The sequence below is a fragment of the Cryptomeria japonica genome, chromosome 10 (genome assembly GCF_030272615.1).
Source record: "Cryptomeria japonica chromosome 10, Sugi_1.0, whole genome shotgun sequence".
Classification (NCBI taxonomy): Eukaryota; Viridiplantae; Streptophyta; class Pinopsida; order Cupressales; family Cupressaceae; genus Cryptomeria; species Cryptomeria japonica.
The window spans coordinates 367504216-367634517 of NC_081414.1; the positions used below are offsets into that span (position 1 = coordinate 367504216).

General features: G+C 37.0%; 1 pseudogene; it reads right to left on the reverse strand.

Annotated features, from left to right (window-relative positions):
* Positions 1-3009: 3009 nt before the first annotated feature.
* On the reverse strand, positions 3010-111115 carry LOC131079950 (ATP synthase subunit alpha, chloroplastic-like; annotated as a pseudogene).
* Positions 111116-130302: the final 19187 nt, after the last annotated feature.

Consider the following 130302-nt stretch of genomic DNA (forward strand, 5'->3'; position numbering starts at 1 on the left):
TATCCATCCCCTCCTTGTCATCCTCGCACTGATTAGTCATAGGTTTGAGGGAATGGTTACCTAGGGTCTTTCCCACAAGTTTGGTAGGGATAACCACAATGTCAAAGTTATTGATTTTCTCTTCAATCCTCTTTTTAGTAGCAATCATTTTTTAAATTTTTTCTATCACAATTTGTTGAGCATGAAGCTTGCTAGAGTGAGATTTAGAGATTTGAAATCATCATTGATTGAGGAAACCCTGCTCTCAACCAGAGAGGGGAGGGAGGGGGACTTAGTAGCAGTCCTGACAACATCAAGAAGAGCATCAAGTTTGGTAGGGGAAACAACATGATCAACAATATGGGAAGGAGTTAGTATGGACATAACCAGTTGCCCTCCTATAGGTGGGAGGTCGGGAGAGCCAGGGGGAACAAAAGGGGGGACAAAATCAAGGGTTTTTGAGGAATCCCTAGAGGTAGAAGCAGAATAAGAAGTCTGCAGGGGGTTGGCTAGTATAGAAGCATAGGGAGGGTTCTTTCCCTTGGAGGAGGGGTTTTTAGAGTTCTTCAGTAGAGGGCAATTTCTTTGAATATGACCTTGATTTTTGTGCAAGAAACACACATTGATTCCTCCCAGGAATTTAATCGGACAAGTGAAAACATTCTCCTCAAGTTCAAAGTGGATTTCTGATGGAATCTCCACCCCTAGTTTAATATAAATTAAGAGTGTAGCATTCATGTGGGGGAGGAGAGTGGACAAATTGTCCATTGTTAAAACATTGCCTATGGAAGCCAGTGCTTGAGGGAGCCATTTCCATAAAATGGGTGGGACATCTTTCACGGTAACCCATCTAGGGAATGATAGTACAAGCATCTCATTATAGTTGGCCTTAGGTGACCATCCTATGGCTCTGAAACAACCATTCCCTACATTCCAATATTCTTTTTTAATAACTTCTTTCTAAATTTTAGAATCTTTGAAAAAAAAATGTACAACCCTTTCTGAATCATTCGACAAAAATTGAATTGAAACCCTAATCTATTAACCCACACTTTTTGGAGCCAATCATTCATAAAGTTTCTAGAAGGGGTCTTCTTACTATGGTCAAGAACAACAATTTAGAATTAGGCATAACGGTTAAAATGGAACCAAAAGAATCCTTACCTACTCCTCCACTTCCATTCCGTGGTCCATTTGAGGTTGATTGCACCACCAAGAAGTGCACACCATCAGGGAGACTTTTAGAGCCGACCAGAGCCTATTTGAAACTCTTCTCTTCTCCTTCAACAATATTTGAAGAGGGGATCAATGCACAAGGTATTTTATTGCCATCTCCCATACACTGCACTCTTACGCACGATGGGAAATGTAGTAAATGAGTAGGTACGAGCCAGATGAGGCTGACTTCGACTCATGCGAGGTTGGCTCTAGTTGCAAAGCACTCTCCTCTATCCTAGTCCCCATTTGTTCCAAATTATTATTATTATTATATTATTATATTTTTAATAAAATCTTGACCAAAACAACAATTTTATTAAGATTCATTGTTATTATTATTATATTATCATATCATTATATTTTTATTTTATATTTGTTCTTATCCTTAGGATTTTATGCTGGGACACTTTCAATCCCCATAATTAATAATATTATTTTTAATATATTATTATGCTACTATTTAATAGATTATCTTATATTATTTTTTATGTGGAAAATCTAAACTAAGAAAAGCTATGAGTACAGGAATCACGCTCACAATATAATAAACTTATTAAAATCTTTAGGCTAAAGGCCAAGGAGCTCATTGCTCTTGAGTGAAATTGCAAAACTAAGGCGTACAAATTTATGTCAAGATATAAAAAGGACTTGCAAAAAATTAAATATTATTTCTTTAGGGTAAGATACGTGAGTTTTGATACAAAAATATCAAAAAGGTTGAACTCCAGAAAACCACGTTCACTGAAATGTTGATCATAATTCACTGGTGAAACACATCTCAAACTTCTTTCATCATTGTTATGCAATATATACAAACCTCTATAATACTTCACATTCGCTTTGCACAATATACATAATTCATTCTTTTATCTATAATCATTCCATCCTTTATATAATATCCACAACCACAATATTATCAACTAGGTTGGCCAAAACAAGTGTAACATGTACATACAAAATGGTCAGAACAAAAACTAATCTCAAAGGCAATAAAAAAGACAAATGAAATGTGTGAGGGATTGTACCATATCAACACACCTTCCAGAGACTTCCAAAATAGGTCTTATGCAACCACATGCTACTACATGGACCAAAATACTATATTTCGACCTTAACTAATAATTGTTAACACACACCAACACAACTAATTCAATATTCATTACGAACCACCAAAAAAACTTGCAAATGACCAAAATCGCTAAAAAAACCATCAATGAAGCCAAAACAATGAACCAAATCACTCTAACCAACTAAAGATAAAGGAATGCAATACATTCTTGCACATTGTTACTCTGCCATTGGACCAACCAGATTCCAAACCCAGATATCTTTAATTGTAAAACACATGAGCACATGAAATATAAAATATGGTGAGCATATATATTCATAAGTATCATACTACAACTACATAATCATCTAACACATATCTGTCACAATCCAGACCAAAGACCTAACTGACAAACTGTTCACTAGAATAGTCATACTTTACTGAATCACAATTGCCGACCACAAAGACTATCACTAGAGGTTTAGAAATACCACAATAAATCATTATTTTCCATCTCAAAGGTCTCCAAGCAATCTCCATAAATCCACTTAAATATTTTTCATTTAGTCATTAAAAAATATTTGTTTTCATTTTATTATTTATATTATATAATTTTATAGTTATTAATAGTTATTTTATTGAGATCATTTATAATTAATATTACATAGATATATTTAAACAAATATATGATATTCAAATAATAATTAATAATTAAGTTTAAGATTAATTTTATTATTATAATTATAATTATATAGATTTTATAATTAAACTAAACTTATATTATTACAAAAAATGTATATTTCCATTATTGGTAAAGCAGTCAAACTCCCTCCACCTAACTGAGAATCTAATTTAGCTTCTCTTTCTAATAAACAAGAATGTAAATAGAAAACATCTCCTGGATAAGCTTCCTGGCCAGGGGGTCTTCTTAATAGAAGAGACATTTGTCAATAAGCTTGTGCTTGTTTGGAAAGATCATCATAAATGATTAATGTATGTTGTACTTTATACATAAAGTATCTGGCTAAAGCTGCTCCTGTATAAGGATCAAGACATTTTAATGTAGCAGGAGAATCAGTAGTTTCCACTACCACAATGGTATACTCCATTGTGCCACGTTCTTTGAAGGTATTAACTACCTGAGCTACGGAAGAAGTTTTTTGGCCAATAGCGACATAAACACATATTAGATTGTGATTTTTTTGATTTATAATCGTATATGTAGCTACTGCCATCTTACCAGTCTTCCTATCCTCAATAATCAGTTCTCGCTGATTGCATCCTATAGGGATCATAGAATCAATAGCAATAGCACCTGTTTGAAGAGGTTCATATACATAACATCTTGAAATAATACCTGGGGCGGGAGATTCGATCAATCGAGATTCGGAAGATGAAATCTTACCCTTACCATCAATAGGTCGAGCTAGCGCATTTACAACTCGACCCAAATAAACATCACTTATTGGTATCTGTTGCCCTCTTGTATCATCAAGCTATCACCCATTAATATAGCTCCAACATTATCTGATTCTAGATTTAGGGCAATACCTATTGTACCATCTACGAATTCTACTAATTCCCTTGCCATTAGTTTATCAAGACCATGAATATGAGCAATTCCATCTCCTACTTGAAGTACAATACCGATATTAACAACTTGGACCTTGTTATTATATTGTTCAATCTATTTACGTATCATACTACTGATTTCATCGGGTCGAATAGTTACCATTAACAATAGTTAATTCTCATTTGAAAAATAAGACCTACTATATTATATATATAATCAGTTATGTTTTTCATGTCTAGGAGTAGGTCGATATTATGCTTTATCATACTTAAATGTAACTCGTTATTCAAATGACTATTCAGAGTTCCTAGAGCTCTTTAGACAACTTGGTGAGAATTTTTTTTTTGAACTAGTTCAATTACTATTTGTTGTTCCAAGTGAATGGTTTCATTCTTTAAATTTTGTAATTGTTTCAAATTAATAGAAGTAACATTGATAAGATCATTTTTTTCTTGTTGCATTTGAGAGTATCCATTTACCCGAATTTTGCGTGCTCACCTTTCTACTTCCCGTAAGCGAGCTCGGGCTTGCTCAAGCTGATTAGCAGCTCCTTTACATAGTTCTTCAGAATTCAGAATAATACTCAATATTTTTTGTTTACGGTTATTATATAGATTACTTAATGAAAGTAGATTATCTATTCATAAGTTGAACGAATGGATAATCTCTTCCCAAACCGAACATGAACCTTTCATTCGGCTCTCCAGCCCGACATTTTTTTTTTTGAGCCTGCCCTTTTCATTCATATTATGTAAAAATGAGATCAATGTATCAAAGACCAAAATCTACAAAGGGTTCTTTTGCCAAAAGGGATTTTTATTATCAACAAAGTTGTTTTTTCTTCTTTCTTCTTTCTTCTTTTTTCTTTTTCTTTTTTTTCTTTTCATTCATATTTCCTATTTACTTTTTCTTGAATAAATTCACTTTTGTGTAGGTCGCTGGTTCTGCATTTAAACCCAAAAAATTGGATGGGAGATTAGGACTATTTTTCTATAGATAGATTGAATAATTCCATTGATATGAATGTTATATATCAGATTAATCTCCTACTATTCTAGTCTCTAGTCTAACCAACATAGATGACTGATGCTCTTCATTAAACAATAAAGGTAGGGTGTTTAGTATGTTCCATATATAAGGCTATCTAGGTTTGAAGATTGAAACCCCCTCCCTTTCTTTTTCCTATTCATTGGGTGGCCCCTACTATTCTAATCGACATTCCAATAGATAGTTGGCACCCCCAGATGGAGCAGAGATAGCTGTGGGAGGCTATCCATCTAATCTAGCTCGAGCATGCTGAAAGGAAAGAAAGTATCATCAATCCTAACTTTGTATGTATTCCTATCCATCCTTCATCATTTAGGGGTGTATGGGTAGGTAGGGAATTGTAGTTGGTATCTAATACCTTGGATTGGAGGTAGATCTTGTATCCAATCTACATCTTCAATAGCGGTAGGCTCTTCTTGGTTTGTAACTGGTTCAGTTCCTTAATAAGGATACAAATCACACACATTAAAGATTGGTGATGTGCCCAAGTTTGGTGGTAGTTCTGCCTTATTTCCAAACTTATGCACAACCTTAAGAGGTCCAATCTTCTTCATGCATAGTTTGCTAGGCTTCCCCTTAAGGAGTCTCTCCTTTCTTAGATAGGGCATAACTAGATCACCTATCTTGCAGTATACTCCTCTTCTTGTTTTGATTGCGTGTATCTTGTATTTCTCATTGTTCTGCTGAAATGTTTGCTTGACTTGTTCATGGATCTCCTTCATATTCTTTGCAAAGTTTTCACCTTGAGCACTCCTATGGTCCATAGAACTGAGATCTCAAAGTTCTAAAATACCCCTTGGATGACATCCATATACAATCTCAAATGGACTTCGACCTATGCTCCTATTGATAGAGTCATTGTAGGCATATTCTGCTTGTCCCAACACTAGATCTCAAACTTGACCATGTTGTTTGGTGAGACATCTCAGTAAATTACCTAAGGACCTATTAACTACTTCAGTTTGACCATCAGATTGTGGATGGTATACAGATGAAAAAGAAAGGTTAGTACCAAGTTACTTCCACAATGTTCGCCAAAAGTGGCTCACAAATTTTATATCTCTATCACTCACAATGCTAAGAGGCAAACCATGGATCCTTACAATCTCTTTGAAACAAACCCTACTATGTAGGAGACATCATTTGTGCATTTGCAAGGCACAAAGTGTGCCATCTTTTTGAATCTATCCACTATGACATAAACACTGTCATATCCTCTTGGAGTTCTAGGTAAACCAAGAACAAAGTCCATACTCACACACTCCCATGACCTTGTTGGTATGGTAAGAGGCTGATATAAACCTGCATTGTCAGAGGTACCCTTAACCCTCTGACATAAAGCACATTACTCCACAAATCTTCTAACATCTGACTGTAGTTTAGCCCAATGGTAAAACCTGCCAACCTTCTCTAAGGTCTTGTCAAGACCAAAATATCCACTTAGATTGCCTTGATGCTTCTCCTTGATGATATTGTCTCTCATAAAGCATTGTGGTATGGAAATTAGGTGTCCTTTAAACAATAAGCCTTCCTGCAATATAAAATCAGAATAGGCATCATGACAAGCATTAGCAAACTTTGAGAAAACATCATATGCTTCGCCAAAATATTTGTCACCTTGGTAGAGGTCTTTGAGGTAATTTAACCCCACACTTTGTAGCTGCATCTCTTGAATGGTTATAACCCTTCTACTTAAGGCATCCACTACCTTATTGGTGACTCCTTTCTTGTGCTTGATGGAAAAGGTGTAGGTCTGCAAATACTCAACCCACTTGAGGTGTCTTTGATTCAATTTCTCCTGCCCATTCAAAAAACTAAGTGCATGATTATCAGTGTAGACTATGAACTCTTTAGGTAACAAATAATGCCACCACTTATTGAGTGCTTGCACCATGGCATATAACTCTAGATCATAGGTAGAATACTTTTGTTTTCCTTCATTGAGCTTCTCAGAGAAAAATGCAACCGGGTGACCTTCTTGGCTCAAAATGACCCCTATAGCCAACTTACTAGCATCACACTCCACAATGAAAAGATGATTGAAATTAGGGAGCCTAAGATAAGGAAGTTTTTCTACCTTTTGTTTTAACAACTCAAACCCCTTGTCTGCTGCACTAGTCCACTTAAACTGACATTTTATCCCATCTTTGATGGTGTTCAAGACAGGTGCACACACATGGCTAAAACCTCTAATGAATTTCCTATAAAAAGAAGCTAAACCATGGAAACTTCTTACATCTCCTATTGACTTAGGAGTAGGCCAATTCACTATTTCTTCCAATTTTGATGGATCCATTTTTTAAAAACCTTGAGAAACTACAAAACCAAGATACACCAATTCATTTTTGAAAAAATCACATTTATCCATGTTGATCATCAACTTTTGTTGATGTAGCTTCCTCAAAACTTGATTTAGGTGTTTGATATGCTCCTCCTTTGACCTGCTAAAAATCAAAATGTCATCAAGATAAATAATGAAAAACTTACCAATGAACTCTTGAAGAACCTTATTCATGAGTCTCATGAAGGTGCTAGGTGCATTTGTGAGCCCAAAGAGAATCACCAACCATCCATAGAGCCCTTCATTTGTTTTAAAGGCTGTCATCCATTCATCACCAGGTCTGATCCTAATTTGATGATAACTTGATTTCAAATCCACTTTAGAAAAGTAGAAAGCCCCACCTAGGTAGTCCTTTATATCCTCAATCCTTTGCATTGGAAACCAGTATCTAATTGTGATTTTGTTGATGGACCTTGAATCACTATACATCCTCCACTTACCATATTTCTTTGGTGCCAAAATAGTGGGCACTCACATGGACTTAAACTCTTCTTTATCAAACCCTTATCTAGCAATTCTTGCACTTTCTTTGTTATTTCCTCATTTTGAGTAAGTGTCATTTTGTAAGCAAGTTTGTTTGGCAAAGTTGAACCAGGTATGATTTCTATCTGATGGTTAACATCTCTCATAGGGTGCAAGACATCCAATATCTCATTGACAAATATGTCTTTGTACCAGTCTAGTAAGGTCTACACCTCTTGAGGTATCACCGGCTTGGTTTCAGTCTTTGTCTCTTCTTTGGGTTTCACTATGAGAGCACATCCTTGGTTCCCTTCATGCTTTAACAACTTCCAGAACTCTTTCCCACTAAGCAACATAACACTTTATTAAACATTTCTTTCTTCACCTTGATCAATCAAGGGATCAATTTGAAACTTTCTACCTTCCTTGGTGATAACATAGGAATTCTTCTCCCCATCATGTATGGCTTTGACATCATATTGCCAAGGGTGTCCTAACAACAAGTGACATGCATCCATGGGTGATATGTCACATAGAACACTATCCTTGTAATCTCCTATTTTAGAATCTACCCAAGTTTTCTCATCTACAAGCACATGCTGACCCTTACTCAACCAAGATACCTTATAGGGGGTGGTATGTGGCAACCTTTTCAATTTTAGTTTGTCCACCATCTCAACTGCTACAATGTTTTTAGTAGACCCTGAATCCACTATAAATTTAAAAATATTACCATGAGATTTGCTGTTGGTTTTGAAAAGTGTCTTCCTTTGTGTAGGTTCTTTGAACTGTGGTACCTTCAACAAGGTCCTTCTCAGCATCAGGTTCTCTCCTTCTAGGTCTGGTCCTGTTGTGCTGATTTGTGAGGTAACACTTTGACAATCCTCTTCTTGCACCAACTGTGTTCTCTTGTCTCCCATGTGAGACCTTGAAGTCTTTTTAGGACAGTGACTCATGGTATGCCCCACTTGATGACAATGGTAGCATTTTCCAGTGAAGACTGTGGTTCCTCTTCCCAAATTCTCAAATCTGCCTCTATAGTTATTTCTCCCTCTAGAGTTGCCTCTAAATTGTCCTCCTTTGTTAAGATTATCACAACCATTCTCTGATTGATTGCCTTCATCATTATTGCTGGGATTATAACCCCTTCCGAATATCCCTCTTCCTCTGTAACCTCTGCCACCTCTGCCCCTTTGATTATGTTCACCTTTCCTTTTGATCTTGTCTTCTGCTCTCAAAGCTAATTGAAAGCATTTATGGACTGTGTCAGGTACTATCATGCCGATCTCATCTTGAATGTTTTGTCTAAGGCCATTTAAGTACCTTGCAACCTTCTCCACTTCTTCATCTTGCTTCCTAGCTCTTAGGGTAAGTTTTTTGAACTCCCCTGTATAAGTACTCACATCCATTTCTATTTGTTTGAAATTCTACAAGTTCTTGTGCATCTACACCTCATAATCTATAGGTAGGAATTGAGTTTTAATCCTAATCTTCATTCTCTCCCAAGAGATGATCTTCTTTCTCATAGTTTATTGTCTTTCTACTTGCATAATGTTCCACCACACTAGGGTTGATCCCTTCAATCTTGATTTGGCCAAATTGACCCTCTTTTCTTCTGCAACTTCCTTGTATTCAAAATAATTGTTCAAGGCTTCTATCCAATCCAATAACTCTTCTCCATTTAGGATTTCATTGTATATAGGTAAACCTTCTATGTTGTCTTTATTGAGTGACTTGAGGGCATCCAAGAAGATCTTCTGATCTTTGTCCCACTCCTTCTTTTCTGTTATGACTTCTATCACATCTACATCTTCATCATCAGTTTCATCACCCCATTCAAGGATCTTGCCCTTGCCTTTCTTGGTTTCTTTCTCTTGGGCTTCACTAAGCATATCTTGGACCAAATTCTTGATGGCCTCTTGGTTCATTTCCTTTGGTGGCATGTTGCTGGCTTTTGAATCTACCTCTAGGTTTGACATACACTACTTTGTTCAATCGATTGGCTTTGATACCAATTTGATGTAGAGTGAGTTGTCTCTCACTAGTTTGTGCTACCTTGTATAGGTATCTCCTCCAAGCTACACAAGAACCATCCAATGATTCTACACCTCACACCCTCCAAGGGTTTGCAATACTTACCCTCTCTAACCTTCCCAAGGTCCTTAGGCTAGGATAAGCACTTGTTTTTTTGTGAGTTCCCTTTTCTTGCTTAGGAGACCTTGTTTTCCAACTCCCTTTCACACTCAACTGGAGAGTTCAACCCCTCTACCATAGGATCTTCATTCCCTAGACTATACACATTAGGATGGATGATTTTGGAAGGATTCCCAATCATATTCCTTACTCAATATATTTGAAACTTACCGGTTTGGGGTTTTACAAATAAACTGCACTTTTAGGCCTAACCGAAGACCTAATTCCAGTAGCCCTATCAATGGGGTATTCTGCATTTATCAGTTAAACTTCCTTAACAACTATATGAACTCTTTTACATTCCAGACACCCTTTTGGCTTTTACATACAATATCTCAAAACCGGAGGTGGTTTTTGTCATTAACATATCTAATCCTTACTAGTTGAATTAGGCCTAATTGCCCCTTTCTAGGCTTGAAAAGTAGGGATTGCTTAAAACTCCTTTACCGGTCTGATTGCCTTTGTGAATTGATGTTGGTTTGAGGTCTGTACTTCCATATGGAATTCCACTCCAATCATACTTCATCTCCACCCACTGGATTCACCCAATTAGGGCTTGTTATCCATGATTCTTAATGCTTGCCAACTCAATGTGCCAAGCCTAGGGTATGGTGGTAAATCTTTGTTTTAGCTTTCCCTATCTCAAAACCAAAAAAACAATAGAATACAATGCAGTGTAACATTCCACAAGGTTTTAGAGAGGAAATCCACCATGGAACATTAGGCTGGAGCCATTTTTCTCTCAAAACCTTGGTTTTTAGGGCTCTTGGACCCACCTGCAACAAAATGAAGTTTATTCACAAACTACTACACTTCAAGACTCCAAATTAAAAAAAAATAAAAAAAGGTAAGATGCCAATATAATAATCCATGACCCTGTATTGGATGTGTCAATCCATATAGGTTGTATAACTTGCAAAGAACAATAAAAACTTAGAAAAACACCCAAATGGGAAACCAAAACTTGTCTATTTGCTTCAGATTTTCAACAACCTTCAACAACTGATTATCATCAATATTTCCAAGCCTTATACTGGCCTTGGAGTAGTTACACATTCTCATAACTGAATGTGTCAACCAACTAGCTGTTGGTGTATGAAAATGTTGCAAAGTTGCTATGAGCAACTTTTGCAACTTTTGCAATTTGTTGCATAGGTGAGCAACTTTGCTCAAAACCAAACTTGGTCACTTTCAAATGACTCATATGACCTTAACAACTTCAAAACAACATCAACCAACCTACATTAACCCTAAAACAACTTATCCTATTAAGTGTTCTACCTGGCACCCTTAAGAGCTCATGTGCCAACATTGGCCAAATAAAGACTCTTAGAGCCCTTACAATCATTTGAGCACACACTCAATGGCCTCTTGGCCTTATTACAAAACTAAAAACATGATTCCAACATCCTAGAAAAAAAGTTAACAAAAATTGCTAAGTGCCCCTGCACCACCCACCCCTCCCCCTACCCCTATCTTAAGAGGTGGAGGCAGAGGCCCCCCACCCCTATATTGCATTGGGGGCAGGGGCGATCGAGAGACCCCACAATATTACCAACCCATCTGGGCTATAGATGACCCCCCTCGCAATATGGAGGTAGGGTGGCTATGGATAGTTTGGATAGTTGGGCGGGAGGGCTTAATAGTTGTGGGGGGGGGGCTACTATTCTATGGATGGTGAGGGACTTGAAGGAATTAGGATTTGTTACACGTGATATGCCGATGAATTCTCATTAGGAATCATGAGTACTGTAGAGATCTTGAGAGGAATCCAAAAATGTATCATCCACTTCCTACAAACTGGCCTGAATAGCTCTTCATCAGAATTCACAACCATAGCCACATGGAGTATGGTAGAATTCCTTTGTACAATCATTCGATAAGGGGTGACTCTCTATAGTCGACACTCAACTACTCAAAGGCCTAATTCTAATTCTTGGCAAGTGCTAGAGAAGCATTAGAGGGCGAAGCACCGTATCCATCTCACAGCTTCCCACCTACGCTTCACCATCCATTCCAAGTTGGAGGACCTAGGGAGGAGTATCCTGATCCAACGACTTTGTCATCACAACGAGTAGATCACTTGACTGCTTGACCAACGGCGAGTTGGGAATCGATCCACATCAGGCTCTATTTAGAAAAAAATCTTTGCAAGAAGGATAGCTAGAGATTCGTCAGAAATACACTAGTTCCTGTTAATTCATAATATAGGAAAGTTTTTTTTGTCCATTTAATGGATTACTTCCCTTATTATGTAAAAAAAGGAGGAGCCGCATGAGGTGAAATTCTCATGTACGGTTTTGAAGCGGTGATCATTTCAATTGAATGAATGACCGTAACAAATGTCAGCTCAATCCAAAGGGGAATATGCAAAAGCTTTACAAAATTATTATGAAGCCATGCGATCGGAAATTGACCCCTATGACCGAAGTTATATATTATATAATATAGGTCTTATCCACATGAGTAATGGGGAACATACTAAGGCTTTGGAATATTATTTCCAGGCATTAGAACGAAACCCATCTTTACCACAAGCTCTTAATAATACGACCTCAATCTATCATTACATGTGACTATCTGTACTATAGAATGAATTTGTTTGAAAAAAAAAAAGAGGCTTTCTACATATGAACCATCCAAAACAATGGTTTTTTATCAGCTGTAGTCAAAAGAATATCCCTCATAGGAGCTCAAATATGAATTAGTAAATATAGCCTGGATAGTCCATGGATAAAATAAAATCAATTCAATTGATGGAGAAAGCACCATAAAGATCAATTATTGAAAGTTCAGGCTGATATGATCAAATTTGCTCATTGGCAAAAAGAAGGAATCAATTTATGTAATAGGGTTAGCTATTGAGCAGTGGTGTAGCATTGGATCCTAAAGACGTGAAGTACTTTCCTGGTAGGAAAGTATTCTTCAAAAAATTTATACTGAACATAGATAGTTACCTCTTAAAAAGATTTTTATTTGGATAATTTGAAGTAGATCTCTTTATTTATAATACTTCATCTTTTTAGGGTGGGAGAAAGGAGAAAACTTGATCATTTATCAAAAGTAATGTTTGAAATTCATGTCATTGACCCATTTTGTTCTTTCAGTTAACCTGAATGTATTTCTTCTATTTCTTAAGTCGAGATCTCTTTTGTCAAGTTTCCTGGTTTGCTTACTCTTGAACGTGAGAATTAGGTTCTTAATGTGACCAACAGTATGCATCAAATTGACTCTATATTGACCATTTGTCTCTCGATGCTCGCACCGACCTATAGGAATTTGGAAAGGCACTCAGTGCACTGCTGGTGAGGCACTATTCTTGGCAGGTGCACCCTCATGTTCTGTATCAGTTCCTCCCAATTGAAAAGGTTGAAAGCATTCCTGCTTTCCCCTTGAAGTAGGGAAGAATGGAGGGAAAGGACAATGATGAACTATCATGCAATGGTGAGTGTTGATGTGAATCAAAGGGTGGCTCTATCTAGCTAAAGATGTCGGTGAGTTACTATTGAGTGAAAAAATATGCGTAAACCCTTATAGAAACACTCAACTGGAATAAGTAGATGAAGAGGGGGCTCTAGTCACGTAGAGAAAAAAAAGAAAGAACTACAAGTCTTTTAAGCACAAAAAAGACATAAACTAAATGATAGATATGCAAAACTAAGCAATGTAGAATAAGTCCCATGTGTCTAAGAGCCAGGTCACTATTCGCATGGATTGCTAATGTGGTGCAAGAAAACCAATGAGTATCCATGATGAATTGGTGGCATGATTACAAAGAATAGGTAGGAGTGCCTGGTGGTTAGATTTAGATATAGCACTTGCCTCTCGGTTTAGGAAAGGTGCTAGTGGGAGGAAACCTACTGGAAGAAATGCCGCCCATCTGTGCGGTGTGTTTCCCATTGTCCAGTACCTATGGTATGTATTGCTGGATAGATGTGAAACCTTGTGTCACAAGGCTATGCTAGGACATGTGTGCTGCAGTTGTGGGGGGAGAGATCCATCAATGTTCAAAGGTGCCATGTTTGAGTGAAAAGAGGAGATAAATGCCATGATAGGTATACATAATCTAGATAGCACTAGTAAATTGTATAAAAGAGAAATGCTAATAAAGTGGGGGATATGTTTGTCATAGAGAGTATGGGACTATCTTTATTGTTTCCAAGAGTAGAGGGTAGAATGGTGGTATGCCTGCTTATGCCATGTTCCTTAATAGATGACACATTGTAAGTTGGATGTGGTATTGCAAAGAGAAATGGAACATCATTGAAAAACATATGCCCCACCCATAGATCATTGTTTCTAATCTTTGTATTGGTGCCCTTATTAGAAACCATGTGCAATAGGCAATGTGTAGCTCTTTCCAAAATGGATACAAAAACTAAACTCCCAAGATGATAGTGGGTAATGGCCCGGGGTTGTGTAGTAGAGTCCAATAGAGGGATAGTGGTTATATGGCTAGGTAATAGAAAGAGAATGAGAAGAACCATGGTTGTACTACACTAAGGGAGCAAGGCATTTCTACTTTCTATACATGATACATTCTATGAGATAAAATGACACATGGCTGTGGACTATATCTGTTTGAGTAGATGTATCAAGAGAATGCAGTGTCTATGGCATTGTTGGTGCTATAGAAAGAAGAGTTGGGCCGCGGTTCATATGCCTGTAGGCCTGACTGGTCAAAAGAAGAGCAACTAAATAGTAAGGTGACAACTTCTTCTGGTTGAGCATTGAAGCTCTATAAGCCCATTTATGGTAATTTGAAACAAGTTCTTTTGAGCGCCCTTCCACTTATTACCTGATAGGGATCCGATGAGAAACCATTTTAAAGCATTTTCCTCTATTGGCCTTTTTATTCTGAGCACTCACCCCAAGAAAGAAACCTTCTAAGGACTAGGGCGTGCAACATCTTGCCCTAGCCTATGGTATATCTTATGTCTCTCTCTGAGTGGGTGTTGGTTGAGCCGTATGAATCGATGGAAAGTTGAAGACTTTTTTCAAAGTTTCGGGGATCGATCTCATTTTGGCAACTCTTATCGGATTGATCATAACCCTTTCTTACTTAATATAGGAATTTGGTTCATACAACTTGTAAGATGGTGTCATAAATAGGAAGCTCAACTAATGGTCCAATGCCAAATAGAAAAATTTGACTAATGATTTAATGCCCACACACGGTTTCCAGTAGTCTTCAGATAGCGCCGCTAAAAGGGGAGCTAGAATAAGCCCCCTGGTCTGAAACGCATTGTGACCTGTCTAAATGTTCTATGTCCCAAAGTGGCAATTCAGGATTCCTTGTAATGGCTGGTTGGGATGTGCAAGGTTTTCCACCTCTCCCTTCTCATTACTCTGTGTGGGTAAGGAAAACATGTTTGGAACTCCATCTAACCTAATAGAGTTATCATCAGGATTTTGACCCACCCATACTCCAACTAAAGAGTAGATTTAGAAGCAAGATAGGTTTCCATTTCAACTCAAATTGGATTCAGTTAGGGCCATTCTACCAAGATCTACCATTCGATGAAGTCTTGTTTTCATTCCCACACCGGCCATAACATCAAATAATATATTCCGTTAAAGAAAGTCCTTCGTGGAAATTCCTTTGAATGGGTAGATCAACAATTTTTCCTCTCAGATTAATCCTCTCATACCTACTAATTGGTGAACCTAAGATGTACTTCCTCTATCTTCTGAAAAGGACATCATATGAACTTCCTCTAGCTCTTGAAAAGGACATCATATTAACTAGATTAAGAGGACCAGTCATCCTAAAATTCAGATTCATTTCTTGTCTCAAATATTCATTGGTAGCATGCCATATCTCAATCAATTGACGTAATTTTACTACTGCATATAAATTCCCATAATCATGATGTCTTTCTGAAGCAAACCCTCATTGCTGCGCATCTTGGATAAGCCATGCTTTATACGGTGTTATTAAAAGATCATTAATTCCTAATGAAATAGCTATGTGGGTAGCTTGTTGGAAACCTAAAATCTTCAGTTGATCTAATATATGTGATGTATATGTCATTCCAAATTGATTTACAAATCTTCTAATAAGGTGCTTCTTCGGATTATTTTTCAAGATCAGTGAAAAGAGAAGGGAAGGGAATGTTCTTTGACAAGATGAGTAATAACCAGTGGTTAATTAGGCATTTCCATCCTTCACAGAAGTAGACTAGTCTTCCTTCCAGAAAGAAAGAAACAACCGGAGTCGGTGCCCTTCCATAGTAGTTGTTTTCTCTCCTCGTGCCATCCTAAACAACGAAATATAGAGGGGAATTTTGTAGGAAGGGAGTTGGAGGTAAGACAGTTTGTTCCCATCTTAGGGAGGGTGAAGAAGTGATGGGAGGGAAGGTAGCTCGAGCTCAAGGTTGGATATCCCCCTCTCACGGCAAGAAAGTTTCTATTCGGCTCCTTGGGGAATAGAGTTCAATGAGAGAGAAAGCAGTACATCAAGATCGAGACCCAATATGAAACAACTGGAATCATTAAAATAAATAACTAGAAGTGCTTATCTATTATCTTATATAATAAAAAGTGATTGGAGAGGAAATAAACAAATGATATCACTAGGTCAAATTTTGATAGCCCTTTTAGCTACTTTTATAGTATTTTTTTAATCTTTCAGATTAGCTAGAGCACTGTATGCTTCATAATTTGGTCAATTATTCTTATCTAGGGAAGATAATGGCCTGGCCAGATATTGGTTGGGCTAGAGAAACTGGAAAATCATTTGGAATGGAATAAAAACAAAAAATTGGATTCTCACAAATCTTGGTCTTTATCTAGTGAAATGCTATATTCATTTTAGATCTCCCATCTATGAGAGATGGTTGAGCAGTCTAAAGCGGTGGATTGCTAATCCATTGTACAAGTTATTTGTGTCGAGTGTTCAAATCCCTCTCTCTCCGTTTAGTCACTTAAGATGACTCCTCAAAACCTATAGAAATAGCACTTTTAGAAAATATACTTCCTAATCTTTTTTCATCACTATTGTTTACGCCTAGGATTTCGTCCTAGATCGTTTGATAGGAATCCAAAGATAAAGAGAGAAACAAAAAATATCACTACTGTGTAAACGAATAGCATAAGAGTAAGCATTATGTAATCTCTAGGATTTTTTAAAAATGGGTGAATTCCAAAGAAATGAAAACAAACATAAATCTTGGCGATAATTATTTTTATATCCGTTTTTTTTTGGGAAGATCTTTACACAATTGCTCATGATCATCATTTAGATAGATCTGGTTTCTTCAAACCAACAAAAATTTTAGTTTCTAATTTTTTTAAGTTTCCTAACTATAAAACGTTCAATTCATCGGATGTGTAAATAAACTAATTCCATTAGCTTATTCGAGAATTCCAATCCAAAAAAAATGATAAAATGCAATAAGAATTTTTGTTCTAAATCGATACTAGAAGGTTTTACAATTATCTTGGAAGTTTCATTCGCAATACGATCAAAACATTTCATAGAACGAATGAATGGGTGGAATAGTCTCTGATCCATCCATTGCCTATTTCCTCTTATGGAGGATAAGTTACCGCATTCCAATTATATATCAGATATACGATTGCCCTACTCAATTCATCTGAAAATTTTGGTTCTAATTTTTTTGTCATTGGATTCAAGATGCTCCTTCTTTGCATTTATTGCGATCCATTCTCCATGAATGGAAAATTAGTTTTAGTCGAGAAAATTTCCAGAAAGCTCTGATTACATAGATAGAAAATACGAGGTTCTCCCTAGTCCTTTGGAATTCTTATGTGTATGAATGCGAATCATTTTTAATTCATCTTATTAAACGATTTTTTAATTCACAATCGTTGTTATATGGATCTTTTCCTGATTGAACCCATTTTGATAAAAATAATAGATTATCACGGAGCTATTTATGACACAATCAAACCCGAATGAACAAAATGTTGAATTGAATCGTACCAACCTCTATTGGAGGTTGTTACTTATTTTTGTACTTGTTGTTCTATTCTCTAATTACTTTTTCAAATAGGAGCAGTGAGAATATTTTTTCTTTCCCAATTTCATTTATTGAGATATAATCTAACATGAAAACTTAAAGTAAATATTTAAAAAGTTTATAGAAATGACTGATACCACCAGAAGGATCCCTCTTTGGTTGATAGCCTTTTTGCGGGTGTTGTTCACCAAAAGTGATAACCCAAGAACACCTGCAAATCTTTCTATGAAATGGCCAATTTCAGTCTACAAAACACATCAGGGCTTGGACAACATAACATAGGACCCTAATTGATCCTCCTGCACTTCAGGTTCTGCTAGACCTAGGGGGGGACACCCTTTTGATGCACTAAATACAATAGTTACAAACACATAACTGCATCAACACTAAGAAGATAGATCATTTCATAAGCTCAACATGTTAGGAAACATTACAAATTGGCTAGATCTGTACAAACAATAGGATGAAACAGAGCTTGGAAAGAATGGAACACAAACACCCCTAAACATGAAGGGAAATTAGATTTATCTTTTAAAATGTATATCTGAAAACATCCCCAAACTTGCAAGACTAATGCCTTGTTCATTGGGCAACAGAGTCACAGACAAAACTACAAATATGAATCATAGATGCAAGCTTATTTTCCTTAAACAAGATATTCATGCATCAATACCTTATATTAATGCACTATTTGATTCATTCACAATTTTATCAGATCTGGAAATATATTTCATCATTTATGACTAACTACAGAGTTTAAAACCTTCCTTGAAGGATACCTATAAACAATCACACAATTTCCTTGAAATTGACAAATCTTATCCTCCTTGAGGATTCAATTCATGATAATGAAATACATACCTAGAGACAATACTGTGCGGAATTTACTCATGCCTGACACAAGCAAGACCTGCAACTAAAATCACATTTACAACAATGCACTGCAATCCTTTGTACCCTAAAACAAACCGAAGCATTTACAAATATTGGGTCATGACATTCAGAAAGTGGAAGCCATCAAATTTGGAGCATTTTCCAAATTTTTGGAACCCTTCCAAAATGAGAAGAATTGGGAATAAGAAGGAGAGGGAACCCAATCAAATCTGCAACTGAATTGCCAAGCGTCTCCTCTCTAACTAAATTTCAATCTCAACCAAATTGCTTGCAAAATATCTAATCTTTGCTAAAATTAACTTCATAATCAGATCCCTCATTCCGAGAGCTTTCCAAAAATATATAACACTTCATACTTTGGCAAAAAATTGAGCCCTGGGCAAATTAATTCCCCATTTGTGCACATCATTTAAATTTTTCATTTATTCAATATAGTCAGAACTATATCATAAACTAATTTTAATTTTAATTTTTTCTCTGAATGTGCTTTGACGCTTTGCCATGTGGCGGCCTCTGATTGGTCGATGGGGTCTACTGGGCACCACCTGGGATGATACCTCATCACTGCCATGTCATCTGCTTTGTCACTGCCACTTGGCCGCCACGTGTACACCACCTTAGTGCCATGTCATCACCACTGGACTGCCAACTGTGTACCATGTCACTGCCACCTCACCGGGACCCGCTTGCTGGACATCTAACTGTACTCGCCACTTGTGCGCCGCCTGGCTTTCACAATTTCGCAGGGTTTATCAGGCGTGCATCTTTCCTTCGCGAAACAGTGCGAATCGTCTGATCTCCCGAAACATGCATGATCTTTACCTTTTTTGCAACTTTGCAGGGTGTAACTCGTGTGCATCTTCGGCTTGTGAAATCACATGCTTCGTCGTATCCTCTGCAACCTGCTCACTGGTTAATTCGGCCTTTCTCTGCAAAATTCTGCCTGTTTGCAGGGAAATTTTTTGAAACGGGCCTATAAACTTGACTCAGTTTTAAATACTCCCAACAGTGGGTATTCTCGTTATTGGTTTAATAGGTTTTTTTTTATGGTTCTTATACGGGATTAGGGTCTTCCTTATAAGAAAGCATCAAAAAGAATTTGAGATTGCCCTAAAAGAAAAAGCATATAGAACGAATTCTAAATCGTCCAATGCAATTTTGGATTCTAAATCGTCCAATGTAGTTTTAGAATCTAAATTGTCCACTATAGAATCTGATTTTAAATCATCCAATGTAGTTTCGGATTCTAAATCGTCCAGTAGAGAAAACTAAAAAAGAAAAATAAGACCTTACCGTTCTTTGTATTCAAAGGGGGCTGCTATCACTATATAGAGTCTAGAGTCATTCTAGGTACTTCCTGACGCCTCCCCTCTCTATAGATGGTATATGGGCCTCTACTCCCATGGGGGCAGGGGGCAAGGCCTCTACTCACTCCACCAATAGGCCTACTAGATCTATATAGAAAGGCTATCAACTATGGGGCACTCCCGTGCCCCTACATAGTGTACACTATTTGGAGAGGGAGGGGGCTACTTCAGATAGGCCCCAACGGCCTACTATCTAGCGCTGGCCCCTTCTTTTACATTATTGAGGTCGAGGTAGAGTAGAGGAACGTGACTCTCTAGATTTATGCTCAGCTCCATACACCACCCCCTTTATATAGTTGGCTTTTTTAACATCTATAATCTTAAGTGTTTGAAGCTAGATGAAGTGTTCGGTTTTAGATAGGGTCGATCATGTTATGTCTAGAGTAGGAAGTGTTCCTCCTCATATTCAGTCTTCGTGATGAAGTGAAGACTTCATCGAAATAGATTATGATATGTATTATTGTAGGAATAGTAGGAAGGATTCAGAGTGCTTGCAGGCCCATGAGGGATTCTGAAAGGATTCGAACGAGTTGGTTGTGTTCATTCCCATACCCCAACCTATAGTCAAGAGTGACCTATGAGATGGGGGGCACTCGACTCTATATATATCTGGTCGACTATCTAGAGAAGATATGGGGCACCCTCTCCCTCCCCAGATCTCTAATCTCTCTATAGGGTGGTGGGCGCCTTATAATATTATTTTAGTAAAGTAATATTTATAGTTAATATCATTAATATATATAGTTAATATCATTAACATATAATTAAAATAATATGATTTTAAAATAACAATAATTTTAAATTATAATAATTAAGAATTATAATAAGTGTTTTTATTACAATTCTATGAAGGCAAGTACTCGACACTACGTGGCACTTGTTTATATATCCTAAGTACCTAATTTGATCTAGAAACTTCAATTACCTAACATTGGAAAAGGGTAGGCATTTAACTTTTTTAGTTAATAGTGTAAGTTTTATTGTGAAACACCAAAGAATATAAAAATTAATGTGCATAAAATGCAAAGTACAAAAGAATAAAACGAAGAGTACAAATGCATGTCAGTATGTCATTTCACCTTTTTTAAACATATAAAGTTGTGACTTTTTTTTTGAAAAATTAAATTTTCTACTTGCTATAACCAATAGAAAAAAGGAAAAATAATATTTTTAAATTATTGGAAAAAAATAAAATAAATAAACTATAAGTTTTTTGTCTAAAAAATTTAATTCTCTTCCATGATTGGTTGAATTAATTAAAAAGTAAAAGTGAATGAATGCAATAGTATCCTGCCTTGGCAGGAACTGATAAAGAACAAAGAAAAGTAATATGATATATTTTTCAATTTAGTAAGTTATTTGATAGATAATAATTTTTGTTTTGTTTCTATTCTTTAAATCTTTTAGAATATGTAAAAAAAAATTATAAATAAGATTAATTTGTAAATATTTTTAAATTTATTAAATTTTAATAAAAAATATTTATTTATAATATTTTATAAAATTGTAATATATTTGGTACCTTGGTGTGGGTTGATTTTGTTAAGCTGCCTAAAGGCACAAACAATGATGCAGAGTTCGTCGCCTTGTTAGCAGACCTGACATAGGCAAAAGAGAAGGGCCTAAGAAGATTAGACATTGAGGGAAACTCAATAAACATAGTGCATGAAATTGCAACAAGAATAACGCCTAGTTGGAAGGCTAAAATGTGGGTTGACGACATTAAAGAAGTCCTTATGCATTTTGAGGAGTACACAATAAGACATGTGTACTGAGAAGCAAATACATAGGCAGATTTTTTGTCAAACCACATAATTGACCACGTAGAGGAAAAGACCATTGCATGTGATCCTCGGGCATAGAGAGGATTGAACTTTAGTATTGAATGGGAAGGATAAGGAGAAAGTACTATTTTTATGACCTTTCTATCAAATCTGGCTAGCAAGGAGATTGTGTCGATCTTCATGGGGAAAGTCTAGCGGTGGATAAGACTGAAGTTAGGATGATGGTCAGATCTTGGAGGCTATTAAACAAAAGAGAGATGATCAGGGCAAAATGAATAGGTAAACAAGTGCAGGAGCGATGGCAGAGCTTTCAGAGATAACCATCTAAGGATGCGAGTGTAGGTGCGATCAATCGATTGAAGTGAAAATCAAGGAGCTTTTTGTAATTGGGAGAGACATGGAGGAGGCCATGGTTAGAGGAATCATAGGGAGGAGAAATTACGGGGCTCCCACTCCCACAATGTTGCCATTCTAGAACAGTTCACCTACACTATTGTTAGAATGACCCCAGAACCATGAAGTGACCGAGAAGGCTATCAATAAAATGGTAGCCCCCACGTTCAAAGACCAAATGGTAGATGCACTCAAGGAGATGGATACTGTAGTCTTCAAGGGTCTGGTGGTGAATGATTTCAATATAGAAGAACTACGTGGAAACAATGACATGTATGGCACAATCATGGTCCTGAGAGACAGTTTGATCATAAATAATCTGGAGACTTACAAGTACATGATGTCAGTAAATGGGAGCATGTTCCCCCCTAAATAGATTGAGAGATCACATGAGATTATTGAGGGCATGAGGACCCTGTTGTTATCTCTCCATGGCTGAATGTAACTTTTCTTCTTCTTCTGTATTAACACAATGGTAGCTACCCTTAGGTAGCAATTTTCTTTCAAAAAACAAAAAATTTAATTATTTTTTGTAATATAATAGTCAAATTGCTACCTAATGTTAGCATAGGTTTTTTTTTCCTTATGTTAGGGGGTATTTATTTTTCCTACACATATATTACTTAAGCTTACTTAGGTTATTAGGAGTGGTTAATATGATGGCACGTGGTAAAATACTTCAGCTACATGTGTAACTCTCCACCTCACATGGTTAGTTGAGTTACAAACCCTCTTTTGGCTTTTTGTGCCACCTCTCATCACCACTATTTTTTCATTTCCTAACTGTTTTATGGGGTAGTTGGGTTTCTCACCCTCTTTTGGCTTTATGTGCCACCTCTTATAACTCCTTTTTTTGTTTTCATGTAAGGAGGTTATGCCACATGTTTTGACATTTATCAAGTAGGTAAAAATCTCCCACCTTTTATGGGGTTGTAGGTAAAACCTACCACTTTTTATGAAGGTGTCAGTTAATGCACCTCTTGGATGTATATGATATTATTTTTCTATATAATAAGCACTATACTCTCACCTTCACTAGTTTAGTGATAGCTCGGTGAGAGTCTTCTCAAAATTCTTTTCATTGTCTCTATTTTTCTCTCATATTAGATTTATCTTCATTTAGCTAATTTGATCTTTGATCATATGTTGCTTGAAGAGTTGCATGTGATCTACGACTGACATCAAATCTCGGCTTGGTTCCCTCTTCTGAAAAAATCTAACACCTAAGGGGTAGCTATCTTTTTATTATTTAAACATAAAAAAAGATTAAATAAGATTAGGGGTAGACCAAGACTCTTATGGCCTCAATGACCTCCTTGGCATGCTCATAATACTCTAGGGAAAACAACTTCTTGTGAAGGGGAAAAATGATTTCCCTAGGGTTTCCACACAAGGAATGAAAACCACTAGAGATATTTTTTTCACTTGGAGCCTTTACATTCAAAAGAGGATAGGGAACTCACTACATCTAGTCATGAATCAGATAAAGAGTAAATTCTAAGTGAATTTGGATTGAAGGGGGTATCCTCTTTTGTGAGTTGAAGTGCTCAAATTAGGTAAAATGCTGAAAAATGAAGGTAAGAGCATGAAAATAGTGAGCTATAGTCGCAGGATTTTTGCACGCACTTGGATCTGAGTAAACTGAGTAATGTAAGATGAAGCTAATTTTCTCCTAAAAAATGCTTAAAAATTATTAGGACCATGACACATCACAACAATCCTCCGAACTTTTTGCACACCAAAGAGAGATGATTCGTCGTTGTGAATGAGGCCTAATATGAGGTGTACAACTTTGTACCTATTTCTTGCACACACAAAGAAAGGGAAATATGTTGGAAATAGGGGTTTTCCTTAGGTCAAACCCCAGTTTTGGAATTAACCATGAAATTGAAATAAATGTAATTGCAATGACTGAAAGGAAAGGATCTCCTTTGAGGGAGATTTTAAATTATGACTGAAAAATTAAATTATGATACCTCCTTGTGAATTTTTTCTTGCCTCCACATGGAATTAGGGTTTAGGAAGTAGTCAACAAAATAGGATGAATAATGTCTCCTTTAGTGATTGAAACTTGACTTTACTATTGCTCCTAAGCTGGAAGAAGACCAATGATGCTCAATTGCTTGAATGTTTGAATGCTTGATCTCATATGTGCTTGATATCTTGTGCGTTGATGTGATTTTTTCAAATGAGAGGGGAAATCCTCTTTATGTACTTGTTTGTCAGTGAAATTTGCTAATTTTTTGACATGAGCCGACACAAAGAGGGAAATCCTGCTCAATTTTAATATGGGTCAGGGGCTTCAAATTGGGCCCAATCTAGGGAGGACCATGGTGATGGGGAGGGGTTCTCAAAGAGAGTCTCACCTTTCTCAATAGGAAGTTGAGTGATATGTCAGTGGACTCCTTTCAATCTACACTGGTCTTTCAATAAACCAAAACACTCAAACTCTCTAGGAGTGCTCCCTATCAAATTGTGCTCAATAGTTGCTCAGGCATGGTTGGGATTCACAAGGGTAAATCCAACCTCAAAGCTATGCAATACTCTAACATACACTTGAAGGGGTTGTAATCGATGTTCTAAAGGTGTTTCCATTTTAATCAACTGGTTTTTAGAATTGGCTTTCCTTCATTTCTTCATTGCTCCCTCTTTCTCTTATTTTATAGGCCTAGTAGCCCTAGAGCCCCAATTAGCCCTACCTAACCGGGTTTTGGGGAATTGTTCAAAAATCACTCAAAGAACCTAGAATTTTTTTTTGTAATCTAAATACTCTTTTGGATAAAATTTTGAATCCATTAGGTGAGATCGCTAGGTCTGTCCGTACAGGTACGAAACCCAAAAATGGCATTTATGAAGGGTTTTGGGACTTTGTTGTCTTCTTCAAAGCGTTTATTGTCTTCCCTACTCTGTCACACCTCCAAAATTCCACATAGAATCTTCCACACATTAATTACTCATGCCAAACACTTGGAATCTTTATAATTGATCATCCCTGCAAGCACATGCAACATTTCACTCATTTTCCTAACTGGGCTATGATTGAGCTCGCCTAGGAAATGATGAAAAATTGCCTTTCAATGAATTCTAGGCCAAAAAAAAAACTTATTTACACTGTGCAAGGGTTCCATGGCTCTATTCCCATGTTTTATTGAATGAAACTCAAGGGATTTCAAGTTGGAACCATAATTGGGCTCTTAAACCCTTGCTCAGGCCGAGAGCAATGTAAAATCAAATACACACTTCAAACTTGCACTACAAATAATCACAAACAACTCTTTAGAACTAAAATACTATGTACAAATAAATCATAAAAGAACAATAGTAAAATCAATCCATTAAGTACGGATTGCTGCTCAAAAATTGAGAAAATGCAAGGTAAAATTTGGAAAAAGTCTTCACAACGTATTCAAAATTTCTCAAGCACTTTGCCAACCTGTTTACATTCCTTCTTAGAGAATTTTATATGCCATATGTATCCTAACCAACTCTCCATCAATTTCCTAACCAATGATGTGCTCAAAGATGCAAAAAGTTGCTCAAAAGTTGCAAAATGTTGTCGAGCAACAATGACAACTTTTGCCAAAATGTGCATTTTTACATTTCATGAATTGGAACTCATCCTAAGCCTCCTATAATGAATTAAAAACACTAAAATGACATTTCCAAATTCCAAATGAGGTGTTACAAGACATTTTACACCAAAATGCAAGTTTATGCCATTTTAGGCTTACAAGGGCTCATAAGCCAAATTTGAGTAAATACATAGTTTAGTTGACATTCATCCTTCAATTGCATATCCAACACACATGTGGACCTATAAGTAGTCCATTAGTCAAAAATCTAAACCAAAATAAGGACTATCATACCCAAAACTAGAAAATGCACTAAAAACTAGGTGCACCTGCACCACATGGTGTGGTGTCATGGCCTTGCCCTATTTTGGGGCAGCTACAAGGTGCTATGTGAGGTTTCATTTGAGTTAGATTTAATTTCTAATGTGGAAGAGTATAATCAGGTCTTTAATTGGGCTGAGGAGTGCAAACACTAAGGTGAAGACCCAAATGCAGTCGAAATTGAAAAGGGTGCAATTTTAGGATGCTACATTTAGCCCCCAGTTTAGCGGGAGTATGAAGTCTATCATACTCACAATAAATTATAAATGGCTTAGATTGAAAACTTTCACCAATTCATCAAGGAGACAAGATACACTAAGCCCCCAAGTGGACTTTAGGATCTTACAACTTCGATAACAAGATAAAAGGGACATTATGAGAGAGAGAAAGAGAGATAACCATGACTACAAACTAGTAAGGTTATCTTACTATGAGTCATGAAAAGAAAAATACAAAAAAATACAAAGAAAAAGGCAAAGTTTGCTAAGTAACAAAAATATGAAGAGAGAAATCCATTGAGCGGAGTGAATGCCACCACGTTAAAGCGATTGTTCACGCCTTTTCGGGGGCAATTGCTTTAAAGTAAAATACACCCCAAGAAGATAAGCACATTATCACAATGATTTATCCCCCAAAAAGAGACAAATCAGAGGATAATGTCATAAAATACAAAACATGAGGCGATTTCACGTAACCCTAGGGTTAGTATGTGTTTGTATGATAACCAATGTATATCATGTATATATATATATATAAAATTGTCCTCATTCCCCAAAGAAAGGAAACCACCTTGGAAGAAGATAAGAGGACACATGTGACCTTTTGATTCAACATAGGAGAGACCAAAAGAGATCTCAACATTTTGCATCATCCTCAAGTAGAGAACACTCCAAACTACAAATAGAAGAAATGAGAGACAAATAGAAGAATGTCACAAACAAGAAAGAGAAGAGAGATAGAGAGAATCTACGATGCTAATGAAGCTGATCAATCACCTTATCCACCTCCCAATCTTTCTCATCATTATTTCAGGAAGGTGAACAATGTGCAAGAGAATCCACATTAAGCACAATAGATGGAGCTATCACAAGTTCCAAACAAGGACTATGCTCTAATGATGGATCACTTTGTTCATTACTAGGAGCTAGGATTAATGATTTTGAAAATCTCTTAGATAAATCATTATTAACATCAACATATTCATTTTCATCATCATAAATATCAGGATCAACATTCCCATTATTAACAAAATTCTCACCTATTTCTTCATCAAGATTAATCAAAATTGGAGCTCTAATAGGAATAGAACTTGAACCATTATTTGTTTTAAGCATTTTGCATCTTAGAGATTTAGGTTGAACCTCTTGTTTGGGAGAAGTTTGATCAATTGTAATTATATTAAGATTTGGTTTCTTGGGAGAAGAAATGATTTGGGAGGCAAGTTCACGAGCTTGAGCACGACGTCTCTACCGGTGTTCTCTCACAAAATGGTTTCGTTCAGTCTTAGTGGAAGGTTGTGAAGGTCTAGGTTCAACTATTGTAAGCTCTTTTTCTTCTTTTAAGGAATGATGAATTAGTTGAGGTCTTTTAGGTTGAACAATAGGAGCTACTGGGCACTTCTCTTTATGATGTAGGAGCATCCTCGGTCATTGAGCAATCTTGCATCAACCTATATATATATATATATATATATATATATATATATATATATATATATATATATATATATATATGTATGTATTTGAATTTCAGTTCTTCTTGTGTTACTTTTGGAATTCTCCTATAGTTGTTCATTTTCCATTTTGGATCAGATTCTTGTCATCCAGACGTGTTCTTATTCCTTGTTCTAGATTTCTAGTTCATTTGGAATCTTTTTCGGCAAGTTATTGCTTTTGGATTGGTTGTTTCTTAGTTCTCGGAGCAGTTTTGAGCTTAACAGCTAGTTGGAGATTTCTTCTTTTGCATAGCGGCTTCTTGACTTGCAGATCTAATTGGCACCATGTACGATGTTCTTAACCCCATGTATGAACTTCCTTGGTGGTCTGCACTTCATTATTGTTTTTGGCGGAGGTGATCTTCATGCTTTGGTTCCGACCTATCCTAAATGTTTCATTCTTCTATCTTTGGAGAATCCGATCTTTTGTGGCTGACCCAAATGTGTTTCAAATGTGATTTATATTGTTGTAGTTGATCCTTAGGGGGAAGCAAAGAAAAATGTATGAGAATTATTTCTTATTATGTAATTTGGATACCTCTTGGAGGTCCGAACGGACTATAATCTAGAATGTAAGTAGTTCTAGGCCTGTTAGCCTGCATGTACACCGTTATAGTGAATCTATGATGTTGTGGATGTTTGAATCAAAATTTTCTCTATGTTTTGTCATGTTGCTTCCATTGTGTTACTCTTGCTTCATGATCTGGACTGTTCTATTTTAGGATCCTCCATATTATGACTACATCAAGTGGTATTAGAGATGGTTGCAAACCTTGAGGCATTCTTTTGGGTGAACAGATCACCGATTTGAGGCAGGCTGCAAGTGTGTTCAATAGATCCCTGATAGAGAGGCAATTGAAACCTGTAGTCAAACTGTCGATTTGAGGCAGTTGCATTAGAGAAAACAAGGAGATGCCACCAAGAAGGATGAACCCTCAAAGGGTAGAACAAATGATGGAGGATTTCAGAAATGAGATGAGGAATGAGATCTGAAATGCGTTGGCTGGTTTACGGAGGAATCAAGAATCAGAGGATGAGTATGAAGAGGCTGGAGAGGAACTAGAGGTCGAAGAGGCTGAAGGACTGAAAGATGAAAGAGAAGAAAGATTCCTTAGAGTGGTGGCACAAGTGAGTAAAGTTTATAAGGTGGAGGTTTCTAACTTTTTAGGTACATTGAATCTAGAAGGCCTAATAGACCAAATCAGAGAATTGGAAGACTACTTTGAGTTTGAGGATATTAGAGATCCGCAGAGGGGTAGGTTAGCACAAACTAAGTTGAAAGGGCATGTTTCTTTATGATGGAAAGAGTTACAAAGAGATAGAGTGGAGAATGGTGAGATGAAAATCACCCACTGGAGACATATGGTTGCAAGATTGAAGGCTAAATTCATTTCGGGAGACTATGAGTTGGAATTGTTTAAGAAGTTGTAAAACTTGAAGTAGAGGAACATGAGTGTGAAAGGGTATACTGAGGAATTCTACAAGGTGATGATTAGATATGGACATAGAGAGATAGATAGAGATAAGGTGGCTAGATACATAATGGACTTGGATTTAGCATTCAAGATGAGATGAGTATCTTAAAGATTACTATAATGGAGGAGGCTTACCAATATGCTTTGAAGGCTAAAGATAAAGTGTAAAGAAGACAACAAAATAAACCTAAGGGAAGAGAGAGATATGCAGTGAATAGAGGGCAGATGAGTGGTAGTATGGAGAAGCAGACTACTGGATATGAGTCAAGATCTAATTGGAGTAAGGACCTGGATCAGAAGACACAAATAAAAGGGAATTACAATAGCAATAGGGAATTCATGGGAAAATGTTTCAAGTGTGGAGAAATTGGACACAGATCATATGAGCATTCCTTGAGGACTGATAAGGGAATGGAAATGAATTTCATAGCATGAGAGGAACCTGATACTGGAGCTGTAGATGAGAACATGATAGCATCGGAGTAGGGAGAATCCCTTATGTTAAGAAGAGTCTTAGTGGAGAAGAGAAAAGAAGAAACTAAACCTACACAAAGGAACGATATTTTCTGGATTGTATACAAATCAGGAGGTAAGTGTTGTAAGGTTATTGTGGATACTAGAAATATGGAAAATTTGGTATCAGAGGAGATGGTAGAGAAGATTGGTTTGAAGAGGCTTGAGCATCCTTGTCCTTATAAGTTAAGTTGGTTACAAGATGATCATGTAGTAGAGGTGAGAGAGAAGTACTTGGTGAATTTTAATATTGGAACCTTCAAAGATGAAGTCTTGTGTGATGTTGTGTCTATGAGTGCTTGTCATGTTTTGCTGGGTAGACCTTGGCAGTATGATAGAGTAGCTCTCTATGATTGTAGAAGAAACCCGATCACTATTAAGAAGGATGGAATTTATTTTACTTTGGCTTCTTTGAAGGAGAAAGAGAAGGAAGTGAAGGACTTGAGTCTTGTGAAAAGTGTCAGTGTTGAGAAGTAGGATGCAAAAGTTTTTCCGGATTATGGCATGGATTTGAAGAAGGATATTGTGGATGGGTCTGCTAGCAAGATGGTACCAGATGGAAATGAAGTTAGAGTTTTTGTGGTAGATAAGATGAGTTATAGTGGAAGGAATAAATTAGATTGGCAGAGGAAAGAGAGTGGTAATAAGAGACAATGTGCAGGTATGAAGCAAGGAAAAAGGGGATAAGAGGAAAAGAAGTTGGGGAATTTAGCTAAGTTACCAGAAGGGGTAAAGAGGAACAATTTTGCAGACAAAGAAGACATTTGGATAAAAATTGAGCATGGGATCTATATTTCGAATCCTTTTCGATGTTCATGAGTTGCCTCTCATGGAATATCTTTTTCCACTTTGGGTGTCTGATGCAGGAACATCCCCAGTTGTTGAGAAATCTTGCATCAAAGAAAATAAATAAATAAATAAATAAATAAATATATATATATATATTTGCTTTTCAGTTGTTCTTGCGTTACTTCCAGAATTCTCCTGTAGTTGTTCATTTTCCATTGTAGATCATATTCTAAGCTTCCAGATGTGTTCTTATTCCTTGTTTTATATTTCCAATTCATTTCGACTCTTTTCCAACAAGTTATTTCTTCTGCATTGGCTATTTCTTGGTTCCTGGACTAGTTTTGAGCTTAACAGCTAGTTGGAGATTTCTTCTTTTGCAGAGCAACTTCTCGACTTGGGGATCTAATTGGTACCATGCTCAATTTTCCTAGGCCCTTGGAAGACCTTCCTTGGTGGTCCGCACTTCATTATTTTTTTTGGCGGAGGTGATCTTCACGCTTTGGTTCCAACCTATCCTACAGGTTTCATTTTCCTGTCTTTGGAGAATGCGATCTTTTGTGACTGATCTAGATGTGTTATGGATGCTATTTATATTGTTGTAGTTGATCCTTAAGAATAAGAGAAGAAAAATGCATGAGAATGATTTCATATTATGTAATTTGGATACCTCTTGGAGGTCCGAATGAACTGTAATCTAGAATGTGAACCATTCTAGGCTTGTTAGCCTGCATGTACACCAAATGTTGCTGGCTAATTTTTAGTGAATCTACGATGTTGCAGATGTTTGAGTCAACATTTTACCTATGTTTTGTTGTTGCTTCCATTGTGTTACTCTTGTTGCATAATTTGGACCGTTCTCTTTGAGGACCCTCCAGATTATGACTGCATCACTTTATAAGTTATAGGAGGCAGTAATGCACCATATAGAGGAGGAATAGAGGGTGTAGGAAGGAGACTAGGTCCATAATGACAAGGAGGAATAGGTCTATCCTTAGGAGGAATGATATGTTTATCCTTATTTTGAGGCTTAGGAGGAAGAGCTTTTCTACCTTTGGGAGCAAGAATAGACTCATCCTTAAGAGAAGGAATGGATTTATCATTAGGAAAAATAATATCACTTTCCTTAGGGGGAACGATAGTCTTATCCTTAGAAATAGAAATAGATTCCTCTTTGGGAAGAAGATTATTTCTTTCCTTAGGAGGAAACACAATCTTATCCTTAAGAAGAGGTATATGATGATTAGTTGAGGGAAGACCAAGTGTTGGATTTCGAGGCTTACTCAAAGATAAAATCATTTCATTTTTTCATTTTTTATATGATTTAAAGAGAGCATCACTTATAGGTTGAAGAGGTTGGAATTGTTTGGACCAAAAGTAATGAAGTCAAACATCTCCATGCCTCGTTTTAGGTTGATATATGCTCTGATTAACAATTATGATTTTATCACCATGAGGAAATTTCAAACACTTATGAACAATAGAAGCAATCACTCTCATGGAAGAGCCAAGGATGTCCCAACTTCACCCGAAATTGATCAGATGTAGGAATGACAACAAAGACAACATCTAAGAATTTAGTGATAACCTCAATATGAAGTGTAATAGAACCATGATAAGAGAAACCATCAAAGAGTTTAACTATCACATGATTAGATTTATCATATGTCACTTGATGTAATTGCAAAGTATAAATAAATTCTTTAGTGATAACATTAACCATACAAGCAGGATCAATAAAGATCCCTCATGAGGGCATTTTCCTTGATCTTTGTAGCAATCTATAGAGGTTCATCAGGTGCTTTAATAGTCTCACTAGGATCATGTTGGAATTAAGGAAGACTGAGAGGGGGGTGAATTAATGTTCAACAAACTTTAACATTAATTTGTTCTTTCGACCACTTAATACTTTTAATCAAAAGAAAGATGCAAGAACATAAAAAAAAACCACAACACCATAACACAAAGATTTTGTACGTGGAAACCCAGTTAAGGGAAAAACCAAAGTGGGGATGAACCCACAATATAGGATACGCTATTAGAAGTATTACACTAGAGAATGCACATGCATTCAAGCACACTACCTAGGGAGCACTTCTCAAAAGACAGGCTCACTACCGAAAAATCAATTACAAATGATCACTTGAGTGTTTTAACTAAAGAATAAAATCTACAAATCCAAAAATATAGTTCTGATTAAGCACAATATACATATTTCATATACTTCATCTCTCACTACTCTGTCAAAGATCCAGAACATAGATCTCTTAATTACACACATAAAATTGCACATACTTGATCACATAACATGTCCTATATATTAAAATGATTAAATTTATCGATCATATACATCTTCAACAAGAAATTAGATCCATCGCTAGTTAGCTCATGAAGAATTAGAACATTATTCATATGTGTATGAACAATCGGTGAAATTCAAGCTCCAATGCTTATGCAGACCAAAAATAATTGTTCACGCGTTGCCACAAATGTTGGCCAAACTTCCTGGATCACAAAACCAATCACCAAAACTACTTCATCAGATCCTCATAAAGGTCAACTACACAAGTTGGCTTGCTCTTAACTGGTAGACCAGAACCCAGTACTCAGAAGCTTTTATCTTCTAAACAAATCACCGCCGGAGGCCAAAATTTTGGAATAAGGTGCTCCAGACATCCATCTACCTCCCTTAGATCCACAACACAAGATGTATAATGAAAACAAAATACATACCAAAATATCAAACATAGTTTGATACCATGTTCTGGCTAACCCAGTACTTAGACAATTTTACAATTTGACTTCCGATATGAGCAAATGCAACAATGCGAAAAGGTGAAATGACTTGGGTTTCCATCCATGACAATACTTGACTAGTTGTGCAGTGTCTCTTGCTAACAAATCAAATGTAATGCAAAAGTCCTTAGGTGATTTATTTTTATCAATAAGGTTCACTACATTGTTAGATTCAAGGCCAACATCATTAGGAGAATAGGTACTGTGTATGGTGAAAATGGATAGCAATAAACAACAATATTGAAAGACTAAAATGGATTCAACCACGAAACCCTAGCCTAACAATGAACAAAGATCCACCATAACATATGGAGATAACCTAAGACGATGCAAAACAACTCAAAATCACAAAGATTATACCATCACATGTCCACTAGGGTTTTGATCTCCATTCTTCCTATCTCCATTGATCTTGTTTGATATGCTTGCTCTCAGATTTTTGTATGCACAAGAGCTCAACAAAGAACGAAATGTGGTTGCAAGTAGAATCGTAGTGTAGCCAAGTACTCCAAAATCAGTCATTAGTCATTAGGATGTGTCATTAGGGTTTGATAATGAAGAAAGCATCTCCTTAAATAGAAGACACAATAAGAAATGGAGGGTTAAGATTGAGAGGTGTAAAAAGAGAGGTCGGCTAGGATTAGAGGGTAGGTATAAGAAATACCAAAATAATGAAAGAGGTAGGTAGTGTAGGAATTAAGAGATGAATGACATGTGTCATGTGTAGAAAAAGATAATGAACTAATTAAATAAATAAAGATTTATTTAATTAATAGAAGAAGTAGGACAATTAAATAAATAAAATATTTATTTAATTTAGGAAAGGGATAATTTAAATAAATAAATGTATTTATTTAAATGAGAAATAAGGCTAGAAGAGGATAAATGAATTAATTAAATAAATAAAAATTTATTTAATTAATAGAAGAATTAGGCTTAGATAATTAAATAAATAAAATATTTATTTAATTAGACATGACAATTTTGAGTGTCTACATTTTGCCCCTCTTTGAGACAATGCGGCTTGTCGCATTGTTTCAAAGAAGATAAGATGAACTGATACAGAGTTGCCCTAGAATAAGGAATTACATGCCCCCTCGAGAGATTGGATGAAAATGTCTGAAAAGATTGCAGACAATCTCTCGATAAGAAAGATGGGATAGAATGGACTGATTGGATAAAGTGACAAAGTCACGGGATGAGGAAGACTGACTCGGGAAATGAGGGCGAGGGCTAGGGTAGGCTATAAGATAGACCACGGGCAAAAGACATCCTCATTGTCATCCACACCCTTACAAGATCACAGTGCAGAGCGAGAAAAGAGCAGCAGCAGTCAGCAGCGATGGCCTTCGTACACAGATTTGACCGCGTTCGCCGATTTCAGAGGCCAGCAGAGGCAGGAGAGCCAGTAAGTACCACAAAACCTCCTCGTACTTTCACGCATTTCAAGTTTTGTCATAAATGCATGCTAGGTAGCAATAAATGCGCTAGGAATAGAATAGTGTAAAAGTGCAAAAACGCGCAACCGCGTCTGTGTCAGCGCCAGGCGCGTCTGTGTCCAACAGGCGCGTCTGTGTCGGATCCAGGCGCGTCTGTGCCTAGAACCGCGTTTGTGTTGATTGCGGACGCGTTTGTGAAATGCAGAAGCGTCTGTGATTTTTAGGAGCGTTTATGTCATGCAGGGACGTCTGTGTTCCCTGGTCGCGTTTGTGTCTCGCATAGGCACGTTTGTGTTCAGAAAGCGCGTCTGTGTCGCAGAAGCGCGTTTGTGCAGTCTATAAGCGCGTTTATGAGTTAAAAACGCGTTTGTGTGGTAAAAGTGCGTTTATGTTTAAATGCATGGTTTTAGTCCTTTAGGTCAAATCGGCAGTTCTGTGATGAACATACGCTGTCGATTGGATAAGCTGCTGAGAGGATACACTCAAGCAGGTCCTCTAGGAAGATTAGGATAGATTAAGGCACTTTGTGATGAACAGGGAGTACCAGGATAGGCAGCACTTTGTGATGAACAGGGAGCGCGAATGTGAATGACACTTTGTGATGAACAGGGAATGTCACACACGTAGTACTTTGTGATGAACAGGGAATGTCACACACGTAGTACTTTGTGATGAACAGGGAGCACTACTAGGATAGATAGCAACACTTTGTGATGAACAGTGAGTGTCACTAGGGTAGATAACCATATGCATTTAGGTAGCAAGGAGCATTTTGTGATAAACAGTGAATGCCACGATAACTGACAAGATTTATTGTGTGACTGCAGGAGTATTTACCGATGTTGGAGTCACGGGAGAGATTCCCGTCGACTCAGAGACTGCGACCAGAGTTGTCTATCCAGGACATGATTTCCATTGAGGAGATGGGCCTCACACATATGCTCTATGTGCCCGAGTTTCGGGCAAACATGGGGTTGCTGACTGCGTTGGCCGAGAGATGGCACTCAGAGACATGCACGTTTCACCTACCGATGGGTGAGATGACAGTGACCTTAGAGGATGTATACAGGATACTACATGTTCCCATTGACGGAGAGTTGATCCCCTATGACCGTGACGGTGACAGGGAGGCCTTGAGACGGGTCTTTCAGGATCCTGAGTTGGAGATGCGAGCAGGTCATGTAGCCTGGGACACCATGACTGCCACAGGATTAGCATTGCCGGCAGTTGTTGGGGGAGTCATCAGTGGATACTTGTGTCCAGACAGGGCCACACGAGGATTGGCAGTGGGCTGGGGAGGGGCCTTGGAGACGCTGATGGCAGAGCACACTAGGTATGCATGGGGGCCATGTGTCCTAGCACATGTGTATTATGAGCTGCATCAGTTTGTATACCATGGATCAGTGGGGTTGGGCTGCGGTGTGACTCTCTTGCAGGTGTGGGCCTATGAGCACCTTCCAGTGACGAGGCCGATTCATTTCAGAGGCAGAGGACAGGGACAGAGTTTTGTTCATTTGTATGCCATGATTACATCCCAGCCTCGGATTGGGAGATTGGAGCACTGGAGGAGAGTCATTGATGATATTGACATGGTGATCTGGAGGCCGTACCTGGGGTGCGAGGAGTGGGAGGACGATGCATTGGAGCTGCCCTACACCTTCCGGAGCAGGTACCTGATTGGGCGGACGCCCTATATATTAGAGAGACAGCTGGTGGACCGGGTATGCAGGCAGTATGGCAGGATTCAGAGGATGCCCCGAGGCTCGGGTATGTATGCCCGTACTGTTAGAGATCAGGTGCAGTTTGGCCCACTGCTATCATATGATCAGGCAGTGATGCAGCTAGCAGAGATGATGCCGATGCCATGGGACATGTGGCCAGAGGTAGATGATGCAGGGATGGACGCAGAGTACTCTGCATACTGGGCAGAGCATCCCTTTCCTAGGTTGACAGATCCAGCAGAGCCAGTGGATGGAGAGGGTGGAGGAGATGATGATGATGGAGGAGGGGATGGAGGTAGGGGCCGGCGGAGGCGGAGGGGAGTGGTGGGAGAGAGACGGGTAGCACCTCGGAGGGAGGGAGGTCAGGAGAGAGCAGCTCCAGTGGTTAGAGGACGGGGTGGACTGCCCCTACAGGTGCCAGCAGCACAGGGTCCTAGAGAGGGACAGAGACAGGTGCAGCCACAGGTACCTATACAGGCACAGGGACAGGTGCAGGCAGAGGCACAGGGACAGGCACCTATAGAGGAGGAGCCACAGGCAGGGACGGAGAGCGGAGACTCTGAGGAGGATGAGGTGGTGAGGCTGCGGGAGATCTGCCAAGGCCAGGCAGATGAGATTGAGGATTTGGTTCGAGAGAGGAACCACCTCAGGATCAGGGTCCGAGATACAGAGCGGGAGAGGGATCAGGCCATCCAGCGATACACAGAGGCCGAGACAGCTCTGAGGGCGGGGAGGCGGGCAGCAGAGGATGCAGGGGCAGGCTACGCCTATGTTATGCGAGCTGGAGAGGAGATCGCCTACTGGAGGGATCTATATTATGCAGCCGTGCCAGCAGAGCAGCGGGCTAGGAGCTTCCAGAGATCGTCGCGCACAGCGACGGCTACGGGAGGGAGCCGCAGGAGACAGGCATCCAGCGGTGGAGTCATGGGGCCTCCACCACCACCAGAGGGACAGGGGGATCCTGGGGCGGGTCCATCTATAGCTCAGACTCCGTCGAGGCGAGGCGGCTCCGAGGGAGGGAGTTCCTCATAGCTATAGTGGGCTCCCATTGTATCAGTATATGTACCATTATTGTATTGTAGACACCTGCGGGTGATTCTTTTGTAGCCATATGATTCTTTTGACCTCATTGTATTATGACACATTTGATTATATATATGAGATGATTCATTTTTGCGGCAGCTATATGCATGTGTACCTTATGTGATGAGATGTTCTTATGTGATACATGTTTTATGATATGGATGCTTATATGATGTAATGCAATATATTTTTGTTCTTTTATGTTGTATATGTGATGCATGATGCAAATGTGAATGTATGTAATGCAAATGAATATGATAATGTAGATGATTATTTACTTAATGAGAATGTGAGATGTGCTAACATGTGATGAATGCAGGATGTGATGCAATTGTGATATCTATATGTATGTATGAAATGCTTATATGTGGTGATGCAGGTGCAACTATATGAAATGCCAATGTTTTTGGTGTGTCATTATACTCAGTCATGTGATAGCGGGCTACACGGACTTGAGAAGGACAATGGAAGTCAATCAAGAAAGGGGGATGGAAGACAGAAGATATGAACGTGAAAGAGCTTCTTGTGCGTTATCATCATTGAGCTTTATTATGGCAAAATAGGTTATGACAATCGAGGCATATGTTCGACCCAGAAAGTCATTGTACCTGTTTGCATGGAGATAAGACAGTCACAAACAAGGAATGCCCCAGTTCATACTAGACTCACAGTGTCCTCATATCCTTGGACAAGTCATAGCATTACTAAAAGACAATCCACAGACAGCAAATGCAAATAGGTGACGATACCCCATCCTCGCCTTTCTAGTCAAAGACATCCTGGAGATAGAATCTCTAGTCAAAGACATCCTGGAAAAGCTAAAAGACATGTCACCAAAAAGATAAAATCAAAAGAAAACCAAGACTCGACACCAACATCCACTGTAGTCCTCAAGTTTAGTGTCTCTTGTCACTTGTTTAAGTCTTATTCGATTGTGGTCACAATGTTCACTTTCACAAAAAGGATAGATAGCACTGAACCATAATGTTGTCTGAGTCTGTTGAAAGATTTGATTTTGTTGAAGCTCATTGTTGCTGCTGTGTCTCATTTGAAACTGACTGAATCCATGAAACTGATACTTTATTGCGAAGAAGATGAAACTTTATTGCGGATCTGTGATGCAAATGTTGCTTTATTGCGGATTGTGCACGAATAGACTGAAGAAAGCTGGAAGAAACTGTACTCCTCGAAGCATGTGATGTTCTCAGTTCCACACCCATTACTAGACGTAGGATTTGGCCGTAGTCACAGATAGGATCTGATTTATTATGGATGGAAAAGGGAGTGAAAGGGGAGGGTTATGGATGGCTAACCAATCTTAGGTAGATCAATAACAAGCCATGATGGGAATGGGTAAGTTTATTGTGAGCGAATAAGTTGTGAGTGTGTGCAAAGTGAAGGATGAAAGAGAATCCTGAAGGAGGGAGGAGCAATGTCTCTACGCATGGCGCTGGTGACCCAGTTTTCACCATGGTACTTGCCCAGGGCGCCACCGAAGTGGTTTTCACCGTTGGACGAAATTATTTCTCTTTACTTTTTTGGATTTTTCAATTTTTTGTTGTCACAAGGCGCCTGTCTGCCAGGTTTTCACCAAGTAACGATTTTTTTGCGTTTTATAATTTTTTTTTGTATTTTTGAAATTTTTTGATTTTTTTGTATTTTTGAATTAGGATGCTCTGAAAAGCTATGTGTAGAACCTGCGAAGGTGCATGCTGTTGATAGGATCCTCCAAGGATTCACCTTCTGTAGTTGAGAGCTGATATGCCCCAGATCCATATGCTGCTGTGATGATGTAAGGACCAAGCCAGTTGGGTTCAAATTTGCCCTTCTTTTCTCTGTCTTGTTGATTCTTGGGGTTCTCTCTGAGGACTAAGTCACCTACCTCAAATGTGCGAGGCTTGACCTTGTGATTGTAACTGTGACTCATTCGTTGTTGGTAAGCCTTGAGATGATTAAAAGCAGTGTGTCGTCGTTCCTCCAGGAGTTCTAGTTCTTGTAAGCGAGAGATCCTGTAGTCTTCGTCGTTGATTATGTTTCTCAAGGAGACCCGTAAAGAAGGTAACTCGACCTCAATAGGCAAGATGGCTTCAGTGCCGTAGACAAGTGAGTAAGGGGTAGCTCCTGTAGGTGTGCGGACACTGGTACGATAGGCCCAAAGTGCGGGATTGAGTTGGACATGCCAGTTACGGCCAGCGTCGTCGACTGTCTTTTTAAGGATTTTGAGAATTGTTTTGTTAGACGCCTCAGCTTGGCCATTACCTTGGGGGTAATATGGTGTGGAGAAACGATGAAAGATATGGAAGCGCTCACAGAGTTCACGAACATCCTGGTTCTTGAAAGGACGCCCGTTGTCAGTGATAATGGAAGTAGGAATCCCGTATCGGCAAATGATGTAGTTCAGGATGAAAGTAGCGATTTGTTTCCCAGTAACTTGCGTGAGAGGCACGGCTTCAATCCACTTTGTGAAATACTCTGTGGCTGTGATAATGAATTTATGTCCATTGGAAGAAGGAGGGTGAATCTTGCCTATGAGATCGAGTCCCCACTGACAAAAGGGCCAAGGAGATGCAAGTGGCTGTAGTTCTTGTGCTGGTGCATGTATAAGGTCTCCATGAATTTGACACTGCTTACACCTCTTGACAAACTGATATGCATCTTTTTCCATAGTAGGCCAGTAGTATCCAGTCCTGATGAGTTTCTTAGCCAAGGTAGGACCACTAGTATGCGGACCACATATCCCTTCGTGTACTTCTCGTAACGCAATCTGAGCTTCGTCACTCTCTAAACATCTAAGGAGGGTGCCATCTAGACCTCGTCGGTATAGGATATCAGCTAGGATAACGTATCGGGAGGATTGGCGAATGAAAGTGCGGCGTTGGTTGTTCGATAGATCGGGAGGTAAGATATTGTCGCGAAGGTATGTGAATATGGAACCATATAACTGGGATTCAGGACCAACAACACATATCATTTCCGTAGGAGTGATCTCATATGATGGAATCAGCAGGTTGTCAACCAGGAACTCATAACAGGTCTCATTTTGCGATAGGTCAATGAGTGAAGCAATTGTAGCCATGGCATCAGCAGCGCGATTCTGTTCTCTTGGTATCTGCTCAAACTCTATCTTTGCAAAGTGCTATTTCAGGTCATCTACCAGTTGTTTGTAAGGCATTATCTTTTCATCTTTTGTTTGATAATCATCAGTTGCTTGACGGATGACAAGTTGAGAATCGCCAAAAACACGAAGTTCCTGGATCTTCCACTGAACTGCAATTCTTAGCCCCGTTGTTAATGCCTCGTATTCCGCTATATTGTTGGTGCAAGGAAATGATAAGCGGTATGACTTTGGTATAGAATCGCCTTGGGGAGTTATAAAGAGTATACCCGCTCCTGCCCCGTGCTGTGTGTATGAGCCATCAAAGTATAGTTGCCATGGCTTTGCAGGAGATATTGTTAGAATGGACTCATCTGGAAATTCTGACTGTAGAGGCATATCATCTATCATGGGAGCATCTGCCAATTGATCTACGATGGCTTGTCCTTTTATGGCTTTTCTATCCACGTATTCGATGTCGAATTCACTCAAAATCATTACCCACTTGGCCAGCCGCCCAGTAAGTGTAGCTTTGTTGAGAAGATATTTTAGTGGATCAATTCTAGCAATCAACTTAGTCTTGTGAGTAAGCATATAATGTCATAATTTTTGTGAAGCGAAGACCACAGCGAGACATGCACGCTCAATTGGTGTGTAGTTTAGCTCATATCCCACCAATGTGCGACTGATATAGTAGACTGCTTTTTCCTTGCCGTCAGGTATTTGCTGTGCTAGGAGTGCCCCCAGTGCTGTTGGAGTAGCTGATATGTAGAGTAGCAATGGTTGATCTTGAATTGGTGGCATCAAAACTGGCGGGTTCAAAAGATAGTCCTTAAGCGCCTGAAAAGCCTGTTGACAGTTCTCATCCCATTTGAACTTAATGTTTTTGTGTAGCAGGTGCTGGAAAGGATTGCACTTATCTGCAAGTTGTGCTATGAATCTTCGTATGGACTGGAGTCTCCCTTGTAAAGACCGAAGTTGACTGATATTCTTGGGTGGCGGCATGTCCAAGATAGCCTTGACTTTTGCTGGATCCGCTTCTATTCCTCTTTTAGACACAATGAATCCTAGGAGCTTCCCGGAGGTTACTCCAAAGACACATTTCTTTGGGTTTAATCTTACCTTGTATTTTTCTAGCCTATCAAAAGCAACTGAAAGTATGTCCAAGTGTGTATTTCTGTCTATTGATTTAACCAAAAGGTCGTCAACATAATCTTCCACCTTTATATGCATGAGATCATGGAAGATAGTAGTCATAGCTCGTTGATACGTGGCACCTGCATTTTTCAGCCCAAAGGGCATGACATTCCAGTAGAAGGTTCCCCATGGACAAGTGAATGATGTTTTATGTTGGTCTTCAGGTGCAATCCTGATCTGATTATATCCGGAAAATCCGTCCATTAAAGATAACATCTCATGGTCTGCTGTGAGATCAACAATTAAATCAATGTTTGGTAATGGGAAATCGTCCTTCGGACAAGCCTTGTTGATATCTCTGAAGTTTGTACATATTCGGATGCTGCGATCTGGTTTGCTGACAGGTACTAAATTGGAAATCCATTCAGGATAATCAATTGGGCGTATGAATCCGACATCTAGTAATTTCTCCAGCTCTGCCTTGACTAGCAATGCCACCTGTGGATGCATTTTCCTCAATTTCTGCTTTACTGGTTTTGCCCCCGGTTTAACTGTTAAATGATGCATTACTAAATCGGGGTCTAGTCCAGGCATATCAGCATAAGACCATGCGAAGTTGACTTGTCGTTCCTTAAAGAAACTTATAAATTTTGCTCTCTCGGTCTCTGTCAATGATTGAGCCAAAAATATGTTGTGTGGAACCTCTGCTGTACCAATGTTTGTCTTTATAGTCTCCTCTACCAACATGGATGATTTTTCCTCGTATGATGCTGGGAGAATGTCAAGCCTTCCATCTTCGGGCGCCTCAGAGAGGTTTTCACCCTCAGATACGTCCTTTCTTTTTACTTTTTTAGAGTCAGAGAGCGCCACAGTGTGGTTTTCGCCATAAGACCCTTGTTTTGTTTTTATTTTCACATTTTTGCGACTAGAAGGCCCGACACCCTCACCAAAGTATGCCATGTTATTTAGCTCTATGGCGTATCCTGCTTTATGGTCTCCCAGAGGAAGATCTTCGCGAATGCCAAGATAATCAACAATAGCTTCGTCATTTTGAAATGTATCAAACTGTGGTGGTCCATCCTGATCCCAGTCAATGAGTTGGGGGTGAACGAGGGGAAGGTCTTTAGTGTTTTTAGAATCCGCAAGGCTAATAGTGAAGATGTGGTTATATTCAGGTATGTCAAGATAGTCATCGAGGTCATCAATGGCACTCTCCTCATCAGTGTCGATCGTGAGTGAGTCCAAATTATCATCACTAGTAGCACCCTCAGGGACAGGTGTCCTCATCCTATGTGATCCTGACCTAGGGCCTTGAAACGAAGCTTGTGCGGGATCCTTATGGGTCGGTTCTTGACCAACTCTGAATTTCTTGTAAAACTCCTCCTCCTCTGTAGGTTCATCTGGCTCTCTAAATGTCTCATTGAGTTCATAGTCGCTGGAGGATTTGTCTGAACCCCATTCCCACTCATTGGAGTCTGTAGAATAGTCATCTTCTTGTTGAACTTCAGCCACTTTGACTCGCCATATCTGTTTTGTTCTCTTATTTTGGATCTTGGGATTTAGAAAACCAAGCCCCTTGGAGCGTTCCCTTCTTGTAGTTAGCTCAGGTTGTAGAGGCTCCACGACACCTTCTTTGCGTAGTCCGAGAGGACTTTTTCCATCATACCCGAATCTTTGTAGAATTTTGAAACCTTTGCCATAGTTTTCACAGGGTATTATAATTTGATCATGTGTATCATCTTCAGCGTCTTTATATAGCATTTTATATAAACTTTCTTCCTCTAGTTTGCCCCATTTTTGAAAGACGGTAGGATCCCATTTGAGTAGCATGATGGAGATTTGCTTATTAGGATGTGGCCTCCCATATTCCTTAGGGGAGTTCATGACTTGTCGTAAGAACATTGTTTGATTCAGAGTGTATTCTCCCATGCCTTTGTCTTGAAACTTGGCTCTAAGTTCACCTTGTTTGGATGTCGAGGGTTTTAATGACTCAGGATCAATATATGCTGAAGAAGGAGTAGCCTCACGATTGCTAGGAATGATAGTCTCAGTATGTGATCTCAAGTTATTGCAATATATGAATGGATTTGGATCACCATTGACCGTTACCTCGACTCCATTATGAGGAAATTTTATGCACTGATGATATGTTGATGGGACCGCTCTCATTTCATGAATCCATGGACGTCCTAGCAATATGTTATACGTGAGGTCTAGATCCAGGACTTGACAAATCACATCTTTTGTGACTGGCCCTATTCTTAGCGGTAAGATGACTGTGCCCTTGGACGAACGCTCTTCATCATCATAAGCCTTAATGGTGATTTGGTTTGTAGCATTCACAGCTTTGTCAGAATATCCCAATTGTCTGATGGTGCTCAATGTACAAATATTAAGACCTGCTCCTCCATCTATCAGGACTCGTTTTATTCGGTGTTTATGTATGAAGGCTTCAATATGTAGAGGTGCATTGTGAGGCTGACTTATGGAGGCGTCATCGGCTTCTGTGAATGTGAGGGAGTGTGGAACGGAAAGGTATCCCACCATGGCTTGAAACTGGTCCACGTTTAGATCAGTAGGGACAGCAGTATCTCTCAAGGTTTTATCAAGGATAGCTTTATGTGCAGGAGATATACGTAAGAGCTCAAGAATAGAGATGAGCGCGGGTGTTTTCCCTAATTGCTCTACAAGATCGTACTCAGGCTTAGTTGACGGAAGATTGGTATTCTTAGTAGAGGTACCTGGCAATGTGATCTTACCTCGACGGGTTGTAACATGACATTCAGAGGTAGATGCGGACGAAGATCCCACACCTTTTAGGACAATTTTAGGTCGCTGAGGAGGATTCTCAGGATTTTTATTTTTGATAGTAATGGTAGAAATATGATTGTCCATTGAGATGTGATTAATAGTGGAATCATAATTGTAAGATGTTCTGGTGTAATTGGCTTGATCATCTGTGACTTTGCCTTTTCCCTTGTCATGTTTTGGGAATGGTTCCTTAAACACCTCATGCTCTTGGTTAGATGAATGTCCCTCAATCTCAATATCTCCTCTGTCAATGAGATCTTGTACAATGTTTTTCAATCGATGGCAATTACTTGTCTTGTGACCCTTGCTCTTATGAAACTCGCAATATTCATCATCATTCCACCAATTCGGTTTTACCTTTGGTTCATATGGAGGAAAATCTGGGACCGTGATCACCTTGTTTGCTACAAGCTTTTTGAATACTGATTCAAGTGGTTCTCCCAATGGAGTGTACTTCCTTCGTGGTCTAGCAGCTGTTTGATTGTTCACTTGATTGTTGGTAGAACTTGATCCAGAAAAGACGAACTTTGGTCTCACTGTGTTGGCATCAACAACACCATCATTAACTGTGTTCTTGTTCTTGTTCCAAAATTTTGGTTTGTCCTTTCCCTTAAAGTCCTCTTTGTTTTCTTTGAATAGTTTGATAACTCCTTGTTCAATTAAGACCTTTTCTGTTGCTAGGCCCTTTTCAATGACATCCTTGAATGTAGACAAACAAGCTTTTCTGAGATCATAGCCAATAGCCTTGTTAACGTTTTGTGTGAACATTTCCACCATTTGTTTTTGCGGGATCTCACAAGAGCATCTGCTAGCTAAGTTTCTCCATCTTTGTAAAAATGACGCAAAAGATTCTCCTTCTTTTTGTTTCGTATTGCACAAGGTAGTAACTGAGACATCTGTTTCAATGTTGTAGGAGAAATGTTGAATGAATGCCTCTGCCAGGTCGCCCCATGACTTAATACCGGGAGGTAATTGAGAAAACCATTCCATCGCTTGGTCACCTAAGCTCTATGGGAACAACCTCATTAAGTATGTTTCTTCTGCGGCTACCTCAATGCAAGCTGTGAAGAATTGTCTTATATGTGCCTTGGGGTCTCCTCTCCCTCTATATTTGTCAAATTTCGGTGTTGCAAAGTGCGGAGGAAACGGAGGCATTGGAATGCTCTTATCAAATGGATAAGGGCATATATCTCTCATAGTATATGTGGGTTTTGATGTGCCCATGTCTTCCACTTTCTTTTGTAGATCTCTAATTTGTTGCTCCAAATTATTTTTGGGAGGAGATGGATTTCTTGTAGCATATCCCATGTTTGAAATACCCATTTGAGGAGGAGCTTGTTGCATGTATGGATGATACTGATCGTAGACATGTCCATATGGAGGTCTATATTGTTGCGACATGTATGGAGCACTTGGCATAATTTCTTGTTGAGGGACCCCATATCTGTTTTGTGTATATAAACCATATTCAATAGGCCTTTCATTTTCCATAGTGTTGCCCCCAATTTTGGCATGAGGTCTTCTTGTGTCAAAATTTTGAGGAAGTCCTTGAGTATCCATTTGTCTTGGTTGACCCATATCTTGAGCATGTGTTTGAGCATAAGGCCTCCATGATGGTCTTTGAGTGTAAGTATCATGCATTTGAGCTTGTGTATGTGGGATTGCTGGTTTCTGAAGCAAAACTGATGGTGACTCCGGCATCATATTATTTGGTCCTCCACTATTAGGTTGAGTTTTTTGTGAAGGTCTACTTTCCATAAGTTGAGATAAGTCAAAATCATGTGGTATTTTAGCTCCACTTTGTGCCATCATGTTTAGAAAGTATTGACGATCTCTCCTCATTATCTCTTCAACCAATTTATTGAATTGAGGGTCCATTATAGATTCTTGTATGTCTGCTGATAGTATTGAAGAATTGTCCACATTATCATTGTGTGTAGCGTTGTGTATAGCGTTTGCGCTTTCCATATTTGGATTGTGTCTATAAACATTCATGTCTGGTAATGTAGTGTGCTCAGGATTGTAGAAGACATCATTGTCATACTCATAAGAACTCATGTTTACGGGCCCTTGAGCTTCTTTGACTATTCTCCTAGATTTTTGAAGACGGGTTTCAACCATGAACTAGGTGTTATACCAATATGTGAGAGACTTAGACGAAAATGACAAGAGTATGGAAGACCAAGAGTTGTATGGAATGTAAATGAATTTGAAGTTTACTTGCAATGTCCAAAGTGTAAGACCAAATATAGTAGAGTAGTAGAGTAGGTGTGACTTCCAAAGAGAGGATAGTTTCTCTTGATGAGGTAAGCTGACCTTGACTCTAAGTAAGACCAAATGAGACCCAAAGGTAAGAAACCTTGATGAGGGACCACTTAGCAAAGTGTAGTAGTGTGTTGACAAAGTATAGTGAGGACAAGCAAGTGACTTTTTGACTCAAGTTTAGACAAGTATGAATGTAAAATGAGATATGAAGCAATGATGGACTGTGTAAGACCTTAGAACAGGCTGAATGCTAGATGAAACCTGAAGAGACAACCTAGGAAGCTCAAGTATGCCGAAACTGATTTTCTTTGTTTGCTTGACTGTTAAACTTTTTTCAAATCCTGACACAGACGCCTCTGTATACTTCACAGACGCGATTTCCAGACACAGACGCTATTCTGTTTGACACAAACATGATTCTGAGATTTCCTGTTGATGTTTGCTGGGACTGACAGTTTTTTGCAATTGTGGACACAGACGCGCCTGTATACTTCACAAACGCGATTCCCAGACACAGACGTGTCTCTGTTCGACACAGACGCTGATAAAAACACAGACGCTACTATGTACTTCACAGACGCGTTTATCCGACACAGACGCGGTTTGAACAGACACAGACGCGTTTCTGTAACCTTAGTGTAATCTTTCCTATCTGTGAATTTGTTTTGCTGTGACCAAATCTGATTTTTCGACTGTTTTTCGTGACAAGAGGACACAGTGTTGATGACCCAATGTTTGCAGACTGTTTAGACTCCAAAAAGTGTGTTGTTTGATGTAAAAAGTTTTTGCATACACTTGAAGACACAAAAGACACAATGTTTTGCTGTTTTGTCTTTGAGTGTTTGAATGTTTATCATAAGTCAAGCACAATTCTTATGGCTGGCCAGGACAATAATTGTTGATCCCACATGGGGTTTTACCCCCGAGGCTACGCTATTCAGAGCGGATACTTAGATGCTTGACCTCACTGGCTCCACCCTCGGCACTCACTTCTTGGGTCAGCCAAGCATCAGTCCCCATGAAAACTCCCCATGGCGAACTTTGTATCTCTATTAAGAACCGTATGTGTGTGGGCCGCTACCAGAGGTCCGACCTCCTGCCTCAACAACTAGAAGGATTTGGGCATCTAAAACAATGAGGTGCTAGTAAGGGCATCCGCTCGTGTGGCCATACATGCGGCACTTTCAGCTCTGTAAATACAGAAGGCTCCCAGCCGGTAGGGGTTACGCCCTACAAATGATCAAATAAATTTGATCAAACGGGTTTATGGGGAGACATAGTGTCGGTATGAACTAATCAGCACACGTTATTCATAGTTTTCACCATGAATACATTTGATTATAGTGGTTTGGATGAGGTGGGTTTTCCTCGCTACCACTTGGGTCGTTCTCTTCTCACTAGTAGTCCTAATGACCACACGGGAAGACAGGCCCTCTAAAGAATAAACAAAAAGAGCCTATTGCTCAAGACACAAAAGACAATGGTCCAATTTTAGTGCACCAATTGAAGTGTTTGCTAAGCTATGAAGACAAGGCACACAAATAAAATTACAAAACCCTAGCTAAGGCCCTGCAACAAAATTGTTAGTAGTTTGGGTTGTTTCAAATGATAACCCCTTCCTGCAAGCACACAAGTTAGGTAAATTTTAAGAAAATCCAAAAAGACTTTGTAAAAAGGGGCCTTCAACAAAACGTATTTGCCTCCAAAGCAAGCTGCACAAACCAGGTTAGCTAGATCTGCAAAGGTTAGCCGAAAATAAACCAGATCTGAAACCCTAAATACAAAATCCGAAAACCCGAATCGAAAAACTTGAAATTTTTGCAAAACAAAATGCACAGACGCTGTTATACCAGACACAGATGCGTCTGTCCGACACAGACGCGGTTCTGTGATTCGCAGACGTGATTTCAGAACACAGACGCCTCTTTATTATGCAGACGCGATCAGATGGTTCACAGACGCGATTCGGGATCACAGACGCGACTTTCGGAAACCTGCAAAAATAAAAATGACAGAAACACAGACGCGATCCAAGATATCACAGACGCCTCTGAAATACAGAAACGCGATCCGAACACTCGCAGACGCGGAAAAACCCTAAAATGTCGTCGAAATCGTCCGATCTGCAACTTCAAAAATGCACAATCTGCAACAAAAATGTTAAATGCAAAGGGACAAGTGTCCCACCGGGCGTGCCAAAATGTGTATGGTGAAAATGGATAGCAATAAACAACAATATTGAAAGACTAAAATGGATTCAACCACGAAACCCTAGCCTAACAATGAACAAAGATCCACCATAACATATGGAGATAACCTAAGACGATGCAAAACAACTCAAAATCACAAAGATTATACCATCACATGTCCACTAGGGTTTTGATCTCCATTCTTCCTATCTCCATTGATCTTGTTTGATATGCTTGCTCTCAGATTTTTGTATGCACAAGAGCTCAACAAAGAACGGAATGTGGTTGCAAGTAGAATCGTAGTGTAGCCAAGTACTCCAAAATCAGTCATTAGTCATTAGGATGTGTCATTAGGGTTTGATAATGAAGAAAGCATCTCCTTAAATAGAAGACACAATAAGAAATGGAGGGTTAAGATTGAGAGGTGTAAAAAGAGAGGTCGGCTAGGATTAGAGGGTAGGTATAAGAAATACCAAAATAATGAAAGAGGTAGGTAGTGTAGGAATTAAGAGATGAATGACATGTGTCATGTGTAGAAAAAGATAATGAACTAATTAAATAAATAAAGATTTATTTAATTAATAGAAGAAGTAGGACAATTAAATAAATAAAATATTTATTTAATTTAGGAAAGGGATAATTTAAATAAATAAATGTATTTATTTAAATGAGAAATAAGGCTAGAAGAGGATAAATGAATTAATTAAATAAATAAAAATTTATTTAATTAATAGAAGAATTAGGCTTAGATAATTAAATAAATAAAATATTTATTTAATTAGACATGACAATTTTGAGTGTCTACAGGTACATTGTTCACTTTCAATCACATTAGTAGAATGAGATGGTAAAGGATTAGTGAAGATTTGAAGATTTTGGTTAGGAAGAGCGATAGATTTGTTTCCTTTATCATTCACACTAGCCACATAAATGTTATTATTATCAATCAAGTCTCGAATCTTACTTCACAAGGAATAACACTTTTTAGTGTCATGACCGAGCTAATGATGGTATTGGCAAAAGGCTTTGGAATTAAAGGAAGGTGAAATAGGCTAAGTTGTATCAATTAGTTTAATAGGGGGAAGCTTCAACACATTCCTTTGTAACAATTGTGTCATAATACTATGCAAAGATTCATTAAGAGGAGTGAATTATTTTCTAAAATATTTGGATAAAGGAGGCATACCTGTTGTGACTGCTACTTGAGTGTTGTTGTTTTCATTGAATTTGGTGAATCCCTTATTCGGTTAGAACTTTGTAAAAGGTTGTTGAGGACTTTCACTTTTATCACTTAGAGCCATTGAAGAGGATGATTGTTCCAATTGACTCATGGTAAGATGATAATTGTTCCAATTGACTCATGGTAAGATGATAATTGTGAATTACTTCGCACTAATGTGTAAAGGAAGTAAACTCAGAGAAGAGAAATTTATCCCTAATATCTTTTTTCAAATTAGCAATAAAATTATTTTGAATATCTTGATCAGGCACATGAAAAGAAATTTGAGAATAGAAATGTTTATATCTACCAATAATATCAGTCACTTTTTCTTTAACACCTTGTTTACAATGCATCAAATCAGTCAAAGTAATTTTAGGACCAATATTATTGTGAAATTGTCGAATGAAAGCATTAGCTAATTGTTGAAATGAAGTAATAGAATAAGGAGGGAAAGAAAAATACCATTGCAAAGATTTATCCCTTAATGTTCTAGTAAACAATTTAGCGAAAAGTATTTGGTCATGAGCAAAGTCACTACACAAAGTTTGAAATGTTTTCACATGAGTCAAGGGATCACCTTTTCCATTATAAAGCTCCAATTGATGAACTTCCACATGTTCAGGAGGGACAACATGAAAAATGTCATTAGAAAATAAGCTTGCTATGTCAAATGTGGGAACACTATACTTAGATTGATTCATGGAAGATATTTATTTTTGTAAGGGAGACATTGTTTGGGCTAGACTATTGATGGTAGCTTCAGTGGAAGAGTTGAAATTGGGCATGTTAGATTGAGAAGGAGGGGTAACATTGTTGAAAGAGGGAGGGGTGATGTTGTTGTATGAAGGTGGTGGTTTAAATAAGGAGGGATATATAAAGGTGGTTGTTGAGAATAAGGAGGTGGAACACTATGGTAGCTAGGTAGGTATTGGAGAGGATGGGGTAACAAATAGAAGACTCATAGTAGGAGGAATGAAGGAATTATGAATAGAGGAATTTTCCCCTTGAATAACATGCATAGGTATGATATTTTGAGTGGAAGTGGCCATGATATTGGATGTAAAGGTAGAGACACTAGCCATAGAAGTAGTCAAAGGGATGGACTGGTTGTTTTGACTAGGAGGTTGTGTATAACCAAGAAGTTCGGCACAAATCTTCATAGACATAATATTAGAATCAACAATATGAGCAATACCACACAAGATATCGACTCCAAGTTTATCACTTTGAACCATTCTTTTCAATCCTTCAATCGATGGGAGAGCTTCACTTTCCGAGTATTGTTGACTCATCCATTGTTGAAGATTTTCAAATTGATTGTCAATCTTCTCCAATTGGTCAATGGAAACCCTAGTTAGTGGGTACTCTACATCATGAGAATTGTCTAAAGAATGAGTATAAATGGGGACATTTGTAGGATTGGAAGAGCCACCAACATCCTTATGAAATAAAGTTTCCAAATTAGGCTCCATCTCCTCGGTAATTAAACCTTGGGAAGCCTTAATTCTACAAATTCTTCTCACGGGGATATTATAGGTTGGAATAATAGTAGTAAAACTCATGTTTTAAGGGAGGAAAACTTGAGATTTAAAATTTGAAGTTTGAAAAGTAACTGAATAGTGCAAAAATTTAGAAAAAAATGATTACTCAATTAAATAAGCAAATTGATTGAAAAGATGCAATTCCCTAGGAAATTGAATTTTAAAATTAGGGCTTTGCTAAAAAAACCTCTTAATTTAAAATTAAAATTACCCACCAGGAGATAGGAATTCAAATTTAAAATTAGGGATAAAAAAAAACCTCTTAATTTTAAAAATTTAAATTGAAAGTGATTTAAAGGAAAATTTGAAATTAGGGCCTTGTAAAAAGAACCACTTAATTTTAAAATTTTAAAAAATTAGATGTAATGTTGAATTTAAATTTAAAAATTAGAGCTCTTATAATTAACCACTTAGTTTTTGTAAAGTGTAAAATTGAACCCTAGTGACTCCCCACCTAGGAGAGAGAAAGGAAGTCACTAGGATGATTTTCACTTGGGAGAACTTTACATTCAAAAGAGGAGATTGCATCCACTAGATCAAAATCCAAGGGAGACAAGGATGTGAATTCCAAGTGGATTGCAAGGGTTGAATTTTGATTTACCATCTTTTGTAAATAGGAAAGTTGACTTGTTGACTATGTAGAAAAGAGAGAGAAAATGAGTGAAATAAGGAGCTACCATTTCAGGATCATGCTATAACTTTGGATCTGAGCTAAATAGACTGGTACAAATCTTCCCTGCAAATTTGGAGAAAATTCATTGGGACCATGGCGACAGTGTACATGATCCTAAACAAAATCCGTGAAACAAAAAGGGTTCTTCTGTCTCTGCAAATGAAGCCCAAACTTACAATTATAGCTGCACACCTGCAACCCTCACATAGAAAAGAAGGGGAGAAATTTTTTGGATAGGGGTTTGCCTTAGTCAAACCCCAGTTGAGGAATCAACCTTGAAAGAAAGTAATTGCAAATTCTTGAATGTAAACAATGGAAATGTATACCTTGTAGATCTAAAACTTGTTGATGATGATTTCTTTGCTTCTTGAATGTAATCACAAGTGTTGTATGGAATGAAATGTAACATGACAAAACTCTAACATAGACATGCTTGCAAATGAATGTTATAATGTTGCTCCAATGGATGAATGAAGAAGACACATGAAGAAAGAAGACTTGATGAATGCTTGAAGACTTGAATGCTTGATGACGATAATGAAGACCTTCTACTTGAATTCCTTTGCTCATTCGTGTATATCATCTATCTATGAATAAGAAGGCCAATTCCCTTTATACATGCCTCAAAGAATTAATTCATCTCACCAAAGGCCGACATCGGGGAGATTTGGGATCCCGAAGTGCAGATAGGGCCGAGGGGACCTATCTTGGGGCCACCCTAAGAGGGTGGATAGGAGCGCCACACCCCTATCCTAGGGGGGATAGGCCCCTGTCTTTCCCTATCTTGGGACCCGGACAAAGTCTTGAGGCTACCTCAGGGCTCAAACTAGAAGGGCTCAAGGGGTGAAAATGTAGAAAGAGGTCTTGGTCAAAAAGGAGGGTGTTGTTGCCAAAGTGAGGACTTAAAATGTGATTAAAATTGTAGGGGGCACAATTTTATGACACTACATTTAGCCCTCACTTTAGTGGGAGTACGACTTACACCACTACTATTGGTAAAGTAGAAGAAATAGAGAGATGAATATGAGAGATGTAGAGCAATACCACAAGGAGTATAAGATGTCACTAATCTCGAGGAACCAAGTTCCCAATCTTAGGATATTAACTCACTCAAACATATGCAAGAGCACACAAAACAAAAACAGAGCGCAAAAGACACATGACAAAAACAAGACACAAGACAACAAACCAACTAGCCGAAGAGACCTCGATAATTAGATCTCTCAACAACTAATCAAGACATAAAGACCAATGCCATCACATAAACACAAGCAATCACATAAAAGAGAAAAGATGACATCATCCATGAACCATCAATAGGAAAACTATGGGTTCATGAGAGGAAGGAGAGAGAGGACATGAGTACACACTTTGGTGATCCATGAGAAGAAAGGAAAACAAGAGAGAAACCATGGACATCTTTCCCCTAAAACTAGGTGATACATGGAGAGGACATGGAAATCTAGCCCCTAAAGCCTGTCTGGGTGATCCATATAAGGGAGGAGAGTGGGAACACCGTTAGTTCCTCTCAACCTCAAGTGTGTTTGTGTAAGTGAGGTTTGAAGCTCCTCATAGGAGTCTATGATCGAGTATGCTACAACTTATTATGGAATGTATAGTACAGGTGTCAAGAAAGGCGTGATATCTTGCTCTAAGAGTCTATGCTCTAGTTTCAAGAATAATCACCCTGCATAAGAGAAAAGTGGCATCATCTCACTCTAAGAGTTTGTGCTTTGATTCCAAGAATGACCTAATGTACAAGAAAAGAAGAAGTGAAGACAACTCTCTCTAAGAGACTGTGCTCTAGTTTTGAGAATGACCCATTGTACCAGGACAAAGTAGCATTATCTCTCTCTAAGAGTCTATGCTCTGGTTCCAAGAATAACCTACTATAGAAGAGAAAAGTGATGACATCTTTTTCTAAGAGTCTTCCCTCAAGTTCCAAGAATGTCCCACTGTACAATGCACAAGATAAGAGTATAGTACAAAGGAGCAGTGTGGGTGCCCCACCCTTAAGATGTTAACATAGTGTGTGATGAGTTAGCATTGTAATGAAGAACAGATCATGTTGCCACGTTAGCCTTGTGCACATGAAGGATCTTGCATGAAGGAGATTGTTCCTATCTACCTTGGGAATGTGTGGAGTCTGTAAACGGTGATAATGCATCATGAGTTATCAACCACCATGAAATCGGTGGAAAAAGAACGATGGAGAATGTCTTGAGATTGGTTTAAGACTATTGCATTTAATGCAATGTGCTCAATGGTCAAGATTGAACCGTTTGAATTGCTTAACCTAACAGGTTTAGGGTTTAGGGTTTATGCTACCGACCTATCTATTTCCTATAAGGTCGATGTTGTGTCTCTTACTGAGGTTGTTGGCAAAAAGTTGTGTGTGTGTATCCAAGAGAAGAGATATGTGATTCTTGCTAGACCAGGAGAGAGAAGTGGTACCTGCAGAGTGTAAGTGCAAAAGGTGAAGAGGAGCTAAAGTGGATCTACATTGGCATTGAGTGCTGTTACCAGATCATTGTTATACCTGTTGATCTCTAACCACTTCAATAGTTGGGAAATCCCTTAATAGGGTAGCTTTAACCAGCTTACTGTAAATCCTTTAACAGGGTGAATCAAAACCATTGATTTCTTGAAATCCTCTAACAAGGTAACCTTTAACAGGGTTTAACCCGTAACTGGGTATTCTAGCCATCCCTTAACCGGGTGATCCCTAACAGGATCAGTTCCTAACATAACCTATTGTATCAGTCTTTAACTGGGCAAGGCTCCTAACAGAGTGGACTTCTAAAGAGTTCAAAAATAGCTTGTGGGTATTCATCCCCACCATGGTTTTTCCTAGTTGGGTTTCCATGTGAAAAATCTATGTGTCATGTGTGGTGATATTCTTGTGATGGTTTGAGTAATTTGTGTCTGAAGGTAAATCATGTTGATCTAGCTGGTTATATATCTTTTGATAATAGATTACCTATTCATGCACTAGGGTGAAATGGAAATGAAGCATTAGATTGTATGAGAAGATAAGTGTCAACCGGTTTATGCTTGTCTCAGTTACTCTGGGTTTTGCCGGTTGTACTTTGTTTAAGACTGGTGTTACTGTTTGTCTGCCAAAGCATAGTGTCTGCTGGCAAACCGGTTTAATATTGTGTTTTTATCTGTACTGATTCACCCCCCCCCCCTCTCAGTACCGGTTTGGTACTATCCGTTCATCATTGAGTTATCAGGATACCTACTGTCAACACAAAGAAGATATCCATTATGCAACAATATCATAAATATATGCAAGAGAGGGAATACTCTTCAAGCAAGGATAAGATAGTTGAAAAGAGATATCTTGTCATAAGTGTAAAGGAGATCCTTGGAGGAGAAGAGATCTTTTTTCCAAAGACATCTACCCCCAAGAGGAGTTGTCTTAGCCAAATATTACATCTTCTAGAACGAAGCAAAGGAGAGAACAAGAATTTCATCATTCGTCCTATTGCTAGGTGAAAGAGATTATTGATGAAGGATGATGCACTTTTAGCCCTATCGGTGATGGGTGGATTTATTATAGATGTACATTACCAAGTGTGAAAGAGGTTGTAATCAAGGACTTACACCTCTTGTATAAGAGAGAATCCTTGAGAAAACAATCAACAATTATGCACAAGAAGTGACATCAAGTAATAAATCTCACATCATCCACACAATATGGACAAGTGGATCCTTATAAAAAGAGAGAGGGAGAGAGATCATTTCCCCCCAAGTGTAGGAAAATGAAAATAATTACACAACTTATAGAGAGAGATTAATCATAAGAGACATATCGTTTCAAGAAAGGAATGCATCCTAACCAAGGAACAAACATGCGTTCTCATTAAGGATAACTCCATTCAAGAAAGGACATCAAGTTATGAATAACACAATAGAAGAGGTAATTTACAAGGATAGAGAAAGAAGAAGAAAAAGGTTCACAAAAGTCCTCTAAGGAGAGATTGTTCATAATAGACGTACCATTTCAAGAAAGGAAAAGATCCTAAGCACAAATCAAACATGTGCTCGCATGAAGGAGAACTCCATGCAAGAAAGGACATCAAGTTTATGAATAATGTACTCCATAAAGAAAATTGTGAAACCTTAGAAAGAGGAAAAGGAATATTCTTGCCCCCCAAGCATAGAGGCAAAAATAAACAGACTATTATGTTTCTCACTAATTATGATTGCATCTGAAATTGTACTACCATGAATGACAAGGAGCCCCCAATAAGTAGGCTAACAATGTCAAATAGTGAGGAGAAACATAATAGGAACTTGAATGCTATTTTAAATGATTGTGATGAATATGCCATTCATCGTCAAATGTTATTTTTAACATGCTTGAATCAAATTCAGGATTTGTGTTAAGAGAAAAATTTGGAATATGAAATTCAGGCATCTTAGACTTTCTAGAAAAGGTGGGAGTGAAATATAAGGACCCCCAATCATCCTCTAAGAGTCCTTCTTTAGGAACTTATTTGGTAGGAGATGGTGTATTTAAGTGAATTGAAGAGAGGATTGTAGGAACTAAGAAAGAATATGATGTTTCACTTATGTTCTCATAAACTACCTCATTAGTAAATGTGTAAGGCACATCATGATAATCAAGAAGAATTTTTGGTTTTCTAGGAACATGAATGGAATTGATTTGATTTTTGTTAGGCTCTTGATTTTTGGGAGAGAGAGAATTATGATGAGAAATAATATCATCCTCTTGTTCTAAGGTATCTTTATGTTCAAGACACTCATTAGAAAAAAAGGACTATCATATGTAATGAATGTTGCATCTTTAGAGGGAAGATAATGAAAATAAGGTATAGTATCACTAGGATAAGTAGCCATAATATCATCCCCTTGCACTAGATAATTCTTATAAGGGAGGTACTTTTTAGGAGAAGAAGGAACACAATTATCCAAAGATTCATCTTTAGGAGGGAGATCTTTGAAAAAAGTGTCCACATTCCCTTTTTGCACCAATATGCCCGCATTAATGAGATAAATTTTGGGAGAGGGTAAATCATAGGTATGAATGAAAGAGAGAACTAAACTATCATCATATGCATGAAAGGGAACATCATGAACATCTTTAATGTAACTTGAAATTAAATTAGAAAAATAAGATAAGAACTCCATATGCACTTATGATCAAACAAGAAACTCATATGTCATTCAACAGTAATAATGTTCACCCCATACATGCATAGAAAATTTAATAAAGGAGGGAAAATGGAATTTGAACTGCAAATTTGAAACTATGAAATTTGAATTTGTGTTCGACCTTAGAGGGTGTTAAAATTGATAAAGTACACCAATTTTCTAGATTTGGGCAGGAAAATACAATCAATTTCGTCTCCCGAAATTTCATGAAAAAAGTCGAGGACCGTGGCAAAAGTGCACACGATCTGACCAAGTTTTTTCAAATTTTTCAGGGATGATAGAAATTATGATTATAGTGCGGAATCCAAAAAAATAGCCGATTTGGAGATGTCTAGATTGGTCAGACTTGCAGTCAAAGGTCGAAAATTGAAGAATCTTAAAAATTAGGGTTTTATGATTTAACCACTAAATTTTTAGAATAAAGAGACAGATTTGAATTGCAAATTTGAAATAGAAATCAGATCTGAAACAAGCAATTAAAATGTGACACTTCACAAGCTCAATTTTGTCAAAATGAAAAATTAGGGTTTTTTATGTAATTAACCTCTAAAATTTGCAAAAAGATGAAACTTGGAGATGAAAATTTAAAATACAAATTGCAATTAATCTGATCTAATAATGAGAAATCAGAATTAATGTGTAATACGTTGGGTTCACCAAAATGTAAAGGGGAAAATTGAACCCTAGTGGCTCCCCACCTAGGAGAGAGAAAGGAAGTCACTAGGATGATTTTTACTTGGGAGAAATTTACATTCAAAAGTGGGGCTTGAATACACTAGATCCAAATCCAAGGGAGACAAGGATGTGAATTCCAAGTGGATTGCAAGGGTTGAAGTGTGATTTACCCTCTTTTATAAATAGGAAAGTTGACTTGCTATCTATGTGGAAAAGAGAGAGAAAATGAGTGAATTGAGGAGCTATCAGATCGGGATCACACTATAACTTTAGATATGAGCTAATTAGATTGGTACAGATCTGCCTTGCAAATTTGGAGAAAATTCGTCGGGATCATGGCGACAGTGTACATGGTCCTCCACAAAATCCGCGAAATGAAAAGGGTTCTTCTATCTCTACAAATGAAGCTCAAACCTGCAATTACAACTACACACCTACAACCTACACACAAAAAAGAAGGGAAGAAAGGTTGTAGATAGGGGTTTGCCTTGGTCAAACCCCAGTTGAGGAATCAACCTTGAAATAAAGTAATTGCAAATGCTTCAATGTAAACAATGGAAATATATACCTTGTAGATCTGCAACTTGATGATGATTTCTTTGCTTCTTGAATGTAATCACAAGTGTTGCATGGAATGGCATGTAACATGAAAAAACCCTAACACACACATGCTTGCAAATGAATGTTATAATGTTGTTCCAATGGATGAATGAAGAAGACACATGAAGAAAGAAGACTTGATGAATGCTTGAAGACTTGAATGCTTGATGACAATAATGAAGACCTTCTACTTGAATTCCTTGTCCTTTTTCTCATTCATGTATATCATCTATTTGCAAATGAGAAGGCCAATTCCCTTTTATACATGCCTCGGAGAATTAATTCATCTCACCAAAGGTCGACATCGGGGAGATTTGGGATCCCGAAATGTAGATAGGGTTGGGAGGACTTATCTTGGGGCCACCCTAAGAGGGTGGGACAGGGGTGCCATGCCCTTGTCCTGCCCTATCTTGGGGCCTAGACAAGGTCCTGAGGCTACCTCAGGGCTCAAATAGGAAGGGGTCAAGGGTGAAAATGTAGAAAGAGGTCTTGGTTAGAAATGAGGGTGTCGTCGCCAAAGTGAGGACTTCGAATGTGGTTAAAATTGCAGGGGGCACAATTTTATGACACTATAGTTTTAAAATTTAAATTTGAAATTATCCACAATAAATTAAATTTAAAATTAGGGTCTCGTGAAAAGAACCTCTTAATTTTATAATTTAAATTTAAAATTAGATCCAAGATTACAAATTTGAATTTGAAACAAATTTGAAATGTGAAGTTAAAGATTTAAACAACCCACAAGCTCAATTTTATAAAATTTTGAAAATTTGTGTTTTAAAATTTAACCACTTAATTTAAAAATTTGACTTGCAAGGAAAATTTGAATTTTGGAAATTTGAAAGACACTTAGATCTGAAATAATTTATCCAAATTAAACAAATCACAAGTTCAATTTTGAATTTAAAAATTAGGGTTTTAGTGAAATTAACCTCTAAATTTTTAAAATTTGCATGGAAATCAAACTTGTAAATGAAAATTTGAATTGTAAATTGCATAAACACTCAGATCTGAAAACAAAAATCAAAAGAAAGCATAGGACATGTCGGTTTCACCAAAATGTGAAGGGGAAAAATGATTTCTCTAGGGTTTCCACCCAAGTAATGAAAACCACTAGAGATATTTTTTCACTTGGGGCCTTTACATTCAAAAGAGGATAGAGAATTTATGAGATCTAGTCATGAATCAGATCAAGACTAAATTCTAAGTGAATTTGGATTGAAGGGGGTATCTCTTTTGTGAGTTGAAGTGTGAAAATAAGGTAAACTGCTGAAAAATGAAGGTAAGAGCATGAAAACTGTGAGCTAGAGTCGTGGGATTTTCACGCACACCTAGATCTAAGTAATGTAAGTTGAATCTAATCTTCTCCCCAAAATTTCTCAAAAAATGTTGGGACAATGGCACATGACAATGGTCCTTTGAAATTTTTGCACACCAAATGGAGATGATTTATCGTTGTGAATGAGGCCTAATCTGAGTAGAACTCAGTACCTGTTTCTTACATATAGAAAGAAAGTGAAATGTGTTGGGAATAGGGGTTTTCCTTAGGTCAAACCTTGGTTTTGGAATTAACCATAAAATTGAAATAAATGTAATTGCAATGATCGAAAGGAAATGATCTCCTTTGGAGGGAGATGCTGAATTATGAATGAAAATTGAATTATGACACCTCCTTGTGAAGTTCTCCTTGCTTCTAAATGAAATTAGGGTTTAGAAAGTCTTCAAAAAAATATGATTAATAATATCTCTTTCAATGCTTGAAACTTGATTTTATTGTTGCTCCTAAGCTGAAAGAAGACTGATAATACTCAATTGCTTGAATTCTTGAATGCTTGATCTCATATGTGCTTGATATCCTGTGTGTTAATGTGATGTTTTCAAATGAGAGGGCAAATCCTCTTTATATACTTGTCCATCAGTCAAATTGGATGATTTTACGACATGAGCCAACACCGAGAGAGAAATCCCACTCCAGATAGGTCAAGGGGTACAAATTAGGCCCAATCTAGGGAGGACCATGGCATGGCGCCACGGTCCTACCCTATTTTAGGGCAGGCACAAGGAGCTATGTGAGGTGCCATTTGAGTTAGATTCCATCTGTGATGTGCAAGAGCATAATCAGGTCTTCAATCATGCCAAGGGACGCAAACACTAAGGTGAAGACCTAAGTGTAGTAGAAATTGCAAAGGGAGCAATTTTAGGATGCTACACTTCCCATTTACAGTCATCATGTATTCATAAGTTTCCATGTTATTTCTCTCCAAAGAATACCTCATTGCTAATATAGTGTATGTCATATTCTCATCCTTGATGACCTCTTCAATGTTGAATGTATTTTCCACCTTTACTTGGAAGGACTCCTTCAGTATCTTTAGGGCTCCCACAACAACCTCGCACATAATAGGGGCAACCAATCACCAGATGGCCTTCTCTATCATCCCACAGTCTCTCATCATTTTGATGTTATTATACATGAACCTCTCCAACAGTTTGACACTATGCACATGGGGTCCTTCCAGAACATAGCACCTAATAATCCCGTAGAAGGTGTCTTCCTCAAAATCACCATCAAAGTCAAAATTTGCCTTCAATCACTCCTCTACCACCTGCAAATAGTTGCACTTACATTCTCAAATTTGGATAAATTCCACTTCCTCATTGCTCAACACAAAAGACCCCTCCATCCTTGGATCAACCATCTATGCTTTCCCATTTTAAACATTGAGTATTTTATAAACGAGAGCTATCCCTTCGACCATCATTGCAAATCTATACAAATCCTAAAGGATTGGATCTAATCTCCAAATGTTCTACATTCCTGTCATGTTGTAGCTCCAATATACCCTTTTTGCCCTGCATTTCATAGTGGAGGCACCTGAAAGCTCCACACCAATACAGAGGGTAAGTCTGCTCGAGGTAGATGTGATGTCTCATATGATGGATTCACAATTTTGATCAATAGCATAGTTTGATTAAAAAAATCTTCTTTTATGTTCCCTTCATGGAAAATATGTTTTATTGTATGGTCCATATCTCCCAAAATATCTTAGATCATGTGTATATATATATATATATATATATATATATATATATATATATCTGTGTGTGTGTGTGTGTGTGTGTGTGAGAGAGAGAGAGAGAGAGAGAGAGAGAGAGAGAGAGAAATTTGAGAAATACTTTTTTTTTTATCGATATAAGGCTGAAGCCATAAAAAAATTTATTATTAAAAAAAATTAATTGTTACACCTCCATTTAGTCTGGGCACCAATAGGAAATAATTATTGGCATTTGATCTTAATCGATAATTGTTTCTTTTCTTGATGCAACCGGTACATGTCTATTTTGTAAAGAGATTAAATTGTTGTTTGATGACTATGTTGTATGTTGTCATTAATGGAAACTATGTTTATTCAGTCATCTAAGTCCTACAGGTCAACTGGAAAGGCTTAACCGGTAGGGAGAGATAGTTTTATCAGAACCGGTAATTACGACTTTAACCGGTAAAAGACAGACAATATTATTTTACGACAACTGATACATGAAATCTATGAAGTATGAGATGATGCGGTTTGGTAGCAATAATGAATACTAGTAGATGAAGTCATCTTTGTGACCACATGTGTAGATTTGATTGGATGAATGAGATCTGATTGATAGAGTAGGTATTCTGACTAAGACTTAATTGGTAGTGATGAAAATCACTCAGATTGGTAAAACGACACAGAATTGGATTTGTTACGTCGGTGGCCAACATAACTAAGGTGTGCATTGCAAGATTGTCTAGATACATTGAACCTAGGAAATTGTAAAAAGGTTCTAGCTGTCCTAATGATGATTTTAAATATGTGATGATGTATAAAAGGATATATTAGTATGAGCTTGAATGTGTAAAGATCATTAGTGAGTTTCATATTTCTGAGAGTGCGGTGATCAGAGGAGTTGAGAGATGAAGTATATGTGACGTTGTAATATTCTATTGTAGATCTTATCAGACACTGAAGGTGTTATACTAAGATCATTTGTACTTGTTGTCTCCCTAAAAATTTGCAACAAGAAAATCCTCTTACAAGGTCACTCCTAACAGGGTGCCATCGGATCCTAATAGGTCTGATCATTAAATCCTCTAACCAAGTGACACATTAACTTGTGTTTGCAAATCCCAGTAACTTGGGTAGATCCTAATAAGGCTAGTCCTCACAGGCCTTATTGTATAGCTCTTAACCAGGCTTAGACACTTCTAACCGGGTGTGCCCCTAACCGAGTGTTGTAGCCCTTAACCGGTCAGATCTCTATACTACAGATAGTGGATCTTTGTGGGTATCTATTCCCACCGTGGTTTTTTCCATTTGGTTTTTCCATGTATAAACTCTTGTGTCATGTGGTTTATGCTTTATGTGGTGATTGCATACTTGGTGTTATTTCTTATATGCCTATTGAGTTTTAAGTTGGTGAAATTGATAATCAGATTTGTATTGTTTTTACTTGCATTGATTCACCCCCCCTCTTAGTGCCTTATAAGTTCATCAATTGGTATCATAGCCAAACTTCCTTAAGGCTTAATCACTTGGAAGGGATCTCTAATCCTAAGGAAAATATGGGGGAAAGAATGAGTTACCGAGAGATGGCTAGGGGACTTTTAGAAACCAAGGAAGAACTAGAAACCCTAAGAGGCAAGTATAAGACATCACTAGCTAAAAGGAAGGAACTAACTGAACAATTGTTGGAGATCAATTAAACAATCTCTTCTGATGAAGAAAAAATAGATGCATTGGTTGAGGAAGTGGAGAAACTAAATGGTGAGAAAATTAACCTAAGGAGAGATCTTGAAGCCCTTACAATCCGGATTAGTCAATAACTTGAACCTAGGAGGGAAGATGAAGAAAAGATCAAAGAGAAAGATCATAAGATCTTAAGATAAATTAGGAGAATGACACTCTTTATGCACACTAGCATGAGGAGAAAGAAGAGGAAGAAGAAATCAAAGAAGATCTTGACATGGAAATGTCTCTTAGAGAGACTCTTATGAAGCAAAATGAAGATCTTACTAAAGAGCTTATAGAAGCTAATGAGAAGCTTGCAAAATTCAACAAGAGTTCTACCATGCTGGATGAATAGATCTAATCTCATAGGATGAAAGGTGATACATTTGGGCTAGGATACAATACATTTGAGAAGGGAGAACCTTACGGTACCAAGAGCAACATGCATGAAGGTAAATCAGCTCCTAAGGCTCAGAAACCTATTGGTAAGAAAGCTTACAAACCTATTTGATTTAATTTTCATAAACCAGGACATACTGCTAATGTTTGTAGAAGAAGATTTGATGCTAATACTGGTTATAGACCTAATAATAGATATGTGCCTAAATTTTTTGAAGGTTACTCGTTATACATGAAACATGCATGGGCATAGATCTATTGATGCAGGTATGAAGCTAATTATCCAGCACATCATATGAATCCAAGAACTGTTGGTGATTGGAGAAGTAATTTCAATGACCAGAGAAGCACTAATTGGAAAAGATCCTATGTTAGCCGGTCTAGTCCTTATGAGATGGAGAAAAGAATCAATGTGATTTGTTCAATATGCAACAAATTTGGACATGTGGAAATGAACTACAAAAGAAGGATAGGTAGAGGCAATGCAAGATTGTGGAGAGCATCTGAAATGGCATGTTATCATTTTAACAAACTGGGACACATTGTTAAGTTTTGCAGAACATAGAAGAATTGACCGATGAATCATCCTGTAGATCGGAAAGGAAAGCAGAAAGTTGATATTGAAGAAACTAGAGCTGAGATGAATAGAACTTGGAAGAAGAAGAGTGATGACAAACCAACTGAGGAATCAAATTCTTCACCTAGTGTGGAGAGTCCATCACTATCAAACTAAGTTGTTTCTACAACTTGGGGTGAGCTTATTGTCAAATCTTGAGATGAACCCCTGGATGAAGTATTGTAAGTTAAATCATCATAATCTGATGCATTTTGATGTTTATAAGTCCTTTGAATCATAACCGGTAAATATCATTGAGTTTTAGTAACCAAAAATATGCTTAAGAGTGTTCTAAGGCATTTTAGGTTTTTGTCGGTTAAAGCATTTAATGCAGTAGTTAGAAGACAAATAAATAGAACATTTTGAATTTCATTTATCACATTGCGATCTTGAGAGCATTTGGCGAGTGAGCAAAGGAAAAAAGGTTTGTGATTGTAGCATTCAGCATGTTTAGTAGAGATCTGAGGTGATCGACAATGCATTTTGTATCGGTGATCGAGTTTTGAAGGTTTTGATAGTGTGAAACCCTAGTTTAGAAGTAGGAAAGGTATTTATCAGTAAATATTTCTCTTTGCTTAGAAGTTTTTCATATTTTAGTATGGATACTCTGCATCTTGCTGATGTGACCGAGAGGCCATGACTGGAGTTCAAATGACATCCTTTTAAATCAGAGGAAACAGACCCTGTCAATGCCCTATCTAGTGTACCATATGGAGTTTTACATGTCAAGGATATCAGATCATTTTATCACGGCAAATTGGAGGACATGGGTGTATCAGTTATTTATGAACAATATAGATCATTATGTGATAATAAGGGTATTTTGAAAGAATAGTTTAAGAGTGTCACCGAGAAAGGGTTCCATCATGCAGTCAACTTCATTAATGATTTTTATAATGAGTTAGTTAGATTTATTTTGAGTTGCATTCATGATCAATTTATGTGCTTGGATCGACCACATAAAATAACTAAGGAAGTCATCCATGTAGTAATCGGATTTTGCTCAACTAGTGAAGTACCCTTACTAAGATCAGTACCCAAGAATGATGTTGAGAAGTTGATAGGATCAAGATGGGATGGTAGATCCATGACAGTAAACAACATCATTGATCCAGCTATGAAATATGCCTCTATGGTGATCGGGTACAAGATTTACTATTCAAGTAGAATGAATAGTATACCAACAACATCTATTCATACTGCCTACCGAATGGTAAAAGAGAATGTTGACTATCATTTGGTAGAGGCACTAAGAAGTCAACTAATGGTGAATCTAGAGGCCGTGAAGAAAGACAAGAAGCTGATATTCAAATTTGGACAATTTATTTTGGGATTGTTCTTCTATTTCCAAAACCATTTCCCCGGTATTGGAGATGTTCAGTGGATTGAAGGTACCCCTGCACTACTACAGATGAAGAAAAACATTAGGATACTAAAGGATAAGTTTGATAATATTTCATGGGGATACTTAAAGGAATTTCAAAAGAAAATGCATTCTAGAGAGAGTATACTTGCATAAGTAGTCAACCGTTGTGAGAAAACAATATGTTTTATGGTAGATACAGACACTTGTATGATGGAAGCGATTATCCCTAGAACCACATGGTTATTACCTATGGGATATGAGGTAGACAAGGATCTACTCATTGCTTATGCTAATCATCTATTAGATCATTTGACAGACACCACTGCAGAGAGATATGGGACTTACAAAGAAAAATCACTACAAGTCCACTTTGAGTTACAAAGACCAGTGATTGCTAAGAAAATAAGGAAGGAGGTAGAAGCATTCACTGAGTAGGAAAGATTTACAAAACAATGGATAGTAGTAGCAAGGGAAAAGCACGCAACAAAGGAAGGTGAAGAATCAAGTGTACCTATCGGCATCCCTACCGATACCCCTACTAGTACCCCTATTGGCAAGACTAGAGTTGCAAAATCCAAAGTAGTAGGAAAGAATATGGAAGAAGGCAAACCGGTTGAATCACAAAGAGGGAAACCAACTAAAATTCAGTTCTAGAGAAAGCATAAAATTGTTGGTCCACCTACTGAACCAGTACAAACTAGAAAGAGGAAGAAGTAACAAGCCCACAAATCAACAAATGATGAAGAGGCCACTGAATCAGAGGAGGATAAATGAGAACTTTGAGCAAGTGTTAAGAAGCCTAAGACAACCACTAAGGGCAAGTCACCTAAGAAACCATTTACATTAGAAGACTCTTTCAATAGAATGGTTCAAATAATAAAGGATTACGGGATATACAAAGGTTTGAATACATTTTTTATTCATTTATTTGAAAGTCAACAAAGGGAGATTGAAGATGCAGTCATCTTCAATATGAATAAATTTAGCAAAGCCCTTATTGAGCTACAAGGGAAGATTCCAAATTCTTTGTATAATCTTATTGATGCAAGGTGGCAGGCAACAATTAGCCAAGTCAAAGAATTCATTGATTATATCTTTAATCGCCTGCAATCGGAAGCAAGTGTAGAAGAAATTGAATAGATGAAGGTTAATGCAAGGGCATCATTCAGATCCAAAAAGAGATTAACAAGAATGTTAATAGGAGAGACCGAATCAATCTAGAAGGAGACTAAGATTTTGATCAAGAAGGCTTTAGGTCTCATCTCAGATGAAGAAAAATATGAACAAGTTGAGGAATATAGTTTTGAAAAGCTAAAGGCAAAAGAACTTCCTAAAGGTGTTAAGATCACAGATTTTGAACCAGATAACAAGTATATGTATGATGATTCGATTGATACTGAACCGATATTCATTCCTAATGATAACACCAAAGACAATGTTGATAATGCTATTGATAATATATATGTATTTGATGTTGATGTTCAAATGTTTGAACAACATGAGCAACAAGAGGATAAAGTGGAGAAGCAAACTGAAGAAAAGACCTTTGATGAACCACTAGTAAACACACGGCCTACTAATAGTCAAATTCCATCGGTAAGTGTAAATGTTGATGATAGTCAAGAAGAAAAGATTGATGAGGAAGTACCGGTGAGTGAACAAAATGTGGAAACACAACCACCACAGGTCAAGGACACCACTGAGGAAGAGAAGACAGAAGAAGATAAGACCAAGAAGGAGAAAATGGAGAAAGAAAAGGTAGAGAAAAATGAGCCAAAGGAGAAGAAAATAATTGATGATGATAATGACAACTTGGTGAGAATTAAAGGACCTATTGATATGGCCAATCTGAGTTCTTCTCAATTGATGGAGATTGCAACAACAATGCAATCTAAAGCTCAAAAAAAGAGAATGAAGGAACAATAGAGAGAGGAAAAGACAATCAAGATAATAGGTGATATTTTGTTGAGTCTCCTACCAGAGACTAATACTGTAAGTTTGTCACTCCTATTGACAAACTTGGATAGTTGGTTACCGATACCGAAGAACAAATCAAGACTTTTGAAGATGTAGCATACATATCAGTTGAAAAGGACTACAAGAAGAAAAGGATAAAACTCCTAATGTTTGAGATAGATAAAGGTAAGGTAGAACTCACAGTTAATAAAGACTTGTTGAAGAATGCACTAGAAATCGGAGGAAAGATTTTGGCTGCTGTTTTAAAGTTTCACTGTTTTGTGCTGACTTAAAGGAGAAAAGGGAAGATGTTGAGAAAGCACTTGAAATCTTGAGTGACACATTTAGACCCCTGAATGACTCAACTATTCTTTTTGGTAGACCAGTTGTAGATTTACACCACAAATTGGAGATGTATGAATATGAGCAGGTCAAACGGGTTAGATCATTGAAGGAGCTCTAGACTCAACTGATTCCTAAAGTTGAAATTTTACAAAAAGCATACAAAGATTCAGAAGCTATTCTGGCTACACTTGAGATGAGCACAGTTGATGCAATGGAGGAATTAGTAGGGTAGATAAAGACACATGTTGAGATTACTGATACATTGCTAGAGACATGGGATAATGATCTCAAACAGATGAAATTTCATTTCAGTAACGTTTTTTCTAAAATTGCTTTGTAAACACTTTATGACTCTTATATATATATATGGTCTGATGCAAATTTTGATGTAAAATGTATATATCTTTCATGTTTTTTACTTCTTTATTTGGCATTGTTGTCAAAGGGGGGGTAATAGTTAAGAGTTAGTCAAAAGTCAGTAAAATTTTTGAATGTAATGCAAAGAGGGAGTAATAGGAGCAATTGCTAAGGGCGAGTACATGTCATATAGTCAATTTTTGTATTGCACACTTAGTTGACAAATTTTTTTGTAAGTGTTGCCATTGATGATTTTTTTTAACCGGTACATGTCTGTTTTGTAAAGAGATTAGATTGTTGTTTGATGACTATGTTGTATGTTGTCATTGATGGCAACTATGTTTATTCAATCATCTAAGTCCTATAGGTCAACAGACAAGGCTTAACCGGTAATTTAGAAACAGTTTTATCAAAACCGATAATTAGGACTTTAACCAGTAAAAGACAGACAATATTATATTCTGACAACCGGTACAGGAAATCTATAAAGAATGAGATGATGCGGTTTGGTAGAAGAAATGAAGACTAGTAGATGAAATCATGTTCATGACCACATGTGTAGATTTGATTGGATGAACGATATCTGATTGACAGATTAGGTATTCTGACTGAGACTTAACCGGTAGTGATGAAAATCACTCAGATCGATAAAACGACACATAATTGGATTTGTTATGTCAGTGTCCGACATAACTAAGGTGTATATTGCAAGATTGTCTAGATAAATTGAACCTAGGAAATTGTAACAAGGTTCTAGCCAACCTAATGATGATTTTAAATGTGTGATGAGGTATGAAAGGATATATTAGTATGAGCTTGAATGTGTAAAGATCATTAGCGAATTTCGTATTTCTGAGAGTACAGTAATCAGAGGAGTTGAGAAATGAAGTATATGTGATGTTGTAATGTTTTGAAGCAGATCTTATTAGACACTAAAAGTGTTATACTGAGATCATTTGTAATTGTTGTCTCCCTAACAGTTGCAACAAGAAAATCCTCTTACAAGGTCACTCCTAATAGGGTGTAGTTGGATCCTAATAGGTCTGATCATTAAATCCTCTAACCAGGTGACACATTAACTTGTGTTTGCAAATCCCAGTAACTTGGGTAGCTCCTAATAGGGCTGGTCCTCATAGGCCTTATTGTATAGCTCTTAATTGGGTTTAGATACTTCTAACTAGGTGTACCCCTAATCGGGTGTTGTAGACCTTAATCAGTCAGATCTCTATATTGTAGATAGTGGGTCTTTGTGGGTACCTACTCCCACTGTGGTTTTTCCCATTTGAGTTTTCCACATATAAACTCTTGTGTGATGTGGTTATGCTTTATGTGGTGATTGCATACTTGGTGTTATTTCTTATATGCCTATTGAGTTTTAGGTTGGTGAAATTGATAATCAGATTTGTATTGTTTTTACTTGCACTAATTCACCCCCGCTCTCAGTGCCTTATAAGTTCAACAAGAGTGGAGGGAAGAAAACCTTTGGTCTTTCCCAGATCCCTTAAGGGATCAGACAAACATAGAATAATCTAGTTTAAACCCACATTTTATGGTCTAGCTGCTAGTTACAAGATACAAGATACACAAATTTCTGGAGTTTCCAAATCCATGTCTATCTCGGGGAAACCCTCTTGAGGCTAGGCACAAATATTTCCTTGGTGGTGTGATTAGATCCTCTCTATGCTTTGGTTCCTTACTAAAGGTTTCTACTCATCATCAGGGACATAATATGCCAATCATATGTCCAAACCCACCTGCAAAATACATCTCTAGCTTTTGGCTAAGATCATTGTTAGTAGGCCATTAAAAGTGATTGTCATACAATCATAAAATTATAAAATATTGAATATGATTATCATCTAAAACATCCAGAAATGGAGGGTTAGTGTTGAAAAAACCATTATTTTTAATTTACATACATTTCATCTTAAGTTTCCCATTTTCTGCCATAAAGAAGAAACATAATTCCAATCCAATCTGTAACAATCCAGATCTACACTTAAATGATCTCTAATATTAAATGGACTTAGATTTTAAATGGACATTGCAATTAAATCTCTCAGATCTCCAATTAAATGGACTTTTATTTTAAATCTACTAGTCCAATGATCCAAATGCTGAAATCACAGCCTAGTGAATATCAATCCTTTACAATCATCAAAGATAACGTTTCGACCAGAAAACCCCATTAGCAGAACTGTAGTCATATCCCATTATGCATAGTATGATAATAGATACATAGGATACTGCATTATAACCATATCTCTTGTACCAATATGCAACGAATAGGACATAACCATACGAAACTTATGATAAACTTTGACACAAAAATTCTTCCAACCCAAATATACATTCAAAACAAACTACAAGTGTGAAAGTCTATATACCCATAAGCTTATCTATAGCTCAACATTTATATGTCCACCTCTCTCTCTCTCTCTCTCTCTCTCTCTATATATATATATATATATATATATATATATATATAATATATATATATATATATATATATATATATATATATATATACAATCCTCTATGAACATTTCCAAAGATCTATTTCAATCTTACAGGAAACATGAGAATCGACCTATATTACCCCATCTGTATATATATATATATATATATGTGTGTGTGTGTGTGTGTGTGTGTGTGTGTTTGTATACACACACACACACACACATATATATATACATATATATGTGTATATATATATACATATACATATATATGTATACACACACACACACACATATATACATGTGTATACATACATGTGTATACATACATGTATACATCTATATAGATACATATATATATTTATATATACATATATACATATATACATATATACATGTATATATATATACATATATATATGTGTATGTATACATATTTGTATATATACATATATAAATACATGTATGTATATTTAATCATTTATTTACATATATATATGTCTAAATATAGCTGCTAATGCATTGGGAGCTTTAAATATCCTAATTTTTGAATAAATATGCTATCTGCCCCTTGATTTACTAATTGATCTGCCTCTTTATTCTGTTCCCTATAGATATGATTGATTGTAGTTTCTTTAGATGAGTCTACAAGCCTAATGGATTTGTCTAAAAAGGAATTTCTAAGTCTCCAATTGGGTGAATGTTTAGATCTGATCACATTAACTATTATGATGGAATCTCCTTCAATAGCCAACTTTTTTATCCCTAATGCTTTTCAAAAATCTAATCCTTCCACCAAAGCCAATAATTTTGCTTGATTGTTTGTTGCTTTCCCTATTGGTTTTACTAACTTTGCATAAGTGGACCCATTCTGAGGTCTTATAATACAACCTATCCCTATTGTACCAGGGTTGCCTCTAGATGCCCCATCAAAGTTTAACTTAAACCATCCAAAGTCTGGTTTTGTCCATTTACATTGCTCCCTTAGGCATTTATATTGGGTTCCACCTGGACCAAATTGAGTAGGTATAATCAAGCCATAACAATTTTTCCTCATGATACTATCCCATGTTGTGAATGATCTATCTCTAAGTTGATCCTTTCATAACCCGTTGTTAACAGTTTCTACAATTGAAGCCTCTATTTTGTTGCATAACTGATGTGATTCCATTTTTTTATCTAAAAAAATTCTCCTATTTCTTTCTTTCCATAACTCCCATACCATAATTGAAGGAAATTTTTTCCATAAATCCTTGTATATGCTTTTCTTATGCAATAAAGGCCAGCCTTCCATTAACATTCTTAGATTTTGGGAGATAACAGAGCTCCACTGTAATTTTGTTTTGGTCCATTCCCAACATTCAGATGCATATCTGCATCCAACCAATATATGATCCACCGATTCCTATTTAGATTCACATAAAGGACATCTATACGATCCTTCAAACCCTATTTTGTGGAACTAATCTTCTGTTAGAATTCTATGTTGCATGGCTGCCCACAAAAACATTCCTGCCATGGGAAAACAAGCCTTATCATAGCATAAGTGGATAGGTAGGTCAGTCTTATTCCAGTTACACTTGTTTATCATTAACTCATAACCATCATTGGCCTTATATGATCCTGAGTTAGATCCTTCGCATACTAACTTATCATCTCATGTCCTGAAATTTGATAAATACTTAATATTAAATTTTCACCAATTTCATTTACCATTTAAGGATTTTTTTTTTCAATTTCTCATTTCAGATAACCATCTCACAATATACATACCCTTGCATGCTACACATGGTGCAATTATTAGTATAAGATATTTATGCCTAGAATACATATCTACCTTTATCTTTATTTCCAATCAAACACTCTTACCAATATTATTAATTTAAATATTATTTTATTCATTATTTATTTAAATAGTATATTATTAAAAGTAGGTTTTATAAATTAAGCCTTTTATTCCCTTGGACTACCATACACCACTATGAACATTTTAATTCTAAATGTGTAGACACTTGAATTTGACTAATTAATTTAATCAAATTTAATCCATTGGCCGCTCACATTAATTAAATAATTTTTATTATTTAATCATATGCGACATCCCATCCCATTGGTTAAATCAATTTAATTAATAATGCCATATCCCTAGCCATTTTAATTGATTAACCCCGTTAATTAGTTAATTCCTCTTTTGAACCTTTTTTCTATTAAATAAAATAAATTCACTTTATTTAATTTAATTCATTATCCTTTTATTCTAAGCTTGTTAATTAATTCTAAATTAATTAAATTCCTCACACGTCTCCTAACCTAAACTACCCTTCTATCCCAACCCCTATCCTAACCCATGGGTTCTAACCAACCCTATCCTCCCTAACCAACCTTATCCTATCCTAAACTCCCCTCCCACATGTGTGCACACTCCTAAATATCTTTTATTTATAAAAGATATTCTAATTTTAGGTGGTTAGTGCCCAAAATGGACATGTGTCCTTAGAGACACGTCATTCTCTTCCAAGACATGTGTCCCTCTTGGGGACACTTGTCATTTCCTCTTGAGGACAAGTGTGGAATCTCATTCCACATGGCTAGACACTTGTCCTCCCTGAAGACAATTGTCACTTTTCCAAGACCCTTCATCTCCCTCTCATTTCCTATATAAACCCTCCTTTTTCTATTCATTTTATCCACTTTTCCATACTTGTACCATTACTCTACTAGAATAATCACTCGCCATCATCCATCCATTTGCATAATCATGAATCTCACCTTTTCATTAGATATCATGGAGCACAATCGATTATCTACGATGCCATTGAGCATACATCAAATCATGGGATAATCAAATCAATAAATCAAATGGAGTTTGCATTTTATTGTGTTTTGTCGATTATGCTCCATTTCTCTTCTTTTTAGCATCACAATCTTGAGGTGTTTGATTTCTTTGTGGCTATTTGATTATTGCTTTAATTTTTAATCATTTGTATTTTGCACCCACATTTTCATCACACAAAATGTAATCACATTCTTTGAAAAAAAAATATCGTACTTCTAAAATTGTTAATGAAGTGATATTGTCCCCAAAGGCTGTTTATTTATTTATTTCTTTTCAATTAATGATTTTTCCCCCTCATACAAAATACTTATGTACATTTATTTGGTGTAGCAATTAGTGTGTACATAGTAGCTATGTAATAATATATGTATTTTAATCATGCATTATCCCCTTAGCTTGGTTAATTATGTAGTAGCAATAAATGATGTACTTCTTCTATGTATATTATTATTATTATTATTGTTGTTGGGGGGGGGGGGGATTTAATTTTATAGTTACACAATCCAATAAGAATAATGTAAAGTGGTATTTTTATAATCATGCAAAATAAAAATTAAATTTAGACTATAGAACTTTTGTTGAAAATTTTTAATTCTAAGTTTTCATTGGTTAAAATAATTAAAAAAAGATTTAATGAATACAATAGTATATTGTCTTTGGCAAGAAATAACAAGGAGGGGAAACATAGGTGAATAGTAGGAATAAAAGGGAAGAATGTGAGAGAAATAATCTATATAGAATGAGAGTAAATATTAATATGTATGAAGGAATCTATACATAAATAAGGAACCAATGCGTCATGTTTCTGTCAATAGTGTGGTTAGTTTAAAGTAGATAAAAGTAGAGATGAAGATAGAAGGGGAGAAGAAGAGGGAGAGAAATAGATAGAGATAGAGATAGGTAGAGGGAGAGATAACAATAGAGAGATATAGATAAATGAAACTAAAATATAATTAAATAAAGGGATAGGTGTACATAGTTTTAGAATCAATGATGGATAGATGATATAAGTGTTGATTGGAATATTTTTTCATTTTTAAAAGATTAGTTATCTTAGTTTGATAAATGTTTCAAACTCTAAATTGATAAATAGAATGATGAGATGGATGTCGAGCACTAACTTTGATTTAAATTATCGTTAGAATTTAATTATTACCCTTTTGAACATGATGATTATTGGTCCATATAAAATTAAATACACATTGAATTTTATTATAGATTGTGGCATCACAACATAGTGTGTGAAAAATGCATTAGACTACTTCACAATGATTAATATAAATGATTGAAGAAATTTAAATTTGAATATGAATTTGGAGTTTTAAGATTTAGATACCACCTGTATACTTTTAAAGATTGATTCTCATCAATCTTGAATTATTTGAAAATGATTTATACAAATAAAATAGCAATTTCAAAATAGAAAACAAATTTATAAAAAATGATTTTGAATATAGATAAATAAATATAAATAAAAATCAAAATTTGAATTAAACTTAATACACAATTATTATCATTTATCAATATATTATCACGTTTAGGCATCTTTGAAGAAATATACACAAAATTAAATAATAATTTACAAACAAATATTATAATTTCACCTTTACACTTATATCTTATTTAAATTAAAACAAAAAAAAAAACAAGCAAGAGTCACTTGTATGCAAGCCCAAAAGAAAGATCATGTGAGATCTTTGTTTTGTTATGTAGAATTGCTTACGGATTTATTACATTACAATATTATTACTACTTACCTAACCAACATTGATAAATTTAATAAAAACAAAGACGTACACTTGAAATTATTAATCTCATCTATAATAATCATTCTCTAAAACTAAATTAAAGAAGCTTCAAATATTATTGTATGATGATTTTCCACTCATAGTATCAAAGGGACCCACGTGATGCACGATCGCCTTAAAGTTCCTCAAACATAAGCCTTGATATTATTGCGTGGAATAGACATTTTGGTTTGTTTTTATTTATTAAAATATATTTATATAATTTTAAAATTTTAAAATTATAAAAATTATTTTTCTATACAGTCATTGGTTATAGACCGGATTTTTAGGAAATGGTTTTTGGTAGCAACTATATAGCCAAGAATATAGGCAATAGTTATTTGATTTGTTTTTTTATTACCTCTGTAGTTGTTTGATTTATTTTTTATTACCTCGGTAGTTGTTTGATTTGATTTCTTTTTGCCTACAAATCTATATTTATAGATTGAGATTTGCTTCTAATGTCAATTGAGATTGATGGTTTTATTGATCTCAATGAGATTACGCGTGGATTCCTTTTTTAATGGCACATCACTTTGTCATGACATTCCCAAGCTGATTTGTAGTTTTAATAATTATTATTATTATTTTATTTTTTTTGAATAAAGGGGTAAAAAATTTATTAATAATCAGAAACCAACATTACACACGAAAGCCAGAGCCACAAGGCTCCAGGAGAGAACAACAAACCCAACCAAAAATAATCCAACTTCATAACTATACATATCCTCAGCGAAGATCTTATACAAGTCTTGACAATAATCAAGGGAAAGATGCTCCCAACCCTCAACTTTCCAAACATCACCATGCTCTAAAGCCCACTTAGCCAAACAATCTGTAGCTCTATTCCATTCACAAGGAATGTGAATGAAAGACACCCTCTCCATCATAGTATTAATTTGAAAAATCTGGTGCACAATCCTTGCCAACTGCCAATTAATCCCACTCACCTTCTTCTCAACCAATAGATTAACAATAATCTACGAATCTGATTCATAGACAGCCTTACGGTACCCTAGCTCATATGCACGCTCCAGGGCATAGAAAATTTCTAGTCCCTCCATAAAATTATTAGACTGCTGCCCTTTATGTACTGAAAAAGAAGAAAACCACAACCCCCATACAATCCCTACTGACCCCCCCAATCCCAGCAGGACCCGGATTAGCACGTGATGAGCCATTGATGTTACTCTTAATGAAATCATACTAAGGGGGAAACCATCTTACCACCCTTTGAACCTTCTTCTTAGCACGTCTACCTCTCTTGACATAAGCTTAGACAAGAGACATCTCCTGCAAACCCAACCTACTCACAATATCAACCTCTCCTCTATCCAGAGGAAAATTCACCTCACATTTAGCTTCCATCATCTTCTGGATCATGCCAATGATTCTATTCCACACTTGCTGAACTAATAGTCTAAAATCCCTAAAGATCCTCCTATTCCTCTCTAACCAGATCTGCCAAAGTATGAAAATGGGCCCAATGTGCTAGACAGTCTGGAGAAAAGAGGACAAAATAGGAGGTCTGCCCAAACTGCTCCACAACTCCACCAAAGAATCCGCGTGAACACAGGGGTGCTTCCACACCCCCCACCAGTAATGCCAGAGTAGCAATGAGAAAGGGCATCTGAAGAACAAGTGAGAGGAATCCTCCTCTCCATTACCACACAAAACACAGATGGAAGGCCCATGGAACCCACGCTTGCCAATATTGTCCCAAGTTAGACATCTATTCAAAGACAAAGTCTAAGCAAAATAGTTACACTTCGGCCAAGAGAAATTTTTCCAAACATATTTCAACCAGTGCACCTCCCTCCCCTCCAAGTGATGGAAAAACCACTCTTGGTACCCACTGGCAATAGTGAAAACACCCTTAGGATTCGGGGACCAAGCAAGTCTATCCCTATCGTTAAGGGAACTACAATGTCTACTAGCCAAAATGACATGAAGCTCGGTGCAATCTACCTCCATACCAACAACCAACCATTCATTAGGAAACTTTCATCGCACCATCTCTAGTTGCCCAAACCTATAAATAGACTTAAAGTCACTCACTCTAGACCACCCTGCCTCCAGGAAACTCTGGCATAGATTCACTAAATTAGGAAACTGATCAATTACTACGGGGATAGCCATCCCAAGAATCGAACCAAAAAAGAACCTCTTCTCGCCTCTTACAGATCCAAAAAGACCTTCTTTTATCAGTGTAGCCCCTTTCTTGAGAGTACTCCAAATCGTAGAACCTTTTCCTGCAAGCGGGTATCTTGTAATTTCCTCCTTCAGGATCCTTTGCATATACTTGAAAGACAAAATCCTAGCCCAACCTCAATCCTGTTCAACACACCACCTCCAGTACAATTTAGCTACCAAATCCTCCCCAAATAAAGAAGACTACCTTAAGCCAAGCCCACCCAACTGCTTTGGGCTGCACACCAAGTCCCATTTGACAAGACTCCATTTATGGGAGGACAAGTTGCTTGGCCATAATAATTGACTTGCCAAAGAATCTAATTCCTTCACAAACTACTTTCGGACCACTTGGAGCATACACCTATAAATCAGAAGAGCATGGACCACCGACTGGATCGGTTGAACCCGCCCAACAAAGGATAACCATCTATGAGTCCAATTTTCAAACTTCATGCGAAATTTGTCCAGACTACCCTACCAAGAGTCCCTGGGAGGATTACCAGCAGAGATAGGAATACCCAGGTAAGTCAAGGGAAGAGAACTGACTTGGAATCTCAAGATATGAGCAATCCTCAACTGAATAGTTTCAGGTGTGTTGAAGAAGATAATGGAAGATTTATCCTCATTGAGCAACTAGCCAGAAGCCACAAGATAGAAATCCAAGATTTTACACAGATTTATAGCTTCTCTAATCCTAGCCAGTCCCATCAGGGTCGTATCATCCACAAACTGCAAATGGGACTGAGGAGGAATGTCATTACCCCAACTCCAACCATGAATAATGCCCAGTCCCACATTATACTTAATCAATCTCTCCAGACCCTTAGCCAAAAGAATGAATAAGTATGGGGAAAGAGGGTCCCCCTGACGAAGGCCCCTAGATGCATCAAACAACTTAGTATGATCTCCATTAATTAGCACAGAGAATGAGGTAGACAAAACACAACTCACAACCCATTGGATCCATTCATCAGCAAAACCAAATGCCCTAAGAATCTTCTGGAGAAAGGACCATCGAACTCTATCATAAGCCTTTGTCATGTCCAGCTTGATAAACATAGCTTTTTCCTTGGAAGCTGCCATAGAATGAATGGTCTCAGTAGCAATGACAACTCCATCCAAGATTTGACGGCCTTGCACAAACCCACTTTGCTCTTCAGAAATGACCCCCCCAAGCCAATTCTTCAACCTTTCCATTATTAGCTTAGAAATAATCTTATAAATCACATTACAAAGAGAAATAGGATGGAACTGGCCTAACTGGTCATCCCCATCACACTTGGGGATGAGCGCAATGAAAGTCGCATTCAAATCCTAAAACATCTGCTTAATCCTTAGGAACTCTCTGACCACCTCCAATAAGTCCAATTTGATAATGCCCCAGAATTCTTGATAGACCCCAATTAGAAACCCATCTGGTCCAGGTGCCTTCCCCTTCTTCATGTGAAAAACAATCCTCTCAAGTTCGTCCAACAAAATAGGTCCCATAAGTTGCTCATTCATCTCCCTAGTAACTAGAGAAGGGATACAAGCAAGGACCTAATTTTCCTCTTCCGATTCCCCCTGAAAATCCTTACTAAAAAGGGATTGGAAATACTGCATAGACTCCCTAGAAATATCTTATAAGGATAAACACTACTCACCTCTATCATTAACCAGAACAGGGATGGAATTGCCATGCCTTCTTGCTTTCACTAAATTGAAAAAGAACATAGTATTCTTATCCCCACTTGAAGCCAATCAATATGAGCTCTCTGTTTCCAGTAGATTTCCTCCCTAAGCTCCCACTCCTCTAAAACCTTAACTGCCATGACTTCCTCCCTAAGAAAGGCTTCTGACAATCCATGCTCTCTAATATCTCTAGTAATGCCATTCAACTCTAATTGAGTAGTTGTCTTAGCGTGAAAGATATTACCAAAAAACTGACAATTCCACCATTTAAGATGAAACTTAACAAATTGCAGCTGCTTGTCAAAAGTGTACATGGCAGTGCCAAAGGCTGGCCTCCCTTTCTTCCACCACTCTACAACATGAACCTACAAAGAAAAATATCACAACCACACAAACTGGAATTTGAATGGAGTGTGAGTGAATCGAGTAGAAGAGGACACCAATTTTATGGGCCAGTGGTCTGAATCTTTCCAATCTAAAATCTCAGAGCATGTGGACCATCCCCCACCAATACAAAAAATAGAAACCAGAAAGTGATCCAACCTCTCCACAATCCAATACTCCCCTAGTCTCTTGTTGTTCCAAGTGAACAGACCATTACTAGACTTGATATCAATAAGATTCAAGGTTGATATACTATCCCAAAGAAGGAAGGAAGAAGGCTCCAACCGCATAACACCACCCTTCTCACTCAACTCTAAGATGGCATTGAAATCACCCGTCATAATCTATGGATGAAAAGGAAAAAACCCATGCATAAAAGTAATATGAGACCACAAATTCTGCTTACCCTGAAGATCAGTGGGGGCATAAATGTTATTAAGCAAGATATATTCCCCAGTCTCAAGACTAGAGGCAACCCTGGATAAAGATGATCTGGAAGAAACCCACCATATAGAATGAATCCTCAGGGGGTTCCAAAGACAAGCCACACCTCTAGAGGAGCCAAATTCCTCAAAACATTGACATTCACCTCTCCCCCATAGCTTAGGCACTAGACCCAACATACTTTCCACAAATAGTTTAGTTTCATACAAGAAAAGGACATCGGGAGAATGACTCCTAATCAATTCCCGAATAACTTTTTGTCTAGGGCCACTGTTCAAGCCCCTCACATTCCATGAAAGCACAATCATTTCAGGGGATTAGAAAAATGAGAATCTAGAGTCTTTACTGACCCTGACTCAACCAAGTTCACCCCCATCAATTTAATCTTATCCAAGTCCTTCTTTCTGCCAACCTTCGAATTCTTCTCCATTGCTCCTTTCTTGATGTCTTTTTGAAGAAGACCCAGATGTAAAGAGATCTTATTACTTTTAACCCCAACAGAGTCCAAATTCTATGTTGCAGGAGAAACATCCCCACCAACCTTCTTCACTTCAGCACTAGATGGGTCCCATCTGAGCCAATACCTGCTGATCCATCTCCATCTGATGACTTCCAATCTCCTGTAGACCCTGTGTAGGATCCAAGTTCACACTATCAGCCATCAACCTTACTGCACTATGATCCAAAGGAATCATCCTTGGATTCAACTCCTCCTGACTAAGGTCATCCAAGGCTTCAAATCTGTTAAAGGTATCCTCCTCCTGACTTTCTTGCAAAGACATCTTTTGACCTCGGTTCCTATTCTTTGTCTTAACTGGGACAAAACCATCAACACCCACAACCACACCAGACATGGAAGCTTTTCTTTTATGAACCCCATCAAGGTTACATGGCAGCTATTGAGGCTAATGCACATCCGGTTTAGACGTAGGGAACTTGTGCCGCAAATGACCATACTCATGACATAGACGCCATCAAAATGATAAAGTCCCATAATCTAGTTGTTGGACCCAAGAATAAGAGCCCGCACACATATCTATAACATCTGGCAAAGGTTTACTAAGATTAATTTCAACACAGATACTCAAGCAAAATTCATTACCTTTCTCCCCAAGGTTTGCGATGAAGATCCAACAGGCTTCCCAAGCAATGAAGCGAGCATCCACAACACATCCTCCCAACAACATTCCATCAGAAAATGAGGTAAACGAACTCACACTGGGACTCGATTTGGGAGTTCCTCTGAAGGGTTAAATCTCGCATGCCAAGGTTTGATGAACAACCCCACCTAGTTATAAAAATACGGGCCTCCTTCAAAGACCCTATTGCGATCCTCCATGCGATTGAATGTAACCATGAAGTAATTGTTTGCAAGCAACAAATATCCATTTCCCCTTCTGGCGCCCAAGTCCTCTGAGTCCAATTCTTCGGAAACTGCAAAGAAACCCTCATCCCCAAAAATTTGCAGTAAAGTGAATTCTTTGAAAAATATTCAACATCCTTGTCAATCATCTCAGGTAGAATTACCAATTTTGGTCTCTCTTTGCATCTCTCAAGACAATTGTTAAACTTTGAAATCCGAGATCCATTGGACACACTAGCACCAGCAGCCCCCGAGTCGGGAGCAAAGATATTATTATCAAAAGTCTTAACGCCATGATTTAGGGATTTTAAACCCAAAGTTGCTCAAAAATCCAAGCTAGGAGAAGCCTCTGAAGCCACTTCTCGCAAACCAACCATCATGCACGACAAAAAACCCCCACCCCAAATGGATATGGGAAAAGAAAACCCTCACCCTAAAAACACCCACCCCTCTCACCTCCCAAACTCCACCAAGGAAGGATCCCAACATGAGCCCTCCCAACTCCACTGACACCACAAAACGCAGCAGCGGAAACGGGGACCCATCACCCCTGACACCACCCAACTACCTCCTGCAACAAGTGGAAAAGAAGAAGCCGCACCTCTCCCTGCAGTGTCAAACAAAACCCACTCCCTGCACAAAAACGATCACAAGCTAGGGCACAGATTCCCTAGCTCAACCTTTGCACGCTCCACACTCGCATGCCATCCTCCTCCCCCCAAAAATTAAATTTTAATAATTAATAATATTAAAAATATTTATTTATTTTTTATTTTATTTTTAAAGATTTTAAAAATAAATTTATAATTTTACAATATATTAATAGAGTTTAAATTAGAATTATAAAATTTTAATGTTTAAAATTGTATATTTAAAAATAAGTTATTTGTAAATTGAATTTAAGATTAATTATTATTTTTTTTAAATTATATCTATGAATAATAAAGCATAAATATTAATTGATTTATTTTTACAAAATATAAAAATAGTAATAAAATAATTAGCAATAAAAAATAAATCTATTAAATTTACAATATATTAATAGAATTTAGATTAGAATTATGAACTTTTGATTGTATATTTGAATAGTGGTCATCATAAATTGAATAAAGCAATTTTTTTTTTTTAATATGATAAAGTATCAATAAATCTATTGAATTACGTTTACAACAACTTTATTGTAAATTTTTAATATATTATTACATTAATAATTGTTTTTGTAAATTAATATATTGTAAAAACAAAATAAAAATAATAATAATTATTTTTAATAATTGATTTATTAAAAAAATCTTGAAATTCAACTTATTAATAATTAATTTTGAATATACAATTTCTAACATTAAAACTTAATAATATAATTGCCAAAAACTCAATTTATGTATTGTTACAATTATAATTATATAAATAAAATTAAAATTAAAATTATATAACTTTTGAATTAATTAGAATATATCTAATAAATATAATAAATTTATTAAAATTATAATTCTAATTATATTTAATATTACAATTACAATTAATTAGATTGTGATAATCTCTTTGATAAGTTGCCCCAACATTTTTCAAGCAGAAAGGCATAATGTTCCAACAATACGTTCCCCATGGAAAGGTGAATGCAATTTTATCTTGATCTTCTGGGGCTATCCTGATTTGATTATAACCATAGAAACCATCCATTAATGATAACATTGTGTGGCTTGCTATTAGATCCACAATTATGTCAATGTTGGGCAAAGAAAAGTCATCCTTCAGACATGCCTTGTTGACGTCTCTAAAATCTGTGCATATTCTGATGCTTTTGTCAGGTTTTGAAGCTGGTACAATGTTTGAGATCCATTCAACATAGTCTATAGGTCAGATGATTTTGACATCTAATAACTTCTTTAGTTCTGCTTTGACCAATAATGCCACATGCGGATTCATCTTTTGTAATTTCTGCTTGACCAACGTAGGTCCTGGAGCAATGGATAAGTGATGCATGATTAGGTTTGGATCTATTCCAGGCATGTCAACATAAGACCAAGCAAAGTTGATTTTCTTTTCCTTGAAGAATTTGATAAAATCTAGTTGTTCCTCTTCTGTGAGTGATTCTGCTAGATGTATGGCTTTGACTGCTGCTTCACTACTGATGTTTATTGATTGAGTTAGCTCAATCAATATTGGTGACCTTTCTTGATATTGTTCAGGAAGAGTGTCAAGTCTCCCATCTTCAGGTTCCTCAAAAAGGTTTTGACCCACAAATGCATCCTTTATTTATTTCATTGACTGATTTTGACTATTAGATCCTTTGTTTATTTCATTTTTGTGACTAAGAGACTTGGCACTCCCTTGATTGCATATATTGTTATTTTGTTCACTGGTAGAGCATGTTTCTAGGTTGACTGAACATAGGTATTGGACAATGGATTCATCATCTGGGAATATTGGTATATCATGATGTTTAGGTTCTTACCAGTCTATGAGATCAAGATATATGAGCGGTAAGGAGTCATTTGGTGGGTTAAGATCAGCTATGGTAAGTGTCATGATAGAGTCATCATTATAGTTGTTTGGGATACTGGTTAGGTCTATGATATTGTCAAGGTCTTCGATGGTATTATCTTCGATGTTGCCTTGTTTGTATTGTCGCTGCTCATTCTCACTAGCCTTGTAGATATGAAGTGGTCCAAATTCAAGCGGTTGAGATTCTGAGCCTTGTCCATCCTGAGAAAGGGATATGCATGAGTGGATGGTATCTACCTCAATGTCCTCAGTAACATCTAAACAACTACCCCACTCATATTCATTAGAATCAGTTTCAGAATTATTGTCCCAGATTATCTTGCTACTTTTGACAGGTATGTTGTATGGTGAGAAAATATCTCTAACAATTGACACCAATTTTGTAGTTTTTTTTTATTCAGAATCGGAGCCTGCTTGTAGTCTTTGAATTTGTTCATACACTATTTCCCTTTGGTGAGTAGTAATTCCTTCGGGTGGTGGCTCCACCTTGATTTGATCAGTTTCTTGCACATGATGCACTTTCTTATAAGAGGCTTCCTCCCTTTGAATGGACAATTCTTCTTGTCATTTCTCTTTTTCTTGATGTTCTTGCTCTTTCCTTGTCATTTCTGCAGCTTGGTGTAGTGCTTCTTGCCATGAGTCTTCATTATATTTTTTCTTTGCTCTCCACTGAGGTTTTTGCTGGTGATTTTGTTTCTGCATAGGCGACAGATGTTGCCCATACCCAAGTCCTATTTTGTCTCTTGCAAATTGTGAAGGAGGTTGTAAGGGTTCTATAATACCTTCTTGGTGCTTGCCAATAGGTCCTTTGCCATTGTATCCCATCCGCTGCATGATCCAGATGGTTTGTTGGTATGACTACTTCTATGGTAGCAGCTCTGACTTCATCTTCATCCTTGTATATCCAACTAAGGATGTCTTTCTCTTCTGATTCATCGGCCAATGTGTCTAGCTAGATACATTTACCATCAAACTTGGTGATGGGTTGTGTTTCCTGATGTCTTGATGTAGAAGGTTGTCCATAAGTTTTTGGTGACGTTGGCAATTTTGATAGACATAGGGGTTCAAAAGAGTATTCCCCCATGCCTTGGTCCTTGATTTTCATTTTTTTCTTAGTCTATAGATAGAGACTTGAGTTCTTGTTGATGATGATTGGATACTGAGGAGGCTTGGACCTCCCTGTTGTGTGGAACTAGGCTATCTTGAGCTGCCCCCATAGCATTGCAATGCTGAAAAAGGGTTATTATCTGTAGATATGGAAATTTCCTGTCCATTGTACGAGAACTTGATACATTGATGGTATGTGGAAGGCACCACTTGCATTTCATGGATCCATGGATGACCCAATAGTATATTGTATGCTACTTCTATGTCCAAGACTTGGCACATGGTATCTTTTTATATAGGACCTACTTGAATAGGCAGTATTATTGTTCCTTCAGATGACCTCTCTTCATCATCATAGACTTTGATGGTGATCTTCTTTTTCGGATCAATAGACTACTTGTAGAAGCCCAATGCATGGATAAGGTTTATAGTACAAATATTGAGACCAGCTCCTCCATCTATTAAAACTCTTTTTACTCAGTGTTTATAGACTAAGACTTTGATATGGAGTGGGGTGTTTTACGTTTGTTTCGATAAGTGCTTGTTCCAAGATATCTTTGTGTCTTGGTGAGAGGTTGAGTAGCTCAAGTATGGATATTTGAGCGGGAGTTCTTCGTAGTTGATCAACTAAATTATATTGAGTCTTGGGAAGAGTTGTGGATGTTGATGTGTTCCCTTTCAAGACGTATTTTTGTGCTCTGGTTGTCACATTTATCGACGCATGTTCTTTTTTGTCCTTGATTTTTATGACATTTACTTGATTGTCATATGTTGATATGTGATTGATGGTGTTCTCGTATAGGTGATTAATACAAGCTCCTTTGGTATTGTTTGATGTTGAAGCTCCTCCTTTGTCATAATTTGGAAGAGGATTTTTTAAGGCTTCATGGTCACCATTCATTTTGTGACCATCAACTATTAAATCGCCCTTGTCTATCATGTCATGAACGATGTTCTTTAGACTCATGCAATCATTTGTGTTATGTCCTTTGTTTCGATGAAAACCACAATAATGTGAGTCATTCCACCAAGGTGGTTTGACCTGGGGTTCAAAGTCATTTGTGGCTAGCAATGTGATGATCTTATTCACCAAAAGCTCTCAAAACACTGATTGCAAGGTTTGTCCTAATGGTGTGTAGATGCATCGATATGGGAAAGTATTGGTGTTTCCTCTCTGGTTTGTGTTGTTCCCTTGGTTAATGTTGTTGACTTGGTTAGTTGTGTTTCCTTGGTTAGTGTTGTTGCCTTGATGATTTTTGTGGCATTTGATGTTGAAGTTCCTTTATTGGTATTTCACAGATAAGTGTTAGTGCCTTGATTAACACTTTTTTGATCATTATTGGATGGTGGGTTACATGATAAAGCCAACACTAGTTGTTTAGACTTCACATTGTTGGCATCAACTACCCCATCATTAACAATGTTTTTGTTCCCTGTCCAAAATCTATATTTGTCTAAAGTGTTGTTATTGTTTTGATTGTTAAAGGTGTTAGTTCTTGACGAATTAACACCCTCTTTAAAGAACTTCAATGTTCCTTTCTTGATGCATGCTTCCTCCACTTGGATTCCGTTTTCTATCAATTTGGCTAAAGATGGTATGCATTGGAGTTTGAGTTGATAAATCATCTCACTATTTAGATTATCGCTGAATATTTCCATCTTTTCCTTCTCAGGCACATCTCGAGGATATCTTGAAACTTTGTGTCTCCACTGTTGAAGAAACACCATGAATGTTTCATTTCCCTCTTTTTTTTTTGTTGCACACATCCAACATGGTTATTGTGTGTTGAGTGTTATAGGAGTATTGTGTTATGAATTTGTTTACCAACTCATCAAATGATCTGATGGGCGGTCTAAATTTAGACAACTACTCCATTGTTCTCCCTCCCAAACTTCTTGGGAATAATATCATTAAGTAAGTGTCATCATGAGCAAAATCTAGGCTCATGGTACAAAATTCCCGAACGTGATCACGGGGATCTCTCTTACCATCGTATATGTCGTACTTTGGTATATCCAAATTTGGGGGAAAAGGTACCATGTTCAATCGGATAAGGACACATTTCATCCAAGGAGTATCGTACTGTATTTCCTTGTTGCATGTCATGCATTTGTCTTTGCAGTGTTTGGATTTGTTGTTTAAGAGAAGCCATGGGTGCATTTGTCCTTCAAGAGGGAGCTTACCCTTGTTCATTAAGATTGTCTCGATTACGGGCATGGTCTTGTTTGTGGGTGTTGTTTTGTTCATGGGTGCGATCTTGGTTGCATATGGTTTCTGGATCATATGTCTCTTCTTCTCTTCATTGTTCTTGATAGGCATAATTTCTTGACCTTGTTCTTGAAATTCTCTCATCTATATTCCTCAGGTTTTCTGTATCAAAATATTCAGGAATGTTGACTCCTTTGCTAGTCAACATAAGTAGATATTTTTCCTTGTCTGCTTCTATAAGTCTTTCCATGAGTTTTTGGAAAGCTACGTTCTCTTGACATTCTTGGAGAAGTTCTTTGGTGATCTTTGTTTCTCCCATATTTGCATACTCATCAAAAGGATTGGACAATATACGACCCATAATCGATTCTAGTTGTGATTCCTTCTTCTTATTTCTCTGAGATCAAGTGACAACGGGCATTAATATATTTCTATCATGAAAAATTCTTCTTCTATTGGAGTTCTTGGTAGAGTTGGCGGCTTAGGTTGAGCTTCGTTATAAGTGATAAGGAACTTTGGGAACAAAGAGAGGTTAATACTTCCTCCATGATTTAGGCATTGGTTGAATGCCACTTTTTGAATGTAAGCCCTACTTCTCAAAGGCTCCTTATCAAACTCATTTGTTTTTCCTTCGATATACAATCACATATGACACAAGAATGTGCAAAGTGATGCAAAGAGTTGACGATTGATATAGAGAAATTTATTCCTTTTAACAAGTGTCTTAGAACTAGGTTGTCTCTTCTTCAACTTAGTCTTTTGATGGAGACTTGTTCTTCTCAAAATATGAGTGGTCATACACAAATGATCAAAGGTTGATGTTGATGTTGATGTTTGATGTTGGGTACTTCGTTCGAAAACTCAAGTTTACTTTATCAAGAAGAGGTTTAGTTTGATTCTCCTCCATGACAAAGTGTGTCAAATGATATGGATAAATTCTCCCAATATGGAAACTTGATTTGACAACTTAAGGTCCAACTAGGTATTTGTTTTGATAGGATCCCCTGGATGGTGAAACTTTGATCACTATTCTGATACTCCTTAATTTTGTTGGATGAAGTTTGATCTCAAGCTCGTTAATAATTTGAAAAACTCATTCTAAGAGTGCTTTGTTAAATTTGGAAAATTTCTCACTGATGATCAGATTTGAAGTTTTGTTGTTGGATTTTCTAAAGGAATCGAAAGGGTATTTAAAATTGTTGACAAAATTTTCCCAAAGTGACTGATTTGCTCTCTATTTTTCCCTAATATTGATCATATGCTAAGACAGAGATCCGATGCGCTAAAGGATGTTCTTAAAGCACTACCTAATGTTCCCAATGTGTTATGTTGTCTTTCTTATGCACTACTTTAGATGGTTTGATAATGAATTGGCTGGATGGGTTATGCGCTAATATGTCCTGGTTACGCGCTAATTTTTTATATGAAAATGCTAGGATGATGTTTAAATGCGCTACAATAATTTTGATAAGCGCTACCTGAAATTTTACTAGTATGATACTGATTATGCGCTAGGTTGAGTGATGAAAGCGCTAAGTTTTGGTGCAAATGCACTATTGAATGCTTGCGACGTGCTAGGATGTTGCTCCTATGGGCTAACTGTCTTGATTTCTTTGTTTGATGATTTTGTTGTGATGTTGAAAAATAACACTTGTGATTTGATGGATGATTTTCTAAAAAAATGACTTGAAAACATGACACATAAAAGAGATAACAATTTTGTCTATGCTAAACCAGTAGTGTATGTTCTTTTGAGGATGTTTTCAAATCCCTGATGTTTTAATTGGTTTGTATTACAAAAAAAGGACAGATCAATCATACTCTTTATTCAAAGGTCATTAACAATATCATAGCCCACTAGTCTTGATACTCCTTCAACTCAAACAACCTTGTCACCCACTAAGGGGGCACCCATTTTTTTGCCTTTTTCCAGGAATTAACCCAAAGTGAATTGCTTCACAGTTGAGTAGTTATCTTGGGAGATATATGGTGAGTGATCTTGGGGGCAGATTCTTCCCCACCCTTGCACTATGATATTGCCAATGTTTGGCGACTGACTTGGTTCAAAGTTTCTAATGCTTATGTTTTTAATCAGGCTTCCATTTGGTCTTCAGTGATAAACTCCCTCGGGAGGCTTCTGAACCTTTAGAACAAAGGATTTGCGTATCTTAAAGATACTGGGGGAAGACTAATCACTGAGCAAAACTGTTGACGGGGACTTTTGTCAGCCTCCACATTTTATTATAGTGGGTTGGAATACTTGGCCATAAAGTCATTTCCAACTTAGGTTGTTCCCCTCTCACCGACCATTAATGGTGCCCTAAGGGCAACTCGGGAGGGCGTGCCTTCTAAAGGATTTAAATATTTGAAGTAAAAATAAAGCATAAGAGTGGTTTGGCTTTTTGGTCACCCAATTAAGGGGAGAGCATATACCTTCCACTTTTGAGGCAAGGCAACCAATTTTATTTTTAACTTCAAGGCAATGATTTACTAAGATCTGTTTGGAGATGTTGCTCCAACAAACACATGGTTTTCTTTTTAGCCTTTCATAGAAAAATGTGTGTTTTCAAAAACTTTGGAAAATAAACCTGGTCAACAATATAAAATCGTGTATTTGGTCAACAAAATTAAAATCGTGCAACCAATCCTCAATGAAGTTATTTTTGCTTTGTACCAAAATGAAAGTAAGATCCTTTTTAACTTTGCAAAATAAAGGTTTGTTTGTAATTCTTTTTAACATTTTGCAAAAATAAAAGTGAGGTCTTGTTTTAAGCACCAAAGAAGTGATGAGGTTCTTTTTAACTTTGCACCAAAAATAAAGTGAGATCCTTTTTAAGTTTGAAAAATAAAGGTTTGTTTGTAGTTCTTTTTAACCTTTTGCAAAAATAAAAGTGAGGTCTTGTTTTAAGTACCAAAGAAGTGATGAGGTTCTTTTTAACCAACAGGAAATGAATTTTCTTAAACCAACTTGAAAAAGCTAGGAATAAAAACAATCAAATGCCTAAATCTAACTCTTCCCATCTACAAGAAATGATTAGTAACCTGCAACAAATGAAAGTTAGTAAAAAAAAAAGGTCTTAGGTGAGCTTATACAAGCCTAATTTTCTCTCTGTTACAAATTATCCCTTCTTTCTGCCAGAGTCATGTGTTGAACTTATGCACAGATGCGCTACAAAAAGGTATAAAAGCACTAAAGTATGACTCCTACGTGCTACGGTGATTTCCTAATGCGTTATTCTGATACTTTGATGCACAAGAAAGAAACAAAAAGTATTATGGGCTAACAGTAAGCTCCAAAGCGCTACAAAAAGGCTCCTATGTGCTAAAAAGTGCAATGAAGGTGCTATTGTTTGCCACCGATGTGCTAAAGTTTACTCTAGATGTGCTAAAAGGGTATTCCAACATGATTGTAATTGTCCTTCACAAAAAATGATGTTATTTATGGGGATGAGCCCCATGGTGGGTGCCAGAAATGTATGCGGGGAAATGTGGTGATGAAAAATGAATAAATCAAATCTAGAATACCTACACATAAATGAGACTCTTGGTTCAAGTATATGAATTGATTCAATCAATTCAACTTCCCAAGGGGTGTCTCATTGTTCTCTATCTCACAGGATCCCTAAAGTCGATGTTTTTCTCTCAGATCACTAAGCAGAGTGACTTAAGAATGACAACTCCAAGAATGATTTATGTTTGATTTATATGCATGAACTCATTCTAAGATGTATGATATTGAAACTATGATGATTAAGCTAGCATAAAGATGATGATATGATAAAAGATTAGCATATTATCCTAGCAAATGATATACTATCCTAGCATGAATATTCTATGATGTATTTAAAATGCTTCTAAGTGCTATTATGATGATTTAACAAAGAGAGACTAAATTTTTAGTAATTTAGGCTATAATGTATATGCATGAAAACTTGGAGATTATGAAAATGAGGAATGAGAGCTCTATTTATAGGGAAAATAGGGCAATGGATGGTCAGGATTGGATAATCTTAATAAGGGCTGGGATTGAAAGTTAATCAATCCATGTTTACAATTATCACCAATGAAATGCTGACAATTGTCAACAAGAGGTTGCTTGAGAGGAGATGTAAGAAGCATTAAATGCTTGAGAAGACATGAAGGTTACCTTAAGAGGTAAGGGTTAAGGTTAGGTTAGGTTTATCCAATGGAGAAAGCTTTTACCCAAGGGGAAAACTCTTGTGCAAGGGTTAAAGGGATAACCAAGGTTAAATCCATGAATGCTTGATGAGACCCTTGGGTTAGATGAGGGTTAAGTTAGAGAGAAAGTCTCTAACTATGCAAGAAGGTTGAGTTAACCATTAATGGTTAGGAAGACTTTGAGGGTTAACTTGTTGAAGACATAAAGCCTTTAATGCATTTCAAAGATTTTGGAGGCTTTGAGAAGGGACTTCTCTTTGCTTAGAAATGTGACAATAATTAGGAGATGAACTAGGCTAAATTGGAAGTGATTAGAAGAATCTAGAAGGGATTTAGGAGGCAAGTGGGAGATGTAGGAAAATGCAAGTGGATGGAAAAGGATTTTAATTAAAATAAAATTACTTTATTTCAACAAAATAGATGCAACTTGCATAAATACAAGTGGGGGATAAATTAGATTTATTTATTTGCAAGGATTAATTTAATTAAATATAAATTTAATTAAAAAAGGAGAAAGGCGAATTAGTTAAATAAAGTGATTTATTTAATTAAATGCTAGAAAAGGTTTAGGTGAACTTAATTAAATAAATTGAGTAATTTGTTTAATCAAATAGATGAAAATGAAGAAATTAATTAAATAGAATTTAATTAATAGGAGGAATGGGGTTAAAATAAATATTAAATATTCATTTAGGAAAGTGGTCAGATTTATACGTCTACACTAATATATTGTCATGCAATTGTTATTCTTAAGTAGGCTTTGAATGAGTTCATCTTAGCATATGCTCATATCCTTTGATATTCACTATCTTTTCATTGGTGGTTTGGTGTCATGCCCACTTTTTTAACCAAGTGAACATGACACAACACTAACAAATTTTTTTCAAACTTTAACACAAATAACATGATATTTCAATGGAAACGTAGTTCCCAAAACATACACAATAAACACAACAAAACATAAATGAGTTATACCATAGTTTACTATTATTCCAAATTTATTTTTAACCACAACAAAATACATTCTACACTTCGAGCAATAGTAGCAAATAACAAATTACCATTTCAAATAGGATTAATCGATAAATATTAACTTAATGCTTTCTTTAGTTCCGAACATAATATACCTCCTTCTTACCCAAGCTTCTCTTGCATTCCTTCATGATGTGATTGCCTTGCCTCCTATACCTGCACCTGCAAGATGTCTTTACATTTATAAGTTCAAGCACAAGATCGCAGGATAGTTAGATACATGATTATCATGGATCATTACTTTGATAAAATCAATTTACAAAAATCACCTACTATTATGCATAGATAAATAGAGAATTCATAGGATTGGGAAGTGGCAAGATCAATAAAAAATTAGACATGCAAGACCTAAGGGCCAGACCTAGTGTCTCGGGGGCTCATCCAAGATGGCCTTGCCTACGTGAAGGAATAGAGACTTCGTAGTTCATAATTTTTTTAAAAACCCATCTATTATGAAATCATAAAAGTGGGTATGCAACCCTTTCTAGGGTCAAGTTCCCTAGACAGTATCCTCATCGGCTATCACCCACTTAGGTGAAATAGGGATGAAAACCTAACTATTCCCCTTCAGGCCTTTACCTCTTTACTTTATTCTTAAGGACATTCCTTGATAAGGAGCCTAACTAACACTTTCATTTTTTATCACCGTAATAAATAAATAAGAAATTTTGAAATTTAACCTTGATGTCATGATAAATAAAAGATATGATATTAAATAGTGATTTGATTTAAGATGCTCTCTAGCCAAAAACTAATTACAAATAAATTTCACCCTAAAAAAAATTAAACCTAATTGAAACTAAAAATCCTTTTTCACCTTTTATTAAGAACCCTCAGAAACAATGTCTTTGCTCATTTAAATGTGGAAAGTCATTTAAAAAAAATATGAAATAGGAAGAGTAAAATAAATGGAAAATAATAAAATAATAGTTGCATTAAGAATCAAAAATCAAATGCATAGAAGATATTGAGGCATGCATAATCTTAGTGCTATGTTAAAAAAAAGGCAAAATGGCTTTAAACACCTCATTTGGATTTTGGGAGAGATCCAATCAAGCTCCGCACCATTAAAAATGAATAGGGCATATACATACCATTCTCTCATAAATTCAAACAAAAAAGAAGAACAATGTTTCAATAAAGAGGACTTGGATGACAATTATCATGTACGAAAATGTTTAGAGTGAAAATGATTCTTCTATACAAACCATTGGAAATCTCCTTTTACTCTTAATAAAAATTTGGTCCAAAAGTGGTTTGTCGTGGGATTTGAACCCCCAATGCTTCACCTCTAATCCTGGGCATGCACGTGGGATCATTCATTTGACTACTAAATGTTATGCCCTGCATACTCTTCCCCATCATTTTCTTTGTTCTTGTTTGAAATTGTGGGTCCCCCTCTCTTGTTTTGTTTTTCTATTTCCCTTTGTCTTCCTTTGTTCTTCTTGTCTAGAGTTTCGGGTTCATGAAACCCAAAAGTGTGCTTGTTTTGTTTATTCCTTGCTTCGGGACTCCAGATTCCCAGAACCCTGAAGTGAGCCTTGTTTTGTTGGTTTGGCTTTGGAATTTTGAGTCTTCGAAGTTCTAAAGTGTCGCTTGTTTTCCACTCCCTACCTCAGACTTTCGAGTTCCTAAAATTTTGAGGTCCCCTTTGTTGTTTTGCGAGAGATTGGAACTTTGGAACCCCAAAATCCCAAAGTCTTGTCCCTTTCCTTTGTTGGAGCCTCGAGATCCTAGATTTTCAGAATCCCGGTTTCTCTTTGCTTTGTGTCTTTTTTTTTGGAGTTTCAGGACCCCAAAGTTCCAATGTCACTTTCTTTCCGAACTTCAAAACTCTGGAATCCCAAAATCCTGGAATCCTAAAGTGTTGCCTTGTTTCCCTATCGGAGCCTCAAGATCTCAGATTTCTGGAATCTTGAGTTCTCCTTGTTTCACTTGTTTTTCTTTGGAGTTCCAAAACTTCAAAGTTCTGAGGTCGATTTATTTTTGATCTCTGGGACTCCAGAATCCCAGAACCCCAAAGGATCTTGTGTTTCAGGTTGTGCAATTATCGGGCAGTATATATAGTGCAAAGTGGGGTCATTTTGACTCATTCACATGTTAAAGCTTTTGAGCTCCTCTCTTCCCTCCCCTCTAGAGATTCGTCTTTCCTATGGTGTGCTTCATGTTTTGTTTCCTCTTTGTTCAAGTAGGTTCTTGCCCTCCTTCCTTGTCCTTTGCTTGGTTTTGCGTGCTCATTTTCATTTTTAGCTTACAGTTTCCTTTTTTTCAATAAGTCAATCTTCTTTGATAGTTAGGGTTTTCTAGCCCTCCCTCACTTCGAGATCTTGGGTCTCTAACATCCCTGACCCTTGGCATGTTTCTACTCTGGAACCTCGAGTTCTTGGTATTCTGAAGTTCCCTTAAAGTTTCACCCTCCTAATTTTGGAACTTCGGGTTCTCGGAGTCCCAAAGATTATTCTTGAGATATTCCTTTGCACTTTGGAACTCCAGGTTCCTGGAGTCCCGAAGTCGGTTCCCAAATGCCTTGTCCAAGACTTCAGAACCCTGAAACCCCAAGATTCCAAAGTTGCCCCATTAGCCACTTTGTTTGTTTCGGGACCCCAAAACCCCGAGATCCTAAAATTCTGGGTTTTCTGCCAAACTCACCCTCCTAAGTGAGGCCCTTTCGATCCTAAAATCACATGTAATGGTTTCTTTTGACCTCAGAACCTTGAGAGTCTGGAGTTACATGTTATTAAATCTATCTCTTGAGGAACTGATTATGCATATTCTCTTGTGCAAATTTAAGTGGTCTTATGGAAAAATTAGCTACCCCCATGAAGAAAACCATAAGAGAGGTCAAGCTTGAGAAGAATCCCCCCATGATGAAGTATCCATATCAAGGTCAAAAATTGGTCTCCAAGTTTGAGAGTGAAGTACAATGGATCACCGATACAAAAATTGAGCATATTGAACTTGATACAATTAAGGAAGAAGTGGCTCGACCGAACCTCCAGGAACCATATAGAAGGATTAAGAGGATTGGCCTTGTGGAAGCCACCATCTTTCCCCAAGAAATGCAATCTCTAGAATTAATTATCGCCATAGCTCAACACTTCAATAAGGACATCGGAAAGTGCAAGGATACAAAAGGAAATGTAGTGGTTGATCTCTTACTCGAAATGCTTGCTATGACATTTGGTATTCCTGAATACAAGAAGGTCTTCCAAACCACCAAAGAAGAGGCAATAAATATATTCAATAACTGTTGGCATTCTGATGCAATTTTGTATGACCAGTAAATGGTATATTTGTCATTGTTGGAAACATCATCTCCTTAGTCTTCACAGTCCATAGGCAGTGAGTAAATCAGGCAGTGAGTAAACCGACAGGATGTGAGTGAATGAGCAAGTAGTAGACTAGTAGGTAGTAAGTAAATAGGCAAGAAGTAGACCTACAAGAAATGTGAAGACCAACAAGCAGTAAGGAGATCAGGTAGCAGTGGGTAAATCGGCACGAAAGATGTTGATGGGGTTCACCTAGTTGGTGTTGCTCAATTCCACCAACTCTCCAGGCTTAGTTGCACTCTAGACCTCTAAGTCCTTCTTAATCTCTTATAGGGCTTGCTTCTTATCCATTTCAAGGTGTTTTCTTCAAGTTTTTTAGCTAGGAACCCTACCAATTCACAATGCTTCCCATGTGCTCATTATGGTTGTCTTGGCTTCAACTTGTCAAATTGACCTCCTACTATTGTGAGTTGATGAAGAGGTGTGGAGGTGGCTTCTAACATGTTTTTAATTCCTTTTGGTTCCATTTGAGGTTTGCAACCATTTCCCTTCTTACCGATTTCACCATTTTGCCTAGAAAAGGGCTACAAGGAATTAGCCCTATTAGGCCTCCAAAATCTGGTTTTCTAGGGCTTGAGAGAAAACGGTCCAATAGACCCCATAGAAATTTTGGATTTTCTTCAAATTATCACCTAACCTGAAGTTATTTTTGTGGTTTTGGTTCCTTATCCCACCGTACAATGCCCTAACCCCAAAATGAGGGTTTTGAAGGGTTTCTAGGCCTTCTAACCAGCAATGACTAGTCTAGTTTGGAAAATGATTATCAAAAGATTTTTTTATGGCTTACCCTTGTATAGGAAACTCTTTAATAACTTAATGGACCCCTCCAAAATTTTAGATTGTGATCTTGCATCCACCCCTGCACTTTACACTCCAAATTCACCCTGTCTCCTCTAGCCGGGTTGCTCCTAGACTCGTCTAGAACAAGGTGACAGTCATATTAAATATCATCTCCAGAACTTGTCCCTTCATATGTACACTATAAAAGTGGTTGTCCTCCATGTACCAATAGGCTGTGATGGTCACACGGATGAAATTCATGGGGCAACCATTTTACATAAAACTGCTATGTACAAGCCAAAATTGGCTGTTTGCAAACCAAAATAAGTAAACACTAATACAATCTATCTACAAAGCTTGAAATGGAACAAATAACTATGTAACACACTAAATAAACTCAATCCATTGTTGTATCAATGGATTCAATCCATTTGTATTCACAAAATGAGCAAATAAAGCCAAAATGATGTCAAACAGTTCGAAAATGAGTAGTTTCAGATTGTTGAGCTTACAAAATAAAGAATCTAACCTTGGTAACCATGCAAGAGAGGGTTTTTATAGTATTCCCCATGTGTGGAGTCATTCTAGGGCATTGGAAAATCCCTAACTCCATCGCTAATAAATTTAGGACAAAAGTTGTCATGACAACTTTTTGCAACTTTGCACTTTTTACATTTTTGGCCTTCTCAACCTATGAGACCTATTTTAAGTCATCACTCATGACTTTTAAAGCATTTATAAGACTAATTTAACCCTCCCTAATTCTTATACCAATTTTTGACACTTTTGACCATCAAGAAGGTCCACTACCTACTCAAACCACTACTTATGCACAAAATGCAAACATATGAAGAACTAACTCAATCTAGGCCTACATTTTACTCATCTCACTCACTCTTGGACCCTCTTGGAGTCCTTATTCACTACCTAACTTGGCTAGGGTAAGTACAAGCCAAAATTGGGAAAAAACTAATATCCGAAGTCCTAGGTTCTCCTGCACCAGATGTCCACCGGCTAAGCGAAGAGCAAACCAATATACAGGAAGAAATTGGCTAGACAGGTTTTGATCGGTACATCAGAAGAGTCGGTAACCGATAGACTGGTAACATTCAATTACAACCAACTAAATCAGGAGTCTTCTCTCAATTAACCGTTGGACTTATCGACATGTTTGACTATATTGACAGAGATTCCTGCATGATTTCAGAAGCACAATTTAAGGCCTGACAACGAAATTTTGAAAGGTATGTTTTGGAGGGAAAAGTTGGTGATAGACAAAAGGGTCTATAAATACACATCTCATTCTTGAGATGGTTGTTGTCAAGGTGAATAAAGTCAATGTGAAAGTGGACATAGGGGGATTTTTAGAGTTTGCAGAGCCGAGTGGCAGAGGACCAATAGAGTGGGGGTTTCACCGAATAGTGTCTTAGGTGACAGAGGACCGACAGTGTAGAATTCAAGTACCAACAAATCGAGAGAAGATAGAGTTGTGGAGAATAAGCACAATCGATGCAGACCTAGAGTGATACTTAATTGTGATCTGATCAGGCTAATGTGTAGCTTTTTGTATCTGATCATCCATCTGTTTGGATTAAGTAAAAATAGGTTTTTGAAAGGAACCTAGACCTTTTACAAATGAGGAAAAAGAGAGCATTAGAGATTGAAAGAACTATGCCTGATCACTCCAACAACAAAAGTTGATCCCACCCAAACAAAAAGGGATCTCAACACACATAACATAAAGAACCACAAAAATATAGCAAAAGGAAAGCAAAAGGACAACACAAAGATAAAGACAGAGACCAAGATTGAGACAACTAGATAGTTTTCATAATATCTTCAGTGTGGACCACCATCTACTTCATGTTGTTTGCAAAGGTCTTCAAATCATCCAGCTCTTGTCCCTTGATGTCGCCCTTATTCTTGGTGTTGGTTGTAGGCCTCTTCTCATGACCTTTTTTATCCAACTGATCCCTATCACCCTCTTTATCTTTGATGTTATCAAATCTGTTAATCAGAATGTTCATATTGTCCACCGAGGCTTTGAGAATCTAGAAGTTATGTTCAGCTATCTTCTTCACTATAAGTTCCATCCTGTCAGCTCTGTTGCCTAGATTATTCATATCAATTTCCAGCCCTTTCGCATCTTTATTACCTTCCATCTCCTTAACCTTCTTTTCAGTTTCAATAATTTTACTCACCATGTTTTCAATGGCTTCAACATTGTTGATTGCCACTGCCAATTCTTTGACATTTTTAGACAAAGGTTTGTCGCCTATCGTGGCTTTTTTTTATCACATTCATATCCTTCTTCAGGCTGCCTATGTCTTTCACCATTATGCTGACAGTATCATAGAAACCCTTAATACTTTCATTATCCCCAACACAATCACTAGATTTACCCCTTTTGTCCTCTTGGTCCTCTTTCTGCAGACCTTAAGTATTCAAATCCTCATTGCTACCCACAATCGGGATATCATCCCCCTCCTTACCCTTCCCATTATCATTTTTATCCTCCTCTGCCTCCTCATCAGAATCAATCAAAATTTGATTAATATCGTTGTTACCTCCCCTACTGATGTTCTTCTTCCTATAGGTTTGCTTTTCAGTCCCTTTACCTTTCTTGCTTTTGATGAATTTTCCTTCGAAGGACTCATCCTTAGACACAGAGATATCAGAATCCACCACTCTCCTCTTCTCTTCCCCTTGTTCCTCCCATTTTTTCTTAACTCCTCTGGCTCACCTTCAGTTTCCGAGTCGAAGTTAAAACCACTGTCCTCACTCTTTGTTTCCTCATCCCTTGCATTTTTACCTCTAATAGGTTTATCAATGCATTTCCCTTTCAACAACTTATACACAAGAGCCATAAGACCTTGATGAAGAGCATGGTCGCCCTTGGGGTCTTTCTGTATTTCTTTGATTGTATGGTCCATGGAACATGCAAGATAATATGGCAGGCTTACCTTTTCACCATGGCGAGTCTGATAATCCATCTGTTGCTTTCTAATAACCACAACATAAATCCCTTAACTGGGTGGACTTTAATAGGTCCCATTGTATAAATCCCTTAACCAGGTAACATCTTTATTGATGTTCTAATTCCTTTAACCGGGCTACCTTTAACAGGGTAAAGGCACTAACCGACCTTGATCAAAATCCCTTAACCAGGTGGCACCTAACCAGTGTCTTTGTAATCTCCTAACAGGGATGGCTCTTCATCGGGAGTACTTTAGAAGAGTACAAATTTTGTGAGTTCCAACTCACACCATGGTTTTCTCCCTATTGGGTTTCCACGAGATATCTCTCTGTGTTATTGTGTATCTTTTCATGCTTGGTTATTCTTCTGCAATAGTTATTTATATTGATGAATTTTGAGTTAGAAACAACTAAAGTAAAAAGGTTTAATTGAGTAATTGTCAGTAATGTGCTAATTCACCCCTCCCCTCTCAGTACCAGTTGGGACTAACAATTGGTATCAGATTTTAGTTCTTCTGGAGAGAAGCTTGACAGCTTGAGGATAAAGATCATGGAAGAGTACCGGCATCAAAAGCAGATTGATGAAGCTAATGAGATTATTTCTCAGTTGAAAGAGAGATTGAGAAAATCTCTTGCTAAAAGGAAGGAATTGGCTCAATAGCTAAAAGAGAGCCAAGATATCATAGATCAACTCTCTGAATAGAGCGGATCTGAAGAAGATGAAGAAGCAGTCTTAGAACTCATGAAAAATAATAAGAAGTTGACCGAAGAAATCACACATCTTAAAAGAGAACATGAAGGTCAGGCCCTAAGAATGACTAAGATACTGGAAGCTAGCAAAAGTGCTGATGAAAGAAAGAGAGAGAAAGAAGAAGATCTGTCAAAAGCTAAAAGATCTAGGAGACTTGCTGAAGATGCCCTGAGAGAAAATGATGCAATCATTATTGAGAAAGATTAAGAGATTCAAGTTCTCACTCAGGAAAATAAATACATACATAAACAATTGAATGACAATGTAGAAGAAAAGGAGAGGATGATGAAATAAATTGAAAAACTCAAGAGTGAGTTGAAAATTGAAAATGAGAGAAATGAGAAGTTGATAAAATTCAATGAAAGCTCTGAGAAGATAGATAGATAGTTGAAGGCTTAGAGAAGAACAAAGGATACAACCAGTCTTGGTTACCCTGATTAAGGTCCTATGGAAACTGGAGAATCAACTAAATCCAAAAAGATGAAGGATGATGAAAGAAATCACTCAGAAGAAAGATGTATGAAGTCTTCCAAATTCTCTTGTAATCATTGTGGAAAATCAGGTCATAAGACCAATGACTGTAGGAATAAACCAGTTAATCAATAGAAGACTTTCACTTTTGATGGTTACTACCATAATTGTCATAAGTATGGTCACACTACTTATGAGTGTAGATCTCAATCAAGAAGCCTATCAAGTGCAAAAAGATTTAATGGACATTTCTTCACTTGCAATAAGTTTGGACATAGATAGGAAGAATGCAGGTTCAAGACAAAGGTATCAAGACCACCGTTCAAACCGATTAGTCCTAACAAAAGGAGTAATCAGTTGAATACCACCTGTTTCATGTGTGGTAATTTTGGTCCGGTTTCTGAAACATGCAGAATGAGGATGGGTCAGAGAAACAATCCAGGACCATGGAGGACAACTGGTATGGCATGCTTTAACTTCCATAAGATCGTCCACCTAGCCAGAGAATGCAGAAGTCGATCCTACAACCAGTTTGCAGACAAGAATCAGTTTAGCAAGAAAAATGAGCAAAATGACCTGAAAGGAAAGAAGAAAAATGAAGAAATAAGAGATGAAATGAAAAAGAAATAGATCAAGAAGGATGAAGGAAAAGAAGGACAAGGACATTCTAAAACCAAGTCATCATCCATTGTTGATGACAGTTCCACTTCTAATTAGGCATACCGATACCCAGGGGGAGCACATATGGTAAGATTACTCTTGGATCCCCTCAACAAATGTAAGGATGTGCTTAACTACATAGTTGTGATGCATAAAATTTGGTCTAAAAATTCTTAATTGAAGTTTGTCCTGTGAGTTATTTATTTGAGTATTGGTATTGACAACAAATAACCAGCAAAGTCAAATCGGTGTACTTTAAGTTGTGAGCTTCAATTCTGACCATTGGATCCTAGCGCCGATAAATCTCAACAGATAAATAAGGAAATGGTAGCACATTTTCATTTACCTAACTACTTGTGAATTTTCTTGAGCTCCTGTATGTTCTAAGGCGATTTGCAAATTTCTAAGCTTTGTTTGTGCTAAAAAGAAATTCAAGTAGAGTGATAGTGGTGTTTGGTATTCCCTAGGAAAGGGTTTTCAACTGCATCTGAGAAAATATTGATTGAAGGTCATCATGGCAGTGCAGATATCGACTCCTGTGTTGGTTGAAGCTATCAAGGAGACCCAACTTGAGTTCAAGATGCACTCGATGAAAGCCGGTGAAATTGATAAGACCGATGCTTTATCATCCATACCCTCTAGTGTATTGTTGGTAGAAGATATTCGCTCCTACATTCATTGCAAGCTCAAAGAACATGGAGATAAGTTCATTTGAAGTGAGTTTAAAGTGTTATGTGACAATGATCAGTTGAAATTAGGTTTCCTACATCTAAAGACCAAGGGTTTGGCATATGTTGTAGACTTTCCTGATCAATTTTGGTGGCTGGAAGATCATATACCGATCAAGAACACAAAAGAGATGATTCAGAGAGTGACAGGGTTCAGTGCAACCAGTGAAGTATTAACCCTAGAACAATTTCATCAACTGAAGTCACCCAGTTAACCAAATCCTAGTGTGATAGTAGAGCAATGACTATCACTCATATTGAGGATGCTGAAGTAATATTTTCCTCTGCAGTGTTGGGTTACAGGGTATATCAATCAAGCTGGATGAATAGTGTTCTGAGCGGTGCCATCCATGCTGGATATTGAATTATCAAAGAAAATGCAACATATGATATATGCAAGATTATTCAAAGTCAGTTCATGGTGAACATGGGAAGAATAAAGAAGGATAAGAAGCAATCCTTCAAATATGGCTCTCTACTGGTTTGTATATTTTTCTATGTGCTAAAATATTTTCCTGGTAAGGGTAATGTAGTATGGTCATAGGAGAAACCTATCATGGTTTAGATAGGTGAAATGATCAAGGATCTGGGAAATAAATTTGGGGAAGCAATGTGGGGATATTTCAAGGAATTCAAAATTAAAATGCACAAGAGGGAAAGAATTCCAACTGGAATAGTGTAGAAATACAAGAACAACATTTGTTTTCTTGTAGATACGGTTTGATGTATTATCCAAGCAGTTGAACCCATGACTTTTTGGGTTTCACCTATGGGGTATGAGGTTGCAGCACATCTAGTTAAAATTCATATCAATATGCTTCTATCTAAACCGGTAGACTTGAAGGCAAAGAGGTTTGGAACATATGAGAAGGCAAGCTCTAAAATAAAACAATAACTTCAGGTACCTATCATTAAAATAAAAGTAAATAAAATGATTGATACCCTTGAAAAGAAATATGGAAGTGAAGCATCTGGTGCCACTACCTACACCAGTGTGAGTGAGCAAATAGGGGTCACACCTACCAAAGATGAAAAACTGACTGGTGGAAAGAAGAAAGTGACAAAAATAAAATCAAAGGAGACTGCAACAACTAAACTGACAACATACACAAAGGAAAAGAATCTAGGCACTCTGGTATCTTCACCAAGCAAAGATAGACTGGTAGGAGTAACTTACACCAGAAAGAGGAAGAGTGATCCAAAGCTTAAAGAGGATAAGAAAGAAGGTGACACTGTATCAGATGTGGAAATAAAGGAGGTTAGTAGAAGTGAAAGGAACAAAGCTCCAACAATTGATGAGTTGGTGCATGGGATCAAAGAGTTTGGAGGTTTGAGAAGTGTTGGAAGGAGATATTCCATCAGTAATGAAGAAGACAAAAGGAAAATTGAGGAAGCCCTGATTTGGAACTTGTACAATTTTTGTAGGACTCCTAGTGAATTATATGGGATTATCCCATCAGACCTGCTAGATCACACTGAAGGAAGATGGAAGACAACTCTCGCTACTGAAAAGGAACTTAGAATAAAATCACTCATGAAAGTGCAACATGATTAGACCCTGAACAAGCTTCACTGGTGGCTGAAGCATGCATTTGACATTTCAAAATAAGGAATAGAACTAGGAGAGTGGTAGTAGGAGAAGTAGGAGGAGTACATGTTGAAGGTGTTGCCTTGTGGAAGGAAATTATGAACCAGCAAAAGAAAACTGAAGAAGAAATTGAAAAAGAAACAAAACAAGACAAAGGTGCAACTGTCCTTGTCAAAGGAAAAGCCAAGGAAAAAGACTCCACTGAAGATTTTGATACTTTCTCAGTTGAGGACATAATAGGAAATGTTGTGTCAGACATCCCCAATCTGACAAAGGGTATCGAACAACTGGTTCATACTTCACCGGTGAAGGAAGCTAATAAAACTAAGCTTTCCGGTCAAGATGAAGTGTTAGTTGAATACATTCCTTATGAGGATACACCTCACATTAACTTATTGTCACCAAATCCTAATCTCTCTCAACAAGGAAAAGAAGAAGAAAAGAAGATAGAGGAAGAGAAGAGAATAGAGGAAGGAAATGAGGAAGATAAGAAAATAGAGGAAGGAAAAGAGGAAGAAAAGAAGATAGAGGAAGAGAAGAGAACAGAGGAAGGAAATGAGGAAGAGAAGAAAATAGAGGAAGGAAAAGAGGAAGAAAAGAAGACAGAGGAAGAGAAGAGAATAGAGGAAGGAAATGAGAAAGAGAATAAATAAGAGGAAGGAAAGAAATCAGAGGAAGGAAAAGAGGAAGAGAAGAAAGTAGAGGAAGGAAAAGAGGAAGAGAAGAAAGCAGAGGAAGGAAAAGAGGAAGAGAAGAAAATAAAGGATAACACATTAGTGATGGATACCCCTCCGGAAAAGAGAAACTTAGACTTAGACAATGAAAGTGAAAAGAAAAAGGTAAGAATCATCACAACAACTAGCTTAGAGTTGAGACTTTAGAAATGGAAGATGAAATAGAGGAGGAAGAAGAAGGTGACTTGGTCATTGATATAAAGAAAATGACCCCCAAACAGTTGATGAAAGTCTCAGAAAAACTGAGAGAGAAGAAAAAGAAGGCAAGAATCCTCACTTCTGCCAAAACAATTCTCTCTGATCTCATCCCGAACATTGCAGTTGATGATACTGCACCCATTATTGATTAGTCAGATACTCTGGTTAAATAAATCAGTTCAGAGGCAACTAATCTGGAGAAGGATGCAGAAAGGCAATATGAAACAAAGCGAGGAGATAACCTAATGGAGCAGATAACAGTTGGAAAATTTTCTCTTTCCACCAGAACAGAAGAAGTTAAGACCATACTGCAGCAAGTTGGTCAACTACTGATAAAATATTTGAAATTTCCTATTTTAATCAAAGACTTAGACGATAAAAGAAATAAGATTCAAAAGGAGATTCAAGATCTGGTAAGCTCGTTTGATCCCCTTAGCAGTTCCACATCAACCTTTTCTAGAAAATTCAAAATGCTCAATCATAAAATCAGAAGGTTGAAAGATGAAGAAGACAAAAGAAGTCTTAGTTTGTTAGAGCTCCAATGCTATTTAGGACCAATTATTGATTTCATGCAACTGGACATTGATGAAGCAGAACACCTAATTCATGCACTTGAATCTAAGATAGTTGATGATATGGAGGTCTTCATTGCAGTATTACATGGCCACTTCACTACCATGAAACAAATTCAATCTTCATGGGAATCTTCCTTAAAAGTGGCTCAAGAAAACTTTAAAGAGATTTTTGCTTTATTTTGACAAATCTTCTTGGATGGTCTTTGCCATTGAAGGAAAAAGGGGGAATTTTGGAACTTTTGGAATCTTGTTAGGAATAGGGGCCATGAAACTGGCACAATAGTTTGTAGAATTTGCCACCAATGCCAAAAGGGGAGATTGTTGGAATTCTGATGCAATTTTGTATGACTGGTAAATGGTATGGTTGTCATTGTTAGCAACATCTCCTTAGTCTTCACAGTCCATAGGTAGTGAGTAAACCGACAGGCCGTGAGTGAATCGACAAGCAGTAGACCAATAGGCAGTAAGTAAATTGGCAAGCAGTAGACTGACAAGAAATGAGAAGACCAACAAGAAGTAAGGAGATCAGGTAGTAGTGGGTAAATCGACATGGAAGATGTCCACCGGCTAAGCAAAGAGAAAATTGGTATACAGGAAGAAATCAGCTAGACAAGATTTGATCGGTACACCATAAGAGTCAGTAACCGACAGATTGGTAGCGTTTGGTTACAACTAGCTAAATCAGGAGTCTTCTCTCAGTCAATCGACAGACTTATCGACATGTTCGGCTATATTTATAGATATTCCTGAATGATTTCAGAAGTGCAATTTAAGGCCTGACAACAAAATTTTGAAAGGTATGTTTTGGAGGGAAAAGTTGGCGATAGACAAAAGGGTCTATAAATACACATATCTCATCCTTGAGATGGTTGTTGTCAAGGTGAATAAAGTCGATGTGAAAGTGGACATAGGGGGAGTTTTAGAGTTTGCAGAGCTGAGTGATAGAGGACTGACAATGTAGAATTCAAGTACCAACAAACTGATAGAAGGCAGAGTTGTGGAGAACAAGGACAACTGATGCAGACCTAGAGTGATACTTAATTGTGATCTGATCAGGCTAATGTGTAGCTTTTTGTATATGATCATCCATCTATTACTTTCTAATAACTGAAACATAAATCTCTTAACTGGGTGGACTTTAACAGGTCCCATTGTATAAATCCCTTAACCAGGTAACATCTTTATTGATGTTCTAAGTCGTTTAACCAGACTAACTTTAACAAGGTAAAGGCACTAACCGACCTTGATCAAAATCCCTTAACTGGGTGGCACCTAACCAGTGTCTTTGTAATCTCCTAACAGGGATGGCTCTTCATCGGGTCTACTCCAGAAGAGTACAAATTTTGTGAGTTCCAACTCACACCATGGTTTTCTCCCTATTGGGTTTCCACGAGATAAATCTGTGTGTTATTGTGTATCTTTTAATGCTTGGTTATTCTTTTGCAATAGTTATTTACATTGATGAATGTTGAGCTAGAAACAACTAAAGTAAAAAGGTTTAATTGAGTAATTATCGGTAATGTGTTGATTCAGCCCTTCCCTCTCATCACCGGTTGGGACTAACAATAAGAATGTCACATATCACATACGCCAAATAAATGAAGCATGGCTTGATGAGCCAAGAAAATGAGGGCTTATGGCTACCAATGACATTTTGAGAGTGGACTTCAAAGATGCACCAATGGACATAATCATTATGCTTAGCCTAGACTTCGACAAGAAGGATTACAGACATTATCACTTGTGGATGTTCCACTACATTCACACTATTCTGATAGGGAAGGAATAAGTGTTAGATAATATTCATGAATAGATGTGTAATGTATTAGAGACAAAGAAGTTATTCATGACTTCTTATGTAATCTGGGTGGTGGCTAGGAGCGACATCTACCCTGGGTTAAACACTAGTGGCTGACTTGGGGAGGCACTTGGGAAAAAGAGATAATGGGAGTATTATACTCAGTTACTTATCCAACAAACAAAATTTCATTTCAAAAGGATCAACGATGCTTTCATCTATGTGGTAATCTGCAAACTAATAGGTGATGTTGGATATTGGATCTCTTCTGAAGCCATGGAAATGATACAAGAATGGGGAACATGGTTCATCTAGAATCAACGCTCAACTTATATTCAGGTAAGTGGATTCATAGGAAAACCCCTCCTCCTTCCTCAATACTGCAGCAACTATATCATCATTTTGGAATATGCAAGGTAGATCATGGGGCTTCTATCTCTTTTGACTCTCAAACATAAAACCAGGGTGACCTTTCCCATTGCTCTTGAGTATTACACATGCCCAAATATACAAGTAGCCAAAGAAGTTGTTCATGAATTACAAGATCTCAATCTGAAAGAGTTTGATTATGCTTGAGAAAGGTTTGACCCATTTGACAAACTTAAACAGATGATGTCAGTATCATACTTAGGTCTTCTACCAGCCTTGGAGGATTTCTAGGTAGGGATGCAGGATATATTTGAAGCAAGAAAAAGGGGATTCTTTAGGTTGATAGTTCCCCAAATTAGGAGCTTCAAGGTAGAGACAAATATTCCTAATGAACTTAGGGATGATATGGAGTTACTCGATCCAATCTATGATGAAACCATGATAGACAAGAGATCTCTCTCATTGATCGGGTGGTCTGAGCAAGAAAAGGCAGATATTGATATTGTTAGCGAGAAGGTGATCAAAAGGATGAGACAATGGTTGAGTCTTAGGATTCATCCTAGTTCATCCAAGGAAAAGAAGAAAAGGAAAGCTATAGGTAACCCTCAGTCAAAGACCACTAGGGAGTATGTGAGGAGGACGTGATTTGAATCAAGAAATAATACTCCAATGGATTCAGAGCTTACTGCACCTATCGTTGAAAAGGAGGAGTTGATGAAACAACTCGATGCAAATATGAAGGACTCTCAACTCCTTAAAACCATTGTTGAGCATGGAATAGCAACCAGGTTGCAAGTAGTACCACAAGCCTCAATCACGCCTATTGTATCGACAATTGGTATTTCTCTAAAGGAAGGAACATCAGAAGTATTGGAAGCTGATCAAAAAATTACTCTTACTCAAACACTAACATCAATCTCCATTCCATCTCATGAGAAAGTTACGATTCACAATGTGGAGTCTGATTTAGATGAAGATGATGAGTCAATCTCTATGTTGGCCAGTAAAAGGAGAGACATTCTTATGCAAAGGCAAGCACCTTTAGCCTCTCAACATAAACAAGTTACTCAAAAATTGGTCGAGAAACCTAAGGACCAAACAACAGAGTTGACCCAAATACAAACACATGAAGTTCAAATTGAGACCATGGAAGTGAATGAACCGGATGAGCAAGATGAACAAATGGTGCTCACTCCGCAGGACCAGGAATTGCTCCTTAAATAATCAGAGGGGGATCAAAAGAAATAACAAGAAGAGGTTGATAAAGAAGATTTTGAGCATGAGATGGGTGAGAAGTTAGAAGAGTTTTCTAAGAAACAACAAAAGAGTCATGAACAGGTGCTTCAAGCAAACCTTGCTCAACAAATGTCACAACCTGTCATAACCCTCTTTCTAGATCTTGACAAAACTTGTTATAAGTATTATTATTCTTATTAATGTTATTATTAATTTTATGAGTAATAGAAATGGTAAATTTATATGGTTGAAATTATTTTAAATAAAAGAATTGAAATAGAGGTGACACACACATGATGTCATAAATTTATTTGGAAATTACTTAATTTCTCAACATATTAATTGAGCACATGGTGTAGGAGAAATGAGAAGATTCTAGAAATGGATTTCAAATTCAAATTTTGGATGCATGTAACCCCCACTATGACATCATAGAATATAACAATAATAATTTTTGCATGGAATTATTCTAGGAGAGGAATCTCTGAAACAATTATTTCTTTTGTAGTGGGAAATTGCTATCTTTTTCTATATATTGAATACTAGATTTTTGAAAAAAAAGGAGTTCATGTTTTATTTTGTAGACATATTGCATTGTATGAGATAGGATTTTAAAGGTTTTGGAGAAGATCTTACTAGGCTACAAGATGAGGATTGAAGGAGGATAACTAGGAAAGCAGGGGGGCAATTCTACAACAAGATTTTAGTTCATCTTACAGATTTAGGTTCTCTCTTTTTGATTTACTTCCTTTTATATTTTTCTTTCAAAAAAAGAGAAAAGAAGGGGGGGAGGGGGGAGGGGGGTTATTTGTATGCATGTTGTTTTCTTTTATGGACATTTATTTTTATGTAGTTTTTGATTAAGGTAAAAATAGGTTTTGAAGGGGCCCCGAAACCCTTTACAATAGGATCTTAAAAGATAAAAGCATTAAGAAACCAAAAGGAACAAACCAATGAAAAGCCAACAAAAACCAGAGAAAACCGGCTAAAGCCCCCAAAAACCAGCAAAAACCAACTAGAATCGAAAGAAGAAACTAATTAATATTTTTCAGGGCATTAGCTAGGGTATTGCTAATCCCATACAGGTCTTTGATATTTTCCCTAAGATTAGGGATATCCTTGGCAGAAGTAGCCACAACTTTCTTGACACTTGCCCTCATCCTCTTTGCAGCTCCACCTAGAGTAGCTTCACCACTACCAATCTCGATAGTATCTTCATCCATGTCAAGGTCCACCACCAATTTAGGAGAGATGGAATTATCGAGGACCTTAGCAATATCCTCAAGGTTTTTAGTGACAATAGATAGGATATTCGGGATAATGCCCAGTACATTTTTCATCGCCACATTCCATTCTTCCAATGATTTAACCTTCTCCTCCATATCTTGCTTCCATTTTATCTGATCCCTATCATAATCCTTCCTTTTCTCATCCTTTTGTTTCTCATTTTTTTCCAGGTTCTTCAAAAGTTCATATGTCCATCTGTCATAATCCAATCTAGCCTCAGTGAGTTTTTTAAGGTTATCCAAGAATAACCCTTTACCAACACTTTCCTTATCCTCACTTAAACTATCCTTAGTCATATCCTTCTCTAGTTCCTTGTTCTTCTCCCTCTCAGAATTCACATCTTTTTCCTCATTATCCTTGTCTTCCACATCCACCATTGGTTGGCTGTTGTCATTGCCAAGGCTAGCACTGTGGATTGGGCTATCATTGTCGGACTCATTCTCACCTTCTTCATCCTCTGCACCCACATCCTCATCTTTCCAGCTGTTGTCACCCTCAAATTCATTCGTATCCATTTCACTGCCATCTTTTCTATTTTCCTCTGTATCATTCTTTTCTTCATGGGCTTCCATCCTAGAGGCACTTACTTTTTTTGCTAGAGGTCGCCTTCTCCTTGCTAGATTCCCCTCCCTCCAGCTTTCTCTTACCTTTCCCTGGAGAAGCAGATAACCTCTTGTTTTCCAACATGGAAAGGGTTTTACAGTGCTCATAAATGAGCGGCAAAATCCCACAATGGAGTACCAGATTCGAGGGATTCTTACTGTGTTTATTGAGAGACCTTGAAAGGGACCTGAAGAGATAGTAGGTAGGGATACCCTTTTGTCATGTTTGAAATGGTTTAATAGAATAAAGTGATAAGTGTGGGCCATGGAAAAGTGGCCCTCAATAGTTATGTATTCCATTATGGCATTCAAAACCCAACCCCAAATTTTCTTGATGTTGGAGGCTTCATAGTAACCCCTTGTGGCTTTGCCAATTTTAGCCCTCTCTTTTTCCTTACGCAGGAACAGATTAACTGCGTTATTGGAAACTTTAAGATCTCTAAAAAAATTGAGCCTTGAGTGGGGAATACCAGTCACAATCGCAATGAGTCCTGCATCCAATTTGAACTTTACCTCATAGATTTTAAAGGACCCATTACACCAATTTTCAGAAATTTTGGAAACAACAAGATTAACCCTACCTTTGTCGTAATCAACTAGCTTCTCCATAAAGCTTGTGAGGGACCCTTTTTCTAGCTTCGCCCACACTTTCAGCATGGCCTTCCATCTTGACGTGTTATCTGGTTCCTCCCTCCTTAAGTCTCCTCCCATATTCGAATTCAGACTTTCAACTCTGTTCTTCTGCAAACTCAACACTTTCTTCCCGTAGTTACTCAAAATTTTGAAAAGGATGACCCACAAAGTGTGCGAAGTAATATTAAATTTGATTGGGATTCTACCACTTTGCCAGGTAATCATTACCTTTCTATCAAACCATAAATTACTCACATAACCTATCATGATTATGCAATCCTTCTCTCCCCATAAATCTGTCCTTTCTAAGGAGCTCTTTAATATTCATATTAATATCTTCCCCATGTTGGCATATGCACACTCCAATGAGACATTGTAGGTGATTGAAGGTTTTGTCATTGATGGCAACCTTACAATCCTATGGCACTGACAAGGCATTACACCAGCACTAGCAAGATCAGACTCTACACCGACACTCAGACCACCGGCACCGGCAAAGAAAGGAAGCATACCAGCACAGAGGCTGACAAGATTTTTGTTATATTATATTTTGTTATATTATTGTAAAGTCTTTGTAAGCCGACTTGGCAAGTTGTAAAATGACTCTTATATAAGAGAGATCATTATAGAACATTTGTAAGGAAGGAAGAAGATTGTATTTAGGTGAATTAAGGCAGACCTATTATGCGAATTATAGGTTAAGGGTTTATGTAAGAAGAAGAGCAAAAACCGGTACTAGATCTGGCATTATAGATGCTATTTTGAAGTAGTACAAGGTACTGGATTTGTATAATCCATCATTGTAAGTCAGTGAGACTTCCCATTGAGTAGTGAGCTCTAGGCAGTTGGCCTTCCTGCATGTGTAGGCCCTTCTTGTAGTAGTAATATTCTCTTATTGGCTAGTAAGTGAATATTGTGGGTCACAAATCCCACTGAGGTTTTTCCCACACCAAGTTTCCTCGTTAAAACATTGTGTTATGGTGTATTTTTCATGTGGTTTCTTTTAATTCTGTTTATTGCATTATTTCTTGCATACCGGTACACTGTTATAATATGTTCTACATGTTTTAAGTTAAGAAATTCAATTCACCAGTTAGATACTGATTCACCCCCCCTCTCAGTATCTGTGGGAATCCTAACAATTGGTATCCGAGCTTGGTCCTCTATTTTCAGAAGCCTAACAACTTGAGGAAGATCTTGACACCGATAGAGATGGAAAATCTGATGAAGCAACTAGAAGCAACTCTTTCAGACTATGATGCAGAAAAACTGAAAAAATATCAAACTAGAAGATGATCTAAAGGCAGCTTGGGATATCATTCAGGCACTTCAAGAAAATCTTACTATTTCAAGAAACAAGAGAAGAGAACTTTGTGAAAAGATGCAAAATAAGAATGATGAAAAAGAAATTCTTGATGATATGATAAATAAGCTAAAACAAGAGAACGTGACAACAAAGAATGAGATGCAGGATATGACTATGAGATTTTGTAAAGAAATTGAAGATAGAAAGAAGAATGAAGAAGATTTGATCAGAAGACTAAGTGATGCTACAAATGAAAACACAAGACTTAGTTATGAAAATGATTTGTTGAAGACAGATCTGATGCACACTCAAAATGACTCCAATGAACTGATGAGGCAGAAAGAAATCTTAGAAAGAGAACTAGATACTGCAAATCAACATAAAGAGAAATTCAAGAAAAGCTCAGAAGAACTTGGTAATTTGCTAAAGAATCAAAAACCTAAAGGTGACACTTCTAGAATTGGCTTTGAAGTTGGTGAAAGCTCCAGTACTGTAAATACACAGGATCATAGAAAACCAGTAAGACAACCTAATGCTTATAAATTAAATGGAAAATGCTTTAACTGTAATAAGTATCGTCACAGAGCAAATGAATGTAGATCTAGAAATTATCAGAATATCAACACACCCACCGGTCAATGGTCAAAATGCAACAAAGTTGGTCACAACTTTGAGAATTGCAGAATGACTGTGAGATATTATTTTTGTGGAAGATTTGGACACCTATCTAATCAATGTAGAACACATATCGGCATGGGTCATGGGAAAGCTATTCAGAAGAATAATGTGACTTGCTATGCATGTAACAAGATTGGGCATATTGCAAAATTCTGTAGAAGTAAAGGATCACCGACAGACAACAAAAGTTCTAGTTTGAAAGGTAAAGAAAAAGTTGAAAAGGTTAAGCAAGAATTCTCAAAACAATGGATTAGAAAGTCAGACCTAAATATTGTTGGGAATACTCCTCCACCGGTAGAACCTATCAACACTTCACCGATAGGACAGAGTAGTGCTTCACTGACAGGATAGAGTAGTACTCCACCAGCAAGAATCTCTTCATCAAATTGAAGAAAACTTTCTTGAGGGTTTGGCAATCAATGAGACATATGCTATAATTCCCTCGGTTAATGGTGAGAAGCTGGAAATTACTTCTATACCGGCAGACAATGTTAAGTGGCTACTTAACCGACATACATTAAATGTGGTAGATGGCAAATAAACATTATAAATTTGTGGTTTTGGCTCCATTTCATTTCACCGAGATTTCAAACATTTGAAGAGCGCGAAATTTGTAGAGCTAAGGCATTTCAAGCAAAGAGGCAAAGCACTTTGGCAATCAATCCATCTAAAGGCAGAAAAAGGTATTTATCTTCATGGAATCCTCCTCTACACCTGAATTCATAGCAAACCCTACAGTAGTCGAGGTTATAAAATGCCCTACACCCGTATTTCAGCTAGTTCCCGAGATAGCTAAGAAAGATGACAATGTAGGTGTTTTTTCCCAAATTCCAAAAGGAGTTGTTTTTGCAGAAGATCCCAGAATATATATTCATTGCAACATAGAGGAATTAGGAGATGAAGAAATTAAAAACATGTATAAGACAGTTATATGTGATGACTCCAGAAATGTAAAACCTGAACATAAAGTTGTTGAAACCCTAGGATTCACTGAAATCCTCTGCATTCCTGAATTTCCCAAGGAAGTGATTAGGATAGTTTTAAGTAGGGTACATGGTTCATTCTTTTGGCTTGATTCAGTTCACAAAATTACAAAGGAAGCTGTGAAAGCAATAACAGGGTTACCTTCCACCGGTAACAGACCAAACAAGACTAAGAAGGTCTCCAATGACCTAGTAATGAACTTAATTGGTGCAACATCAGACAGAAGGTCTCTGAGGGTTAATGATGTGACCGATATAAATGTGAGATTTGTTAGCATGATTTTAGGATACAAAGCAACTCATGCAAACAGACTTAACTCAGTTTCCAGTTTATGCATTAAGAGTGCTTATGACATGGTTAAAGACAATGTAAAAATTGATGTATGTGAATGGTTAAAAGATGAGTTGATTGATAACTTAGGCAAAATCAATAAGGATAAGAAAGGAACTTTTAGATTTGGTAATCTACTTGTATGCTTGATGCTACACATAACCAAACAGGTTCCTAGTATAGGCAATAAGAACCTTGGATTTGATATACCGGTAGGAAAACAGTTAACAGACCTATTCAACAACATGGGTGAAAACAAAGAAAATAATATTCATGACTATTTTCAAGCACTAAAGTTAGGATGAACAAAAGAATCAGACTATCACATAAGATTGTCAACAAATACAAGGATGAAATATGTTTTGTGATAAAAAAGGATGAGATTTGGATGGAAGCAGTCATCCCAAGAACAATTTGGGTAACAGAGATGGGCTATGAGACTGATGATCATATAATTGAGACTTATGCTAAAACACTTCTGGAAGCACCAAATGAACCAAAGGAAGAAGTATTTGGTAGTGTTGAGACCATAGAAAGTCAAATTCAATCTAAGAAGAGAGTGAAAAAGGTTGAAGTTGTTGTGAGAAGAGGTTCTAGATAGGCTAAGGCTATTAAAGAAGATGTATTGAAACAAGCCGATGTCACTGAGGATGAGTTAGGAACTCTACAGCCTGAGACTCACCTATCACCGGTAGCTACTTCTTCAGAGAGTGACATGCCTGCAAATTTCAAAAGATTTGTAAGGAAAAGGGATCCTTCACTGGCATCCATGCCCTCGCTTAGAAGGACTAGACAAAAACAACAGGCAGTGAGGTCTCCAGTTAGAAAGACAACACCAAAGAAAAAGTTGACACCAAAGAAGAAGAAGACTAAACAAAACATGGCTCCTCTTGACAAATTGTTAAATGAAATCACAGAGGAAGGGAAACTCAAGAACATAGGAAAGGTCTATGATACACTATCAACAGATGAAAAAGAACAAGTTGAAAATAGTGTTATTTTACACCTGGACATCTATAAGAAGTTCTTAATGGAAGTGATAGATGAACTACGTGATGAATTATTCAAAAGACTAGAAGCAAGAAGACAAGTTGTTATAGAGCTTGATAAGAAAATCAAAAGTGAAAAGTTACTTGTTGTTTATCCAGTAAACTCACCTAAGGAGATAGATGACTTAATTGCAGAAGCCAACCGGTCAGTATTCTCTACTGCACACTGACATATTGCATTCATGGTTGGAAGAGTGAATGAAGTATTAGAGGAAACAGAAAATGCATGGGACATATTCCTTGTTGAAAAAGAAAAATAGGAAGAGTACATGAACCCCAAACCAATAAAGGTATACCAAAAGGAGAGAGACAAAGGAAAAGGAAAGGTTGGTGGACCTTCGAGCATCAAATTAAAAGACAATTTAATCCCACCGCCTCCAATTACATCACCGGTAACAACTACTGAAGATCAACTGGTAGATGAGAGTATGGACATAGAGGATACAAATCCTAATCCTGAGGTACTATACACAGTTGATGTTGATACACAAAAGGTCAACATTATGATAGACAAAGATACAACTGACAAGACATATATGACTAGTGAGCCACCGGCAACTGACATCATTGACAATACTGAAAGAAAAGTTGAATTTGATAACACAGAGCAACAAACAGAGAGACAAGCAGAGCAACAGGCTCTGGAACAGGAACAAATTCACATGGAAACAGTGCCATCGGCAACAAGAGAAGATAAAAAACCATTGCTTAAAGAAATGGAAACACAGACTGACCTACCAGAGGTCACTACAAGCTTGGTTACTTCCTCCACCGACAGAATTCAGAATGTTGGTTCCTCCTTAACAGGTTACAAATCAACAAATGTAAATAAAGTACTTTTGGACTCCATCAAAAGGATAACAGATTGTAGCTCACAAGCTTATAAAGCTATAGATGACACAATCCCAATTTTAAAGATAATAGCTCCTAACTGTAACATAGACAATAAGGATTCTTTAAGCCAACTTGACACTTTGTGTAAATACATCACTGAGAACACAGTGTCTGTTGAGAAAATAAAGGAAGAGGCATTAAAGGATAAATTAGAAATTGAAAAGCAAAAATTCTTTGAAGATCAGATAAAGAAGTGTACTAGGGAATTTGACACACTTCTACCGGAACTATGTAACTTACTGAAGGAATTTAAAACTCTGTACAAAGATACTTGCAAGAGAAACTTTTTGACAGTAGACATAGATAAGAAAATGAGGAAGGTACAGGATGAAATCAATAAACTTGTTGGCAATTTTGTTAATTCACCTGATACATTATCAGTTTTTGAGAAAAAGGTAACTAGTTTTGAGGAGGAGTAGTATTTGAAAATAATCTGCAAAAGACTTATCTGCTCAGGGGGAGCTCTTACATTTTTGGCAACATATTTTTGGAAACATTTTTGGATTACAAGTTTTGGATACACTTTTGAATTTTCTCATGAGTGTTGCCATCAATGCCAAAGGGGGAGATTGTTGGCATATGCACACTCCAATGAGACATTGTAGGTGATTGAAGGTTTTGTCATTGATGGCAACCTTACAATCCTATGGCACCGGCAAGGCATTACATCGGCACTAGCAAGATCAGACTCTACATTGACACTCAGACCACTGGCACCGGCAGAGAAAGGAAGCATAACGACATAGAGGCCGATAGGATTTTTGTTATATTATATTTTGTTATATTATTGTAAAATCTTTGTAAGCTGACTTGGCAAGTTGTAAAATGACTCTTATATAAGAGAGATCATTATAGAACATTTGTAAGGAAGGAAGAAGATTGTATTTAGGCAAATTAAGGCAGACCTATTATGCGAATTATAGGTTAAGGGTTTATGTAAGAAGTAGAGCAGAAACCGATACTGGATCTGGCATTATAGATGCTATTCTGAAGTAGTACAAGATACTGGATTTGTATAATCCATCATTGTAAGTCAGTGAGACTTCCCATTGAGCAGTGAGCTCTAGGTAGTTGGCCTTCCTGCATGTGCATGCCTCTCTTGTAGTAGTAATATTCTCTTATTGGCCAGTAAGTGAATATTGTGGGTCACAAATCCCACTGAGGTTTTTCCCACATCAGGTTTCCTCATTAAAACATTGTGTTATGGTGTATTTTTCATGTGGTTGCTTTTAATTCTATTTATTGCATTATTTCTTGCATACCGGTACACTGTTATAATATGTTCTACATGTTTTAAGTTAAAAAATTCAATTCACCGGTTATATACTGATTCACCCCCCCTCTCAGTATTTGTGGGAATCCTAACACCCCATGCCAAATTATTTGAGAATCGGAAATAACTCCTAGGTTCGCCAGATAGTCTGCCACCATATTTTTCTCTCTAAAGGCATGTTGAATAATTATTTCTTTAAAACTAGCGATGATTTCCCTATCTTTCAAAATAATGTTTTCAATTGACCATGATGGCTCGGACTCCCCCTTCTAACACTTAATAATATTAAGTGAATCTCCCTCAAGCCATAATTTATCATGATTAAGGTTCTTAGCTATAATTAGAGTATTTAGCGCAGTTGAGGGTTCAACAAAATGACTAGTTTGACTCCCCAAAGGACTAGCCACCGCCACTAGGAAACTTCCAGCAAAATTCCTGACAAAGCCCCCATAACTAGCTTTACCCGGATTCCCCTTAAAGTCCCCATCAAAGTTAGCCTTAATCCATCCCTGAGGAGGAAAACACCAGACTAGACCTTCTCTGCCCTTCTCCTTACTAGGTGTGGTAGTAGAGAGGTTCCACCTATCATTGAAGTCATCTTTAGCAGTTGGTCCATTATCAGTACCATAGATGCATTCAAATATGCTTCTGTAAATTTTATCCACCACCACTTCAGGGATGACACTTTTATCTCTAAAAATCCTATTGTTGCCTCTTTCCATATATTCTAGATAACATTTGAGAAAGTAAGTTTCCAAGTCTCCACAATATTTGGATTGGAATTAGGGAAATGTCATTGCTACCAAGATTCCCCTAGGGAATTTGGAAAAACCCAGCGCAACTTCCACCTGATTAAAATGATTTTCTAGATTTCTTGACTGAATGTACACTGATTGAGAATATGGCAAGCAGTCTCTTCTTCCCTGCAAAAAAGAGAACACCTATTAGGAAAAACAAAACCTCTTTTGAAGGTTGTCCAAAGTTAAAACCTTGTTTTGGATGAAAATCCAAAAAAAGATATTAACCTTAGGAACTAACTTCTTGTTCCAGACTTTAGCCCAAATAGGAGTTTCTTCCACAACTTCATTTTGGATAGCCACAGCTGAGGACATAGAATATTTCCCATCTGGGGTTTCCCTCCAAATCAATCTGTCCTCTTTGTCATCTCTAGGAACTTTAGCAGAGAGAACAATCTAAAGGAACTTTAGCCCTGGACACTGCTGGCTAAAATCAATCCATTTCCCATTTCTCCAGTAATCTCTGACCAAATCCCCAAACTTGCTTTTGAACCAATCTTTCCAGTCATTAAGGATTGGAATTTCCTCCAAATGTTTATCCATGATCCACCCGTCTTCCCAAAATCTTATATTCCTGCCATCCCCCAAATTCCACATTCGGCTAGCAGTGGCCCAACTTTTAGCCGATTGGACTGCATTCCATATTGCAGAACCTTCAACAATAAAAAATTCATCTAAAAATTCTTCCTCAAAAGGTTGCATATGAAGATATTTATTTTTCAGATTAAATTCCATTCTCTTTCGTCCCTTTTCATTCTCCAAATTTGTTTAGCTAATAAAGCCTTATTCATAGAACTTATATTCCTTAAGCCCAGCCCCCTTGAGGCCTTAGAAGAACATATTTTATTCCAGGCAATAAGGGGAATTCTATTTTTGACTTCCACCCCCAACCAAAGAAACTTTTTTTGGATTCTTTTGATTTCTTCCGCAAACTTTCTGGGGATTTTGAACAAACTGAGAGCATAAACAGACAAGTTTTGGAGAGTGGCTTTGAGTAGAGTAACTTTGCCCACTTGACTTAGGACTGCCCCTTTCCAACCAGCCAATTTTGAGTTGAATCTATCCACCAACTTATTCTAGAAATTATCCGCAGGCTTAATACATAGAGGAAGCCCCAGATAAGAAGAGGGAAGCTCGGCTATTTTACAGCCAAGAATTCTCTCAATCCTTAATTGTCTTTGAATAGGGGTATTGATGAAGAACAATGAGCTCTTATCCCAATTAATTTTTTGACCAGAGGTAGATTCATAAATATTCAACACATTCTTCATGTTTTTAGCTTCCCTAATGTTAGCCTCCCCCATTGTGATAGAATCATCAACAAACTATTCATGAGTGCAAGTGAAATTGGATGAAGAAGGTTTCAGTCCTCTGAGATTGTCTTCTTCCACATTTTTAAAAATAAATCTACCCAGGATTTCAGCTAAAATAGTAAACAAGATAGGGGAAATGGGGTCCCCCTATCTAAGACCTCTTTAACTTTTGAAGAAACTTGATGGGGATCCATTGACAATAATAGCAAAAGAGGAAGTTTCCATCAGTTGAGAGCAAAGCTGGATAACTTTTTCTCCAAAACCAAACGCTTTCATAATCCTTAATAGAAACTGCCAATTCACTCTATCATAAGCTTTAGCCATATCTAACTTCAGAAAGAAACCCTGATTATTAGCCGCATTTAGAGAATGGATATTTTCATGAACAGATATAATGGAGTCCTAAATCTGTCTACCATGGACAAAACCATTCTACTGGACAGATAATTCTTGGAAGAATATCCAGCAGTCTGGAAGTAAGAACCTTGGATAAAATCTTGTAAACAGAGTTACAGAGACTAATAGGTCTAAACTTATTTAGAGAATCAGCTCCTGGGATCTTCAGAATTAGGACAATGAAGGTAGCATTAAGTTCTTTTAAAAGCCTTCTAGAACCAAAGAATTCTTTGACACCTTTACAAATGTTAGTCTCCACAATATGCCAAAAAAAAATGGAAGAAGAACACTGGAAAACCATTCAGTCCAAGAGACTTATCTCCTTGAAAGGAAAACACCACCTTTTTGATTTCTTGATTAGAGGGAATACGGGACAAATAATTATTGTCTTCCACAGTAAAGGTAGAAGGAATAGCTTGCAACAAGATGTTTTGATTACTGGCATCCAGGTTATCCACTTCTCCCAGAAGGGTGCCAGAATACTCCAGAGCTTCCTTTCTAATATCATTATCCTCCGTTAAAATCCCTTTATTATAGGATAACCTAGATATCCTATTAGTCGCCCTATGCTTAAAGGCAGTTAAGTGAAAAAACCGGGTATTTTTATCACCTTCCTTCAAGTACAAGGCTCTAGATCTTTGTCTCCATAACATCTCTTCATTAGAAACAATGGTGTGGTATTTAGACAACAGACCATTTTCCACAGATCTCAATTTTTCAGACATCCCATTCTCTTGGATTCTATCTTGAACATCTTTTATTTTTGATTTAATTTGAATTTTACTCTTGAAGATATCCCCAAAAATCTCTTTGTTCCAGATTTTAATTTTAGCCTTTATAATATTGATCTTTTTAGCTATTCTAAAGAGAGTTGTACCCTCAACCTCAGAATTCCACCAATCAGCAACACAAGCTTCCAAGGAAGGATGGGATAACCACACTTTTTCAAATCTAAAGGGGAAGTTTCTCTTAGCCGAAAAGGAATTCATAGTAAAAGAGATAGGATAATGATCAGAACCAATTTTGATAACAGATGCAAGAGAACAACTATACTTAGCTAACCACTCAGGAGAAATTAAGGTTCTATCTAACTTAACTTGAATCAGGCCAACTCCGGTTCTTCTATTAGTTCAAGTATAGTTAATCCCTTGAAGATCCACATCCATAAGAGCTTAATCATTAATGAAATCCATAAGATCTTGTTTACCATCAAGCTGTAAGGGGAGACCTCCCATCTTCTCTTCCTCTTTTAGCGGAGTATTGAAATATCCCATTATTATCCAACTTTGATCAGCAAAATTAAGTCTGTCTTCAGCAAGACTTCTGCAATATTTTGCTCTCCTAGTTTTTGTATTAGGTGCATAGACATTGGTTAACACCTAGACAAAGTTATCCTTGATATGCTCAAGCTGCACAGAGTTCCTATTAAAAGAAGAAATGATTTCCTTACCTTTAATGGTTTTTTGGTTCCAAAAAATCGCAGTTCCTCCAGAAGCTCCCTCCGAGCTAGATCCTATAACTCCATTATTTTTAAAAATTCTAATCTTTTCCACTTTATCCTTACACATCTTGGTTTCCTGGACAAGGACCACATCCGATTTATGATCTCTTATGATGTTTCGTAACACATCATGCTTATGAGGGGCATTCAACCCTCTGATATTCCTGGAGATTATCTTCATACTTTAACCGGAGATAGGGCTGACTTGATGGGACACTGTGTTCCATCAACACGGTTCTTCCAGCTTTCCTGTTCCCTCTGATGTTTTAGAGATGGTCTCCCCTGCTTTTTGTTTTGGCTTCCAACATCTGCCTTTTTCTTATTCTTGCTTCTAGTTGAGATGCCTCCATTGGGTTCCCCCTTATTCAATTTTCTCTCTTTCATACCAAGAATCCTAAGATTTCCTTCCAGGATATCCATTTCCACACTATGTGATGGGGTTTTACATTAGAGAGGCTTTGGGCTTCCATTGGTTAGAAGCAACAAAGGCTCAATATCAGAAGGGTTAAACTCCTGAGCTTCATTGAAGTTTTCCTCAATTGATTTTGAGATAGAAGAAGCAGGCACAACATCATTGGGACTTTCCTCTTCCTAGTCCTCTGGATCATTTTTGTTGTTTAACTCTCTTCCTTGCTCCCCTTCTTTAGTGCTCTCTATTTGATTATTAGAGTAGACACAATCATGTTTTTCATTATTACTGTTCTCACCCTTCTTCACCTCATTTTCTGGCTTCATTTCTTCTTTTTCTGGATCACACTCTACTGATGGGTCTCCTTTTTTCTCTATTGTTTGCCATTTATTTTTATACTTCACATTGCTATCGGTCTTGCTTTCCTTACTCTTCTTAAGCGGACAGGATTTTGCCCAATGACCCAATTTTTTGCAATGGAAATAGGCAAATGAGAGCGATTCATATTCAATAGCTTGGGTCCATTTCCCTAATTTAGAAATAATCTCAATAGATTGGGGCATATCCATCATTTGATTAAATTTTACACAGATGCAAGCAAAGACTAACCTTGATTTAGTTGTCATCATTGGGTCAATCGAAAGAAGTTCTCCAAAATAATTCACAATACCCTTAAAGACTTCCTCATTCCATAATTCCAGTGGGAGACTCGGGAGGCGCGTCCACACAGGCGCCGATACAAAGAAGGATTCATCAAGGGAAAGGTTAGGGGCCCATTTCTGAAGAGACAAAGTTGACTTGCCGAACATCCATGGACCTTCACATAGAGCCTTATTCATATCTTCTTCAGAGTTAAAGGCAAAGGAAAAAAACCCCCTTGGCAGCGCTGCCACATCCACTTGACCTTTTAGAACCCATTTCCTCCTTATAAAATTCCTAACAACATCAATGTTAGGCCTAAAGCCAGCAAATCAACCAACTAATGTCATGGTTAAACCAACGATAGTAAGATCTACCAATTTGTCCGGAACAAAAATAGCAACAAACCCTGAAACTGGATCAGATATGTTTGTAACTTCCAGAAGCCCCTGATTTAGCCAGCGGCTTCACTCCAAAAAGCAAAGACCATTTTTTTCCTTTACCTCTATCATGTGGATCCCCAGTTTTGGAATCTTTGTCCTCCATTGATTTGACTGTAACCTTGTCCTCTTCTATACCTTGGGACGCCTGTCCGCTTGCCTGATTGCTAGTTTTGACCCTATAAAAGCTGCCTTCCCCAGGAAATCCGCCATTCCCAGATTTGAAATTTGGGATTCCCGCTCGCCACTCTCCTTGTCACTCTACACCCATCTATTCTTTCATCTATATATTTTTATGTAGTTTAAAAGAGAAAGATTTTGATATTTTGTTTCAAATCAGAAAATGGGAGAGTTAAATAATATAGGATTTGCATTTCTCATACCTCTTCAAAAGATATCTCTTTCATGGTTTTCAGAATTTGATAAAGGAAATATACTTGCATATACCCTTCTTTGTTTTCAGATTTTGATAGAGGGAATATGTGTGCATGTATGAATAGATGTGTATATCTTTTTTTTTTTTCTTAGATCAATAAATTAGTAACTTTCCTTTTAAAATAAAATGTACAAATGAATGAGAATATTAACTAATTCCACATCGCCTTTTACAAACGCTCCTCTTTATTAATCTCATTATTTTTCTAAATTCTTTTAAGAAAAAAGAATGTGTGTGTGTGTGTGTGTGTGTGTGTGTGTGTGTGTGTACATACTTATATAATGTATTCATTCAAATTATTAGTACCAAATATAATAAAATTATTAGAAAAAGAGAGAGAGAGAGAAGAGAGAAAACTATATATATATTAAATTTAAAAAACAAAATTTTAAATATAAATAATAAATAATAAATATATATAACCAAAAAGATTTTTTTTTTTTTTTAATTTCAAAAGGTTTGAAAAAGGTTGGTGGGAAGTGAGGGGCGATAAAATCTCCCCACCTACTCCCTGTGGTCACTACCTGTGCAGTGGTCGCAGGGGAGTGGGATGACCCACACACCCCACTCATGTCGACCTGCATGCATAGTGGCCCACAAACCCCCTTCCCCGTGCTTTTTTTTTTTTTAAAGAAAAAAACTTTCTTTATTTTAAACAAAAGTTATTAATTTTTTTAATTCTTTTAATATTTTTAATAAAAAATATATTTTATAAATTAAATTTATAATTTGAGTTATTTAAATAAATAAAATTTATATTAAAATTGATTAAAAAATGTTAAATATTAAGTTATATTGTTAATAATTAAACATCTATTTTAATCATTAATTTATATTGTTATAAGAATAAATTTTAATTTAAGTTTGAATTTTTTTAAAAATATTTTCATTAAAAAAAAAGATTAATGCATTCAAAATTAAAAAGATTTTAGGGGGTGTAATAAATTGATTTGTTAATGATTACTTAAAAGTCCTTTTTTTTTTTTTGGAGATTATCAAATGGGAATTTAATTTGCAGATTTAGACTATCTTTTCAAACAAATAATTGCTAAAAAAGAGTTTATTTATCTTTTCATGATGGAAAATGAATCCCTTTGGGAATTAAAATAGATTACATCTCGATGGGCAAAATGATTATTTGAATACTTATGGTTTCAAATGGATAATTAAACATTAAGTGATCCTTTACCTTTAATTAACTATTTTAGGATGTTGAAACAATAGTTAGATCTCCCTATAAAATAAAATTAGTTTGATTTAGGGAAACAAAAGAAAAGGGGAAATGATAATTACAAGCTTATGCACAAGTTAAAATAAATGAACATACCCCAAAGTAGTGGTTCATTTTCATTAAGTATCACTTCAAGATATTCAAGTCTCCTTAATTATTCAACATTAAAATACCTCTTTTGTATACTTTGAGTATTAAAAGTTACAAGGAAGATGATTTAATGTTTAGTTAAAATTTTCCTTATTTAAAGAAGTTGAATAATTGTTTGTTTGTCATACAAGTTACATTTCATCAAGCTAGATTATTAGTCTTTCCTTTTCAAGAAATAATATTAATTCCCAAATAGTTAATTCATATATTTTTGTCCACAATTGTTCCTTTCAATTATGTGAAATTTATATCTTGATTTATAAAATCGATACAATTATTCCTTACATGCAATAATTTCATTTTCATAGTTGTTATAGTATAATGCTATTTAAGTTTCATAGATTATTAGTTTATTAGTTAGACAAGTAAAGAAGAGGAGTTGAAACCAAAAACCTTAGCAACATTTGGTATCTATAGTGCCTCTGGGTCACACTTACAGGTAATGTCATCATGTTGAACTATTGTACTTAACGCCTAGTAAAGTTGCAACAACAACGCCTATGACATCATCCCTATAAATCGCCAGGGAGAAATAAGGGTCATTTGGAAGTTAAAATCTAAGGGGCGAGTAATCCCCCTTGGATCAATAATCTAAAAAAGGATAAATTTTTAAATGAACCAACATCCGCTCAGTTAAACCTTAGAAAACCGCAATAGGGTTTGGATGTGTTTGATGTTTTTTTTTTGGATTTGTTTTTATGAATTTTGGTAGATGATAATGGGTCAAGGATGATGAATATATTAGGAAATTTGACTTAGTTGTTTTAGGCCACAAGCAGAAGGCCACCTTGAGCCTTTTCTCTATAGAGCTACCATCATGGGTAGAAACCATAGAGAAATTGTCTGAGACATTAACCCTAGAAAGGGTTGTGTACCCACCAAAATATTTACATTAAACTATAGTTAGAAACCAGAACTACATATTTTACGCCTTGATTTGTTGTTGAAATGGGTAATGTAGGCAGTCTAGGGACAAAGTTGGCCCTAGTACTCAAGCATTTGGGGATGGGGATTGGGATTTTGGTTAAGGGTGAGTAGTTGGTTTTAGAGCTCCTTAGTCTTTCAATCAAAGGGTATAGATAACATTAATTGAATATTAAAAGAATTTCAATGCATACTCGGAAGGAATCCCATATGGATTCGCTTGACTTTTCGAGGCTTTGAGCCAAGTTTCGAAGCAGAACTCAGGCTTGTTATATAATTAATTTCATTTACTCCTAAGGATTGAAAAATTGGTACACTCCTAGAAAGGGAGTGTAGTCTTTAGAGAGTGACTCAGGACCCAGATGGTCCCGATGAGTCTAAAGTCTCTAGACAGAGCATTTCTTATTCTTATGAATAGATGCCTATCATGAATTGGATAGATGCCTAACTTGTATGGCTAGATGCCTATCTTAGTTGGATGGATGCCTATCCCATTTGGATAGATGTACATGAGTATGCGATTGAATCAATCACATTTAAAAAATAAATAAATTTATTCAAAATTATTGGGTCAAGCCAAGTGGGTCATTACACATGGTATCGGAGTGAAGGTCCAAGTCTATCCCTTGAGATCACTTCAACTTATACAATCTAAAGGAGTATCTTGTAAGTAGTATTTAAAGTATTAGAGATAAATTGTATATCTTAAACTAAGCATTAACTAAAAAATTCAAATTTTAGGAAAACCTAGATGGAAAGGGGAAGAGGAAGACGTACCACCACTACTAGGAGGCAAAAGAAACCTAGCAATGATGAAAATCAACAAGACCAAGGGAATAATGAAATAGGGATTGAATCTATAATCAACTTGTTAACTGGCAAAGGGATTAGATCAACTCCTCGGAGCAATCAATGCAGGACCTTAGGGCAAGTTAGAATGAAATTGAAAATATGATCGAAACTAAAAATGGGAACCTTGGCAACAATCGAGGGAATGAGATAGATAATAGGAAGGAAAATAATATGTTGGGGCTAGCTAAGGATTTGAAGAAAATTAACCCACCTAAGTTTGATGGAAAGAAAATTGGTGAAGAATCTAAAGATTGGTTGAATGAAATGGAAAAATACTTTGAACTAAGGGACTTTAGTGAAATGACCAAGGCCTTATGGGGTTCCTATCAACTCACCAGGGAAGCAGCTAGTTGGTGGACTAACAATAAGTAACAAAATGGGTATAACAAGTGTACAATCACATGGGACCAATTTGTTCACCATTTTTTTTGTAAAAGGTGGTTGCCACAATTGTTCTTTGATGAGAAGGTGACAAAATTCCATAATCTTCAACAAGGGACCTTGACAGCTCAACAATATTGGGATGTTTTCTAAATTGTTAAAGTACGTACCTATGTATCAAAAGGATGAGAAAGGTCAAGCCAGGAAGTTCATTTTGGGGCTGAATACCAACATAGGGACAGAAGTTGACATGCATGGACTTGAAATAATGAATGAGTACTTGAGAAGTCTTTAAAGTATGAAAGAAAGATGCAAACCCTTGAAGTAGCAAGGAAATTTTTTATTGGGAATCATTGATTGAAGAGGATGTAGGAATTCAAGGGAAACACAAACTTCAACAAGAATCAAAGGAATAATTCATCTGAAAGGAGGACACCTCCTAATCAATATTAGAGGGATGGAAACAATAATAACAAGGGCAATTGTAACAGAAATGACTAGTGCAATAGGATAACTTATCCACCAAGATTCAATGAAGTAAGGAATTATTATCCTAGGAATCAAGTAAAGTGGGGACCACCAGGTGGATGTTTTATGTGTGGAGGGAACCATTTTTCTAGAGAATTTTCAAGAATGCAAGGTCAAATCAGGGCCAACCAACTACAACAGAGACCCCAACAAAAGATTCATACAACAATTAGGAATCAAAGGACAAGATTTTAGAATGTTCCCATGGAAGCTATAGGTACACTATTTGAACAACCAATTTCAATTCTCATTGACACTGGATCATTTGAATGTTTTATTTCACAAGAATTAGTAAGAAAATTAGCATTGAGAGTTAAACAAATGGAATCATCATGGACAATCCAGTATGGGGATAAGGAAACTAGGGAAGTAACCAAGTGCTTACCAAGAGAAAGGGTACAATTTCCCAAATTTGAAACAAGGGTAGATCTTTATGTGGTACCCCTATGATTATATGACGTAATTATTGGGATGATTTGGCTAACAAATCACCAAGATTGTGTGGATTGCTACAACAAAGTGGTTGAGTGTTTGGATGATGGGGGAAGAAGGGTCAAAATACAAGGAAAGTTTAAACCTATTAACATAGAAACCATATCAGCCATGTAATTAAAGAAGGAAAGGAGAAAAGAGGCCCTAACTATATGGTTGGATTTGATGAAAAAGAAGAGGAAAATACTTCAAATTTTTAAAATACCCCCTTATTACAAGAATTCAAGGATGTATTTCTAGAGGAATTACCAGGCTTACCCCCTAAAAGGAAGTTTGATTTTTATATCGATATTTTACCAGGAGTTGAACTAGTATCAAGGGCACCTTATCGAATGAACACAACTGAATTACAAGAACTCAAAATGCAATTGGAAGAACTCTTAGATAAGGGGATAAAAAGGCCAATTTTATCCACATTGGGAGAACCAATAGTGTTTGTTAAAAAGAGGGATGGGATCTTAGGGCTATGCATTGACTATAGGATGTTGAACAAGGTCACAATAAAGAATAGGTACCCCTTACCTTGAATAGAGGATATTTTTGATCAAATGAAAGGAGTAATAGTGTTTTCAAAGATAGACCTTTGATCAGGATATCATCAACTCAGAATTAAGGAAGAAGACATTTTGAAGACAACCTTTAGGACTAGATATGGGCATTATGAATTCACGGTAGTACCTTTCGGTGTAACCAATTCTCCATCTGCTTTTATGAACCTAATGAATTGTGTGCTTCATATCTACTTGGATAAATTTATCTTGGTATTTTTGGATGACATCTTGATTTACTCTAGAAATAATGAAGAACATTTAGTGCACCTACAATTGGTCTCACAAAGGTTAAGGGAACATAAGTATTATGGAAAATGATCAAAATGTGCCTTCTTTGAAGAAAAGATTCACTATCTTGGGCATATCATATCAAAGGAAGGAAGAGCGGTCAATCCAGATAAGATAAAGGCAATAGTAGAATTGTCGATCCCTAAAAATGTTTTAGAGGTAAGAAGCTTTATGGGACTAGCGGGGTACTATAGGAAATTTGTGGAAGGATTCTACAAGATAGAAAACCCTATCACATCATTACAAAGGAAAGGTAAAACATTTGTGTGGAAAGAGAAGAGTAATAAAGCATTTCAGATTTTAAAGGAAAAATTAACTACAGTACCTATCTTAAGGGTTCTAGATCCAAATGGGTACTTCATAGTTGTAATAGATGCTTCTATTGAAGGATTGGGTGGAGTACTTATTCAAGATTAAGAAGTAGTGGCTTGTGAATCTAGAAAATTGAAGAATCATGAAGTAAATTATGTACCCCATGATTTGGAGTTAGAAACTATTGTGCATGCCCTACAAAAATGGAGACACTTCTTACTTGGGAATCTCTTTGAGTTAAAATCAGATAATCAAGGAATTAAGTACATTTTTATTCAACCCCACTTAAACTATAGACAAATAAGGTGGTTAGAATGTCTAAGTGAATATGACTTTGAAATAGAATATATTAAGGGGAAGGAAAATAGGG